A 144179-nucleotide genomic window follows, 5' to 3' on the forward strand; every position below is an offset into this window, starting at 1 on the left:
TGGAAAATGCCTACTCATGACTTCTGCCCATTTTTAAATTGGATTATTTGCTTTATTGGATGTTAAGTTGTATATATATGCAGTTTTATATATTTTAGATCCTGAGTTGTTATCAGATATGTCATTTGCAAATATCTTCTCCCATTCTGTAGGTTGCCTTTAAGTTTTGTTGATTGTTACCTTTGCCATGCAGAAGCTTTGCATTTTGTTTCTCTCCCACACCATGTCCCTGCACTTCATACTTTCCTCGATGTGGCCTCTTCTCTCCCTCTAGTTGTGCAACTTGTTCTGTCAGTACTCAGGTCATTTTTACAGATATTCCAAATGATTTGATAGTTATCTGGTTGTGCTCTAGGAATGAGAAGAGCATAGGGTCCTCCTGCTATGCCACCGTCTTAGCTGCTCAGAAGCATCTAATGTTGATGGAGTCTCAATAGGTTATTTTTGCCCTCGTTTCCCTTACCTGAGGAAACATATCTAGAAAAATGTCAAAGAAATTACTGCCTATGCTTTCTTCTAGGATTTTTAAGGTTTCAGGTCTCACATTTAGGTCCTTAATCCATTTTGAGTTTATTTTTGTGTATGCTAGAAGAAAGCAGTCCAGTTTTATTTGTTTGCATTTTGCTGTCCAGTATTTCCCATCACCATTTGTTGAAGAGACTTTTTCCCATTGTATATTCTTGCCTCCTTTATGGAAGATTAATTGACCTTATAATTGTGGGCTTATTTCTGGGCTCTCTACTCTCTTCCGTCGATCAATGTGTCTATTCTTGTGCCAGTACTATATTGGTTTGATTACTATAGCTTCGTAGTATATCTTAAAATCTGGGATTGTGATACTTCCAGTTTTGCCCTTTTTTTTCAAGATTGCTTTGGCTACTCAGGGTCTTTTGTTGTTTCATACAAATTTTAGGGCTATTTGTTCCAGTTCTGTGAAAAATGCTGTTGGTACTTTGATAAGGATTGCATTAGATGTATAGGTTGCTTTGGATAGTATGAACATTTTAACAATATTTGTTCTTCCTATCCATAAGTATGGAATATCTTTCCATTTGTTTGCGTCATCTTCAATTTCTTTCATCAGTGTTTTATAGTTTTCAAAATGGAGGTTTCTCACCTCCTAGGTTTAATTTATTCCTAGGTATTTTACTTTTAAAAAAAAAAGATTTTATTTATCTGTTTGACAGAGAGAGAGATCACAAGTAGGCAGGCAGAGGGAGAGGGGGAAGCAGGCCCCCGCTAAGCAGAGAACCGGATGAGGGGCCCGATCCCAAGACCCCGGGACCATGACCCGAGCCAAAGTCAGAGGCTCAATCCACTGAGCCACCCAGGTGCCCCAATATTTTACTCTTTTTGATGCAAGTGCAAATGGGATTATTTTCTTGATTTCTCTTTCTGATACTTCATTATTAGTGTATAGAAATTTGGTGAATTTCTGTGTATTTAGTTTGTATCCTGCAACCTTACTGAATTCATTTATCAGTTCTAATAGATTTTTAGTGGAGTCTTTAGGGTTTTCCATATATAGTATCATATCATCTGTGAATAGTTGAAGTTTTACTTCTTCCTTACCAATTTGGATAACTTTTATTTCCTTTTCTTATTTGATTTCTGTGGCAGCATTCTTCCTCTTGAAAAAAGCTTGCTTCCTGTCTTATATAGTACTGTCTTTGGATATGGACAAGAGAGGCCCTGACCTGAACCTCTAGTTTGAGAGGGCCCCACTCTGGCCTTCCTCCAGGTTTTCTCATCTTTACAAAGTGAGTAGTCTATAGGATCAAGAGAATATATCCATTTGAAGCCTACATACTTCACTTCTAAACCACCTACTAGGTAGCTGGAACCCCCCAATTTCCTGCCTAAACAGCTCCAAGTCTATTTCCACGGCCTAAATTGAGTCTCTTTCTTGGGTCTGTCCTCTTGAGGTGGATTATCCCACAGTCTGCATCAAGAATGGCCAAAGGGTGACTGTTTGCAGGGATGGAGCTTAGACATGAAGGCTGAGTTGGTCACAAGGCTGTGTGTGAGTTTGTGACATAAAGCTAAAATAGTGTTTAAATTATCTATAAACTTAAAGTTGTATTAAGAAAAAATAAAGGTAAAAATTATTAGCTAAGCATCCAACTTAAGAAAGTCAGAGTAAACTTGAAGGGTTAAAAACAGAAAATAATGAAATAGACACAAAAACATACAACAGAGAGAAATAAAAAAGTCAATAGCTGTCTCTTTGTAAAGATTTTTTTTTTAAAGATTTTATTTATTTATTTGACAGAGAGAAATCACAAGTAGATGGAGAGGCAGTCAGAGAGAGAGAAAGGGAAGCAGGCTCTCCGCCGAGCAGAGAGCCCGATGCAGGACTCCATCCCAGGACTCTGAGATCATGACCTGAGCCGAAGGCAGCGGCTTAACCCACTGAGCCACCCAGGCACCCTCTTTGTAAAGATTCTTAAAAATAGACAAATCTTTCGTAAGATTGATAAAAAAACAAAAGGTCAAATAAAGAATTTGAGGAATAAAAAAGGATGTAACTAAAATACATTAGAGACCTAAAGGTAACAAGATAATAGATAATACTAGAAACATTTTCGTGCTAATAAGTTGAAAATTTAGAAAAAATAGAGATTTTGTTAAAAAAATACAAACTGCCACAATTGACTGAGGAACTAGAAATCCTGAATTTTCTAATGTCTATTAAATAAGTTGAATCAGGGCACCTGGGTGGCTCAGTGGGTTAAGCCTCTGTCTTCGGCTCAGGTCATGATCTCAGGGTCCTGGAATCGAGTTCCGCACTGGGCTCAGCAGGGAGCCTGCTTCCCCCTCTCTCTCTGCCTGCCTCTCTGCTTATTTGTGATCTCTCTCTCTGTGTCAAATAAATAAATAAAATCTTTAAAAAAATTAAGTTGAATTGACAATTAAAGTTTTACCTACCAAGTAAACAAATACAACAGGCTAAGATGATTTTGCTAGTGACTTCTACCAAATCTTCAAAGAAAAGATAATTCCAATTTCATATAAAATCTTAAATCTTCATGGAAAATTTTAATAAATCAGAGAGAACATTCCCCAATGAATTTTTCAAGGCTAGTTTAAACTTGATAGCAAAAATGGACAACCAGTGTCTATAAGAAAAATATAGACTGATTCATTTATGTAAATAGATGCATAAAGCTCAAATCTCAAACTGTAATAAATATAATTCAGTTCTGTATAAATAAGTAAATCATGGTCAAGTTGGGTTTATTTCAGAAATACAATGATTATTTAAGAACATCTACTAGTGTAACTCACCATGTAATACACCATGTAACTCACTAGTGTATTAAAGAGTATGCTCTCTTCAATATACAGAGAAAAGTCATTTAATAAGCGATTCATAAAAGGATATTGAAAACCTAGAGCAAGCATAATATTTCATGGTAAAACATTAGAATGATTCCCTACAAAATCAGAAATGAGACAACAGATGTCTTCTATCACTACTAACCTTCCGCAATGAGTTAGGACACATGTTCAACACAGTAAAGAAGAACAAATGAAAAACATAAGTAGTGGTGGTAAAATAAAAATGTCATTAATCACAGGAAATATGATTGTTTATAGAAAATCCAAGGAAATCTGGAGACAAATTATTAGGATGAATAAGAGCATTCTGTAAGGTTATAAATAGAAGTTTTAAATAAGTCAATTTCATTCTTATACATGAGAATAAAGATAATGACTTTTTTACCATTACAATAGCAATATCAAAAAAATAGAGGGACTAGAAATAAGTTTAACAAAAGATGTATAAAACTTCCATTAAAAAATTACAAAATATTAATCAAAGGCAATAAAGAAGACCTAAATAAACAGAGAGCTATACTATATTGTCATCAAAAAGAAGACTCAATATAATAAAGATTTGTATTCTCCAAAAATAAATCTTATCAATACACTTTCAATCAAAACCATAACATTTTCTTCATAGAAATTGATGGAGAAATTTTCAAATTTATCTTAAATCTAAAGGCTCAAGAAGAGCCAAGTTGGGGCGCCTGGGTGGCTCAGTGGGTTAAGCCACTGCCTTTGGCTCAGGTCATGATCCCGGGGTCCTGGGATCAAGTCCCGCATGGGGCTCTCTGCTCCGCAGGGGGCCTGCTTCCCTTCATCTCTCTCTGCCTGCCTCTCTGCCTGCTTGTGATCTCTGTCAAATAATTAAATAAAATATTAAAAAAAAAAAAAAAGAAGAGCCAAGTTAATTTTAAAGAAGAAAAACAAAGTAGAGGTCATTTGACTATAACATCTCTCTTTTTTTTTAGGTCCTTTATTTTTTTTTAAGATTTTATTTATTTATTTGACAGAGAAATCACAAGTAGATGGAGAGGCAGGCAGAGATGACTATAACATATCATGACTTGTATACATCTATAGTAATTATGATGTGTTATTGGTGCAGGAATAGGCAAACAGACCAACTGGCTAGAATAGAAAGCTCCAAAACAGACCTATGTCCATGTAGAAACTTGAGAATACTTGTATATCCACATACATATATATCTCAAATATATCTCTCTCTAATAGATATTAGTTTAATATATATATAATACATATAAATTTATAAATATATTTATTTGAGAAATATATCTCTCAAGTTTATATATTATAAAAATTATATACTATAGATATATACTATTATATACTATTAAAATTATATATTCTGTAATATTTATGATATAACTTTTCACATTGCAGGTTTGATGGTGTCAATATTTTTATGGTACATTTATAAAATTTTGCAGCAGATATTTCCAATTAGAAGCTAAGTGCCATTTAAAAGTCAGAACTCAGCCTGAGTGACTCAGTCAGTTAAGGCCTCTGCCTTTGGCTCAGATCATGATCCCAGGGTCCTGGGATCGAGTTCTGAATCAGGCTCCTTGCTCAGCGGGGATGCTGCTTCTCCTTTCGCCTGACACTCCCCCTGCTTGTGCTCTCACTCTCTCTGACAAACAAATAAAAAAAAATTTCAAAAGTCAGAATTCGCATGATACAGAATACAGTTGATTTCTTATTCAAGTTTTCCATATCAAGTCAAAACTGGCTATTTGATGCTTACATTTTTGCTCACTAGTTCTTCTCACTTTCTAAGTATCATGTGACTACATACATACTTTTCTCAGAATAGAGCTCTGAGAGTGTGTAGATATATGAATGAGAGAGGTAAAAACTATGGATTTCTGGGAAAACAATGGACCAGTCTCAATAAATGGTCTTAGACAACTGGTTAAGAACATGGAAAACCATAGATTTGGATCTTGTTCTAGGTCTAGACAGGGCCTAAGATGGGGATTCTTGCTCAAGTGACTTATTGGGGGACTGCTTTCGGAAATAGGGGGTTAAAGGCAGCAAAGGGCAGGGGGAAAGCTAACAGGAGTATGGTTTCCGTTGAAGATGATCTTCAGTATAATTCCGAGGGAAATCACTAGGGCACAAACTGCACGGTTAAACTAAGTTGAACATTGTAACAGCAGTTGGTCTTTTGAAGTGATGTCAATTATTGGCCTTCCTCTGTCCTTCCTCCGCGGGTAGGAGTAGGAGCCTTCTAGCAAGCTGGCTCCTGTGAGGCCTATACTTCTTCAGAAAAGGGGGCAGATGAAAGTTATCTGCCAGCACTCATATCAGGTTAGGGAACAGGGATACCAGCTAGATGACGTGAATTCATTTGACTTCAATACAGGTAGGGAAGAGTGACAAGTGTTCTGATTTGCCTGTCTTTCCAGGTTTGGGTTCCAAAAATTCCCACATCCTGGGAAACCCTTGCAGGACACACCAAAGAATCCTCATCCATGATGGGTGTGGAAGATTGGGGGGAAAGTACTAAACCCATCCATACAACAGCCCAAAAAATAGGGTCTGAAAGCAACCACCCTGCTTTGAGTGTCAAATAGATAAAGCATAGATTCTCTAACGTCTGTAGTTACTGCTGGTGTTTTTTTCCCCCTGGCCATTGATACTGGTAACCATGGTTTGCAGTTTATGATAATCGTCATCCACTGTTAAATCATTCTGAGGGATCTGAGTTAAGGGTGCAGTTTAAGTGCACTGTAATCAGAAGCATCAGCAGTCTATCTTTGGCTTTGCCTGTGGGTTAACTGGTGTGCCTCATACAAGATGAATTTTTTTAAACATTGTCAATGTAGTGACCATATTTTATGGTTAAAGCAGGAGCAGCATGGCCCAGACATCACTGCAAAAGAAAGCTAAACAACTCTGTAATGTTGATGACCAGTGGAAGACAGTATAACTGGATTAGGGAGAGAACAAACAGAAATAGGGCATACTGCGCACTACGCAGAGAAGAATTTCGGATTGGCTCTTCTGGAGAAGAGGCTGTGACAGCGCATATGGAGACCGCATCTTCCAAATCTGGGATAAGAGAGACAAGGACTCCAGAATCAGTCAAAAGTTTTTAGCTTCTCAAAGACACCAATGCGCAGCTGAAAATAGCAGCTGCGGAATCAACTTGGGGTATCCCATGAACCAGTGCGCATGCATGTATGTACCTTTGACTGCTCTATGGAACTGAATAAGGTTACATTTCCTGATTCAAAACAAAATAAAACTCCCCTCTAGCTCCTAAGGCAATTTGACCTGAAAAATGGGAGCTTCAAATTGGCTTCCTAATGTTGATTAAAATTCTAAATGAAACCATACACACACAAAACAAATGGTGTTCTATTTTGTCCAAAGACAAAGTGGACTTGGCTCATTTATCTGTTTTCAGTACAAATGTTAATTTTGACAAATTCTATTCAGTCTCTAAACTTCCAAAGAAAATGAAACAATCTCATCTGCATAACACCTTATACACAACACTACCGGGAAAAAAAAAAAAGAAAAAGAAGAAGAAGAAAGAAAAAAGGTGTGGTTTTCTTACCTGGGAAACAGAGGTTTCCATAATGGAAGTAGTTGGTCATTTCAGTTTCCTCAAAATGTGCAGAAGCATTTAATTAAATTTTGACTTTATAGAAATGGAAGGAGATAGCTACCTGAAACATGGGCCTACAAGATGATTGTCAGTGGGGGTTGCCTGGCTGGGTTGTGAGTTCAAACCCCAAGGTGGGTATAGAGATTACTTAAAAAAATAAGTCAGTAAATAAATAAAACCACATTTTATACATGCATACATATATATGTATACATATATACACATAAATACAAATACATATATATAATATATGTATATATAAAAGATGACTATCATTGTTGCTAGCCATAGAAAACATGTTAAAATCATGGCCTGCCATAAAATCTTATTTTCAAAGTATAAAACAAGAAGATTGTCCTGCTTCAATTTGGAAATATAATGAGGATGAGAATGGAGAGGACTACAGTGAAACAGAAATAACATGCTGGGGCGCCTGGGTGGCTCAGTGGCTTAAGCTGCTGCCTTCGGCTCAGGTCATGATCTCAGGGTCCTGGGATTGAGCCCCGCATCAGGCTCTCTGCTCAGCAGGGAGCCTGCTTCCCCCTCTCTCTCTGCCTGCCTCTCTGCCTACTTGTGATCTCTCTCTGTCAAATAAATAAATAAAATCTTAAAAAAAAAAAAAGAAATAACTTGCTGGTTCTTTAAAACTGTCTGACAATCCTTGAAGAGGGCACGAGGAATCTAGCAAAAGGTGAACCAACTGCACCTGAGTTATTCAGTGTTATGTTAGATTGAGTCAAAACTCCAGCAGATAAAAAGAAAAAGATGAATTTGGGGGAAATAAATTATTTCAAAACTTTTTAAGAAGTCCCTAAAGAGGGGCACCTGAGTGGCACAGTTGATTAAGCTCCCAGCTCTTTCTTTCCTCTCAGGTCATGATCTCAGGGTCCTGAGATGGAGCCCTGGGTCTGGCTCCGTGCCCTGTTGGGAGGAGTCAGCTTGGACTCTCTCTCCCTTCCCCTCTGGTCGTTCTCCTTGCTTGCACACACACACACTCTCTCTCTCTTTAAAATAAACAAGTAAATCTTAGGGAAAAAAGAAGTCTCTAAAAAAAGGCAACCACGTTTAGCAGAACGTTCGAAATGTCTTTATTGAAACTGTAAACTTACTTGGAAGCTAACTTCAATTTCACAAGTTTAAATTACTTTTGTGCTTCAAAATCATTTTCCCTAGGAAAGAGAGGTTTAACGTATGATGACATAAAATGTGCTTCAGAATGTTTTTAGAACAATGAGCATTTTGGATAGGGATAACTTACTTGGTTAATTTAGAGAGGCAAAGAACCTCACTGACAAACATCTGGCTTACCAAAGCAAGTCTGTAGATACGAAGTAGGTAGACACTTTAGGGAGCTGGAAACAAAACCCTACAATTTAGAAATGTGCAGTGCTAATAAATAAAATCCTAAGTATTCTGTGTTCAAACGCTTTCATTGAGAGAATATAGAATAATACAATGAATACTGTTACGCTGAAAAGAAAAAAAAATATAGAATAATATAGCCCGCAAAATTTAAATATGCAAAAAAGAGTTAAAACAGTTAAAATAAATTGCTGTATCAGAGGACAGAAAAGAACATAAAGATAATCATGTTATAAAAATATTGGGGTGCATGGGTCACCCAGTTGGTTAAGTGTCTGCCTTCAGGTCATGATCCAAGGGTCCTGAGATCAACCCCTGTGTCAGGCTCCCTGTTCAGTGGAGTCTGCTTCTCTCTCTCCCTCTGCCCCCTGCCCTAACTTGTGCTGTGCATGCGCTTTCTCTCTCTCTCAAATGAATACACAAAATCTTAAAAAAAAAAAAAGTAAGAAAAATTTTAAATGCCCAACTCTTGATTTCAGCTCAGATAATGATCTCAAGATTGTGAGATCAAGCCTCATGTCCTGTTCTGCACTGGGCACGGAGCCTGGTTAAGATTCTCTCTTCCTCCCTCTGCCCCTCCCCCTCTTTCAAAAATTGTTTTAATTTTCTCACATATGTTATTTGCTTAACTATATTTAGTCTTCCTGTTATTACTAGTTGCCACTTTCACCTAGTCCTATTGCTATTTTAAGTAACAGCATTAATGCCTCAGAAAAGAAATACAACAGTATATATAAATTCAAGTAAATAGATGTTTTTATATTAAAGTAATAACATATATGTATAATTATACTATTATTTATTTTTACATCTACCAGATTGACAAAAAATTTTTAAAAAACCAGACATTTCCAAATGTTAGTAAGATGTTTAGAGAAGAGAATCTTAATATATTGCTTGTGGGATATAAATTGATAAAGCCACCTTGTAAAATCATCTAGCAGTATTTAGTATATTAGTGTTCTATTGTTGTGTAACAAATTACCAGAAACCTAGTGCTTAAAACACATTATCTCACAGTTTCTGTGTCCTAGGAGTCTAGGCACAGCTTGACTGTTTCATCAGCTCATAGTCTCACAAAGCTGCAATCAAGGTATAAGTCAGGCTGTCTTCTCATCTGGAGGCTTGCCTGGGGAAGAGTAACTTCCAAACTCTCTAAGGTTGTTGACAGAATTCATTTCCTCCTGGTTGTAGGACTGAGGGTCCCGGCTTCTTATTGGCTGTCAGCTGGAGGCACTCAGGTCCTAGAAGCCTGCCTTGTGACCCTCTTCTTAGGCAGCTCATAGCATAACATCTCACTTCTTCAAGCCCAGTAGGAGCATGTCTAGTCCCAGTCTGCTAAGATGAAATGTAATCAAGGGACTCACGTCCGATTATCTTTGCCATATTCTATTGGTTGGAATTAAGTCAAAGGTCCCACTCACACTTGAGGGGTAGGGATTAATACCACAACACTAGGGGACAAAGATCATGGGCCATCTTAGAATTCTGCCTACCACGGCTAGTGAAATTAAAGATGTAGTATCCTAGGATCTAGCAGTTTCTTTATACACACAAAGATGTGTATAAAAATGTTCATAGCAGTATTGTTTGTAATAGCAAAATTATTCTTCTACAATTTTAAAATTTCTCAAACTACAAAAAGATAAAGTCAGAGAAATATTCATTAATAAAATCTGTTGTGTCGTATGATAACATTTTTGTAGAAGTAACATATATATAAGAATTTTGCTTCATCAATGGCCTATTGTTGTCGAGCAAATCCTCCCAGCACTGAGAATAACTGGACAAAATATAAAAATACTAATGCATGGAGGAGCCACCAAGACAGTGAGAATTTGTGTGTCCCAGATCTGGAAGAAAACAGAAACCATTAGAGGAAAGCCTGACATTTGCCATCACTTTTCCACCTGAGGTGATTGTTAAGTCTGAAAGCAGTGGCTGAAAAACTGAGGAGAGCTTTTCGCTGTCTCATGGGGCTGAGGAAGCTGGGCCCAGAAAGAGAGGCGGGGCCAAGGAAGAAGGCCCCCAGCTAGGAGTAAGGGTGAACTGGAAAAAATCTAGTTTTCACAAAGACCAAAGCCCAGCTCTGAATAATCTTAGTTCTGACTGGAATAAAGTGATCTCTCCACAGTTTAGCTGTGGTCAGGTATACTTGCCCCCAAATTTCTCCCTTAGAACACCTTGCCTTTCCCCAGTCCCCTTGCTCACACTGAATTCATCCTAAAAAACATACCATCCACCAATGGAGAATGCTGATGCTGCAGGAAGAGATGCAGGACAAATGAATATTTCATAGCCTAGGATTCAGGTAGTGAGTGGTCCTCCCTCCCACACTTGTAAATGAATTCAGCTACCAGATTTCTTCCACGTTGCTTCTCTGCCAGTGTTTTAAATCAATCTGATAAACCATGTCACATGTGAGACCTTCTATTCTGTGACCTCTGTTTGGTTGGCTTCAGTCCTTCCTCTTTGGAAAGCAGTGTTCAAAAAGAATTCCATCAAATTTAACGGTAACATTATTTGTCCAAAATTTGTTTGCGAGCACTTGAGAGTGAAGCAACGATTTATGTTTTATTTAATTTCTTAATTATTTTTGATACTTCTCATACGTTATCAGGCAAAAGGGAAGGGAGAGAACAGCAACAAAATACCCAGAAGCCTTTTCACACGTGCTGCCTGTGAATGCTTTAGACACGAGGCATTGACTTTTGACACTTTTGCAATACTCTCTCAGCCTTCATTCATTCCATCGTTCATTCAATAAATGTGTATTAGGTACAAGCTCTGTTAGAGGCTAGTTATAGGCAGGTGAGGCGAGGATCAATTCACCTAGACATAATTGTAGACATAATTTTGCAATTCAACCTAAGTACCGTCCTGTGGTCACTCCACCGCGTTTCTGCAACCTTTGCCACTGACTGTCAATCTCCTCATCGAGACCTTCCCGATCCCCCGCTATTCACCGGTTTCCCCCTAGCCGCTAGGACTTCCCGTGAAAGGCGGGTGGAAAACTACAACTCCCGGCAGCCTCTGCAGCGGGGCCGCAGAAGAAAACGCGCAGGCGTGCGGGCCGGCCCCCGCGCGCAGGCGCTCTGCGAACGCCCGCTGAGCTGGGTCTCACTGCTGGGTGCGCGGCGGCGGAGAGCGAGGCCTGGTGAGCACCGGCGCTGGCCGGCTGTTGGAGCTTGTGCGCGGGAGAGGTACGGCGGGCCGGCTAGCGAGCGAGCGCCTCACCCCAGCATCGGCACCGGGATCGGTTGCCTTGAACCTGGTGAGTGCGGGGCCCCGTGGCTCCGGCCCCTCCCCCTCCCGCTGGCGGATCCGGCAGTCCTCGGCGGGACCCGGGAGAGGCCCCGGGGCGAGGGCGGGCGCCGGTCGGCCTCGAGCTCGAGTCCCAGGGCCCGGGCGCTCGCGGCTCGTCCGTGCGTCACGGGCCCGGCTGTCCTAACGGCCGCGCGGCCGGCGGAGGGGAAGGTGGGGGTGGGGAGCGCTGGTGTGATTGCCATCGGGAACGCCGGTCGAGGCGAGGCGGGGCGGGGCGGCGGCGGGGCTGGAACCGGCGTTGGGGACTGCGGGGCGCCGAGGCAGCGGGGCGGAGAGGAGGCGAGCGCTGAGTCTGCGCGGCGGCCGGGCGTGAGCGGGCGGGAGGCGGGGGTGGGCAGCGCAGAGTGCTGGGACTAAGGCAGAAGGGAGTGGGGGGCGCGGGTGGAAATCCTGATCGGGGCTGGAAGGGACGGTCTCGGCAATTCACAAGTTAGAGCCCGAGCCGGAGCCGGTGGTTGGGAGGGAGAGGGGCGGGGGTGGAGAGGGACGACTGCAGTTTACAGATGTCATAACAACACGGGCCTGAAGCGGCTGACCGGGGTGTGGTAATTATAGGAATGACTGAACTTCGTCTGCTCAGAGTGTGAGGGGTGATGCGAGGGAAACAGCGAAGTAGGAGATGAAGCGCAAAATGGGAGGGGAAATCCCAAGGATGACTGGAGTCAGGGAAGTCGTTTCGAAGGAAAGAATTTAATGTGCCACTTCTCAGGGAAAGATTGCAGAATTGTGGGGTTTTTAGGTTTTAAATTCGGAATAAACATTTTGAAGTTATTTTTCTAGAACATGCTAATAAATTCTATTCTTACTTTTCCCCGTCCTCTTTTTCTTTAAGAAACAGTTTCTTCAAAACCCCTATTTCTCAGCGGTAGATGAGTAAGTGATTTTCCCCTCTCTTGTTGTTTCAAGGCTCTTTCTTGACAGTAACTTGTTCTTGTGTTTGTAATATTTTGAAACGGGTTCAGGAGTTATTCCCCCTTAAAAATTGAGGAGATGAAATTTTAACTTTTTTGTTTTTTAATTTTAACTTTTCAAAGGAAAGTGATAATGAAGTCTGTTGTAGTTTTACTGAAATCATTTATTCTTGGAGGGCACTGTATATACCTGATTGTAAGATGGAGGACTTGAGAGAAAGGAATGAAATTTGCCCTCCTTTCCAGATACTGTGCTGAATCCCTTAGGTATAGTAAAACATCTAATCCTCATGGTAACTTTGAAGTAGATGTTAATTTATTTGATTCTACCGATAAAACTTTGAAGGCCAGAAAAGTAACTTAAGCAAGGTTATATAGCTCTTGTTGGAACCAGCCTTAGAACCGAAGATTACTGCCATTTTAAGAATTATTCCTTAAAAAAAATAAAAAAAAATAAAAATCTCTCCTCTTCTTTCATGTTTTGTTCTGTTTTTTGTTTTTTGTTTTGTTCATTTAGTGAATACTTACTGACTGTGCTGAGACTAGGGACACAACTGGTCAAAACACTTTACTATGTCATGGAAATGATAATCTAATGTAATGAATATATGTATTAACTGCATGGCATTTTATCAGTCTTTATAATTGAGCAGAAACTATACTCTAGTAAACAGCAGAGGAAGTTCAGATGGAATCAGACATGAGCCTTGAGGAATTTACAGTCTAGTAGAGAAACAAAACATATAAAAACATAGAATAAACTAAATGACAGAAGTAAAAACCTCTCCTGAAGTCAGTATACTTGCATTTTGTTACTTAGGTCCTCTTCGTAGACCTGTGATTTAATATTACGGGCATTGGCTTTTATCTAGGATTGGTACATAATAAAGGACAAAAAAAAAAAATCTTCATTGCCATCCAAAACACTTTCTCATTTATTTATTGGTCTTTATAAAGGAGATAAGTTAGAGACAAATTCTTTTTAAGACAAATTGATACACTTTTTTATTTTAAACAAGTGACTGATTTTATTAGGTCATTTGTGTTTTGTAAGCCCTCCTCTTGCTCTTTACACTTTGGCTGTCAGGAGGTTCAGAGCTGTGTCCAATTTTTATAATTTTCTTTCTTTCTTCTTCTCTTTTCTAAGATTTTATTTATTTGGCAGAGAGAGAGAGCCCAATGTAGGGCTCCATGTGGGGCTTGATCCCAGGACCCTGGGATCATGATCTGAACCCACGGCAGATGCTTAATGACTGAGCCACCCAGGCGCCCCTGTTTTTATAATTTTCTTTAGCCTCAACTGTTATAAACTATACCAGATAGTTTGGAATTTCTGTCAGTTGTTTCCTGGTCTATTTTCTTTGTTCTCTGTTGCTCTCAATTTAGTTTCTACCTTTTCCCTTTCATTTGAGATTAAGGATTATACCTTGTTTTTAGCTTCAGTTGTTTTAGCATAGTGTTTGTTAAATTAATGATTGTCATGATGATTTATGATGTTTGTGTTAAGTCTGTCACATTGTTTTTTAGAAATATGTGAGAATACTTTGTATAAAATCAGTTTTGAGACTTTGGGTCATGCAAGTAAAAGTGACTGACCTAGTGATAAAGGTAATTCCCTATTACTCAAAGTCTTTGTTATAAGATTGCTGTACTTTGCAGATATTATGAATTCAGCCATAATAATGGAAGAAAACGTTGGAAATGGTAAACAATTCAATTAGCTGATTGGGGCTGATTTCATTCTGTTTTTGCTGCAGTAAGCAGGAGGTGGCCCCTGGCCAATGGGGGGCCTGCATTAGAAACTTGAGGTCCTGCAGTGGAAGAGCAGGGATGAAGACTGATGGAACCTACTGTTCTGTTTTTTTTTTTTTTTTAAGCTGTTACAACTCCACAAAGAACTGTGAAGTGATAAAATGTTTCTGACCTAGTGAGGTAGATTAATTAGGACAGTTCTTGAAAGCAGGCAATAATCCAGAATGTGGATAATAGGGATAATCTTCTTCACATAACAAGAATAATACTGCCCTTCATATACAAAGATAAGTCTGCTTACTCATCGTGATTGATTTTCCAGTGTGAGGAGGGATATGTGCTGAGTAGTCCATGAGTCTCTGTATTCTGACCAACAACGCAGCTTGGGGCCAGAATGGGGGCTTGTAGCTAGGGAACAGAAAGACAGGCATGAGGGACTAACATCTATTGATGGATCAGGCATTACATTAAGTATTTTCACTTAATTATCCTTGCAAAACCACTTTGAGGAGGTAGTTTCATGTACAGGGTGATTAGGTAACTTGCCCTATTTCACATAGTATGTGATGGAGCTGGAATTCAGACAGGGCTATTTGTACTATGTTCACATCAACCATTGAAGCTTGGTTTTTGTCTTAGTTTGCAGTTCACTCTCTAGAGCAGAACAAACTAGGTGTAGTTCTTTTAGCATCATGAAATGATTTTGTGAAGACCTAATTTGCTAACAGGGGAAGAAAGACTGTTCAAGTCCTTGTTATATTGCCATTAAAAAAAATACAGGTTTTTAATTAGAATACTGTATGAAAAACAACTGTCCCTTGTCCCAGCCCCTGCACTTTTAGAGCCTACCCTCCCCTCCAGCCCCTTTTATAAAAAAGTAGGCTCCATGCCCAGTGTGGAACTCTATGCAGGGCTTGAACTCATGACCCTGAGATCAAGAGTCAGATGCTTAAATGATTGAGCCACACAGGTGCCCCTACCTCTTTTTTTTTTTTTTTAAGCTGTTTACTTTCATATTAATTAATAATTTGCTTCTGTTTTTTTCTTGATATAGCAATTTCAGGGGTTCTCTGTTGACTTTCCTCTGTACACATTGCCTCTCCCATCCTCCCAGTATAATTGACATAGTTCTTTATTAAGTCAATATTCAAAGTGTTTACAGTATTACAGCCATGTAAATATTCATAGTTGCACCATGTACTTTATTATGATGTCATTTCTTCTGTTAACCAGTTTGTGTTTTTCCAGGAGTTAATACCTTTTTTTACCCTCCCTTCATTTCCCGAGATAGCTGTCCTGGAACTTGCCGTGCTTTTATTGCTGTCTGGACTGGTTATTTTCTAGGCCTACTTGCCACCTGTTACCCTGGAACTTCTCTTTACATCACCCTTAAAATTCTCTTTGCCTTTCTCCTATAATGGGTCTTCTATTTCCCATATTTTCTTTAGCCTCCTGAGAAAGGATACCTGGGAAGTAAAAACTTTCTGAATGCATGATTGAAATAAATCTCCATTCTCTCTTACCATTTCATCAGTAATTTGGCTAGGTATAAAATTGTAGGCTTAAAAAGTTTGGAAGTCATAGCTTGGTTTCTTGCATTCCATTGTTGCTGTTGAAATCCAAAACTATTCTGATTATTTGTTTGTGACCTTGCCATCTTATAGAAACTTTTCGATATTATTTTTAACCCCTGAAATTGAATGATAATGTGCCTACGTAGGGTTTTTTGGTTTTATTTTGTTTAATTTAAGGGAACTCCATGGATGCTTACAAATTGGAAGCTTATGTCCTTTAGTTCTGGAAAAACATTTTTTATTATGTTTTGGACTTTAGGTAAAAAGGGTTTTAAAGTTAATTATGCTTCTCAGTTCTTGATGTACTATCATGAGGCTGTACAGGGTTCTTTAAATTTTCCTTCCATTTCTAAGCCCTACTTCCCCATTGCCCTTTTTAGCAGGTATCCACTGCATTGTGATTGATAGGTTTCTTGATTTATGTGAATCATTGAATCATTGTGAAATATGTTGTATTTTGTGTCTGTGTGTATGTATTTAGTTTATGTATTATAGACCTTGTTCTGTTTCTCATTTTTTTTATTCAACATTGTTTTGGAGACCTTTCTGTTCTGTTTTGTGTACATATAGTTGTATATAATATAATTCCATAATATGCATCTACCACATTTTTTTCTGTCCCACCTTGCTGGCATCAGAAATACACTGTAGTAAATATACTCTTAGTTGTATATTATTATGGACCTGTGTGAAAAGTTCTCTGGGGTATATATACCTAGGAGTGGAATTCCTGGGTCATAGAAAGGGAGCACTAATTTATGTGCTCACTAGAACTTCAGAAGGGTGTTGTTTGCCCACATCTTTGTCAGTACTTGGTTTTATTCAACTTTCTAGTATTTGCCAGTCTGATGGATATAAAGTAGGTGTCTCATTGCTTCAGTTTACCTTCTCTGATTACTAATGAGTTTGAGCACCTCTTGGATTCATTCAGGTTTTCCCTTTTGAAAACTGTCAGTTTTGCCCTTAGTTTCTTTTTCCTTTGGGTTGCTGTTTTTCTTTTTGGTTTGCGGAAATTCCTTGTGGAGGTTAATTTTGAGTGGTCTGTTGATTTTAGGCTTGGAAAATATCTTCTCTAAGATATTGTCTCTCTGTTAATTTTGTCTCTAGTGTCTTTCCTTGAATGGATATTCTAAATTTGATACCTTGTTTCTTTGATAGTATGTTCTTCATCAGTTCTTTTGTTCTCTGTTGGAATTTGTATTATTTGGGTATTGGAACTCATAGGTTGTTCTTTTATTTTTTTTAAAGTCTTTTTAAAAGATTTTATTTATTTGGTAGGGAGAGAAAGTACAAGCAGGGGGAATGGCAGGGAGAGGGAGAAGCAGACTCCCTGATGAGCAGAGAACTTGATGGGGGATTTGATCCTAGGACCTTGGGATCATGACTTGAGCTGAAGGCAGATGCTTAACTGACTGAGCCACCTAGGCAACTTTCATAGGTTGTTCTTTTAATTTTCTCCCCCCCCCTTTCTTTCCATCACTTAGTCTTTTTGTTCTGCTTCCTAAGAAATTTCCTCAGTGTTATGTTCCAACCTTTCTATTGAGTTTTTAATTTCTGTCTACATTTTATTTCTTAGAACTCATTCTGTGTTATAGTATCTTTATATTGTTTCATAGACACTATAATTCTTTTGAAGATTTTAATGATAGTTTTTAAGTTTTGTTTTTTCTTCCCTCTTTGTTCTGTTTCTTCTAAGTTCCTTTTTTTGTTGTTTCTATTGCAGTCTTTTCTGTATAGAGGCTTTCCCCAGCCATAATCATATATGGCTGTCCATTCATATTTAAGAGTGAAGTGCCAAAAACTGAACTGAAAATTCTGTAGGTGCGGCTTATTAAAGATGGTCATTTATGGGAGGAGGGGACACTATTAGGTCTTTTTCTTGGGCTGGTCAGTTTCCTTGAGAAAGAGAGCCTCCAGTCCCTTGAGGGGAGGTTATGTACACCTGGCTGCTATGTTTTGAGAACTTAGAAAAGGAGCTGGAGTTCTCGCTGTTCATTGTGTTCTTGTAATCCTGTTTTCTGTGTGGCATATCACTCCCAGTTTACCTGTACTGGAGACCTCCATTTTGGAGTCTCTTTAGTTTGGTTTCTTCAGAGTAATCTCCACAATTGTAGGGTTAGGAGGGATGGTTGCTTACTTCGGAGCAGTGGGGGAGGAAATCTGGCTGTGATGACTAGTTTGTAGACTTCCAACTAACCTTCTGGGTTTTTTCCTCCCTAACCCTTCAGAGGGTTATGGGAGTACTGTGAGGACTCCTGCTTGTGGACAGTGTGAATCAGCTTCTTTGCAGGTGCTTAGGCTTTAGAGTTCTCCACTTTGCTAGTATAATATCACTTGACCATCTGTTTTATAGTTTCTGACAAGGTTTTGACATCTTATATGTGATTCTGTCCTTTTCTCTCTATCCCGTGGGTCATTCCTTAAAAAAAAAAAAAGTTAAAATTTTAGTGTTAATCGGTCTACCATATTTACCATTTTATTTCTTTATATAGACTTTTAAAAAAAAATTTGAGTTGAAACACAGTACTACATTAATACATAAACTTTATTTTCTGGAACGTCCATTCTTTTCATAACATTTGAGGGACTGCTATATGCCTAGTCCTATACTTAATATTGAAGATTAAAATTTAAAATTTCTGGGGGGCACCTGGCTGGCTTGGTTGGTGGAGTGTGCAGCTTTTTGGAGGGTTGTGGGTTCAAGTCCCATGTTGGGTGTAGAGATTACTTAAAAATAAATTTTTTAAAAAACGATTTTATTTATTTATTTGACAGAGAGAGACAGCACAAGCAGGCAGAGGGAGAGAGAGAAGTAGGTTCCCTGCTGAGCAAGGAGCTCAATGTGGGACTCAGTCCCAGGACCCTGGGATCGTGACCTGAGCTGAAGGCAGCTGCTTAACCTACTGAGCCACCCAGGCATCCCTTAAAATTAAAATCTTAAAAAATTAAAATTTCTGAGCTTTGTTAATATATTTCTGAGTTGTTAATATATTTTGGGAAGAAGGTTACATCCTGTATGTGCTGCTTATTTTGGAATGTGAAAACCCTCATAAGTGCCCTATGTGGTAGATATGTTACAGAACTTATTAATTTCAGTAATGAATATGAATTGGATTAAGGCAGATTTGCAGTTTTTCTTTTTTCACATGAAGGAACGCTTTACATGCATTACACCATTTTGAGGAAAGATTTATTAAAAAAAAAAATCCAAGGTCCTGAGTGGCTCAATCAGTGAATGGAGTGTTAGACTCTTGATTTTGGCTCAGGTCGTGATCTCAGGGTCCTGGGATTGAGCCCTGCTTCAGGCTCTGCACTCAGAGAGGAGTCTGCTCTCTCCAGGATTCTCTCCTTCTGTCCTTTACCTTCCTCTGGCCCCCATGGGCATGCAGTTGCGGGCTCTCTTTTTAAAGATTTTTTATTTATTTGAGGGAGAGAGACAGCATGAGGAAGGGAAGGGGAAGAAGCAGAGGGAGAAGCAGACTAACCCCTGAGCAAGGAACCTGAAGTGACCAGATCCAGGCCCTGGGGTCATGACCTGAGTCGAAGGCAGATGCTTAATGTACTGAGCCATCCACATGCCCTTCTCTCTCTTAAATAAATAAATCTTTAAAGAAAAGTTAAAAAATAAAAATAAAAATTCCAACTACATATATAAAGGAAGAGGTGGTTTTTTTTTTTTTTTAAAGACCTAAAGTGTTCAATTAGAACTTTGATGAAATAGCAGAACATTGAGTTGATAAAATTCTAGGCGAAAGTGAAGAACGTAGTTTTCAGTGTTTTAGGTAGGCTGGGAAGCTTCACTGTAGTAAATAATATGCTTTCAGCTCTACTGTTTGAAAGTATTTCTTATTGTATAAATAGTATATTGCTTACTGTAGAAAATTTGGAAGATAGAGAAAAATAAGAACTTGCTCTTGAAATTTTTATATACCACTTTAAATTATGAATGTTTTAAAGGTATAGAGAATAATATTAGTTGGATTTTTGTTCCCAACATCCAGATTTTTTCATATGTTTGTATTATTTTTCTCATTTCTCAGTATGTCATTTCCTTAATATCCTCATTTTGGAATTTTTAGGTTTACAATTTTTCACTAATAATTACAGTGCAGCAAACTGTCTTATACTTACTGCTAATTTTATTTCCTCTTGGTATATTCCAAAAGTGGAATTACTGAATCCTAGGGTATGGGTTTCTAAAATCCTTAGTAAATATTTTCCCTTAAATGTTTTGCTATTGAGAAGGTCTTTGGAGAACACTGCAAGTTGGGAACCTTGAGATACTGGAAGGTGAGGTCAATATTAGGGTCAGAGGTTACAGTCAGCTCTTCAGTGGAAGAAAGTTTGAAGCTGGGACTTGAAAGAAAGTAGGTATTTCTATTAGATTAGTGGGGTTAGAACTCCAAGATGTAACCAGAGATGGTACAGTGAATCATGTCTGCAGCATTGAGGTCTCATAGGAGAGACTTAAGGCAATGTTTTTCAGACTTTGCCCCCACTAGAATATCTCTAAAATAAAGGAGTTCTTTGAATTATTTTATAGGAAAGGAAATGGGTTGGATATTTTCAATTTTACTTTTCTTCTCTAATTTATTAAGATCTTTTAAAAGGACCTGCTACCATTTGATTAGAAGTTGGTGGCAAATGAGTAATTAATAGTCGCAAATGAACTTAAAACCTTTTTATACTTAAATTCATTTATGCTTATATTTATAGGTCCATAACTTATTTTGTAGTCATACTTTCTTGTGGTCATGTATTCTAATACAGTTATGCTTGGTTTATATGTAAGTAAATTAACTGTATTAGCGTTTCATGGTGTTTCACAAAGAATATGGTGAATGTTAAATATTCAGAATTTTTAGTGTGTGTTTGTGATTTACAAACTGGGTGGATTGACTCAGCACCCTAAATATGTACTATCTTGAATATAATAAAATATAAAAAGATAGACATTCAGTGTGTTGGGTATAGATTGATGTAGGATGGAGAGTATTTATTGACTCAGTCAAGGCCAAGGGATCTTGTAGGACAAAGAAGTTCAAATTTGATTTAAGATGTGCTAAAGATTCATTCCTAGATCCTTAGGCATTGAAGTAATACAGTGAAAAAGGTGTTGAGATTAATAGAGAGCTGTGTGAAGGATGGCTTGAAGAGCAGAGAGCCAGAGGTTAAGGAAGGGTGGGTTAGAATTCTTGCAGTTCTGTGGATATAGGGTTGACAAGGACCGGGACTAGACTGGTGGAATACACAGGAGCAGATAAAGTCAAACACTTTGGATAGACTAATAAGGAAAATTTGATAACTAAATGAACATGAAGAAGCAAGTGGAAGATTTCATTTCGGAAGAGAAATGCATTTATATTTACCACCAAGTTTGCATCTGGCTTTTAATTTTTTGCTTTCTTAGCTTTATTTCCCTAGAAAACATGGAAAATTAGGCATAATGGCTTTAATTTTAAAGGCTTCTTGTTCTTGAGAAGGTATTTTGAAAAGTTATTAACAGAAATTTAGGATTTTTAATTAATTGTCTAAGTGATAATATAAAAATATTTGATTAGGATTAGGAAAATTTTCATGCTATTACTTTGTTATTTCTCCTGTAATCCTCTGTAGATTTTGTTTCATTTCTTCGTTACCAGAGTTCCTTTCAATCCAACTTAAGCCCACATTTCAGCTGAATTTTGCGTTTTTGGTAAAGATTTTGCTCCTTTATAGTTTTATCTTTTCTTCTTCTTCTTCTTCTTCTTCTTTTTTTTTTTTTTTAAGATTTTATTTATTTATTTGACAGAGATTACAAGCAGGCAGAGAGACAGGCAGAGAGAGAGGAGGAAGCAGGCTCCCCGCTAAGCAGAGAGCCCGATGCGGGGCTCGATCCCAGGACCCTGAGATCATGACCTGAGCCGAAGGCAGAGGCTATAACCCACTGAGCCACCCAGGCACCCCTATAGGATTTTTCAACTGCAGATGTATATCAGAATATATTTGGGAATCTTTGAAAGAAGAAGCAAAACACCAGAGACCTAGTATGTGCCTCAGGCTTACTAATCAAATTCTTTGGAAGGACAGTTGAGATATGTTTTTTAAAAAACTCTCCCATGTGACAGATCAAATCCCCTCTTGAACCCACAAGGAGGGGCAGCCAACCAATCTCAGTTACCAATATGAGTAAATACATATTTAAGATTTTTTAATACAGGCTTTCTATTTTAGAGCACTTTTAGGTTCATAACAAAATTGAGTGGAAAGTAGAGTTCCGATGTATCCCACTATCTTCCCCACCATCAACATATGCATCAGCTTGTTACAATTATTTTAATGGAACCAACACTGATAAATTGTTATCATCCAGAGTCCATAGTTTACATTAAGTTTATATTCATTCTTCATGTTGTACATCTATGGGTTTTGACAAATGTATTTTGACAGGTATCCACCATTAGAGTATCATGCAGAATAGTTTCTCAGTTCCCTAAAAATCTTTTCTGCTCTGCCTTTCATCCCTCCCACTCCATAAACACTTGGCAACCATTGATCTTTTAACAGTTTACATAGTTTTGCCTTTTGAGAATGTCATATAATTGGAATCATACCCACATGTTTTTTCAAAACATTCTCAATGTGACATATACCCTGTCCTCCACAAAAAGGCGGGGAGGATGGTGTTATTTTACATAATCTCATTTATGGATACTGGAAATTTTTCTTTTTCCTGGAAATTATGGATACTAGAAATTTTTCTTTTATGGGTTTTTTTTTTTTAATTGAAGTATAGTTGACACAATGTTACATTAGCTTCAGGTATACAAGGTACTGATTCTATAATTTTATACCTGTACAGTGCTCATAAGTGTAGCTACTATATGTCACCTTATAACATTATTAGAGTACCATTGGCTGTATTCCGTAGAAGGTGCTGTACTTTCATCCCTGTAACTTACTCATTCCATAACTGAAAGTCTGTATTTCCCGCTTCCCTTAACTTCTTTTGCCCATCCCCCTACTCCCCTTCCCTCTGGCAAACCGCCAGTTTGTTTTTTATATTCTTGGATTGGTTTTGCTTTTTTGCTTGTTTGCTTTGTTTTTTAGGTTCCTCATATAATTAAAATCTTAGGGTATTTGTCTTTGAGTTATTTCACTTAGTGTAATACCCTCTAGGTACACCCATGTTGTTGCAAAGTCGCAAGATTCTTTTTTTTTTTGTGGCAGAGTAATATTCCATTGTATATATATATACACCATGTCTTTTTAATTCATTCTTGGTGGACATTCAGGTTCCTTCCATATCTTGACTGTTGTAAACAATGCTGCAATAAACATATGGGTACATATATCTTTTCAAATGAGTGTTTCCTTTTCTTTTGGGTAAATACCCCATTGTGGAATTACTGGATCATTTGATGATTCTATTTTTAATTTTTGAGGAACCTCTGTACTGTTTTCTGTAGTGGCTACACCAATTTGAATTTGCACCAACAGTACATGAGGGTTCCTTTTTCTCCACATCCTCTGCAACACTTGATATTTCTTATCTTTTTGATACAGATTTGTTTGGTGTTAGGTAATATTTCATTGTAATTTTGATTTGTGGTATAGAAGTTTTTAAGAAAATACTAACATGGAGTTTAAAAGGATGATACACCATGACCAAGTGTGTTTATTTAAAGAATCCGTCTTCAATATCAAGAAATCTAGTAATATTTCACCATATTTAATATGTCAAAGTAGATAAATTTGATCATTTTAATAACCACCAAAAAGTGATTTGATAAAATTCAACACACATTTCAGGTTTTAAAAATTAGTAAAGTAGGGACGCCTTGGTGGCTCAGTCATTAAGCATCTGCCTTCAGCTCAGGCCATGATCCCCGGGGTCCTGGGATTGAGCCCTGCATTGGGCTCCCTGCTCAGCAGGGAATCTGCTTCTCCCTCTCCCACTGCCTTTTCTGTGTTCTCTATCTTGCTGTGGTTTCTCTGTCAAATAAATAAGTAAAATCTTTTAAAAAACCTAGTAAAATAGGTATGGATGGCTGGTACTTAGATGTCATTTTTTGTTTGTTTCAATTTTTTTTTTCAGTGTTCCAGGATTCATTGGTTTATGCACCACACCCAGTGCTCTATGCAATATGTGCCCTCCTTAATACCCACCATCAGGCCCACCCAACCCTCCACTCCCCTCCCCTCCAAAACCCTCAGTTTGTTTCTCAGAGTCCATAGTCTCTCATGGTTCATTTCCCCCTTTGATTTCCCCCAACTCACTTCTCTCTTCCTCTCATGTCCTATGTGTTATTCCTTATGCTCCACAAGTAAGTGAAACCATATGATAATTGACTTTCTCTGTTTGACTTATTTCACTCAGCATAATCTCCTCCAGTCCTCTCCATGTTGATACAAAAGTTGGGTATTCATCCCTTCTGATGGAGGCATAATACTCCATTGTATAGATGGATCATATCTTCTTTATCCATTCGTCTTTTCAAGGGCATCTTGGCTCTTTCCACAGTTTGGCGATATGGCCATTGCTGCTATCAACGTTAGGGTACAGGTGGCCCTTCTTTTCACTACATCTGTATCTTTGGGGTAAATACCCAGTAGTGTAATTGCAGGGTCATAGGGTAGCTCTATTTTTAATTTCTTAAGGAATCTCCACACTGTTTTCCAAAGTGGCTGCACCAACTTGCATTCCTACCAATAGTGTAAGAAGGTTCACCTTTCTTCACATCCTCTCCAACACTTGTGTCTTGTTAATTTTGGCCATTCTAACTGGTGTGAGGTGGTATCTCAATGTGGTTTTGATTTGAATTTCCCTGATGGCTAATGATGAACATTTTTTCATATGTCTGTTAGTCATTTGTATGTTTTCTTTGGAGAACTGTCTGTTTATGTCTTCTGCCCATTTTTTGATGTGTTTATCTGTTTTGTGACTGTTGAGTTTGAGAAGTTCTTTATAGATCTTGATATCAGCCCTTTGTAGATGTCATTTTTTAAAAAAGTATCTCAGAACAGCAGTGCAACACAACTGGAGCTCGTTGATTACTGTTAGGGATGCATGGTGGTACAGCCATTTTGAAAAACAGTATGACAATCTTACAGAAGTAAGCATATTGTTACCATATGACCCAGCAGTGTCACTGCAGGTTGTTACCGAAGAAAAATGAAAATACTTGTTCATACAAAAACCATATATGAAAGTTTATAGTGGCTTACTCATAATCACCAGAAAATGCAAACAACCCAAATGTCTATCAAGTGGTGAATAAAGTGTGGAATACAGTGGAATACAATTCAGCAATAAAAAGAATGAATTACTGCTAGATAAAACAACATTATGAATATTAAATTAGTTGATACTGACTAAAAGAAGCCACACTCAAAGGTTACATATTGGATGGTTCCATTTATTTTACTTCCTGGAAAATGCAAAACTGTAGGGACAGAAATAAATCACTAAGTGCTTTAAGTGTTAAAGAGTTAAAGTGTTAAGTGTTGGAGTGGATTTACTAGGAGGAGACCTTATAGAACTTTTTCATAGTAAAGAAAATATTCTGTTTGTGGTGGTATTTACTTAAATGTTAAGTTTTACTTTATGTAAATTATAAATAATACCTTAGTAAACCTGACTTAAAAAAAATACCCTAGTTATCATGTTTAGTTAACAAAATATTAGACATAGATCAAAACCAGAAATGAGATAAAATTGCCTGCTCTAACCTTTGTTGCTTAATTAACATTGTAACTTTGTCCTGGAAGTATAGTTAAATATTTTTAAATAGGAAGTGAAATGGAATACTAACTTTAGAATGGAGGAGGCAGAAGTTGCAATTGTTTAGAGATATTAAATATTGAGAGTGTCAGAAACAATTCAGTAGCTGATTTAATTCATTGGCTGGATTAAAAAATTTATGTATAGTAATTTTTTCATATATAGACAGTAGCTGATTAGAATATATTGGAAGGAAATTTTACATTTATCATTGCAATAAAAAAGATAAGTGTAATACATGTTTAATTCCTGACCAAGAAGACAGTATTTTAAAGATGTTGAATTTCCTTAATCTATGATTAGAATGTTATCTGAATGTCTAATGACTATTTTTTCCTTAAGACAAAAATGATTGGGAACGCTTGGGTAGCTCAGTCGGTTAAGTGTCTGCTTTCAGTTCAGGTTATGATTCCAGGGTCCTGAGATTGAGTCCTGAATCAGACTCATTGCCTGGCGAGGAACCTGCTTCTCCTTTTGCCTGCTGCTTCCCCTGCTTACGCGTGCGTGCTCTCTTTCTTTCCGTCTCTGACAAATAAATCTTTCAAAAAACCAAAAATGACTGGATTAAGGGTTCTTAAAGTTTTTGGCCTGGGAACTTGTTTACACTCTTAATTTACTGAAGACCCCAGAGAACTTTTGTTTATGATGCTTTTTTGTATTTGTTACTGTTTACTGTATTAGAAATTAAAACAAAATTTTATTTTATTTTTTATTTTTTAAAAGATTTTATTTATTTATTGACAGGCAGAGATCACAAGTAGGCGGAGAGGCAGGCAGAGAGAGAGAGGAAGAAGCAGGCTCCCTGCTGAGCAGAGAGCCCGATGCGGGGCTCGATCCCAGGACCCTGGGATCATGACCTGAGCCGAAGGCAGAGGCTTTAACCCACTGAGCCACCCAGGCGCCCCAGAAATTAAAACAAAATTTTAGAACAGAAATACATAGCACACATTCTATTAGGTGTCAGAGTGATGAAGTCATCATGTAATAAAGCTTCTGAAAAGCTTAGGCGTGAAAGTAAAAAAAAAAAAAAACCATATATAAATTTTAGTATTACAAAAATCGTTTTCACGAGAAGCATTTTTTCACATATGATACAGTCAAATGTGGAAAAGTTTGAATCAGTCTTGAGTTAACAGTGATGGTGGTGGGGAACTGATGCACTCATATTCACTGGTGTACATTGGCACACTAAGCACATTGTTTTACGGCGTACTTGGACTATCAAAATTTTGAGTGCACATACTTTAGATCTTAAGTTCCACTGTTTAGAATTCATTATTGGATATAATTGCAGAATATGTGCAAATACATGAAGGAGAATACTGGTTACAGCATTGTTTGTAATAGAAAATTGGAGATAAGCTTAAAGGTCAGTGATGTTTAGGGTCTGGTCATTATGGTATAAAAACTAGTATATTAAAAGTAATTTAGCTCTGTGGGCATTATATGGAAGATTGTCCAGAGTTAAAGCAAAAGTGCAGAATTGTGTTTCTAATTTCCCATCAGTGTACAACAAAAACCAAAAGGTTTTATAGTCGTATAACCAGTTTTTGAAAGGATATGCAGAGAGCTTGATGGTGGTTACCTTTAGGTGGGGGTACATTTTCATTTCTCTGTTTATACCCTTTCGTATTGTTTTTTTTTAATGTGAGCCTTTCTGTAATTTAAAAGGGAAGAATATTTCAAAGGCACAAATGCACTATATGGATGATAGAAATTATTAGTTTGAGCATTAGAGCCATTTGTGAGTTCTTGGATACTGCAGTTTAGCAAAAAAAGAAAGAAAACGGGTGCTTGCTTTTCTCATGTCTGTGTACTTTTGAAGAGCAGTTTTTCTAATCCAGTCTACTTACTGCTGTTCTTTATCAGTTGTATTTTCTAACGTCTGTCCTTTAATTTGTACGCTTATGTTTTGTGGGTCTTTCTCTTTTAACTTCCAACTGCTGAAATTTTATCTATCCTTCAAAACCTAGCTGAAACACCATCTCCTTAATGGAGCTATACCCCATCACTTTAGTCAGAAGAGGTTTTTTTTTGAACCTTTAGAACTATTTATAGCCATTTCTTTATTACACAAATATCAGGTGTGAGCTATATATGGGCTGGACAGTGGGAGTATGCTTTCATCTTCTCTTCACCTTAGAAGGTAATACCCCCATTGTGCAAATGAGGAAACCAAGGCTGACAGAATTTAGTATTTTTTCTACATCACTGTGCTGAGAAGTAAATTTGAAAACAGGACTTCAAGGCCAGCCCTCTTCTCTGGGCTAGCTTCTTATGTCACTGTAATAAAAGGAAGCAAGTAAATAGTAGTTTTATATGAGCATTTCTTTCCTTTTAGATTTTTTTTAATTAAAAAAAATTTTTTTTTTGCGGTAATTTCAAGCTTACAGGAGTTTTAAGGAGTGTACAAAGGTCCTCTTTTTACCCTTCACCCCACTCCTCAGTTGTTCATTTTACCTTTAACTCCATCTGTTTTATCACTTACTCTTTCTCTCTGTATATGTGTATTCCTGACATTGCCTTCCCTTAATTATGTGCCCTTCCCGCTCCATGTTGAGTACAGGTTTGCAGTTACTGAAGCCCAGTTGTTTTTTGGTATGGTTAAACTTTATCTAGGTCTTGCCTGTTGCCATAGTCTTTCTCCTTTCTTTGGCCTAAAACTTCTGATTCTTGAACTTGGGTCATCATTGTAACACTGCTATTATAATGCTATACCGTGATACTTCAGAGCCAAAATACTGCTTGCATTAGGAATCCAGCTTTTTTCTCTAGATCATTTCTCAGCACCGTTAAATGATTCCTTCATAATTATTTTCAAATTCTCATCTGCAGTTTCTCTGCCTTTCAAAAACAAAATACCACTGAATGTATGTATTAGTCTGCTTGGGCAGCCATAAAAAATAACACAGATTGGGTGGCTTAAACAACAGAATTCACTTTATCCCAGTTCTGGAGCTTAGAAGTCCAAGATCAAGGTGCCAACAGGGTTGGTTTCTGGTGGGGCTTATCTTCCTTACGTGTGGATGACTACCTTCTCCGTCTTTCCTCACATGCCTTTTTTTTGTGTGTACATGGCAGGGGGAGATGGGGGAAGGTATTGCTGGTGTCTTTTTCTCTTCTTGTAAAGACAGTAATCCTGCTGGATTAGGACCCCACTGTTACAAACCCATTTAACTTTACCTCCTTAAAGGCCATGTATCCAAATGTAGTCGTTATGGAATTTAGGGCTTTAGTCTTATAGTTGGTAGGAGGGAGCACAGTTCAGTCCATAACAGTAGAACATCAGGTTTATAATCAGGAACCTAGGTTCATATCCTTGCTGTGTCTTGTATTAAGTGTGTAACCCTGGCTGAGTCACTTAACCTTTTTTAGCATCCTGAATCCTTAACTGTAAAGGATGAGAATAATTTTGCCTTGTATGCTTGTTAATAGATTCAGGTAAAATAGATGTTGCAACATAGCATGTTATAAATCAAATGATTCTCAATCCAGGCTTGGAGTAAAATCATCTTAAAAATAATTGTTTTATGAATTCCAGCCTGACAGTACAGGGAGCTCTACAGCCTCACTCCCTAGTAAAATTGGGGGAAACTTGAAAAACAACTATTAAAAGCTTCTGGAAGTGATCCTAGGGCATACAGTAAATGAAGAGCTTCCAGTTGGAGAGAAGGTTTTCTTGGGAGGAGCAGGATATCAGGATTTCTTGTCCTACGCTTAGCTGCCTGGTGCTTAGGTTAAGTTCTGGGGATATGTGGTAGAGAGGCAGAGGACTACCTTCTATCCAGTTCCCACTGTGGAACAGAAGCTCTACCTGGGTGCAGAGCTGGTGGGAGTACTGGGGAATAGGTATCTTTTCTGTTTTCTAAGGTGGTGATTCCATGTCAGAAGAGGCAAGCTGGTAAGACCTCAGGCTGCCACCTACCCTAAACAAAATAACTCCACTCCAAAAGGGGAGCTCTCAGAGAAGTGTGCTGTTGCCTGGACTCCCACATTGGGGTTCTGGGTCAGAGATTTGGTTGGGTAGTTAGGGGGAAAAGTCTGTCAGAAAATAGCTCTTAATCTCTTCAAGGAATTGACTTACCAGGGATCCCAGATAAGAGTAATAGCTGACTTCTCAGCAGAAACAATGGAGGCCAGAGGCAGTGTAATAATATATTCCAAGTACTCATAGACAAATACATACAGTCAACCAAAAATCCTGTATATCCAGCGAAGCTCTCTTTTTAAAATGACAGTGAAATGAAGATTTTCCCAGATAAACAGGAACTGAGAGCGTTTATTACTAGCAGACCCTTGCAAGAATGCTAAAGGAAGTTCTTCAGGCTGAATGCAGGTGATCCCAGATGGTAATTTGAATCCATATGAGGAAAGAATACCAGTAAAGGTAATTTTAAAAGAATATAAGAATACGAATATAAGAATAAAAGAATATAGTATATTTTTCTTCTTTTCACTTTAAACTGATTTAAAAAGCAGTTTTGGGGGTGTGTAGATGGTGCAGTTGTTTAGGTGTGTGACTCTTGGTTATGCTTAGGTCACAATCACAGGGTCATGAGATGGAGCCTTGTGTTGGGCTTGTGCTTCACCTGGAGTCTGCTTCAGATTCTCTCTCCCCATGCCACTCCTGCTTGTGCTAGCTTTTGTTCTCTTTCTCTCCCACTGAAATAAATAAATAAATCTTTTTAAAAAAGTTGTATAAAATAATATAATGTGTTCTTGGGCCTGTAAGGTGTAGAAATGTAGTATATTTGTAATGTATCTGTCAATAGCAGCACATAGGAGGTGAGTAGAGGCAAAGCTATGTCAAACTAAGAAAATGACTATAGGTGTTAAAGTCATAATTATAATGCATTGTTGGATTTGTAACATTAAATGTAATATATATCACCACAATGCCGTCAAATGGAGGAAAAGGCAATAGAACTATATAGCACAACATTTCTATATCTTTCTGGAATTAAGCTAGTATAAGTCTAAAGCTGCTGTAAGTCTGAAGTTAAAATGTGTATCGTAAGCCCTTGAGCAGTCCCTAGGGGCAAAAACAAAACAAAAAAATACAGTGAAAAGGTCATTAAAGAAATTTAAGTGCTGCATTAAGTAGTCACTTAATGCAAAAGAAAACAGTCAAAGAGTAGTAAAGGGACAAAAAAGACATGAGACACATAGAAAATAAAAAAACAGTCATAAATCAACTATGTAAGTAATATTAAGCATGAATTGATTAAACTATATAATAAAAGGCAGAGATGTCAGAGTGTCCAACTATATGCTCTCTACAAGAGATATACTTTAAGTTTAAAGATACAAATACATTGAAAGTATAAGGATGAGAATATATCTATTCAAACAGCAACCACAAGAAACGTGAAGTGGCTATACTAATATCAGAAAAAGTAGACCTTAAAACAAAAAATGTCACTAGAGGGAAAGGGATGAAAGAGCCAACCCATTAGAAAGGTGAAAGTTTTAAATATATATGGATCTAGTAACAGCACCAAAATACAAGAAACAAAGCCTGACAGAAATGAAGAGAAAAATAGACAATTTAGCAGTAATGGTTGGGAGACTGCACTATGCCACTTTAGTAATGGACAAAACAACTAGGCATAAGATCACCAAAGAAACCATACCACAAGCCAGCTAGAGCTAGGAGACATCTGTAGAACACCACCAGCACCCAGCCACAATAGAATATACATTCTTCTCAAGTGAATGTGGGACATTTTCAAGGATAAACCATTGCTAGGTCACAAAACATCTTAAAAGGATTGAAATAATACAAAAGTTGTCCTCTCACTACAGTGGAAAGAAACTAGAAATCACTAACAAAACTTTGGGGAACTCACAAATATGTGGAAATTAACATACTTCCGAATAACCAGTAGGTCAAAGAACAAATGAAAAGAGAAATCAAAAAATAGTTTGAGATAAGTAAAAATGAAGTTACCACTTAAGAAAACATGGAATACAGCTAAAGCAGTGCTTATAGGGAAACTAATAACAAGTAATAGATGCTTATATAAAGAAAGAAGATCTCAAATCAATAACTGTCCACCTTAAGTCACTGGAAAAAAGAAGAGCAAAGTAAACCTAAAACAAGCAGAAGGAGGGAAATAATAAAGTAGAAATTAACAAACTAGAAAATAGAAAAAAATAGAGAAGATTAAGGAAACAAAAACTGGTTCTTTGAAAAGATCAGCAGAATTGGTAGGCCTTTAGCCACACTTACATAGAAAAAAAGAGGACTTAAATTACTTGAAGTACAAATAACAGATGAAACATTACTACTGGGATTACAAAAATGGGAAGGGTTGTAAAGGAATACTATGCCCAACTGCATGGCAATAAATTACATAGCTTAGATAAAATGGGCAACTTTGTAAAGATTTATTTATTTATTTTTGAGAGAGTGAGCACAAGGGGGAGGGAGGTAAAGAGGTAGAAGGAGAGAAAGAGAATCTCAAGCAGACTTCCTGCTCTGGAGCCTGTCACAGAATTCGAGCTCACAGCTCTGAGATCATGAGACCTGAAACAAAACCAAGAGTTGGACACCCAGCTGTCTGAGTTACCCAGGTGCCCCCCAAATGGACAAATTTTTAGAAAGATGGATACTGAAACTGACTTATATAGACAGACCGAATAGACCTAAATAGCAAGTGGAGAGATTGGATTAATCATAAAGCTACCCACAGAGAAAAGCGCAGACCCATATGGCTTCACTGCTAAATTCTACCAAACATTTAAAGAAGAATTAATGCTAATTCTTCCTAAAAACTGAGAGGGGGAACACTTCTCAGTTTATTTTATGAAGCTAGTATTAGTGTTACCCTGATACCAGAGACATCACAAGAAGACTACAGACTTCACCTTACAAAGATGAACACAAAAATCCTCTAAATACTAGCAAGCCTAATTGACCACATATAAAAAGGATTTTACACCACAACCAAGTGGCATAATATCCCAGAAATGCAAGGTTAGTGTGAAGTGCACAAACCAATTAATATAACATATAACATATCAGGAAATAAACAAAAGTCACATTGTTCTCATAATAGAAAATAAATTTGATGAAATCTAACACCCTTTAATGATAAAAACACCCAAAAAACAAGGACTAGAATGGAACTTCTTCAATATGAATAAAGACACCTAAAAAATACTCAAAGACAACATCATACTTAATGGGGAAAACTGAACACTCTTCCTCTGCAATCAGGAATAAGACAAGAGTGCCTGCTTTCTCCATTTCTACCTAGAGGTTCTAGTTATGGCAATTTTGAAAAAAAAAAAAAAAAGAAGGAAAAGAAAGAAAAATACACAAAGACCTCAAGATTGAAAAGAAAGAAAACTGTCTCTGACAGATGATATGGTTTTTGTATGAAATGACTTAGAAAAATCCTAAGGAATCCACTAAAAAATACTAGAATGCTAATACACAAGTTCAGCAGAGTTGGAGAATACAAAATTGGTATACAAAAATTTATTGTAATTTCTATAGACTTGTCATGAACAATCCAAAAGTGAAATCAAGAAAAATTCCATTTGCAATAGCATCAAAAAAATTAAAATAGAAAAAAATTTAACAAAGAATTATGAAACACTGAAAACTATAAAATATTGTTGAAAGAAACTAGAGAAGATCTAAGAGAAAAATATCCTGTCTGTAGATTGGAAGATTTAACATTAAGATGGCATATTGACCTACAGATTCAGTGTAGTCCTTATCAGAATCCCAGCTTGCTTCTTTGTAGAAACTGACAAACTGATCCTAAAAATCATATGGAATTGCAGGGTGTCTAGAAGAGCCAAAATAATCTTGACTAAGATAGGAGGACTTCCTGATTTCAAAACTTACTACAAAAATGGTAGTCAATATTGTGTGGAATCAGCACAAAGATATACATACAGATCAGATCAATGGAATATAATTGAGTTGAGAAATAAAACCACATAGATGTGGTTAATTTGTCTTTCAACAAGGGTATCAAGACCATTCAATGGAGAAAGAATAGCCTTTTCAACAAATGGTGCGTGGAGCAAATGGGTAGCTGTATGTGAAATAATATAGTTGGACCCTTACCGCATACCATGAATAATAATTAACTCAAAGTAGATGACAGACCTAAATGTAAGAGCTAAAACTTTAAAACTCTTAGAAGGAAACTTAGGGTTAAGAATCCCAAAGTATGACACTAAAAGCATGAGCAACAGGAAAATAGATTAATTTGTACATCATCAAAAGGAAAAACTATGCTTCAAAGGACACCATTAAGAAAGTGAGAAGAAAACCTGTAGAGTGGAAGAAAATATGTAAAGACTGTATATCTGATAAGGGACTTTTCTTTTTTTTTTTTAAAGCAGTCCATTATTTTTAGAGAGAGAGCACTTGAGTGGGGAAGGGGAAGCAGACTCCACACTGAGCAGGGAGCCCAATGCAGGGCTTGATTCCATGACCCTGAAATCACGATAGGAGCTGAAACCAGGAGTTAGATGCTCAACCAACTGGGCCACTCAGGCACCACTCTGATAAGGGACTTCAGTCTAGAATATATAAAGAATTTTTATAACCTTAATGATAAAAAAAAAAACAATTTAAAAATGGGCAAAGAATCTGAATTGACTTTTTAGGGAGGATATACAGTTAGAAAATATGTGAAAGGACAGCAAACATCAAAAATTATGATAATAGAGAAATTGGCAGCCCCTTTACACTGCTGGTAGGAATGTAAAATAGCTCAGCATTTTGGAAAAATAGTTTGACAGTTCCTCAAATGATTAAACAGAGTTACCATGTGACCTAACAGTTTGATTCCTAGGTATATGCCCAAGAAAAATAAAAGCATATATCTACATAAAATCCTGTCCAGAGATGTTTATGGAAGCAAGATGTTTATGGAAGCCCAAAAGTGGAAAGACCCCAAATGTCTATCAGTTGATGAGTAGATATAAAATATAATGGGGTATATCCATATGATGGGGTAGTATTCAGTCATAAAAAGGAATAAACTGTTGATACATGTTGCAACATAGATGAACTTTAAAAATATGCTAAGTGAAAGAAGCAAGGCACAGAAGATCATATGTATGATTCTGTTTGTATGAAATGTCCTGGATAGGAGTGATACCCAAGTGGTACACAGTTTCTTTCTGAGGTGATGAAAACGTTAAAAAATTGACTGTGGTAATGGTTTGCACATAGATGTGAAAATATGAAAGCTATTGACATGTACACTTTAATAAATCTCCTAAAAAAAAATAACAATTTCAGCTGTGCTGTTAGAATAACAGAACTCTTTACCATGAGCCAACCTCATTTGTTCTCTTCCTTTTTCTCATTTTTGTAGAAATCATGACTACCCCAGGAAAAGAGAACTTTCGCCTGAAAAGTTACAAAAATAAGTCCCTGAATCCTGATGAGATGCGCAGAAGGAGGGAGGAAGAGGGATTGCAGTTACGCAAGCAGAAAAGAGAAGAGCAGGTAAATCCTTTATCCTTATTAATTTATTTTAAAGAACTAAATTTTCCATTTTAAGCCTGAAACTACTTCAGTTTTGATTTTGTTAGATATGTATATGTGTGTAGATATGTGCCCCTGTCATAAAATCTATGTGTTTCGGGAATTGGGAAGAGGAAATGATGAAAAGTCAAGAATAAAGAAATCTCTCAAGTTCTCATATTTCCAATACAACCACTGTTTAATATTTCAGCCTGTTTGTTTTTAGTGTATTTTATTTTTTTAAAGTTGCAACTTGCTTAAGTTTTATGTGCATGTTTGTTAATGAATTCTCAAGTGATCAGTAAAATGCTGTTTTTCATTATCATCTTTAATATGAAAATTTGTAAACATACAAAATTAATAGTGAACTTCATAAATTCCCGTTTGCAATCAGTAATTGTCAGTATTTTGTTGTACTTGCTTCGTGTCTGTCTTTACATTTATTATGTAGTATTTTAAAACAAAAATCTCCAGGAATATGTCTTTTTACCCCTAAATTAATTCTGTATGATTCATTAGGACATTGATTTTTTTATTTTTAAAAAATTTTTGGTCATTTTTAACTGACAATGTCTGAACATCTGCAGGAGGATTTGGGAGTCACTGTCACTTTACCTTCCTCCTAAAATGCCTAGAATGAATGGTATATCCCTTTTGGCAAAGAAATTTAAAGACACTTAGGTGACTTTTTTTTTTTTTTTTTTGCTAAGGAGAGACTTTTGAGCTTGGAAGGACCATTTGATCCCCATGGTACAAAAGCTCCATAAAAGACAAATGAATGAGTCAGAATTTTTCATACATGAGAAATAAAGTAATCTGTCATAAATATTTTGCATTTATAGTGAGCTGGTCTCAAAATACACTCTTCTTTTGGGTAACACTGCACTGCAGAATCCAGTTAGTTAAAGTCCAAGAGTACATTACAACCCCAGTGTTTTTTTTGTTAGGGCTGTAGATGTTTGACTTAAACACTGTCATTATACTATTATTTTGGGGGCAAAGAATTTATAATATTATAATGGAGTTTATATTAAGTGGAGTAAATTAAGAGTAAATTAAAAGGATGAGTTTCTCTGGGTTTCTTATCTCTTTTTTCATCTCTGTGTCTTATTTGAAGTGGAACCTTTCATTGAACTTTTGTAGTAGCTTCTATTGTGGAGGTAAACTTCAGAAATCATAACATTGTTACATATTTATATTCCCGTATGTGAATGTGAATACATGAATATATACACATGAGCCCAAGTGTAGGTCTGAATAGAACCACCAGCCTATGCATCATATTTGGCATAAAGCCATTTGAAGATGTGATAATGACCCTCTGCTATTAACAGTGTTCATTTTATTGTCTTCTTGGTGATAGGTGATGCCATGTTATATCAATAAAATAAATTTTTCGTATTCACTTACTTGCCTGAAGACAAATGCTCTGTATCATTAATATATCAAGTTTGGCCCCATATATTGAACTGAAAATATTTGTAGTTGAAGTTCTATCATGTTCATTGTATGAGATCTAAAATTGTACTAAGGCTTTAATAAGTTTCTGGAATATTGCTCTATTTCAGATCTTAATTTTTTTATTTCATCCTTTATTATATAGAGAGAACTGGTAAAAGCAATCAGGCTTCTTAATATCATAACAGTGCTTATTTGATGCCTCATTTGTAAAATAGTAAATATTAGTAAAATATAGATTCATTTAGGTACGTTTATCTTTCACAGTTGCTTTGTCATTTATCGGGAAAAGTCACAGGCTTAAGCCAGCTGACAAGCTAGATGTGAGGGTAGCGCAGGAGTTAATGTTGCCAAGTGCTCAAAAGATAACTAACTGCATCTTGAGGGCTGTCCTTTTATCAGACTAACATTTAATTTTTGTTATATCTAGGCAACACTTACAGGATAGAACACTTAATGGATAGAGGATAAGTGACCTCTACCCATCTGGCCCTCACAGACCAATCTAAAATTTATTTTTGGCAAAAATTATACTAGTTGGTGTCATTCTGATTAAGCCAGTACTTGTAAATTTGAATTAAGCAGACTCTTGTTAATTTATAGTGATAGTGAATAGGTAACCTAGTGCTGCTGAAAGTTCATAAAACCCATTATGGTGATGAATGGAGGTTTGCTTGATGTTTTTAGTTAAAAGAAATATTTTGTAAAGTGAGCAAGTTGATAACCTTGTGGACAGGCAACTTTCCACATTTATTAACTTGGTTGACAAGTTCAGTTAACATGTAGCCTGTAGTTAAGGTGTATAGATCATGATTGTTTTGGCAGATTTTTCTTTTTTATTATTATTTTTAAAGATTTTATTTATTAGAGCACAAGTAGAGGGAGAGGGAGATGCAGACCCTCTGCTGAGGAGGGAGCCCGATGCAAGACTCGATCCCAGGACTCTGGGATCATGACGCAAGCTGAAGACAGCTGCTTAAACGACTGAGCCACCTAGGCGCCCCTGTTTTTTCTTTTTTAAAACCTATTTTTCTCTGAGTAAGACATGCACATTTGAAAAAATTAAATAATACTATAATACTTGAAACCCAACCACCAGTGTTCCTGGTCTCATTCCCAAGGTAAACCACTTTCAATCCTCTTGACTATTTATCAATTTAAAAATATTACCTATTGATGTTCTGTTATGATAGGTGAAGATTTAAGCTCCTACACTATGTTTCCCTTGCTTGTATTCTCAGTATAGTTATACTACAGTATATAAGTATTATTTATTGCTGAACTGAATAGTATACTGTGGTTACATTTCCTTTCTTTATACTTTGTTTTTACTGGAGTTGTCTGATTTTTTTTTACCTGCTTGGCTTCATATTCCTAACTGTCTTTTTTGTTTGTTTCTTTGTTTTCAATTCTCTTCTACAGCTCTTTCAAGTAATTTTTATCTAATTTTCTGTGTGGTTAAACTTCTCAGATAATTTCTCAGCTCTATTTTTTTTTCTGCTAGAGACCTACACCCTACATTTTTTGTCCTCTTGCACCAGTCAGAATTGTTAATCCTCTGTTCTGGCTGGATAGCTGTAGTCTTAGGACTTCCCTCTGCTGAGTATTTTTCAGGTCTTATCATGTCATCATCCTTATAATGTACATGGTATGGTGTTTCCAATTTCAAATTCTAGTTGTTGATCTGCAGTTGTATTACAAATCATAATTGTATCTTGCCATATTAAAGACCACGACTTACGGATGTAAATTTTGCAATACAGTGGATGTAATTTTAGTTACTAGGTGTGATTTTGGAGTCATGCAAATGCTTTTAAGTATTTGTGAAACAAAAAGAAGTAATAATGAAGGAAGAAATCCTTAAGAATAAACGAGGAATTAAATGGCCCTAACTGTGTGTCATGCTTGTAGCTAAACCACACTGAGAGGCAGTACTTTAATACACTTTAAAATGTGGCAAATAATTAATTTTCTCTACTGGGCAGTATTTTAAGGACAAAAAGAAGTATAAACAAATCTTCAACTGCTTTAGTAATCATACAAGATTGATTCTGAACCATGTGTATTTGTTTTTCTTTCTTTTCTTAAGTCTTTTTTTTTTTTTAATTTGACAGACAGAGATCACAAGTAGGCAGAGAAGTAGGCAGAGAGAGAGGAGGTAGCAGGCTCCTTGCTGAGCAGAGAGCCTGATGTGGGGCTGGATCCCGGGACCCTGGGATCATGACCTGAGCCGAAGGCAGAGGCTTTAACCCACTGAGCCACCCAGGTGCCCCAGAAACCATGTATATTTGTATATGGATATAGCAAATAACTATGTTAATATTAGGAACCTAGATTTTTTAGGTTAAGAAAGAATAAAAATAAAAAATCAAAGAAGTTAGGTAAATTTGAATAGGTACTATCAATAGGGATTCATGAGGTATTTTCTTGCAATACACATACACACACAAAACCCAGTTCTGTCCTAGTAAGGCTTAGAAATAGCAAAATATCTTACATCACTGAGCACTTTGAGCACCCTGAGATATTGGCCATTAGAGAATTTTTCTCTCAAGGGATCAAGGCTTCTTGGAGAAAACACCTGATTCTCGATTAGAGATAGGGAATATTCAAGGTGAATGTGTAGTATTTTTTCATAACATAGAGCAAGGAGGTTTAAGATTATCAAAGCTTATGTTGAATAGACTCAGGAGATAGCTTGAACAGGCTCCCATTAGCCGTAAGTGGGATATATTGAGTATTAGAAAGGGCACTTGGAGGACTTCTGCTTCCAGCCAAAGTGGAATAGCAGGGCCCACATTTACCGTGCTACCTGAAACAAACTAGAAATAATCAGACAAAATGCATGAAACAGCAGTTCAAGACACAAGACATTAACCAGTGAAGGACAATGATCTCTAGAGATAGGAAACCAATGAGAAGAGCCCTATGATTGTTAACCCCTTACTGCCCAAGAGAGTTTCCAAGTCGCAACACAAGGAAAGGGAACTAAAGAACACAGCCTTCCTGTGTTGAAGAGACAGAGCTGAGTCAGACGAGATCAGGTCATCCATTTACAGGAGGGAATACCAAAAGGGAGAGAACTGTATACAGAGAAAGAAGCCTGGAGATCTTCAGAGTTTTTCTTTGAATATTCAGCAGAGCACTGACCAGCAGATGTGCTTGAGGAGACTGCACAAGGCTAGAGAAACTGCCCTCCACAGATGATAGATTAGAGGGAACACTGCCTGGCCCTTGCACAGTGCTGAGAATAGTGCCTGTTCTTCTAGCCAGACTGGAAAAAGTCATCTTCCACAGGACATTACGTAGTGTATTCAGGAGACTCTTGCCTCAGTATTGGAGATTAATTAGCCATAGACAAACTACTGCCCCAGACCTCCCTAACAGAGCATAAAAGCAAGATCCAAGAGGTTGACCAAACTGCAGTTTTTAGTTTTTCTTAATTAGTAATCAAATGAGGAAAAAGAAATACTTGAATTTCTTCATTTCCTCATTTTCAAAATAATGAGTTGGTTTCTTAGCATCCTCCAAAGGGAACAGGAATGTGTGAATTTTAATATTATTAGGAATTTATAGTGTTAAAATAGATGTATTGCAGTTTATTTCAGCTGTTTTTTGGTATGTTTTTAAACATTATGGCTGTATAGTTGACATACAATAGAGTGTACAGTTCGTTAAATTTTGACATATGTACCATCACCATAATTAAGGTAGTGAACATATTTATTGCTCTCAAAATTTTTCTGGTATACTTTGTAGTACCTTTTCCCCACCCCTCACCTATCTCCAAACAATTTCTATTCTGTTTTCAGTCACCACTGAATGTGACTGCATAAATGACTTATAATATATATTCTATTTTGTCTGGCTTCTTTCAGTCAGCGTAATCATTTTGAGATTCATTTATGTTGTGTGTATCAGTAGTTCATTCGTGTTCCTGTTGAGTAGCTATCTTGTAAAGATAAAACCGCGAGTGGTTTATTCATTCACCTGTTGATGGCAATTCCGATTGTTTCCAGTTTTGGGTGATTATCAGTAAAGCTGCTCTGAACATTCATGGACAGCTGTTTGTATGGACGTGTATTTCCATTTCTCCAGGATGGATATCTAGGAGGAGAATGGCTGGGTTGTATGGTAGGTGTGTACACTATTCAGCTGTTTGCTAAAATGGGTTTATCTTCACATCAACAGTGTATGAGACTTTCATTTGCCCCTCTTGTGAGCACATACATACATAAGCATCACATCTCCATTTATTTAGACCTATAATATCTCTCAGGGATTTGTAGGTTTGCCTTTTTAAAAAGATTTATTTATTAGAGAGAGAGAGAGAGAAGAGGCGCAGAGGGAGAGAGCGAATCTCAAGCAGACTCTTTGCTGAGTGTGGAGCCTGACATGGTGTTCAGTCTCAAGACTCTGCGATCAGGACCTGAACCAAAACTAAGAGTTGGACGCTTAACTGACTGCGCTACCCTTGGTGCCCTGATTTGCAGTTTTTCTTGTGAGATTTGCTTCCTAAGTATTGTGTAGTTTTGATGCTTTTGCAAATGGTATCTTTTGAATTTCAGTTTTTGATTGTTCATTGTTAATATTTAGAATCCCATGGGACTCACCGGGAGAGATGGTTCCCCAATCTTGTAGCTCATCTGGGAGAGGTGACAGGGACAAAAGAGTCAGTGGGCACCATTTCCTTCCCTTACCCCTCATCATAGGTGCAGAGATACCTGCTGAGGATGACTAACTTGGACAATGGCTTTTTACTGTGCTTTATTTCAAATTCCATGCACCTGCACTTTGGTGCAGACTGCCCCTCTGGGACAAACCCGCATCAGTCCCGGTGCAATGAGACCCTCCCCTTGAAGACCACAGGCCCATGCCATGCCAGGTCCCTAAAGTTTGGAGTTTCAAAACTCAGTACTGCCTGCTTGGGATAGTAGGTGCACTGCCATCCAGACAGACCGATGGCTGGAACACACACAGGGTGAAAACAGCAAGCTGAGGGATGCCTGGGACATATGAGGGGAGATTGTTTGCTCTTCTGGGATGGCTTCCTGGATAGTGGTGTATGCAGACTCTCCTCTCTGGGGACTAGGGAGCTGGGTTGACGCCATTTTCCTCCCTCTTCACTTAGCGTAAACTCACTTCAGTAAGCAGCACAGGCCAACAATAGTGCCTAAACTGCTTACACCAGGCCTTAGAATAGCAGGCCTCTCCTCCAGAAGACCAGCACACACCCCTGCACACAACATGTCTGCTGACCATAGGGTTCTGCAAAGCTTCGGCTCTAGTGGAAATAGCATTAAGTGTCTTTAACAAGTGGACCAGACCGCATCTAGTTAAAACTCACCACACTCTGGCCAAGGTCCAGACACTCCCCACTGCAGGCAAGGAGAAACTACAGAGGACTGACCTGAGGAAAAGAGCAGCCAAAACACAGCAGCAGAGTGTACACAGCATATACCAGAGACACTTCTAAGTGCCAGACTCTGGACAGTATATGACCTTTTCTACATAAAGTCATTACTTATAGGAGCAGGAAACATGACAGGCTTTCCTAACACACAGAAGAAAACAAAGACCTACACAAAATGCCAAGGCAGAGGAATTTATCCCAAAAGAAAGAACAAGAAAAAGTCATGACCAGGGATCTAATCAATACGGATAGAAATAGTATGTCTGATTTAGAATTGGAAGGAAGAATCATAAGGATGTTAGCTGGGCTTGAGAAAAGCATAGAAGACTCTAGGAAGTCCCTTACTATAGAGATAGAAGCCCCCCAAATTAGGCTGAAATGAAAAATGTAATAACGGAGATTTGAAGCCAACTGGATGTAATGACCACAAGGATGGAAGAAGCAGGGCTATGAATAAGTGATAGAGAGATTATAGAAATTAATGAAGTTAAAAGGAAGAGGGAAAGAAAAATATTACATCACGAATGTAGACTTAGGGAACTCAGTGATTCCATAAAGTGTAATAATGTTTGTATCATAGGAGTCCCAGAAGCAGAGAGGGAAGGGGGGGGAGCAGAAGGTTTATTTGAGGAAATTATAGCTGAAAACTTTCCTAATGTGGAAATAGACATCTAAATCCAGGAGGCACAGGCAGCTCCCATCAAAATCAACAAAAGCAGGCCAGTACCAAGACATATCATAGTTAAATTTGCAAAACACAGAGGTAAGGAAAAAAGTCCTAAAAGTGCTAAGACAGAAGAAGTCGCTAACTTACAAGGGAAGACAAATAAGGTTAGCAGCAGATCTCTCCTCAGAAACTTGGCAGGCCAGAAGCAAGTGGTATGATATATTCAACATGCTGAATGAGAAAAATCTGCAGCCAGCAATACTTTATCCAGCAAGGTTGTGTCATTCAGAGTAGAAGAAGTGATCGTTTCCCAGACAGACAAAAACTAAAGCAGTTCGTGACAACTAAATCAGCTTTGCAAGAAATTTTAAAGGGGACTCTTTGGGAAAGAAAGATCGAAGTCAACAAAGATTAGAAAGGAACAGAGAAAATCTCCTGAAACAATGACAAAACAAGTAATAAAATGGCACTAAATTCTTATCTATCAATAATTACTCTGAATGTAAATGGACTAAATGTAAATGCTCCAATCAAAAGACATAGGGTGTCAGAATGGGTTAAAAAAACAAGACCCATCTACATGTTGCTTATTAGAGACTCATTTTAGATTTAAAGACACCTGCAGATTGAAAGTGAGGGGATAGAGAACCATTTATCATGCAGTGAATGTCAAAGCTGAAGTACCAATACTTAACATCAGATAAACTGGATTTTAAAACAAAGACTATAAGAAGAAATGAAGAGGATCACTATATCATAATAAAGGGGTCTATCCAACAGGAAGGTCTAACAATTGTAAATATTTATGCCTCCAACTTCAGAGTACCCAAACATATAAAACAGTAACAAACATAAAAGAGCTCATTGATAATTACACGGGAATAGTAGGGGACTTTAACACCCCACTTATGTCAAAGGACAAATCGTCTAAGCAGAAAATGAACAAGGAAACGAAGAATGACTTTGAATGACACACTAGGCCAGATAGACTTAACCAGATATATTCAGAACATTTCATCCCAAAGTGGCACAGTACACATTCTTTTCTAGTGCACATGGAACATTATCCAGAAGAGATCACATACTAGGTCACAAATCAGGCCTCGGCAAGTACAAATCAGGCCTCGGCATGTACAAAAAGATTGAGATCATGCCATACATATTTTCTGACTGCAGTGTTCTGAAACTTGAAGTCAACTACAAGAAAAAATTTGGAAAGACCACAAATACATAGGAGGCTAAAGAACAGCTTACTAAAGAATGAGTGGGTCAACCAGAAACTTAAAGAAGAAGTTAAAACTATGTGGAAACAAATTAAAATGAAAACATGACAGTCCAAAGCCTATGGGATGCAGTAAAAGGGATCAGAAGAGGGACTTATATAGCAATACAGGCCTACCTCAAGAAGCAGAAAAATTTCAAATACACAATCAAACCTTTCTCTGCTTTTTTCAGCTAGGAAAAGAGCAACAAGTGAAGCCTAAAGCCAGCAGAAGAAGGGAAATAATAAAGAGTAGAGCAGAAATAAATGCTGTAGAAATAAAATAGTAGAACAGATCAATGAAACCAGGAGCTGCTTCTTTGAAAAAATTAATAAAATTGATAGATCCCTAGCTAGATTTATCCAGAAGAGAAAGGACCCAAATAAAATCATGAATAAGAGAGGAGATCAGAGCTAACACCACAGAAATACAAATACTTACAAGAGAATGTTGTGAAAAACTATATGCCAACAGATTAGGCAATCTGGAAGAAATGGATAAATTCTAGAAACATATAAAGTACCAAAACTGAAACAGGAGGAAATAGAAAACTTGACAGACTGATAGCTGGCAAAGAAAAATTAAATCAGTTATCAAAAATCTCCTAACAAACACAAGTCCAGGACCAGATGGCTTCCCAGGGGAATTTTACCAAACATTTAAAGAAGAGTTAGTACCTATTCTTCTCAAACTGTTTCAAAAAATAGAAATGAAAGGAAAACTTCCAGACTTCTTCTTCGAGGCCAGCATTACTTTAACTTCAGAACCAGTAAAGACCCCACTAAAAATGAAAATTACAGGTCAGTATCACGGTGAACATGGATGCAGATATTCTCAACAAAATACCAGCAAATCAAATCCAACAATACATTAAAAGAATCATTCGCCACAATTAAGTGGGATTTGTTCCTGGGCTGTGAGGGTGGTTCAGTATTCACAAATCAATCGATGCAGTACACAATATTTACAAAAGGAAGGATAAGAGCTATATGATTCTCTCAGTATTGATTCAGAAAAAGAATTTGACAAAGTAAAATGATAAAAACCCTTAACAAAGTAGGGGTAGAAAGATGTATGTATGATACCTCAGCATCATACACAGAAGGTCATATACAGAAGACCTGTGGCTAATACTCTCAATGGGAAAAAACTGAGAGCTTTTACTCTGTGGTTAGGAATGAGACCTGTGATGTCCATTCACATCACTGTTATTTAACATAGGACTGGAAGTCTTAGTCTCAGTAGTCATATAGCAAAAAGAAAAGGCATCCAGATTGGCAAGGAAAAAGACAAACTTTCACTATTTGCAGACAGCATGATACTTTATGTGGAAGACCCAGAGAGTCCACCAAAAAATTGCTAGAACTGATAACATAAATTCAGTAAAGTCGCAGGATATAAAATCCCACATATGGAAATTTGTTGCATTGCTGTATACCAACAGTGAAGCAGCAGAAATCAAGGAATTGATCCCATCTACAATTGCACCAAAACCCATAGGATACCTGGGAATAAATCTAACCAAAGAGGTAAAAAAAAAAAATCTGTACTCTGAAAACTATAGAACGAAATTTGAAAGAAATTGAAGAGGACACAAAGAAATGGAATGACATTCCATGCATATGGATTAGGAGAACAAATGCTGTTAAAATGTCTATACTACTCAAAGCAGTGCACACATTGAATACAATTCCTATCAAAATCCTACCAGCAGGGCGCCTGGGTGGCTCAGTGGGTTAAGCCGCTGCCTTCGGCTCAGGTCACAATCCCAGGGTCCTGGGATCGAGCCCCACATCGGGCTCTCTGCCTGACAGGGAGCCTCCTTCTTCCTTTCTCTCTGCCTGCCTCTCTGCCTACTTGTGATCTCTGTCTGTCAAATAAATAAATAAAATCTTAAAAAAAAAATACCACCAGCATTTTTCACAGAGGTAGAACAATCAATCCTAAAATTTGTATGGAACCACAAAAAACCCTGAATAGCCACAGCAATCTTGAAAAAGAAAAGCAAAACTGTATGCATCACGGTTGTGGACTTTAGGTTATATTATAAAGCTGTAGTGATCAAGATTGTATGATGCTGGTATGCCTGTGTAGCTTAGTCAGTTAAGTGCCTGCCTTTGGCTCAGGCCATGATCCCAGGGTCTTGGGATTGAGTCTCACATTGGGCTCCCTGCTCAGTATGGAGCCTGCTTCTCCCTCTGCCTGCCAGTCCTCCTGCTTGTGTGCACTCTCTCTCTGACAAATAAATAAAATCTTAAAAAATATATATATATAGTAGATCAGTGGAACAGAATAGAAAACCCAGAAATGGACCCACAACTATGTGGTCAACTAATCTTCTACAAAGCAGGAAAAAAATATCTAATGAAAAAAAGTCCTTTCAATGAATGGTGTTAGGAAACAGCATTCAAAAAGAATGAAACTGGATCACTTTTTTACCCCATCCCCCAAAATAAATTCAAAATGGTTGAAAGACCTAAATGTGAGACAGGAAACCATTAAAATCCTAAAGGAGAACACGGGCAGCAACCTATTTGACGTTGGTCGTAGCAGCTTCTTATTAGACATGTCTCTGGAGGTAAGGGAATTCCCACAAAAGCAGAAATGAAGTATTGGGACTAATAAGATAAAAAGCTTCTGCACAGCAAAGGGAACAATGAACAACCTACAGAACGGGAGAAGATATTTGCAAATGACATGTATGGTACAGGGTTAGTATGCATAATCTGTAAAGAACTTATAAACTCAACACCCAGAAAACAGTCCTGTTAAGAAATGGACAGAAGACATGAATAGACATTTTTCCAAAGAAGACCTCTAAATCTAGATGACTAACAGACAAACAAAAAGATGCCCAGTATCACTTATCATCACGGAAAGACAAATCAAAACTGCAATGAGATATCACCTCACATCTGTGAAAATGGCTAAAATTAGTAATGGAGGAAACAACAGATATTAGTGAGGATGTGAGAAAGAGGAATCCTCTTACACCGTAGGAAAGTAAACTGGTGCAGCCATTTTGGAAAACAGTGTGGAGTTTCCTAGGATCTGCCAACTGCATCACTAGGTATTTACCCAAAGGATACAAAAATACTGATCAGAAGGGATACATGCCCCCTGATGTTTATAGCAGCGTTATCAACAATAGCCAAATAATGGAAAGAGCCTGTGGAAAAAGTAGTAGTACTTCTTTACAATGGACTATTAGCCATAATAATGAAATCTTGCCATTTGCATGATGTGGATGGAGCTAGGGTGTATTATGCTAATCTAAGTAAGCCAGTCAAAGACAAATACTGGGCACCTGGGTGGCTCAGTGGGTTAAGTGTCTGGCTTCGGCTCGGTTTGTGATTTCAGGGTCCTGGGATTGAGCCCTGTGTCAGGCTCTGTGCTAAGCGGGGAGTCAGCTTCTCCCTCTCTCTTTGCTGCTTCCCCTCCCTGTGCTCTCATGCTCTCTCTTTCTCTGATAAATAAGTAAAATCTTTAAAAAAGAGACAAGTGCCATATGATTTCACTCGTATGGAATTTAAGAAATGAAATGGGTGAACATAGGAAAACAAGATAGGTAAACCATAAAACACACTTGACTATAGAGAACAAACAGGTTGATGGAGGGAGTGAGTGAGGGATGGGTTAAATGCATGATGGGTATTAAGGAGGGCACTTGTGTTGATCACTGGGTGTTATATGTGACGAATCACTAAATTCTACTCCTGAAGCTACATTACAGTATTACGTTAGTTAACTGAAATTTAAATAAAAACTTGAAACTAAAAAACAACAACAAACTTTTGGCCATTTTCCAAATATATTTCCCCCACCCCAGTTTTAGGGCTCCAGTACCTGTATAGTGGGTCACTTACATTTTGTACCTATTTTCTCACCTTTTTTTCAACATGTCTTTAATTTTGGAGTGTTTATATTGCTATGTCTTTAAATTAAGTAATCTTTTCTTCTGCAATATATAATCTGCTGTTAATCCTACCCAGTGTACTTTTCACCTGAAAAATTGTATTTTTCACATCTAGGTATTTGCTTAGTCCTTTTATCTCTTCCTATCTCTCCTAGTGTTTATACTTCTACTTTTTGAACATGTGGAATATATTTTTAACAACAATTTTAGTGTTTCTATTTCTACCGTTTTTGTCATTTCTAGGTGATTTTGATTGGCTGGTTATTTATTTATTTATTTATTTATCCCTTCCTCATGGGTAGTCTTTTCTGCTATTTAATGCTTGGTAGTTTCCAGTTGAATTCCAAGCATTCTGAATTTTACCTTGCTTATTCTTAGAGTTTTTATATCTTTTAATATATATGTAATTCTGAATTTGTCTTTGGATTTAGTAAATTACTTGTAACCTGTTTGTTTTTATGTTTCATTGGGATGGATTTTTAATACCCTTTAACCTAGAACTAATTGAGCCTTACTTCGGAATCGGTATCCTTCTTGAGTATTCTACTAAATGCCCTATATATATTAGGAAATCCTTTTTATTGTATGGTTGAAACATGAATAATACTTGACCCATATAACTTCCAAAATTATTCTGCATGTTTGTTGGAGGTGGTTCCTTTCCCAGCTGTCTTTCCCTTATACACCTGTGCTTGTAGTATGAAGCTAAAGACTCATGGGGAATTTTCTGCCGAGCCTTAAGAGTTCCTCATGTGTTTATCTCTTCTCTTCTTTACTTTACCTATGGATTCTAGTTGCTTTGGCCTCCTCATTTCTAAACTCTGTCTCCTCAGCTCAGGGAGCCTGTAGGCCCTGCTTGGGTTTTGCCCTCCCTACGCTACAGCATGGAAACTCTGTCCAGGCAATAATCTGAGCTAATCATGGGGCCAGTCTTTTTTCTTTTCTTTTCTGAAGGATCACTGCCTGGGCTGCCTGTTACCGATTAGCTAAAACCCAGTATTTTATGGATTTTGTCTGCTTTTAGAGTTGTGTAGGATGAGAGGATAAATTATTGTTACTCCGTCATTGCTTGAAAAAGTGAACTGTTTATATTTAAAGATAGAACGAAGGCACCTTAGTGGGCTGCCTTTGGAAGGAACTATTCTTTGCCTACACAAATTAATAGAAGCTTTAAAGGTAGTGTTCACACAGTGGTCACTTGTTATCGCTTATTGCTGGGCAGGTTGGAAAGGTCTGGAAGTCTAAGTTCGTAAACTTTGAGCGTTAAGAGGGAGTATTAAGTCATTCTGACATCATTTTTATCATTTCCCCTAATGTATTGGTAAGACTATGCTATCACCATCTTAACATAGAGGAAAGAGGGGAATGGCCAGGCATACCCAAACTCCTTTTTCAACCTTATCCTTTTTATGTGTCATGCAGTGTCAGGCTTCTCTCAGTAATTTTATCACATCAAGTGTTGGTAACAGCGTATTGTGATAGTTAATTTCTTTAGATTATAAGATTGGAGAATTCTGAAATAGTTCCTCATCAGGAAAGGTCAGACGTGGCACAGCCTTTAGAAGTTTTAAAATGATTTTCAAAAAACTCCATCCTTCCTTATTGCCTTTTAAATGGGGTTCCTAGTGTTTGCATGTTGGACTTCTTTGTATTAGAATACTTGAGTCACAGTCTTTTTTGTTTTTCAGTTATTTAAGCGAAGAAATGTTGCTACAGCAGAGGAAGAAACAGAAGAAGAAGTTATGTCGGATGGAGGCTTCCATGAGGCTCAGATTAATAACATGGAGATGGCACCAGTAAGTAAGATAATGAAAGGAACTCTTTCTTAGTGTTTTTTCTGAAGAAGACAAGGAGGTGTCGCTTGCTACTTTGGTTTTTTAAAAAGGTGTTAGTAGATGGTTATAGAAAGTACTTGGCATTTCTTTTCTTTTTTCTTTTTTTTAAGATTTTATTTATTTATTTGACAGAGATCACAAGTAGGCAGAGAGAGAGAGAGAGAGAGGAAGGGAAGCAGGCTCCCTGCTGAGCAGAGAGCCCAATGTGGGGCCCAATCCCAGGACCCTGGGATCATGAAGCTGAAGGCAGAGGCTTTAACCCACTGAGCTGAAGGCAGAGGCTTTAACCCACTGAGCCACCTAGGCACCTTGGCATTTCATTTTTAAAAAGAAGCCATATACTTAATCTCATGGTTCATTAGATGTTTGTTATAGTTTGAATAACATGCAATTAAACAGAATTAACTAAATTATGAAGATTAATTCAGCTATTAAAACTTAAAAAATAAAAAAAGTTTTAAAAAAACTTAAAAAATATAATTACAAAATTATTCCTTAAAAGTTAAATAACAAGGGATACTTTAAAGGAAATTCAGTTTGCTATTCATTTATCAAATTGGGCATGTTTGTATGATTTAAAAAATTGATTCCACATCACAGCTGTTGGAGTTTTCTATTATAACCCATTTTGTAACAGTTCATCTTGTTGACTTTAACCCTTCATGAAACGATGAGAACTTTATTTCATTATGACAAGTCACCCTGAGCAGGTTAACTTTAAATATTGGAGATGGGTTGTAGAAAATGGGAAAGTTCTAACAAAGCAAGAAAATAGTGGAAAACTGAAAAGTTTTAATAAAGAAAATAGAAATTTTAAATAAATTTGAGTCAGTAGAATTTGATAGTAGCTAGAATCTGTGATTTATACAAGACTATTCTATATTCACTCAGTAAATACTTGTTGCGCATCTGTTATATGCCAACTGTCAGTGATAGAATGGGAAGATGGGCTGGGTCTTTGGCTTTCAAGAAGCTTAAATTATACTGGAGGAACCTGGGCCTTAAACACATAACTGAGAAAAAATATCTGAGAGTGAAAAGGGCTGGGACAGGATTAAAGTAGGGTGATATAGAGAGGAATGGCTGCTGTAGATTTAGAGGTCTTAAGGAGCCAGCTGCCTTTTAGAACCTGAATGACAAGGACCAACCAAGCGAGTGATGAGCAAGGGAGGAAGAGTAATAAACACCTTGTCTTAATATTTACTACTAAGATTACTTTCTTATTGTCATGAGCTTCTTAATGATAGACAAAGTATTTGGCTTCATCACATTATTAATCATCTCAGACATTTTCTTCGTGTAAAGATTATCCTGCCTTTCTGTAAATCCTCTAGATAAATATGATTAACTTAATAATGTGGTCACAACTATACTGTCTTTGTTTTCCTTTGAATTAAAGTTAAAATTTTATAAATATGCTTTTGTTTGTGTTCCCAGGGTGGTGTTATTACTTCTGACATGATTGAAATGATATTTTCCAATAGTCCAGAGCAACAGCTTTCAGCAACACAGAAATTCAGAAAATTGCTTTCAAAAGGTGAGTTCTAAGTATCTTAAAGTACAGTTGGCTCCTGAGTGACAGGGCTGAAGATCTTTTTCATTAAATTCAGTACCGTACTGTAAGTGTATTTTCTCCTCTCTATGATTTTCTTAATAACATTTTCTTTTCTCTAGCTTTATTGTAAGAATACAGTATGTAATACCTAGACATACAAAATATGTGTTAATTGCCTGTTTATGTTATTGGTGAGGGTTCCTGTCAACAGTAGGCTATTAGTAGCTAGGATTTGGAGAAGTCAAAAATTATACAAGAATTTTTGACTGTGCAGGGATTGGCACCCCAACCTTTGTATTGTTCAGAGGTCAACTGTGTATCTTTTCATTTAGTTTAAAAAGTACTACTTTCCCATAATCTATTTTTCATATCAGAGATAAATTGCTTTGGAATGTGTCTATCAACAAAACAAAGGGACACACAAAGATATATATGTAATTATGAGCCGTGGCTAACTTCTGAATTTCTTTATGCAATACCAGGACCAGAAATTACCTTGTGCAATTACCAGGACCAGAAAGCAGCATTCTTTTCGTTTCTGGGCTATTTTAGAAAAGACCTTTAAAGTGATAAGAACAGGAGTCAGTATTTCACATTAATTCAGATAAAGAAACTTTTATTTTAAGAAAAACTTTTTTGTTGTTTTTTTTAAGATTTTACTTTTATTTTTAAATTTTATTTATTTTTTAATTTATTTGACAGAAATCATAAGCAGGCAGAAAGGCAGAGAGAGAGGAGGAAGAGGGCTCCCCACCGAGCAGAGAGCCTGATGTGGGACCCGATCCTAGGACTCTGGGATTATGATCCAAGCCAAAGGCAGAGGCTTTAACCCACTGAGCCACCCAGGCACCCCAGATTTTATTATTTTTAAGTAATCTCTGTACCCAGCATGGGGCTTGAACTCATAATCCTGAGATCAAGGGTCACACGCTCTACCAACTGAGCCAGCCAGGTGCCCCAAGGAAAACTTTTTTTAAAATATCAGTAATTGTTGGTTTTAATGTTGTCATTTTATCATGAAATTTAAGAATGGATTTATTGGTGGTTAGGGTAATTACTTTTTTTTTTTTTTTTTTGTATAATTAGGGGTAGACTAGAATATGATAACTTTGACATTCTGGACAAGTAAAAAGAACTGTGGAACTCTGAACCACATTAAAATGTCGATAGTAAATATTGACATTAAATTAGCAGCACACACCCCTCTCCCTCAAGGAGTAAGGTATTGTTTTTTGGAGTCATAAGTGATAATATATCCCTTGAGGGACTTGGAATAAGAGCCTCTATAATATATAGACATAACAAAATTGGTGTGACATAACAATTTTTTGTGTGACAAGTTAATCATTTGAAGGCCATTATCATGTACAGCTTCCCCATTCCCCTTGTCTCTTTTCAGCATGCTGAGTCTGCTGCCTTTCTCATACCATGGGGCTTTTTAGGACCTTCCATTGCTCTCTACTGCTTTTCTGCCTGGATTGTTTGCCAGCCATCCCTCTTAAAAATATGATAACTAAAATACAGTGCTTCAGATGTGTTCTTACTACTACTGTAAGGTGTGGGGAGAGGTTGCCTTTCTGGTCCTGAGGCTATACATTCCAGGAGTGCACTCTAAGATACCATCGCTTATTTTGTTAGTCATGGCACAGTAATGGTTCACTTTATTTGCACCCATCTAAGCTCCCTAGAACCTCTTTTCATGTACTGTTTTTAGGTTTTGTCTGTAAAGTCTTGTAAATTTTTTTTTAAAAATTCAGTTGCTCAATCCTGCTCTCTCCCTGCCAACTTCAGGTTATTGTTCTTCCTATATGTAATTTCTATAATCTGGCATTTTAACTACTTCATCTTTATTACCATCATCAAATTTATTTGTTGTGTTATCTGAATGGTTGATAAAAACTTTGAGCCAGATTATTTTTCTTCTTTCTTCTTTCCTTTCATCTTATGGGGAGACAGAACCTAATCCTCCTATTGATGAAGTCATCAGCACACCAGGAGTAGTGGCCAGGTTTGTGGAGTTCCTCAAACGAAAAGAGAACTGTACACTGCAGGTACGAACCATTTTCAATTCTTGCCTCCTATTTTAATTCCCTTTGCAAGCTTGTATATAAATTTATATACAGATTTGTTGCTTATATTAATTTATACAAGGAATTCATTCTTGATACGGGGCTCATTTTTGATATGGTGTTCCTGACAACCACATTGCAAGCAGCTTTGGTAGCTTTGTTAACATCTAGGCCCTGGTTTTACTCTTCAGAATTCTTGTCATTTTTAGTCACGAGAAAGATTATTTTATGGTGATTGTGGATAATACTTATTTAATAGGTAATAGTGTGTGGTAGAGGAGTCCTTATAGGTAGAACCTAAGTGTGGGCTATATAAAATTTGGTTTTGAAGAATTTTTAGATTGTTTTTGTTGGCTTTGCAAGGCTTTGTAACATGGGCTAGGTTAGAGACTCACTAATCCCCAAACCTGGTCCTAATTCAGTCCTTCCCCTTCCCCGCAAGAGCTGACAAGTAGATAGCTTTGTCGTGAATATTGGTGATCGGTGCTAGGTAAATTTAGTCTGTCAGTACTGTATTATATAGGGTTTCTAGGAGGAAATTCTGCAACTTCTGGGTTGTATAATTTTCATAGTAGAAAGAACCAGCTGTCAACTGACTCATCCTAGTGGTTACCTAGAAATTTAAAAATACGGTTTGGTTTTGTTTTTCTCCTGAATGAAGTTGGATTTTTAGTAAACTGGTAATTTTTCAGGAGCTATGCTTCCTTGGAGTAACCAATTTATCAGTTTCTGCATTATTCTTTAACCAGTACCTGTGATATCTAAATTCTCACTTACTGTAGGATGTAATCTGAAGGGCTCAGGCCCTTTGGAGAGAGACTACAACTATAAAAATGGGTTAGGTGCAAGGTAGATCACAAATGAGGTTAGCTTTCCAACTAAATTTGCCAATAACAAGTTAATCTTAAAGATAACTTTTGACCTTCTTGTTCTTTTTTGCCTTATTCTCTAAGGCTGTAGGGAGTGGGGCATTTTTGTAAATGGTAATAACCCCTCTTCCCAGGTTCTTTACTGTCCAGAGGATTGTAGATGATTCATAAGACCTGATGCTTGTCTTGATATTTTCTCTGCTTTCCTCCCACCCCATCTTTTTCCTCCTTTTACTCTCTTTGTTGCGGTGATGAGTTCTTTCCAGAAGAAAAACAAGAAATCCAGAAAAGGTAGAGTACTTCAAAGTCCCATCAGTTTTTCTTCTCCAGCTTGATATTTACTAATCCCCAAGTTCATTTGAATTAAGATTCTGTTTTGCTAGCTGCCTCTTGGATTGTAATTCTGGTCCCCATCTAAGGCCAGGATCGTCGGACACCTGAAAAATAATCAGGTTCACCTAGAGAGCAAGGAAAGAGACTTTTATCAGGAAAAAAAAAAAAAAAAAGGAAATCCAGACAACCAACACTGCAGAGTACTGAGCCTGAGCCCTAAGCAACCTGCCAAGAGAACCAGAGGGACCAAATGAAGAGCCTTACTGCAGTTTATCATTTGAAAAGCTTTGTAGGAAGAGGGAGGTAGGGAAAATTACTATTTTGGTCATGTGAAAATATGTTTGTATCCTATCTCTGACAATGAGAGTACTTGAGTGATACTGAATTTACTCCTGGATCTAGCAGTTTCTAGTCGGTGGTCACAGAGGTCCAGTTCCTTAATCTCTTAAAGAATGATGGTATAACCTCACTGGCCTAAAATGAAAAAGGTGAAATGGGCTTTTCCCCATCTTTGCATTTTCCAGTGCACCTCAAAGAGTGCAGTATGTTCTTTCAGACAGTGCCCTCTCCTGGCTACCACATGTAAATTCTACATCTTTTTGATTCTGTAATCCTAGAACTTGGATCTTCTGAAGGTGAAAGCCTTTGGAAATCTCTAATTTGCTTCTATCTAAAGTCTCAGATTCCACCCTTGTGTAAACTAATAGGCTGAAATATTGAGAAAAGATTCCTTTGGAAGTGAGCATCTTATGATTTTCAACTTAGTTCTCCAAAGACTGAGAAATACCCAGTCTGTTTATTATCTAAAGGTCATCATCTCCAGCTTTTCTTCTTGCGTACATTTTAAGTACAACATGGTATTCTTTCTCCATTGTGATTAGTGGCTAATGTCAACCACTCCAGAAACAAAACAGAAAGAACAGATATTTTGAGGGAGAACCAGGCGGCTTTGTGCCACATAATTAGACATGCTCTGGGAAGCTTGGAGGGTACTCCTTCCTCTATCTTTTTGGAGAGCACTAGGATGTAAGCTGTTCCTGATACTCTCCTACCTGCTTACTAGAAATATGAGTAGTGTGTTTTTGGAATGGGGCTTTTGCCAATTCTCTTCCAGAAAGAGTGTAATAATTTATAGTCATAATAATAGCTTATGCTTATCTCATTGATAAATCCTGTGGACAAACTCAATCTCTTCTTTCCATAGATAAAAAACTGTGAATCCTAGTGAAGGCTCTCTTCACTTACGTTCTGGCTCTCTGTATGCTTGAAATCAGTGAGGTACCTCACAACAGGGAGATGATGCCTGTTTTGCTCATTTGCCTTCAAATGAGATGAACAGGGGTGGAATCTAGGATTTTGGCAGCAGATAATGCCATCTAGCTAAGAGCATTCTCAAGCTCAGTGACATGTAGGCCTCAGACAAATTCAACCTTTAATATGACATTGGTCTGCCTTATGGTGTATTCCCTGGGCCTGCTTTGTTGTTGTTGTTGTTATTGTTGTTGTTGTTTTTGGAGTCTATTCCCTGTGTGTTTGTACTGTCCTTTGTAGTGCTGAGATGTTGCATTCTCACACCTTCTTATGGAAGCTTATTATGAAAATAGCTAGAAGTAAGTAAATTACATCCTAGTTCCATTCATTAGGTACTCCTCTTCAAATTGTAAATTTAGATTAAATTGGTGTAGTTTCCCCATTCTTGCCTTTCTTGTCCCATATAAAAGCTTAATGTGATAAACTGCAGTAAGCCTTCATCCCCCTGTGCCTTTTCCCATCCTCATTGATCCCTCTGCCTTTCTTGAAAGGTTGCTCAGATGACTCAGGCACTGTTCTCTGCAGAGTTTGATATCTGGGTTTATTTTTCTGATGTGAGCCTCTCTTTTCACTTGCTCTCCAGGTGAGCCTGGCATTTGCTAGGAGCCAGAGTGGACCCGGCAAAGTGGCCAGCAACAGAGTCCTGATCCAAATGGAGAAAGGGAACCAGGCGTACCTCAACCTGGAGTGGGAAACTTGATAGGAGGTCAGAAGTACTTCAGCTTTGGATTCTCATTTTCCTTATTTAAGGAACTGAGCACCAGAAGGTAGAGACTGAGAAAGGGAAGAGAGAAAATACCAAATCTCCAGTGTGACCTTCAGATTTCAACTGTAGCCTTCTTTAGCAAGTCTGGACAGTGAAAAATAATAGTGGAGTTACAATTTATAAGTAATCACAGCATGACAGGTTGTTTTCCTTGCATGGTACCATTCTTGGAACATTAAAAAACATAGTAGTTTAAAACAAAAAAGAGGAAGTAAGGATCATAGTAATTTTGGCTGCCATTTATTTACTTCAGGTGATACCAGTTCTTAGGCTTCATTCATCATGTTACCGATGTTTTGAGTCTCATGGTTACTTAAATTACTTTTTCTGGCCATTTCTCTCATAACCTTATGCAGTCGTTTTTGCTGTCAATTCTGGACTTTCACATTTCCTAGCTCTCTTGCATGTTAAATTCAAATCTGGGACCCAAAACCAAAACATTAACAACAACACAGTGATGGCAATAGTCTGAAAGAGAGGTTAGTTTGAAGTACACCCTGTTTTTAAAAAACATCCATATTAAACAACATTCGAAAGTTGTTTCTTTTAGCACTTTATTAACAGGGGCATGTATGATGGGGGGGGATAGTTTCTTCCTCCCTCTCTCCTCTCTCCTATCTACATATGTACATTTTACATAAATACACAGATGGGCGTACAAAATTGCACGAGTACAGCTTGATGAGTTTTTACAGGGTAAACATCAAAGTAAACACTGTGTATGTGTGTGTGTGTGTGTGTTCGCATGCACACGCGCGTGCACGTGAAAGAGAGAATGCCTTGTTCATGCATGAATAGGATTTTCATTGGCTCTCTAGTTATAAGGTACTCATCTGTTTCTGTCCCTGATGCTTTCTGATTTCTCTTCTTACCAGGGGAGGCCTTGAATCTTGCTTTTGGAGATTATCATCACTATGTACTTCTTAGTAATAAACATGACTCTGGTACATTCTTCTTTTGCTGAGATAGCCTAATTTCCCTTTTTCTTCCATCCCTTTTCACTTATTCTCTATTTTCTTACTCATTTTCACTCTGTTTTGCTTTTCCATTTCATTCCAGTAGCTTCTGGAATTCCCTCTCACTTCCTGTGAGACTCCTGGTACTAAACCTCATAAGAATGAGAGCAGCTTCAACTCTGGCAGCAATGACTATTCTAGTTTTATCTCATTGGTAGTTTTTTAATAAGCCTTTATCCATGCAGGTTATTGTTGTCATTTCATTTACATCAGAATCTCATCGCAGTCTGTTTTCTCTTTGACAGAGACTGGTATACTGGTATGTATGCCCATCTCACTCATTCTTCTTTTTTTTTTTTTTAAAGATTTTATTTATTTATTTGACAGAGAGAAATCACAAGTAGATGGAGAGGCAGGCAGAGAGAGAGAGTGAAGCAGGCTCTCCGCTGAGCAGAGAGCCCGATGCGGGACTTGATCCCAGGACTCTGAGATCATGACCTGAGCCGAAGGCAGCGGCTTAACCCACTGAGCCACCCAGGCGCCTCACTCATTCTTCATACACAGCTTTTCCTCACAGTTGTCATTTCTTTGACTTGGTCTCTGCAGTATCTCATGATTCTTTGTTCAACTTGGAGCCTGCCGTCTGGTAGGAAGGTTTGCTTTTGTATTCACATCATCTGTCTCTTAGTTTTAACTCTGCTAGTTAGTTTTCCTAGAAAGCAAAAGAAACTGCATTTTAGGTGAACTGTTTTCTTTTTAGCATCCCCTAAATAATCTGCATATCATTATTTGAAATTTCTTGCGTAGATAGCAAAACTCAAGGAATTGAAAGACTCTTTTCAATGTTACAGGTGTGTGTCTGAGACGAGACTATGGCTGGGCTTCATAAGCATACTCTATTGGGAGGCTGTAATCTAGTTCTCTCTGAATGGCTGCATAACATAAATAGATTATTGGCCCTTTTTCTAATAGTTTCCTCATTCATAAACTACCCAAGCCAGACTTCTCTGGGATGTTGTGAGAAATATATGTGAGTAATGCTTTGAAAATACAAAGTACTGAACAAATGTAAGGTTTCAATTCAGACAGATTGAAAAGGCTTTGAGCATGGGTTTCAGGAGTGATTCAGTTATGAATATGGTATGTAATGGAATTTTTATTTTATGGTATCCAGTGTTTAGAAGTCTCTTGAACTTCTTTTAACAAACTTATCAAAAAGAAAATATTTTCCCCTTACCTGTGGTGCTCCTGGTCTGGACCTCCTTGCTACTGTAATATCATTGTCCAGTTAGGCTGCCTAACCTTTGTCCTCATTTGTGTTTATCACTTTCATAGGTTTCTTGGAATGTCCCCTTCTTTAGGCATCTTCTCTTGTGAATTTGCTGTCATTCACATGCTTTGGATCATGATAACCAGATTGTCTTCCCATGTCTTCTGTTTTCCTTCCCCCAAATCCAATGACTGATGATTTAGTTTTCCATATGACAGCTGCCTTTCAGTTGACCCAAAAGCTTTTAGAAGAGTCACAGCTCTGTCTTTCAGTGACTTTTTATTGATCTCTCATTGAAGGGACATGCCACTGAATTTTTTTTTGTGTATGTGCTTCATTAAGGGATAAATAGAAAGAACAGAAGAAGGAAACAAAACTAAAGTTTAGTAAGAATAAGAACTCTTTTAAGTAAATAGAATTTATGAGTTCATTCTTGGATTTCTCCATTTTAGGGTAGAATCAAATTACTGCGCAAATTGACAGATTAGTAAAATGCTGTACTTTTTGTTGGCCATGATTTCTTTCATACTTTCTGTTTACCAGTTTATCAGGCTTAAAGAATGCTCTTTTTAAAAACCTTACCTCCGGTATGGAGAGGGTGGTTAGGTTATGGACATTGGGAGGGTATGTGCTATGGTGAGTGCTGTGAAGTGTGTAAGCCTGGCAGTTCACAGACCAGTACCCATGGGGCAAATAATACATTATATGTTAATAAATATAATTAAAAAAAAATCTTACCTCTGTACTTTAGTTGGAGCCCTCTCATTTGTCAGAAGCTCTTATGCTCTAATGTTGCCATTTCTATTAATTGAATGCCAGTTAGCTCCTTTTGGCTCACTTATCATTTAAAATATCTTTGGCCTTTTTCACTGTCCTTATGTCTTACACATTTTCCATTAGTATCCTCTCAACTTTTCTCTGTGTCCATCTTATAGAAATTATTTACTTTTTTTTATTAGATAATATACATGGTTTAAGGCCAAAATGATACATAAGGATTTCTTTCCCATTCACCCTTACCTTTCCATGTAGTTAACAAGTATTTGCAGTTTCTTATGACTCGTGCCAGAGATATTCTGTACCATAGGTAAATTAATGCATATATTCCTTCTTAACCCTTTTAGAAAATACAATATGATGCTATCTTAATGTACACTATTAGGCTTTTTTTTTTTGTTTCCTTTTTTTCATTTGTTTCTTGGGAGATCATTTATGGCAGCATATGAAGCAGTCCGTCATTCTTTTTTTAGTATTATATCAGCTCTACTTTGGTCTGAAATTTTAGACCAAATTTTAGTTTGAATATTCTAGATCAAGGTTTTTGTACTGGGAATTCTTCATTTAAAATTGATACAGAATCCATCTGATAGATTGTGTGTAAATAATGATTTCAGATTCTTTTCTTCACGTACAGAAAACCTTATTGTTATAGCTAAAAACAAGCTATTAAATGCTCATAATATAATAAAATTATTTTTATCTTTATAGTTTGAATCAGCTTGGGTATTGACAAATATTGCTTCAGGAAATTCTCTTCAGACGCGGATTGTGATTCAGGCAGGAGCTGTGCCTATCTTCATAGAGTTGCTCAGCTCAGAGTTTGAAGATGTCCAGGAGCAGGTAAAAAAATGAAGCAGAGAAGCAGATGAAAGAATACAATTTTTTCCTTTGGTCTTACATTCAGGGCCTGTTTCACCACCTGGCCTTGATAATCCATGATTCATCACAGGGAGCGTTCTAGAAATCTAAACCAAAATGGAAAATTTCATAGTGAATGTAGGCAGAATCTCTTTTTTTTTTTTTTTTTTAAGATTTTATTTATTTATTTGACAGAGAGAGATCACAAGTAGACAGAGAGGCAGGCGGAGAGAGAGGAGGAAGCAGGCTCCCTGCTGAGCAGAGAGCCCAATGCGGGGCTCAATCTCAGGACCCTGAGATAATGACGTGAGCGGAAGGCAGCAGCTTAACTCACTGAGCCACCCAGGCACCCGGCAGAATCTCTTCTGGAAACAAAACCATTTTCCCCTTCTGACCCTGAATTTTTAAAAAATTCCTATATACTTTTTATTTTTATTTTATTATTATCATTATTTTTAAAGATTTTATTTTTTAAGTACTCTGTATACCCAGTGTGGGGACTTGAACTCATGAGATCAGCTCTTGCATGCTCCACCCACTGAGCCAGCCAGCCACCCTGAGCCCTATATACTTTTTATTTTTTTAAAGATTTATCTATTTTAGAGTGAGAGAGCACATGAGCAAGGGCAGGGGTTGGAGGAAAGGCGGGAGGTGGTGGGGGGAGAGAGAGAGAATCCCAGGCAGAGACTCCCTGCTGAATGTGGAGCCTGATGAAAGGCTGGATCCCAAGACCCTGAGATCAGGACCTGAGCTGAAATCAAGAGTCAGATGCTTAACTGACTGAGTCATCCAGGCACCCCAGCCCTATATACTTTTTAGATCATGTAAGCAGTTACTGAGCATTTACTTATACGGATCTCTAGTGTTGATGGAAGGAGCAGGTCTTTGCCACATTTGCGTAGAAAAGGACCTAGAAAACATTTATTTTTTATTACTGCAAACTTTGTCAAATTCATAAATCTAAATCATTGCTAAATGCGTATGATTTTCTTCTGCAACTTGAGGTATAATTTACAGAAAACTGCATATATTTAAAAAGTACAATTTGATAAGTTTTGACATATGTATATACTCATAAAACCATCATCACACTCAAGATCTATATCCATTACCCCCAGAAGTTTGACAGCTTTCTGCATTTTGATTGCTTTTAAAATCTCTGTTCACTGTTTTCTTTTGTAAGCAAGCTTAAAATACATTTTTAACCAGCTGAGTATATAAGAACTGGTTCCTCCCTTTAATAAGTTTATGCCATGACTGTTCAAATATATACTTTATAGTATGATTGATCTTCTTCCCTCAATCCCACAACTATTTCATTTGATTCCCTGATAATGAACTTCTATGAGAAGTATTAATAGTGCTTATGTGTTTGTTGATTAATTACTATATAATTTTGTAAAGAGTTATTGTGGTTGTTTTGACATCTTTTCTGAGAGAATTATACTACATAACCTATCATTAATGAATAATTCTTTCTCAGGCAGTCTGGGCTCTTGGCAACATTGCTGGAGATAGTACCATGTGCAGGGACTATGTCTTAGACTGCAATATTCTTCCCCCTCTTCTGCAGTAAGTTTATTTCTATTATTATTACTATTTTTTGAGTAGTAAAAATATGGAAGTTTCTCAGAAAGTAGTGCATCTTTAGAAATAATTTTGGATTTTCTGTTGTTATTTTTTATTACAGATACTTTCTTACTAACCTGTTCAGATCATTCTTCAGGCATTTTGTCTTACTCCAGTGCCAAAATTTGGGATTAGTGCTATTAGAATTAATTCAGCTTTATTGTTCTGGAGAAAAGCTATTTAAAGACATGTGTTGATCAGTAGCTCTAATATTTATCTTATGCTAGGAGAAAATTAATGTCCATTATATAGTTTATCATTGTATCATGCTTACAGGTTATTTTCAAAGCAAAACCGCCTGACCATGACCCGGAATGCAGTATGGGCTCTGTCTAATCTCTGTAGAGGGAAAAGTCCACCTCCAGAATTTGCAAAGGTAAGGATTATGCTTGTGGGAAATGAGCAGAAAAAGTACAGTTAAAAGAATGTAGCAGCGAATTTTAATGTGAACAGAAAGAGGTGATAATTTTTCATAAAATCTAAAGTGTTGGAATTTTATCTGTTTCTGGAGAAATAGGACTTTTTGAGGGGGGGGATGTTAATTTGGGATAAATTTTCACTGACCATAAAAAGCTCTAAATTAATCTTAAAACCTAGTATTTTTTATTTATAGCAAAGTATCTAAAACAAAAATTTTTTTAGCTCTACCACTTGTGAAAGTTTCTTTACCTCTTTGGTCCAGAAAGAGTGTGTTTCAACAAGGAACCTCACTCTGAAAATTGGTATATACTTCCATCTTTGAAATTATTTTCCTTAGTCTCTGACCACCTCATCAAAGTAAATTGCAGGGCACTGACAGCATTCCCAAAGATGGAAATGCAACTTGGCCATTTGCTACTCTATTTCTAGAAGTATTAATCACCCCAGAAGTTATCATCTGTGTGCCTGATTGCCTTTTGGAGTTTCTCTCCTCACTTCTAGCTTTTGTTCTGCTAAATTTTCATATTATCATATCATCTTCCCTTACAGGTTTCCCCCTGTCTGAATGTGCTTTCCTGGCTGTTATTTGTCAGTGACACTGATGTACTGGCTGATGCCTGCTGGGCCCTCTCATATCTATCGGATGGACCTAATGATAAAATCCAAGCCGTCATTGATGCTGGAGTATGTAGGAGACTTGTGGAGCTGTTGATGTAAGATATCTTAAAGTGTGTCTATTCTTTTGTCCTTGTATTAGTTTATTAGTTTTCTAGATATTGATAAATATTAATACATTATACTGATTTACTGTGCTTTGGGCTGCTCTCTTTTGTTACTTATATTGATATCAAGTCTGTTTGTTTTGAGGCTTATATAAAGAACAGCTCTTTCTTTTGCTGCGAACAGTCTTTCAACAAGAGCATTTGGAAAACTCTCATCTGTGTAATTAAGCTAATGTTTAATGACCTGAGCCCAGCCTCAGGATAGATGGCAAAAGGCATATTGCCACTTAAGAGTCGATCCTGAGGCACCTGGGTGGCTCAGTCAGTTAAATAATGACCGACTCTTGATTGGGGCATGGGTCACGATCTCAGGGTGGGGAGATGAGCCCTGCGTCGAGCTGTGCACTGGGCATGGAGGCTGCTGAAGATTTTCTCTCCCTCACCCTCTGCTGCCCTCCCCCGTTTAAATAAGTAAAGAGGAAGTAAAAACTGTATTAATGAGAGGGAAAAGTAATAATCCAGGTGATTGAATACCTGGGAAAGATTATTAAGAAAGATTTGTAGTTTTTATCCAAAAATAGTAAAGGCAGAGCTCTCCCAGGGAATACCAAACCCATCCTCACAGGGTTCCCTTGAGAACCCCCACAGACAGGTGCCTTTGTGCTCTAAAGTTACATCGCATTATTTGGTTTGGATTTCAGCCCTAAGGAAAAGAGACTAAGGATAGAACTGTTGGATTAATATTTCTTTTTATGGTTGCAGGCATAATGATTATAAGGTGGTTTCTCCTGCTTTGCGGGCTGTGGGAAACATTGTCACAGGCGATGATATTCAGACGCAGGTATGAGTAAGTGGTAACTTTTTTTTTCTTTCAGAAACAGTACATTGAACCCCATGGTTATGTTCCTATTAAGAGTATTTAATTCCATATTATTAGGGAGAATTGACACTGTTTCATTAATGTTTGTTAAAAATGTTGCCTTGGCTACTTTCAGTACCCTCACTGGCTCTCTTTTGACCTATTGCTATTACAGCAGTTTTGGGTTCCCCTTTGGTTATTCAGTTTATATGAGTAACATCTTTTCTCTGTCATCTTCATTTCGTCTTTAATATCTTCCTTTTCTTTGCACATGGTAAATCTCCAGTGTGATGAGGAGTCTTCCTTGTTCTTAATGTCACCCCTCCCCACTCCATTCAGCTTTTGTATCAAGATATATTCACAGTGGGTTTTTCTAGGTATTTTTCTTTATCCCTCATATGCATTGGCCTTGTCTTTAACATTCTTTTCCTAGGCTTCCATGGTGTTTAAGTGTTTTGGGTCTCCTGCTTCACTGACCATTTCTCTGTAGCAAGCTCCTTTTCCTGTTCTTTCTTGTTTGTGGGATTATCCCCTGAGGGGGATAATTATTCATTGATCTTACTTATAACTTCAGCCATCACCCTGGTGCTGCTTGATTGAGAACTCAGACTCAGGTTTTCGCCTTAGCGCTTAGCCAGTCCTGACTCGCAGGAAGGCAAATTTAATGCCTACACTTTTCTAATCCCTAAAATTTTGATTTGTACTTGAAGGTCTTCCAGTTCTAATACTTACTTTAAATTTATGCTGTCTGGAAGGGAACTCATTATTTTCCCTGGTATATCTGGACCTCTGCTTATTTATGTTACCTCTCTCAGTGAATGAGGACACCCAACAGTTGACCATGTCCAAAACCTGTACATTAGCTCTCTCATTAGTCATTAAGTGCCATCCTCCTCATCCTTTGCAGTGCTTAGTTCAGACATTTCTTGTTCCATTCTTATATCACCAGAAGGATGCTTGCAAAATGCAAACTTCATCAGGTCATTCTCTTACCTAAAATCTTTTTATGGTCCTCTGTTGTCCTTTGAGGGTGTTTGAGATCCCTTAAAATGTGGCGCACCTGTTTAATGGAATGCTGTGTAACAGAATGAGGAAGCTCTTAAGCACTGATACAGAGATATCTCCAGGTTACATCATTTAAAAAGAAAAACAGGCAGAAAGTGCATAGAATCTGTTACTATTTATATAAAAGGAGGCAGGGTGGAGAGGAGAAAAAACCCAACATATATGCTTGATTATAATTGCATAAAATTTCTCTGGAAGGAAACACAGGAAACTGGTAACATTGGTTATATGTGGAGACCTGGGTTGCTGGGGTACAGGAATGGAAAGGAAGCTTTTGCCTCTGTAGTCCTTTATTTGCTGCTCATAGAAAGTTTGTCTTTCCCTCCCCATACCATGCTCTGTTCTTATGCCATGTTTATTCCTTGAATTCGCTATGACTATACTCAGCCCTAAGGTTGTTGTTTTTTTTTAAGATTCTATTTATTTATTTGACAGGCAGAGATCACAAGTAGGCAGAGAAGCAGACAGAGAGAGAGGAAGGGAAGCAGGCTCCCTGCTGAGCAGAGAGCCCAATGCGGGGCTCGATCCCAGGACCCTGAGATCATGACCTGAGCCAAAGGCTGAGGCTTTAACCCACTGAGCTACCCAGGCGCCCCTCAGCCCTAAGTTTTAACACACACTTGCTTCCCTCTGCAACAAACATAGGCTTGCATCCCCATCCCCGCTCTTAACCACTCCCGCACATGAATCCACACTCTGCCACTAATGTCCTCTCTCATTCTTAAGGTCTTCCCATTAATATTATTTTCTCTGAGAGGCCTTGTTTGCTACCAGACTCTGAAGTTAGGTGTGCCTTCTTTTGTTTCATCCATCATAGCACATGCCACATTGTATCCTAACTACCTAATTATTAGATTGTGAGCTTCTAGAAAGGGGGTGGTGTCTGTCTTGGTCATTTTTGCCCTTCTGTAGTCTTAATAGTTCCTGGCACAATGTAGAAGGACTCAAAAATTACTGAATGAAGGAAGTTCTATATCTATACATCTAGTTCTGATGTCCCTCAAGTACTGCTTCTGGGTCTCCAATAGCCTATTAGATATTTCTGCTTGCATGTCTCACATTTGTATCTCTCACAGTTTATCTTCTTCCCTGCAGAAGTCTGGTAGCAAGTCTTTTTTTTTTTTCTTTTTCCATTTCAGTTAATGAGGTAACTATTCAACTGCCCTCCCCCCCGAAACCTTGCAGTCATATCTGGTGTCTCCATCTCTCGTTGATTCTTAGTGTCTCAGTATCTTCATCTAATTACCTTAGTTTGGTCTATGTTTTCTCATACACAAGGGTCACTGCTGTACCTACCTGATTTATCTTCCTAGTCTCCCCAGCATTTACCCCTCTCATTTGACTCTTCCTAGTAATAGTTTAATCTTTCCTACAACAACCTTGTTCACATTACCTTCTGAAAACAGTGAACTTCTTTAATGATTATGGGATAAAGAATCTTGAAAGACTAAAGAATTTGTACTTCAGGATTTTAGTCTCTTTCTTGTAGCCTACTGTTAATTTTGGGGTTAATGAACTCTTCCTTAATAAAGCCTTACTGCTCTATTCTTTCCTTATTTTGGTACTTTGTGGTAGCTTGTCTCAGCACTTTTTCATTGCCAGCCTTTCTTCTCTGCTGTGTCCTCCCTCTTCTTTGCTTATGAAATCCTATCTGCGTTTCAAGGCACTTCCCCCAACCCCACAAAGTCTTTTTTCCTGACCACTCTGAGAGTATTGTCTTTAACTGGTGACAGGTTTATTATTATTTTTTTGGCATGTGTATTTTCGAAATCACATCTTTGGTATTTAAAAAATTGCTTTGTAGTATCTTTTATACTGTTAAAATTGTGTTTCTTTAACCACATGTTTTATTATTTTTTGAGCTGTATTAGATAGGCAGAAATGGCTTCGTTTTAATTTGCATTTCTTTCATTACTTGTGAGGGAGGTAATCTATTAAAATTGTTTCTTTTAACAATTTACGTATTAAAGACAGCAATCCTTTTATCTGTTGAAATTTTTTTTATGTAGTGTGCATTTTAATTTTTATATATTTTTGACATGCAAATATTTGATGAAGTTTTATTTTCCCCTGTAATTTCTTCCATTGTTTTTATGCTTGTAAAGTCCTTCATTATCCCCAAACCAGTTATTTACTGATATTTTCTTTGTTTTTTGGTGTGTTTGTATGTGTACTCTTTAAATTAGTTGTGGGTTTATTTTGGTAATGGGTTAAGAATTGGACTTTCTAAAAAAATACTTTTTAAAAATAAAAAAATGTTTTTCCAACTAGTTAACTTCTGTAGGAACTTTATTATATATTTAATTCCTTATAAAGACCTGTATTAGTTTCTAGACTAGATGCCTGTTCTTTTACTATTACTCAGTGATTGATTCTTGAGCCTACCACATACTCTTTCAGTCATTGTAACTTATGAGTTTAGTTTTGGTAGACTAGATCTCCTTCATGTGTCTTTGTCTTACTCTCCCTCCCCTTTGTAAGCTGTTTGAAAGCTGGAGACATATCCTGCCTTTCTGTCCTCTGAAGCACTTCGTGTACTTCAGTAAGTGGGTATTTGTCGATTGTGTGTTACCAGAAGACTTAAAAATCTGAGACCACTTCTGAATTTCTGGCCACTTGATCTATTTACCCACCCAAAAGACTTTTTCATTCCTATTAGGATAGGAAGGTGAAGGACTAATACATTATTATGCCTTATGAGGTAGCAGTTATACAATTGTAATGTGTATAACAAAACTGCTTTGATCATCTTAGAAACTAATACTTACTGGCACTGAATACTTTTTTACATGTATAAAGTTATTTCTTACTAAAATTTCAAGGGGAGACATTATTTCTTTGCTTATATTGTTCCTAAAATAAATGAGTTAAAGATTTACCTTTGTTTGGTCAGTAGAGAGTAAGTTTCAAACTTTTCTGTTTAGGTAATTTTGAATTGCTCAGCTCTGCAGAGTTTATTGCATTTGCTGAGTAGCCCAAAGGAATCTATCAAAAAGGAAGCATGTTGGACAATATCTAATATCACAGCTGGAAATAGAGCACAGATTCAGGTAATCCCATAGCATCTGTCTTTTTTCTTCTATTTTTATTTTTAGGTTTTAGTTTTTTTTGTTGCCTTAAATTTTTTTTTCGTTACTACCTTGGAGACCATGAACTTCCAACACTGTTGTCTTGTTTAGTTTACTTTTTTTTTTTTAAATTTTAACCTACCTTACAAAAGTACAGAATTTTGAAACTTTGGTTTTTTTCCCTTTGCCTTCAATATTTGATGATTTGCCGAGACCCAACAGATAGTGTCTTACATTTTCGAAAGGTTTTGATGGTCTTTATTAAACAGCTTAGCTTTACTCTTGCCAAATAAAATTTTTTTCTAGTAGACCCATGTATTGGGTAATTTCAGTTTCTTATAAAACCTTTGGGGACCCACTTTTCTCTAAATGGTTATCTGCCTTTTCATTTTATTCTTCTATTAGGTGGGAAAGTAACCCCAGTGGAAGATAAAGCAAGCAGTGGGCTGAAGGTCACCATAGGTCCTAAGAAAGGCTAAACAACTGGTTATGAAACATAAAACACAGACCAATGGGACTTTGAGCTGAGTGGAATCAGAGAGGTTATCTCTTCCAGTATTCTCTTTTAAGGATGAAACTAAGGATCAGAGAAAGTGATTTGCTCAAGGACATCCCTAGTAAATGACAGGATCGAGATGAAGTGTCTTTCCACTAACTTTGCTGACTTTCTTCACCAGTATAACAGAGTTCTTGATCAGGAAACCGTGGTTGATGAATCATTAAATTCTACTCCTGAAACCAATATTACACTATATGTTATCTAACTAGAATTTAAATAAAAACTTGAAACAAACAAAACAAAAAAAAAGCATGGTTAGTCATCCCCAGAATGCTGCCAGGGACTGAGATTGATAGCTATTAACAGTACATACGAGGTGATTTAAGCTGTAGTTGATTGCCTGCTACGATCAGGCTCTCCTGTAGAATTTCTCAGTTTCTTGATAGAGGAAATGATACAAAACCCATTTTAGGTTTTTTAACTTAGGAGAAAAATATATGAGGGGGAAGTGAGTGAAAGTGCTTTGTCCCAACTACAGGCTATGCTGGTAATCTGGGTGGGAGGTGGTAGGTTGGAATAGGATTGGGATGTTTTAAATATAGAATGTAAAGGAGACTTAGTGACTGATAATATTTAGAATAAGTAAATACAAAAAGAGCCTTTGTAAATACAAAAAAAGGTTTGAGAGGAGACCTTATGTAGAGGGTGGATGAGGTAAAGTGATTAGCAAATCTAAAGCAAGCTGTTGGCCACCATGGGCTGGGGCACCCAGAAGTGAGGACTGGAGGATTACAGTACACATGTCAGAGTTGGATGCTGTGAAAGAAATGAGACTAGCAGAGGAACAGAAAATTGAACTTTTGTAATCTATTACTGTGGGTGGAACAAGAGAGGACAATCAAAGAGAAAAGAACTCAAGGAAAAACCAAGAGATTATAAGATCCCAGACTCCAGGGAGTGTTACCAGTGATACCAAGTATGGTTGAAAGGTTATGGTAAGAGAATTTAAACTCCTTCCAGTTAATTTTTAACAGGGGGAGGGGTGTTATTAGTGAAGCCAGCTATAAAGTTAAAATTAGCATCATGAACATTTTTGAAATTTGTAATTTCCCTTTTCATTTAATTTCAGACTGTGATAGATGCCAACATTTTTCCAGCCCTCATTAGTATATTACAAACTGCTGAGTTTCGGACAAGGAAAGAAGCAGCTTGGGCCATCACAAATGCAACTTCTGGAGGATCAGCTGAACAGATCAAGTAAGTACTAGTTAGGTAGCATCTTGTAAATTAAAGGAAAAATCAGGTCTGCTAGTTTAGAATGCTCAGTTCTAACCTCTTAGAAGATTGTTCTGAGTTTCATAACTAGACTCAAATGTGTATTTAATTTTTCTCCCATTCCTTCCAGCTGAAATAATTCCAGGATAATAGAAGTAAGGCACAGTTGAGGTTTGAGAGAAAAGAAGTATTTATGGGGCGGCTTTAGCCTAATCTGGAGTTTTTTGATCAGAAAAATCTTAGGTAGTCTAGAAAGTTAGTAGAGTCCTTAGAGTCCAACTTTGGTATTTAACTTTTGCTATTTTAGTTTAGATGTCATAATTTCAATCAGACTTTGAAAGAGAGGTGTATCTGAGAATAAAATGCCAAATTCACTAGAGTCAGTGGATCCTAAATTCCTGTAATGTTCAGTAAAGGGAGAGAGCTGTAGTAGCTTGAGACTTAAATGGCCCCTTGGGTGGTTTATAATCTTAATGGCTAGAGAGGGCATAAATATGGACAGGAATCAGTTCCTCAAAGAAAACATCATATAGTTAAATGTTAAATTATGGACAGTTTTTCAATTAAAAGATTAATGATGAATATAAGAATGGTACTTAGATTCTTCTTTAGCCTGCCTTAACTTTCTTTATGGGGAATTCAGATGAGGGGGAAGGTGAGTTTAAATGAACGTTGAAGTTATAACCCCTTCCTTATATATACTATCAGAACGATACAGCTACTTCTTGTATTGTTGCTTTGTGGGTTAAGTGTTGGCATTAATTAACCAATACTAATTTTTAGGTCTCTATAGGAATGTAAAAGGTAGTCCTAACATTTCAGAAGTTGATTAGGTAGAGAAGGTAGCTGTGTACCTAAAATAATAAAATAAATTAACACTGCAGATAGCTGTTTTGGTAAAGTTCTTCATGGAAAGGTTTTCAAGGAAGACTAAGTGGTCTTCAGAGGCATTTTGTATGAGATTAAGGTCTTTTTTAACCTCCTAAGATTCTGGTTCTGGGGTACTATGATTTTAAGTATGCCACCACTGGTAATGACATTTATCTCAGTGATGATAGTAGAAGTACTGCAGAAGTTATAATATGGTTTCTTAACTGAAGTGGTTAAACTATACACATATTTTTTTTTAATCTTTTTTTTTTTTAAGATTTTATTTATTTATTTGAGAGAGAGACAGTGAGAGAGAGCATGAGTGAGGAGAAGGTCAGAGAGCGAAGCAGACTCCCCATGGAGCTGGGAGCCTGATGCGGGACTCGATTCCAGGACTCTGGGATCATGACCTGAGCCGAAGGCAGTCGTCCAACCAACTGAGCCACCCAGGCGTTCCCCTATACACATATTTTTAAAACATTTTTAAAATATTGTAGTAGATTTCATCAGAAAGTGTTCAGGGGTATTTTGCTTTGTTAGAGAAGAATAGAAAGGCTCCTTAACTATTCCTTTTTAAAATTCAGCATAGCTGTTTATATTAATGAAGCTCATTTTCAATCTCCTAGCAGTTTCTTCTTAACCAGATGAAGAATTATCTTGAAAAATATTACAGTCCAAATTATAGAAAATAAACTGACTTTATCAGTGATAAAAGACATCTGTGTGGATTTGCTTATTCTTATTGAGTAGACAAGACTTAGATGCAAGAACCAACTAGAGTAACTTAGGAAATATTCATAATTTTAGGTTAAATATAAAGAATAAATGTCATTCTTAAGAACCTGTAGATTAGCATTTGATTATATTTAGCCTAAAGATTTAAAGCTTTTTAACAAAAAGAATCTTTTTTTAAAAAAGATTTTATTTATTCGAGAGAGAGCTATCACAGAGGGACAGGGACAGGGAAAAGCAGATGCCCTGCTGAGTGGAGAGCCCATCGTGGGGCTTGTTCCCAGGGCCCTGGGATCATGACCAGAAATGAAGGCAGATCCTCAACCCTGGGCCACCCAGGCACCCTTCTATAAATTGTTCTTTTGCAAGATGAGGAATTAAGTAATCAAAGGGCTTTGGAAACTGGGATGAAGGCCTTAGTCTTTTTTTTTCTTTTTAAGATTTTTATTTATTTATTTGACAGAGAGACAGACAGACACCGAGAGTAGGAACACAAGTAGGGGGAGTAGTAGAGGGAAAGCAGGTCTCCTGCTGAGCGGTGAGCCTGATGTGGGGCTTAGTCCCAGAATCCTGGGATCATGACCTGAGCCGAAGGCAGAAGTTTAACCGCTGAGCTAGCCAGGCGCCCCAGAATGGCCTTTGTCTTGAGTATTGGGAAGACTCTGTCTTTAGCCTTGAGAGTAATATGAAGAACATAATATTTTGAGGAGGAAAGAGCAATTAAGATGCCATTACAATAGTTAGTGTATGGCCAGGATTAATAGTTGTAGCATGAGATAATGAGTCTCAATGCAGGAATGAAGGATCTGTAGGACTTGCTGGTAGGCTTTAAGTAGCAAGGAAAAGGAAGAGTCCAAGGTAACTAGGGAAAATGGTAGGTGTATTTAATTAGGACACAGAGGAAGCAATAGTAGGTTATAATAGTGGTGGTTAATTTCTGTGTACTTTTTATGCTTTTCTGTTTTTCAAATCTGTAACTAACATTTATAATTGTAAAATAGGCTTGGTTATTTTTTATTTTTTATTTTTTAAGATTTATTTATGTGAGAGAGAGAGTGAGTGCGAGTAAGGGGAGGGGCGGAGGTAGAGAAGGGCAGAGAAGCAGACACCCCACTGAGTGCAGAGCTTGATGCAGGGCTTGATCCCAGGATCCTGAGATCCTGATGAGAGCTGAAAACTTTTTGTGTTCTATACAATTTTTGTGTTGTGTAATTCTATAGGTATTGGAATGGTAGAAATAGGACAGAATAGTTCTACTATACTATTTTTTTAAACAGATTTTTTTTTTTAAGATTTATTTATTTATTTGACAGACAGAGATCACAAGTAGGCAGACAGGCAGGCAGAGAGAGAGGAGGAAGCAGGCTCCCTGCTGAGCAGAGACCCCCCGCCCCCGACTCGGGTCTCGATCCCAGGACTCTGGGATCATGACCTGAGCAGAAGGCAGAGGCTTAACCCACTGAACCACCCAGCCACCCCAGAATAGTTCTACTTAAAAAAAGAAAAAGAATAGTTCTACAGTAGGATTCCGTCAGCTTCACCTATTCCTCACTAGTCCTCTACCCCCATAGCTCATAACCTCTGGCAACCACTATACTTTTTGTTTTGTTTTGTTTTTTTAAGGGAGAGGGGCAGGGGGTGAGGCAGAGAAGAAATCTTAAGCAGGTTCCATGCCAAGGGAACCTGGCCCAGGACTGAGCTGAAATCAAGAGTCAGATGTTTAACCAACTGAGCCACCCAGGGACCCCACTTTTTATTGTCTTTATAAAAGTTTGTCTTTTCCAGAATGTCATGTGTTTGGAATCATATAGTATGGAGTCTTTTCAGACTGCTCCTTCATACACTTAGCATGTCTAAGTTTTCTTTCATGTCTTTTCATGGCTTGATAATGCATTTCTTTTTATCATTGACTAATAGTCCATTGTCTGGATGTACTACAGTTTATCCATTAGCCTGTTTAAGAACATCTTGGTTGCTTCTGGTTTTTTATAAATCTGTTATAAATATCTGTGTATAGGTTTTGGTGTGGACCTAAGTTTTCATCTCAATTGGGTGAGTGTCCACAGTATGATTGCTGGATTATACAGAAAGCTTTGTAAAAAAACTGCCAAGCTGTCTTCAAAAGTGATTATCCCATGTCACATTCCCACCAGCAAGAAAATGAGAGTTCGTGTTGCCCCTCATTCTTGTCAGCATTTGGTATTGTCCATTGTTTTGCATTTTAGCCATTGTAAAAGGTGTGGTATCACTGTTATAATTTGCAGTCCCCTGATGACATTTATTAATGATGTTGAGCATCTTTTCATATTTAATTTGCCATTAGATCTTTGGTGAAATGTATGTTCATATCCTTTGCCCATTTTTAAATTGAGTTATTTGTTTTCTTGGAGTTTTAAGAGATCTTTGTACAAAATAGAATTGGCCTGTTGGGCCTGTTGGGCCTGTGGTGCCTTTAGCACCTGTTTTAGAGGTGTGGTTCTATAGAAACAAAGATGAAATTAGTCAGAAGTGTACTGTTTTTTGATGAGTTGCTCATATTTCAGAATAAGAGGGTATTCAGTTTCTTGGAATCCAGTAATTGTGGAGGGGGAAAAAATGGGAGATGGTGTTAGAGAATTGGTTTTGTTTAATTTATTTGTAGCTTTGTGGTAAGATGTGGCCTATATGGTTGAATGGGTGCTTATTTTTATCTCTACAGTTTGAGGATGACCCACTTACTTCATGAAAGTTTTATGAAATTAAATGCTTTGTTTGACTAAATTATTCTTTGTATTAATTTAGGTACCTCGTAGAACTTGGTTGTATCAAGCCACTTTGTGATCTCCTCACGGTCATGGACTCTAAGATTGTACAGGTTGCCCTAAATGGCTTGGAAAATATCCTGAGGCTTGGAGAACAAGAAGCCAAAAGGAACGGCACTGGCATTAACCCTTACTGTGCTTTGATTGAAGAAGCATATGGTAAGATAGAGTGTTTAGTAGATGTCCTGAAATTATATTTTTCTTCTTGGTTTTCTGACTTGTCCATATCTGTCCATGAGCACAAACTCATATGAAAAATTTATTCTCTTATGAATAATAACATTTAGTAGGTAGAATAATTATAAAAGAATATGCATTAATTATGCAGAGAAGTGAGTACCCTTCAGTTTAGCCATTTTTTAAATGGCTTTAAAGGATCTTCCCAGTTCCTAGACTCTGCTTGCCCTTATGGGTCCTCTTATATTCTTACTAGGTCATCTAAGCCTCAAGAACATCTGTATCTACTGTAAAGGATTCTACTCCTTTTCTCTTGTAAGATTTAGAGGTCTCATTTTGAAGAGTCACTATTTACCTTTTGGTTTCTTGGTTCTTCCAGTCTCAGTGTTAACTTGGTTACTTAAGTACATTTTTGTTCCTTAAGTGATTTTCATACCCAGGGTTGAAAACCACCACTCTAGGGTTTGTTTATTCCTAAAGTTGGAATTAGGGATCATAGGCTATGTTTGTCTTCCCGTTTATCAGATAATACAGAACTGATTGTATCAAAGTGATTTTAACAAATTACCATTTAAAAAAAAACCTGACAGTTCCTGTACCTGGAGATGTTTCTCCACAGAAATAACTATTGTTAATCTTTTGAAGTATATATATTTTAACATGGTGATGTGTATGAATATGTATTTTTTTCTTTGAGCAATATTAACATTTATTTCCAGTATTGCTCTAGCGATTAGGTTGCTTATGGCTGCTTACTTAAGTAAAAGAAAAACCTAGCTCAGATGGGCTTAAACTTAGTAAAGGGAGTATGTTGGCTGGTTGTTCTAGTTCGACTTCTTAGTTTAAGTAGTAGAAATTGACTCTGGCTATTTTAAGGGTATTATATACATTTGTTGAAATATTGGATAGCTCAGAATTTAGGATTAGAGCCAAGAATTAATTAGGTCATAGATACAGGTCAAAAGGAACACTTCTGCTACTGGCCTTAGCCACTGGGTGATATGTGAAGACTGTTAAGGAAATTGCTGCTTCTGGGGACTGATTGTTGCTTGCATTGTTTAAGATGCCATTTTGTAATAAGAGCATTCAGATATAATCCCAGTGATACTTTCTATGCTGTTACAAAATACTAACAAGATATAGAGAAGAAAATCTTCCTTTACAATAAGGAGGCATGGCAAAATACAGTTTCATTGGCATTTCCAACAGATACATACAAAGAATATGTATGTACACAGACACAGATTTTTCTTTATTCTTCATTCTAGGTCTGGATAAAATTGAGTTCTTACAGAGTCATGAAAACCAGGAGATCTACCAGAAGGCCTTTGATCTTATCGAGCATTACTTCGGGACCGAGGATGAGGACAGCAGCATTGCGCCCCAGGTTGACCTTAGTCAGCAGCAGTACATCTTCCAGCAGTGTGAGGCTCCTATGGAAGGTTTCCAGCTTTGAAGCAATACTCTGCTTTCATGTTCCTGTGTCAGACCAGGCTACCCAGTCAAGTCCTCTTGTGGAGCCCACAGTCCTCATGGAGCTAACTTCTCAAATGTTTTCCATAATACTGTTTGCGCTCATTTGCTTGCCTTGCGCACCTGCTCTCTTATACACATCTGGAAAACCTCTGGCTCTCTGTGGTGGAATACCCTTCTAATAAAAAGGGTAACCAGAACGGCCCACTCTCACGGAAAATCCCTAGGCTTTGGAGATCCGCACTTATATATTATAAGAGTCATGGGATTATACACATATTAATGTGGCTCCCTGTCTTTGTGGGGGAAAAAGAGGACTCCTCCTCATTCCCTTTAAAGTGGGGAAAAACACTGATATTAAAAGATGAGACTAAACCTTTATCTTGAATTTCACACAACTACTTGCAACAAGGGGAGATGTTTAGACCTGTTGTGTACACTTCAGAGTACTTCTCGTGAGTTCTTCCACAGTGAACCCTTGGATTACCTGGTGGCTTTTCTAGCCAAATTTGCATTAATCCTTACTGAGACTGGATGGTTTTCTTTCCTCTATTGGCGCCATTCTTCACAGATATTAAAGTTAAACCATCCGCTCCCTCACCTTCAGCCTTCAGTGAATGTGCTTTCTAGTTGTCAGGAATGCTGAAGAATTAACACTTTGACTCTTAAATGTGATACTGGTTTGAAGATTCCCTTAGAGCAGAAAGGAGAGGGGCATTAATTTGTATGGCTCTTGCTTCTCTTTGGTCTTATGTGTCTTAGGATTTGGAAGTGGTTCAGTTTTAATGCTGGTATGAAGACTTAGAATCCTTAGTAATCAAAACAATATCCTGTAATTCAGTATAAAAAAGTAAAAACAAACAAACACCCCCCCCCAATCCCTCCAATTTCCCCAGACTCAACCAGTGTGATTAGAGGCTGTGTTTCTGCATTAAAACAAATGTTTCAGGCTTTGTGGTCCTGATCAAGGTCCTCATTAAATTGGAGTTCACCCTAGGTGCTTTTCCCCACTGTGACTGGCAGATAACACATACTTTTAAAAGTTACTTAGGGAAACCTTTTTTCATAGCCCAGTGCAGCTTGATTTTAATATATTCGTGCTACACACATGATCCTTTTAATGTAGCATCCTTTCTTAAACAAATAATCATCTTCTCAACATGACCTGTTCAACCTAAATAAGGGCAGGGATTTTTTTTTTTTTTTTAATAACCTAATTTTTCCCTAATCATTTCATCTACTAGTACTGCCCAGTCAAGTCCCTCCATAAAATGAAAAGTTTCTACCTTCTGGCTCATTTAATGATAATTGCAATGTACCTGCAAATGGCGCTTCCAGTACTGTCTTCAGTGATCCACATTTGTGCTTGGACTGGAATGAAAATATAAGCTTAATTGCCAAGAGAACTGCAACTGAGTTCAATATGACTTCTTGGTGCTAGTTGGCCATCTTGGCTCAATGTTGGGACACACTATCAGAGAAGATTTTTTTGTTGATATGCTGTTCAAAATGAATTCTGAAGGAAAAGTTGCTAACTTCTGTTTCAGAGAAATATCCTTTTAAGCCTCTTTAATCTTGTCCTCTTCTAGAATTCATTATAACCCCAAAATGTAACTATTTGGAAGTTCCCCTGACAGGTTATTATGCATCTCTGGTAAATCCTGCTGAATGTTAGGGATATTCAGAGCTTTCATACCTCATCATGTTGTTATTTAAACAGCCAACTTACGTGACCTGATTTAAACTTTTAAAAAAGTCCACTTCATTCAAAGTAGAAAGATACAAAGACAAAGGACGTTTATCAGCCAAGTGTGTGACGCATTCTTCGCATCTAGTCTGTAGTTGTGTCTGTGCTCTGGATGGATACCGTCTGCCTGTTACTGATGGAGCAGCCACTGCAAAACTAGTCAACTCCCATCTATAACTTTTTCTAGTGCTGCTTTGTGCTGAAAGGACATTTTAGTTTACTGCACTTGACCTGTAAAAGACTTTGATTCTTTGTAATTTTAGGGACAAATTAGGTGGTTAATTTAAAGAAAGACTTTAAATTTTGCCTTTACATCACATTAAAATATAACTTCTTTCAGAAGGGTAATAGAAGCACTGATTCATAGTAAAAATCTTGTTTTTAGCTTTGATTTTTCTTGTGGCTGAGTTTTTTTAACCTGTACATCGCTGGTAACACACCATTTCTCTAGGATATTTTAAATTATGTACCTTCTGCTGGATAATTTTAAAAATTTCAATTCATTTTTGGTAAACCAATTTGAATGGAAAAAGGATAAAGCACACAAAGTTGTTTCCCTGGGTTAGTAAGAAGAGTGTACATTGGGAGTTTTGCATTTGCGGGTGTCTCAGTGAATGAATTAAAGTCCATTTAACTATTTTGGTCTGTTTTCTATTGAAAACAGGAATTTATCTTGTTCCTGTCCTGGAAGATCATGAGAGATTAGCTAAATTTTTTTTTTTGCAATAAAATACTCTTAATATAAAAATTGGAATTAACTGAAAGTTAAATCCCAGCATAACAGTTTGAACTGATAAAGCAGCCCTTTTATTTACAGAAATGAGACTTTAGGAGGTAACTGAGTCCTAATTTTAGTTCTCTGGCTGGCAGATTCTATTAATTTACACTGCATTTATTGAAACCCTATCACTAAGATGTTACCTATAACAAAAGTGTTAATTTCAACACAGGAAAACTCTTCTGCAATATATACTAATCTGGGGGGAAAGTAGCTTGTTTATCTACCCCCCTCCCTTTTTCCTCCTCCACATTTTCAAAGTATATTCTTTGAAATGAAAACTTAGGTGGGGGATAAAAGGCATTAAAAGCATTTAGGATATAAAGGCACCCTGTATTTGAAGGACCAGCAGGGTAGATATGGTTAGATTGAGAAATACCAGGAAAGGAAAAGAGATTAAGGAGAGAGTTTTCTGTGTAACATTTTAACTCATCTTGTCACTACGTAGGGCGCCTTTTAAAACCTTTGTCAGCTACACTGTTTTTGAAAACTATTGCCCTAGGATTGTCTAGTGCCAGATAAAGCTAAATGGGCTCTGAGCCATTTTTTCATATTGTTACAAATACAAGCAATAGCAGTTACCCCACAGTAAATTTGAATTATTATACCAGATTGTTGCTGATTTTGCCCGAGTATAAAAGTATGTAACATATTTTAGAAACCAAATTTTGTCAGTTAAATCCTGTTTTATGTGGCCACTCACAGGCAACTTTGAATTTACTTTCCAGTGCTAAACAAACATTTATTTATAATCCCTCAATTTGGGGTTGCATTATAAAAGGGTTTTCCTCAAGTTGAAAGGTTTTTCTTTCTTGCTTGATTCGTTTTGTGACATTTTTTCTATCAGTAGAAGTCATTGCATGTTGATGTTTTAGGGCTTGTGGACACATATATACACACATATGTGTGTGTGTATAAATATATATATATACATATATATATGTATATATATATATGAAATCTTGATGTGTAAGAATGTTTTTCAGTGAAGAAAAGGGATTCACTTTTAGAAAGGGGCATTGTTTGCTTTTCATATTTATATACTATGTTCTACCTCCTACATTCCAAAATTTGCTCATTTGAGAAACAGGTGTACTTATCTATATATGAAGTCTCGAATCTGAATTTTTTGCCACCTGAAACTAACAGTCACTTTCATCTGTTGTTAGGTGAGAAGAGTAAGTATGTATCTGCCAACCTGGGAAATATTTTTGGCTACATTTCTCTATCAAATGTTACAGTTTTTATCAGGAACCTGGATGGGTCAGTGGGTAGAGCATGTGACTCCTGATCTCAGGGTCCTGAGTTCCAATCCCACGCTGTGGAGCGTGGAGCCTACTCAAAAGTTATCTTACTTTAAAAACAATTTAAAAATGAAAAAGATTGACAAAAAAAAAAATTTGCTTCCTCATGGGGTGCTTGGCTGGCTCAGTCAGTAGAGCATGCAACTCTTGATCTTAGGGTCATGAGTTTGAGCCCCACGTTGGGAATAGAGATTCCTTTAAAAAAAAAAAAAAAATATATATATATATATATAAAATCAAGCAATATATATATATATATATATATATATATATATATATATATATTTTTTTTTTTTTTTTTTTAAAGTTCAACTAGTGGAAGGCCAGATGGGACACCAGTACCATTAGTCTACGCTAACGCAGAGTATTTTGTAATATGCTTATTTCAGAAAAGGATAGGTAATAGCAGTGAGTACCAGGACATCACAAAAATGTGTCATGAAGTAAAGCAAATATATGCTAATTTTAACAATATCAAATTGCTACTGGGTATAAAATTTGGAAGTGTGGGGCAAGAAGAAAAGATTATGGGTAGATTCTCATAGGTCAAAAAGGCATCTAGTCTTTCATCCTCTGTTGTATGCCAGGTGCCTGGGTAAGGGCTTCCATTTTTTCTCTTTTAATCCTCCAACTGCCTTTGAGGTGGATAACTGTCACTACAGATGACAGAGTCAAGACTTAGGAGAGTTTACTTTGCCCCAAGGTCATAACCTCAGACACTGTCTAGTGGTGGGACAGAGCTACGCAGTTTGTGTCTGGAAGAAAGCAGCAGTCACGGTGGAGGTGGTGTTCTGGGCCAGGAACTCCCAGAACTAGACTTATACAACAGCCAGAGCTGGTCCAGCTTTTTGTCAGACCAGTTTTCCTGGCTCTTTCTCAAGAGCACCCTTAAAGTAACTAAGGTATGAAGTTACATAATTTGGTAAAGTAGAGCTTCTCAGCCCAAACTTCTTTTTCCCTTCTGTGGTGCTAAAATTCTGTATATAACCTGACAAAACAACAGAAGTCAAAAAAAAAAATATGCAAATGATAGATTTTGAGTTTAGTAGCATAATGGATAAACGTGTTTCCATTCAACAAACTCAAATGTAGAAGGTACTGACAAAGTGAAAGAAAGGCTTTGGAACGAAGAATTCTGCCTTAAAAAGCAGTGCCATCCATGGACGTGAATTTAACACAGCTGACTTCCTAAAGGAGTACTGTCCCCAGGAATATCAAAAGTTAGAAAGATCACCTTTTAATGTATGTTGAGTATGTTCTGCTTACTTCATCATTATGACCACTCTATGTTGTTCAAAGTGTTCTTACGCTTTGATTTGGAATGGATCTGATGATTCTTTGTACTTGAATGTGGTCTGTCAGGCCATGGGTGAGTGCCTTGCACATAGTAGACTATTCAATAAATACTAAATGACTGAAGGAATATGCATCGATGTGATATTAGTAAAGGGTACTTGGTTACAAAAGAAAATTCAAAGGAATTCTTTTATGCTGCTGTTTGAAGCCAGAAATTAACAGCTCTTAGACTTAGTGTCTCAACTTGTGTTTTATATGTGGTTATCTTTCAGGAGGACATTAATTTGACCTTTAGTTTACAAAAGCAAGACACTGTCATAGCAATTCATTATATAAAAACAAAAAACCTTATGCGTTCTGTGAAAAGTTATGGATATATTTTACAGGATAACTTATATAATCAACCCCATGTGTTTGTATTATCAAAAATAGCACATTAATCTCTTCTGACCTAAAGTTAAGAAAAACAACTTTGTCAATTATATCCAACTTATGTGGAAGCAGGTGGTTGCCTTAGGCTATTACGTAGGTGTGTTTTCCTTTCTCTTTTCTTTCTTTCTTTTTTTTTATTTTTTAAACATTTTTACTATTGTACATATTGCTGATTCTACTGGCCAGGTATTTTTTTCTGAAAAGAATCTTAAAGCAAAATAGAATTAGTTCCTGCAGACTACACTGCCATCTATAGTACAGAATGGCTGAGTTTACAAATTTATTAAAGCTAGCATAGATGACTGTTGCCCCTTTTTTCATTTGCCAATTTGAAAAAGTCTTTTTTTTTTCTTCTGATTTTAAAGGCAATATATGGTACTATCTGTGATCTTGAATGTTTCTGCAGAGAATAGAATTACTCTCTAAATTCCTTTAGATACTCTTTTCACCTGAGGAAGCCCATGGAAATCCACAGTTTGGACCACTGCCTTATCTAAACCACTTGTGCCTAGCATTATTTAGTGTTTGGTGAGGAGAAAATAGAAACCCAGGAGACTACAGTGGTGGGGTAAGAGCACAGGGTTATCACCATATGGAGTGTAGAATTTTCCAAAATTAAGTTGTGATTTGAGGAGAGTCCTCCAAAAGTCAGTGATTATACTGGTTTGGTATAGTCCTGGGTTTTAGATCAATTAACATCAGCTGATTATTTTAGTGTCTCCCCTTTCACTTTAAAAAGGTCTCAGTTTAGATAAATTCTGCACCATTCCATATTTAGTCCAACTAGATTTTTATAGATTTAAATTGCTAATCGTCCTAAGCAACTATACATCGTTCTGTTGTGCTTGATTTTGAGGACTGGATTTGGTAACTGGAATTGCAATGAAAGCAGTCAGTCAAGACAGTCCTTAAAATAGGACTTAATCTCAGTCCTGACATACATTACCAAAAAAAAAAAAAATTATTAAAAAACAAATGACCTAAACTTGTGGCATTTCTGTTTATAATTTCTGCAAACTTGACTGAGAGGAAGGGAAATAAACCTTTCAACCATTGAGGACTTTCAGTTCTAAAAGTTTTGTGGGAATTCTAAAGAAAACAAACTGGTTTCTACAGAGAGGGAAACTTCCAAATCACCTATCTGGTGATTAGGAACAGCAAAAATAGTTAAAAACAGAACCGTGTGAGGAACTCTGCTTGACAGCAGCAAATGCAAAGCTCTAATTATGGTTTCTGCCACTTTAGGTTTACCCGTATCAGTATTTCCTACTCCTATGCACTCCACATTGCTGATGCTCCCCTCCTCCCAAGGACCTATGCCACAAAATTCTTAGGCCCAATTTATAAGGACTACAGTATCAGTACTACATATTAGAACATGATAAAAAGATTTTTATATTCAGAGCTTTAATTTCTTTACACAAATTCCTGATGCTATTTGTAAACAAAAAATTCTGACATCTAGAAATGGATTTTAATAGTGGAAATTTCTTCACATTCTGGGAAAATCTGGAGAAAAATTTCTAGTTATTCCTATCAACACTTTTTTTTTTTGTAAAGTAAACTCTACCCCTAATGTGGGCTTGAACTCACCATTCTTAGATCAAGAGTGGCATGCTGTACTGACTGAGCCAGCTAGGCGCCCCCTACCAAGACATTCTTGACTGTTCCTCTCATTCGTGTGATATTCCTAGTGGGTTACTAAAACATACCCCAGCACCAACACCCCGTCCTAGCCCTCACGTCACAAATTGTCTAATTTCCTTCTTTACTCTCCTACTGTATATAAGAGTTATTGGAAAAATACAAATTAAAATCTTTGAACCAACGCCTACACTTTGTTCTCTACAGCACTTTATTTTTTCTTTTTAAAGATTTTATTTGACAGAAGAGGTGACAAGTAGGCAGGGAAGCAGGCTCCCTGCTGAGCAGAGACCCGGATGCGGGGCTCCATCCCAGGACTCTGGATCATGACCTGAGCCAAAGGCAGAGGCTTTAATCCACTGAGCCAACCCAGGCGCCTCTGTTTTTTAATGAGTCAATAAAAATGAAAATAGTCTCAACTGATGCAGAATTTTAGAGTGTTTCTAAGCTTCCCAGTAAAAATGATAGCAATTCAGGCTAACAGGAAGAAAGAGAGGGAAATGGCAGAGTTTAATAACAACTGACCTTTAAGATATATAAAAGGGAAAAGTTCTTTTTCAAATGTTAGAGGGAAAGGTCCATGTGGCCTTGCCTTAAAAAAGATCTAAGAAGAATCCTAATTTAATGTATATAAATGGGTGTTTCAAACCACTTAAAAGATCCTCTTCCTACTTCCAGCATCTCGTTATCATTACATCATTAATTTGCACTACCTAAGACTGAAGCTTTTGTCCAATTCCTGTCCAAATTCCAAACTAGAGTAGTAGGGTCTTAAGGTAATGAGGTTATATTATTATACGATTGTTATAGGTGATTTAATTATGTCGTTGTGCCTCATTTAAAGGCCAGACTTTCTTTTTTATTTTATTTATTTATTTTTTTTTAAAGATTTTATTTATTTATTTGACAGAGAGAAATCACAAGTAGATGGAGAGGCAGGCAGAGAGAGAGAGGGAAGCAGGCTCCCTGCTGAGCAGAGAGCCGGATGTGGGGCTCGATCCCAGGACCCTGGGATCATGACCCGAGCCAAAGGCAGCGGCTTAACCCACTGAGCCACCCAGGCGCCCCCAGACTTTCAATTATCCCTAATAAATATAGGCTAAGAGAATTCGTTCCTAAATGCTTTTAACTGCTGGCTAACAGAAAACATCATTAAGAGATACTTGCGGCGGGGAGCCTGGCTAAGTGGTATAGCACCTAACTCTTTGAGTTTACGTTAAAAAGAAAAAAAAAAAGCAAAAGAGGTACTTGCCTCTAGACTTTAGCTCAGCGAAAGGGGAAACCTTGTAAACAACAACATTTTTGAGCACTCTTTATTGAGCAATTACAGGTAAGTAGAAATTTATCAGGCTTCCAATTTTTTTGGTAAATTTTTTTTTTTTTTTTTTTTTTTTAAGTTAGCGCTCTTCGCCCCCGGTGGGGCTTGAAATCGAAACTCGATCAAGAGTTGCATGCTCTGGGACGCCTGGGTGGCTCAGTTGGTTAAGCAGCTGCCTTCAGCTCAGGTCATGATCCCAGCATCCTGGGATCGAGTCCCACATTGGGCTCCTTGCTCAGCAGGGAGCCTGCTTCTCCCTCTGCCTCTGCCTGCCATTCTGTCTGCCTGTGCTCGCTCTCTCCCTCTCTCTCTGATAAATAAATAAAAAATCTTAAAAAAAAAAAAAAAGAGTTGCATGCTCTAGGGACTGAACCAGACAGACACCGCAGTAAACCTATTCTTGTTTAAAGACAGTAACTTAACATCTGAAAAGCATACATCTTTACATAGCACTCTCAGGGCCATTAAACAGGTCTTACAACTTCAGACTCTCTGCAGCCAATTAACTTTACACCTTTCTCAATCACGTCCCAGCAACTTCTCTTTTTCGGTCTCAAGCACCTATGCAGATTTGACCTGTTCTCTTAAAAAGTTTAAGAAAGCGCAAGGAAATGCTAAAACAAACGTTTGCTCGTTTCCCCGGCACTACCACGTCCTAAGCACTGGCTTCTGGAGGCCCACAACACATTCCTTCCCGAAATGTTTACCCCAAACTTTTAAACCAGAAACTTTACAATCTGGGCATAAAGTCAGTCAAGCTCCCCCTTGCCTATCTGCAGTCTTAAGCACACGCCACCAGCTCTGTTCCACAAGAGTAGAGAGGAGCAGAAGCCGCCCGTGAAGCCGATGCTCAGTCACCGGCGCCTGGGGCGGGGGCTCGACGACTAGCTAGTGCCAAAAGTGAGCTAACTCTCCACTAACGGAATCGGAAAATTCCGTTCTTTCTTGTGACACGGCTTCCAAAAAGAAATGAATGTTCTTTGAAACATTCACTGCTACTGACGCTGGTCAGTCAGGTCCGGGATAAGACCAGTCAACCTACCCACAGGCCAAACAAGGAAGTCCTGCGTTTGCGTGCGGCCGCCTCCGGCGAAGAAGACCGGAAGGAACGCCAGCGCCTTCCTTTGCGCAAGCGCAGGCCGACCTCTCCCATTGGTCATCTCAGCTCGAAGTTGGCGTGCTCATGCGCTCCGCTGTCCTGCCAGCTGGGTTGCATTGACGTGGACGTGTGCCCTAGTGTTTATCCGGCGACTGCAGCCCACAGGCCCGCCGGGCCGCAGTTCATGATGCTTACGGAGGTTTTTTTGTTTGTCATTATTATTTTTTTTAACCTTCTGAAATCCTTTGTTTAAGCCGGTGATTCATTCATGCTCAAGTACCGAAAGTCTGACTGGTAGGCTTGCTTAGTGTTCTAAACGTTTCGGGGTAGGGGGAGGGGAGGGGAGAAAATACTTCCTGTAGGTCACCCACGCCTCTAGTCACTTTGCACGGCTTTATACGTTCACAAAACACCCAAAACATACCTCACTTGCCGACAGCGCATTGGACCCTTTTAATGTTTTTATCAAGTATTTGTTGACAAAGGAGGAAGAGAGGAAAAAGAGGTCCAAGCCGTGCTGCTGAATCATTGTATAGAGAAGTTTAAAGACAGTCCGGAAATTACAATCACTAAAAGGCTGTTTATTTTTGAGTCTGATGTTTTTATCTTCATTTTGCTGGGCAGAAAGAATATTGAGCTTCCTGGTTCAGGGCCGGACGCTTACCTAACCTACTGACTTGGGAGCTTCAGAACCATGGGGACAAAGGAGGCAGGGGATGCTAGAGCAGCAGAGTTGGGCCTCCTCCCCTCATCAACCAACCCAAACAAGCAAATGTCTGAAAAACCAAACTATGCTCTTAAATTTACTCTCGTGGGACATACGGAAGCAGTATCATCGGTTAAGTTTAGTCCTAATGGAGAATGGCTAGCAAGTTCTTCTGCTGACAAAGTAATTATAATTTGGGGAGCCTATGATGGAAAGTATGAGAAAACACTTCATGGTCACAATCTGGAAATATCAGATGTTGCCTGGTCATCAGATTCCAGTCGCCTTGTTTCTGCCTCAGATGATAAGACGCTAAAGATTTGGGATGTGAGATCTGGAAAATGTTTGAAAACGCTGAAGGGGCATAGTAATTATGTTTTTTGCTGTAATTTCAATCCACCATCCAATCTCATCATTTCAGGATCTTTTGATGAGAGTGTGAAAATATGGGAGGTGAAAACAGGGAAGTGCCTTAAGACTTTGTCTGCTCATTCTGACCCAGTTTCTGCTGTTCATTTTAATTGTAGTGGGTCTTTGATTGTGTCAGGTAGCTATGATGGTGTTTGTAGAATTTGGGATGCTGCATCAGGTCAGTGTTTAAAAACACTTGTTGATGATGATAACCCTCCTATCTCTTTTGTAAAATTTTCTCCAAACGGAAGATATCTTCTAATTGCAACTTTGGACAATACTCTTAAACTGTGGGATTATAGCAGAGGCCGATGTCTGAAAACATACACTGGTCATAAGAATGAGAAATACTGCATATTTGCCAATTTTTCAGTTACTGGTGGAAAATGGATTGTGTCTGGATCAGAAGATAATCTGGTTTACATTTGGAACCTTCAGACTAAAGAGATTGTACAGAAATTACAAGGACATACAGATGTTGTAATCTCAGCAGCTTGTCATCCTACAGAAAACATCATTGCATCAGCAGCATTAGGAAATGACAAAACAATTAAACTGTGGATGAGTAACTACTAAACCCTTTAGAAATCAACTAGTAGAGCCAAATTGGCAAAAAAAAAAAAAGGGGTATTTAAAAAGATGGTTTCTCTTAATTTTGGTATGGTTTTGTGTTTCTTTTGAACATTGTCTTACTCTCTCTAACAAATAAACAAATAAAATCTTTAAAAAAAAAAGAAAGGGGGGTTGTGGTGGAATGCCTGGGTGGCTCAGTCAATTAAGTGCCTGCCTTCGGCTCAGGTCATGATCCCAGAGTCCTGGGGTCAAGTCCTGCATTGGGCTTCTTGCTTGGTAGGGACCCAGCTTGTGCTCACATGTTCTCTCTCTGACAAATAAATGAAATCTTAAAAACAACCCAAAAACCCATTGTCTTAGATTAAAAGATTTCAGACCTATAACCTAAATTTACAAAGCAGGACAACTGGAAAAGCAAGTCTAGAACTTAGGGCTTCTGACTTTTAATCTTCAGGTCTGGTATTAACTCGTGTCTATTCCTGAATAGGTTCCCACTCTGTTCCTCTGAGTGTATTTGAGAAATATTTGAAAGTAAGGTTGACAAAACAGGATGACTGATTAAGTGAGGGGAGTCAGAGTTTGGCATAACTCCAGTGCTCCTGATTCGGGAGATCAGATGAGTAAGAACATAATCCTGGGATAGTGATGGAATGGAGATGTATGGCAGATGCCACTCACACGTGAAATGGTTCCATGGAATCAAGTCTATAAATTGGGAAAAATAAGTCATTGGTTCGGTCTGTTAAACATCTTAAGTTTTGTATCGAGATAAAAACTGAAAGTAAATCAAAACATTATAAATGGCATTTTGCTGAGGGACTTCTCACTACCCTGGTTAGATTGTGCCTCATGATGATCAAGCAAACTAAATGTCTAAATGGTGTGGCTATTCTCTTTCACTATGTGTCTGACCTAGTAACTTGAAACCGAAATCACCACTTTGTGGACCAGCACTGCCTGCTTGACTGGAACCACAACTGACAGCTGAGTTAGGTTTTGTTTCTTTCTACAGCGACTGTTATATAAAGTTCAGAATATATCTTTTACCAGTTTGTATTGTAGCTGTTTCATGGGCCATGTTTCCATAAATTATGAGCTCTGTAAAGAAGTATGTTTTACTCATTTTGTATTCTCAGTATTTATATATATAAGGGATTAAGGTAATGTTTGATGAATGACAATGAATTATACCACGACTTTATTCACTCCTTGCCTACTTTCAATAAACATTTGGAATCATGTCCCCATACTATTTTTGTTTATTAAAATAGTATCAGACCATAGGCTTGTCTATTAACTTTATTCAGATAGGGCTTATAGGAAATAAAAAGTGGGAAATGGTTTCTGCCCACTTTACCTACAGAGACATGATAAACGTGAAAAAAAATACAGAAATTAAGCAAAAAAAAAAGTAAAACAATAATTGAAAGTAATAGGGGTAAATTGCCTTTTTTTGTATACTTTAGTATCTTAAAATAGCGCTCATTAAGTCTGATTTGCTTGATAAGTTCTGAGGAATATAAGGTATTAGGGTTATTAATAAGGAATGACTGTCAAGAAGGTGTTATGTGAGGGTAGTGAGAAAACTTGGATTGGACAGAGACAACTCCAAAATTCTGGCCAAGAAATTTATATTTAACCCATAAAGTAGTAGTTACTCTAAGTAACTGAATAGGAAAATGAGACAAAATGAAAAATGATTATGAAAATTCTTGCTGTACAGTAACATTTGTGAGTTTTGGTTTAATGAAACTTTTTTTTTTTTGCAATAAATCTCCAAGATAACACTTTAAAATACTTATTTAGAAGTTAAAAATGATAGTGTTCTATGAAGAAAAATTACTTATTTTTAAAAGAAATAGGTTAAAGTCAAAGAAGTTGGTATCTAAAAAGCTAAGGTCCAATTACTCTAAAAGTGTATCAAGAAATATCACCAACATCATCAGATAAAGAAATCAAATGTGGTATATTCCATTTCACTTAGTAGTTTATTAAGTCAAGTTCCAGTGCAGATGCATATATTACTTTCTATCAGCTATACTCCTCTGGAGACAACTGGCTATGCAGACTTGTCCATGTCATCCATTAATATGAGGCACGTGAGAATATATGAAATATATAAAATAGAATATTTAAAATAGAATCCAACATCCAATACCTAAAAATGAAATGGCTTGGCATCCCAAAATGTAAATGAAATATATAACCATGTGCAAATGCTTATCTTTCAAAACTTTTTAAGAAAATGTATTTGAAAGATATTCATAATTGAGAAATTCAGTGTAAAGGCAAAAGGAAGAGGACCAATTGGAAATTCTAAGCTATGGAGTAGAAAAGGTGACTGATGGCCCCAAGCAACTTCATGGTGCTGGGATTTCAGAGTTCTCAGAAACTTGTGGCCAGACCACTGTCATCACCTTACAGGAACCTTTTATAAGACTGCTCTCTGACATGCCTCTGTCTGTCAGCATGCCCGAAGATGGAAGAGTCTGATCAGGCTGCTTTGCAGGACTTTCAGAAGCACCACTGCATTTGGGGAGGTTAGCTCTCCAAGATGCACCTAGGCAGAGTACACAGCTGGCCTTCCTTATCTCTCTAGAAATGAATACACAGAAATATAGAACTATAAGCCATTTAGCTTCTGCAGAGAAAATCACTTTGGTAATGGAAATTAAAGATATGGTATCTGACTCTCTAAAGAGTTAATACTAAGGTTTAAATAACTTGCCCCATTTTTCATTCATTTCCTCCAAAAAGCTGAAAGGCTGCATTTAACCTGGATCAGAGCCACAAAAATATAAACAAGTCATTTCTTTAAAGAAATTTATTTGTCCCACTGTATCAGGAATGGGGAAATTACAAATCTGTGCAAACCATACTTTCATGAAATGGATCCTCGTACCGTATTTTTGAATACAGGCTAATTGCTGCAACATTATTCCTGCAATTTCAAAATCCAGCCAACACAGATACCTCTGCTACTCTGTTTTGGCCTTCAGAGCTGCTTCTTCTCTCAGGCGAGCTTTTTTTTCTAAGTTCAGGCTTGTTAAAGACTCGTTTCTTTTGACAGCCTAAAATGAAACAAATTTGAAAAAGGGTTTGGGGAGGATGTCATTACCCCTCACTTAGGTCAGCAGATTAACTAGGCCAGTGCAGTCCCAAAACGCTCTGCCATGGGCACACTGAGCACGGAAGCCCCCCTCTGTGTGCCTTCTGTTTCCTCTAGAACTTCACAGTCCAATAGCCCATCCAGTCAAGCATAAGAGAAATGCCATACCCTCTACCTTTTTTCTGGCCTATTTCTTTAAATCCAGCTTCTTCCCTTATAATTTCTTCCCTTATCTTTTTCCTTTCCCACTCTTTAGTATTGAATACCTTTTTATTTCCATTTCTATCTTTTTTTTCCTTTCCCTGTTCTTTATTGCTACCATTTCTCCTTTCCCAACTCATTTGTATACTTTCATACCCTTCTAACTCCTTATTCCTCTTTTACCAAAAATATTCAGCTCTGGGATCCCAGACTTTACCAAATACTGTGATTAATGAGTCTCAGCAGTATCTGTATCGCACTACTCCATTCTTTGACAGCAAACGAGTGGGGGAGAGCCAACCGTCCTCTTCCCGTTTACCTCCCTGTGAGCTGTTACGTGCTGGTAAGTCTTACATAAGCAGACCAGTTTCCAAAGTTTTAGACCAAATAAATGAAACTAGCACCCTATATATAAGGTGGGATTTTCTTATATCTGTGTAATTTCACATATAAAGAATTAGGTATGGGAAGGAGAAAGGGAATGGTAAGTTGATGGTGAGGACAAAACACAATGGCTAATTCCTCTCTTTTAAATAGCACTAAGTCTAAAAGTTCTCCACTCTAGTAGCACTTCCCTACTTGTAAGGAATGGATAGTTCCATGTCAAACAAATGAGATGGTATTCTGGCACATAAAGGAGAGAAACTCTCAAAGTTTATGGTATGTACCATTAGATGAGGCTAGAAGAAGTCTCAAGGGTAACTCGTTTCTAGAGTATGTAGACTCAGCTTAGTACAATCAGGTTTACAAAAGCAATGCAGACTTCTTGGAATTCTAGAAGTCCCTATGTCCTGTCCACATGCTTCTATAAGTTTCAGTCTGAGAACTAAGCATGAGAAGTCAAAGAGGAAGCCAGAAGAAAATCTGAAGTGGGGGAGAATAGAGATGTCAAAAGAGCTTCACTCAGTCCTGCACACTCGTCTTTCATGCTCCCAACAGATCAATCTAAATGGTCAGTATTTTCCACTCCTGAAGTCTGAAGAGAGCCAGAAGTACATTTCCTTTTACTCTGCACTCACTGGAGATAAGGGAAGTTAGTTACTGCTAGGTTGGTAGGAGAACCTTTTTAATATCTGATAATAGACACAAGCCATCTCTTTGCACATGGAAGCTATGATTTATAAAATTAGACATGGTATTAAAATAAAGGTTTGGGGGCACCTGGGTGGCTCAGTGGGTTAAGCCACTGCCTTTGGCTCAGGTCATGGTCTCAGGGTCCTGGGATCGAGCCCCACGTCAGGCTCTCTGCTCGGCAGGGAGCCTGCTTCCTCCTCTCTCTCTGCCTGCCTCTCTGCCTGCTTGTCATCTCTCTCTGTCAGATAAATGAATAAAAAATCTTTAAAAAAATAAAAATAAATAAAATAAGGGTTTGACCATTGCTGCTGCATATAAAAGCACCCTATATTTTAAGCACAAGATATTATTATTGAGAGTTTGGGAACTTGCAAACTTGGCTCTAAATTTTTATCCTGCCCAGCTATGTGACTTTGGGAAAATGACTTAGTATCTCTAAGCTTCAATTTCCTCTTTTATAAAGCACGGATAATAAGAGAACCTACTGCTTAGGTTCTTAGGATATTGTGATGAGTTTAACAGTGCCTGCCGTATAATGAGCCCTTAATAAGTGGGAGCAATTTAATATCGCCTCATTTAGGTCTAGATTCAAACTGTGGCTTTGCCATTTAGGAGATGTGTGGCCTTGGGCAAATTAGCAGCGCTTTCTTAGCTATGTTTCCTCATCTATAAATGAGGTCCTAATAATAGTACCTATTTTGTCATGCTGCTGTGAGGTTCAAATGAAAGAAAAGCCAAGTGCTTAGAAGACTGAGTATTCAATTAATGATAGCTATTAATAACAGTCTAGGTTAAAACAAAGATTTCTAGACTTGAATGCCTATGTACTTGTTTAGGAGCTATTGTCCTTACACATATGGCTCCATGTGGCCAAGCTTCAAGTCCAGAGCACTGACTAGAATGCTCACCAGGGCTAAGGCAGCTGGAGCATGGATAAAGACGCTCACTTACTGGGAGTGCTGTACAGATATGCCAGTGTCATCATTAGATACACTAGGGACATTTTTCTGGTTTCACATTACTTACGACATCTGTGATAACTAAACACTTTCTCTTTACTTTGTATGAAACTAATTTAGTCCTTTACCTTGCCAAAATTAGGATTTGCTATTTATCCCCAGGCATGACATCCCAGGTTTGCCCCTACTGTGCCTCATTTCTTATCATTGTTTGTTTCTTATCATTTCTCATGTAGAAAGTAGCCCCCTCTTCTCAAGAGAATAAATAAAAGGGTCAACCCCCTGATTTCCTGTAGATCCTTTGTAGAAAACAGCGGCAGAGAGGAAGTTTGTGCTCACCTTCTTGCCCTCAATAACCATCCAGATGCATCCTGCCACTGTCAGGGCAATCATTGCATAGCTGACCTTCACTCGGATCTTGTTCTTTGCAGCATCAAGCATCTCAAACCTAGTAACACAATGAGATTATGAAGGAAAGTTAACTTTTCTCTTTCTGAAGTTGCCAGTAGGAAATAAAACTCTGTAACACAAGTCAGAAATGGAGTGGTACCACAAATAGAAAAAAAAAGATGTGGGCCTGGAAATCTTGCAGGATTTGGGGAAATGTAAGGGGGAATATGAGGCATTTTCACAACTCACCTTAAACTTATTAATAAAATAAAGTAAGATAGCACGAACTTTAAAGTAAGAAAAAGAGAAGATAGCATGAAGACAGGAAGTAGATCGAGGAACAAAGGGGGAAAAAAGGCAAGGGGTATTACTCTATGCTTGCTATTGGCTTGGAAGTCAATTCTGGCTTCCAAGTTTCACACTAGCAGCCAATGCTAAAGTGAAAACAGGAGCTGTTTCTCCCGGGGGGTTCTTAAGAAGATGCTACATGATACAGTGACTGTTTAATAATAAGAGATACTGCAGTGAACTTCATGAGTTTTGTACATTTCAACACAAATCACAGTTCAGAAAACAAATGTGGGAGAAAGTCAAACAATATGATCTTTATACCTAAGTTTTCGCTCTCTGCCTTGAAGCAGGAATAGTTTTAATAATCTAAATCTAATGCTTAGATTTAGAACCAGGTATAGATTCCAGACTATCTGAAACAGCAGAAAGATTCTTTAAGCAATACTTCCTCAGTGTTTACCTTTTAACTACATTTTGCTGAAATTGCATGACAGTGAACTTGAGACCGTGCTCTTTGGAAAGTTCCTCTTTGAACCTGCCCACTGAATAGAGACCCGTGTGCCTTAACGGAAAATTGAGGGTTGGATTATTGTTCTTGTGTGAAAGTGAAGAGGTCCACCAAGGGAGAGTCTAAAGGGAAGGCCACTGCACCCTTGTGAGTCTGTCTGTAGCCAGTGAGTTGTGGTTCTGTTACATGAGTCTTACAGATCCTCAGGGCAGGGCATGAAGAGTCCAAACGGAACCTTGAGAGAGCACCAGCCTACTCCTAGGGGTGTGGATAGGAAGTGATTGTCTCGAGATGATGGGATTCAAGTGCTAACTTCCTTCTTTCTTTTTACCCCCGGATTTTTATCACACAATACTCTTTAAATCAGGAGGGAAAAAGTACTTTAAAAATGCTTGGAAGGAGGTATAGGGTCCAGGCATGGTAGGAGAAGCCTGAAAGGATAGATGTTGTGATGTAAGAGGGGACCCAGGGAGGTAGCCATGTGAACAGAGTTCTCCAGGCACTGAAGCTGGGCCTGCAGCTGGGCGAGAGGAACCAGGGACAATTGCTAAGGAGGATGGATTGCTCTATTAAGAGCATCTGAGAGTCCACCAACCACAAACTACCCACGTTGACAGTATTTTATGTGAACTGGCATTTCCAACTAAAGTGCTGTGATATTCCTGAAAAGTAATCTATTTTACTTTTCATTAGAAGTATTTTACATTCGGGGGCACCTGGTGGCTCATTCGGTTAAGCAGCCAACTCTTGATGATTTTGGCTCAGGTCATGAGCTCAGGGTTGTGGGATCAAGCCCTGAGTCGGACTCCTCGCAGAACATGGAGCCTGGTTGGGATTCTCTCTCTCTCTCTGCCCCTCCCCAACCTGCTCTTACGCCAGTGTGCTTTCTCTCTAAAAAATTTAAACAAGTAAGTATTAGGGGCATCTGGGTGGCTCAGTGGGTTAAGGCTCTGCCTTTGGCTCAGGTCATGATCTCAGGGTGCTGAGACAGAGCCCTGCATTGGGCTCTCTGCTCAGTGGGGTGCCTGCTCCCTGTTCCCCCTCCCCACCCGCCTGCCTCTCTGCCTACTTGTGATCTCTGTCTGTCAAATAAATACATCTTTTTTTTAAAGTATTATACATTAAAAATATTTTACATTATAAAAGTAAAATACATTTAAATAAGGTCATGAGATTGCCCTCCATTCTATAGGAAGCAATCAGAATGGGCAAGTTAAGCAGCGCCTGTTCAGAACTGCCGGCATAAGGATAAACACTTGCCCAGGCTCATAGCAGAACATTCTAGGGTGACTCAGTAGGTAGTACTTTAGGCCTGAGGGGGATCCTGGAACCACCCGTAAGGCAGACTGAGGAAAGTATTCCATGGCAAAAATCTACATAGCACCTATTAGGGCCATGGGTATGCAGCAGCTTGTTTTCTCCTGAAATGCTGTGGAAGAAATTAAGACACAGGCAAGAACTTAATATTAGGGGTGCCTGGGTGGCTCAGTTGGCTGAGCATCTGCCTTTGGCTCAGATCATGATCTCAGGGTCCTGGGATGGAGCCCCAAGTCCTGCTCCCTGCTCAGCAGCGAATCTGCTTCTCCCTCTTCCTCTGCCTCTTTCCCTGCTCCTGCTCTCACTCTCTCTCTGTACCTCCATCTCAAATGAATAAATAATCTTTTTTAAAAACCCCACCTTAATATCATTGCTATTTCCAGCTTGCTCTTATTTCCCAGGAGAGCACACTGTCATTTTGACCAGCAGAAGTAGAATGGCTATTAAAGCCCTTGTAAACAAAAAAAAGCAATTAACACTTCTCTTCCTGGGAAAAGATAACCCTAAATGAACTCAGATTGTTTAAAATCGTGCCTTGAAACCGAAGCCAGAAGTTCAAGGAATAGGTTCTTATTAGAAGGAAATGTCTATGAGCTTTGTCCCAAGTCCCTATCTCCGAATGATGGTGCCCCACAGGGGAGATGGCACCTGCTTCTCAGAATCTCTCTTGGCCAAGATGCAAACCAGTCAGGGTCTTTAAAATCAGGCTAGAGCAATGGTTCTTAAACAGGGTTTTTTTTTCTGTCCCCTCAGGGGACATTTGACAAAGTTTGGAGACCTTTTTCACTGAGTGTTCCTTGCATCCGCGAAATGAAAAGGCCACGCGAGGTGCTGCTAAACATCCTACCATGTACACAACAGCACCCACCAACAAAGAACTATCTGGCCCAAAATGCTGATAGCACTGGGGTTGAGAAACCCTGGGTTAGAGGAATCTACACTCGTCCAGACTCTGAAAAAGTCCCAGGATCCTGGGAGGGCTGGGTTTAAGGAAGTTGGTGAGAGGGATAGGAAAGCATGCTTTCTGGGATCTCAGTAAGAGAATATGTTACTCCTAAATACTTCTATGCTATTATGAATAAAAAAAAAAAACCTTTATTCAAGTATTGTTGAATACCTGAGTGGATTTTATAGAATATAACTATTAATTATTGTCAATGGTACCTAACTGATACACCCAGATTAAAAATAAGCTAAGAAAAGTGAACATTACTGCTTAGTCACATTCCTGTAGCTCAGGAAAGAAATCAGTCAATTGACTTCAGAGGACCCGACAGCTCTCCAGTAGGCACAACACAGCGTATCAATGAGATACAAGATCTTCCAGCACTGTTTTTATTGCAGGTATTTGCCAAAGAGGAAACATTTTGAGATGTGACAACTATTCTAAAATTTGATTGAAAGTTCTTAGTGCGATTCAAAGGAAATGCTTTGCCTTTGAAATCAGCAAGGAAGAAAAACTGCTTATAACCCCTATGTTCGGCACTCACGAGATAGTCTCTGGGATATCATCCTCCTTTTTGAAGCGGCCTGACCATATCAGGATCTTCCTCTCCCAGTTTGTAGGTTTGTGTAATGGCACTCTGTGGCTGTAAGTGTCTATGAGAAAAAACAAGACAAGGAATCTTATTTGAGGTTATGACTCTCAAATTTAGCAATGAAAAAAAATGCTATTTGTGCTTTTTTAGCTATTCATGAAACAGAAGCATTGAGAAACGTCAAGCTAATTTGAGCTTTATTCAAATGGGATTTCTTAGGATGCCTCATTTCTCAAATAAGGTTCCAAAATTCTGTGGGGACTGAGGTAAAATAAAAATATTTCTTAGCCATTGAAAGTTGAAAGAACACCAGAAACAAACATAAAGGTAAAGATGAACTAAGAAGGGAACAATGAGAAGCTTATTTGACTTCAGTAGAAAAAGAGAAAGGTTATAAGGTAAAATAAGATCACAAAAGATCTTGAATGCCAGGCTACGCTTTTTAAACCTGATTTGGGAACCACTGTACACTTTGAAGCAAGGAAGAAGTTAATGTTTTAGAAGATTAATCTGCATAATAGACAGAAGAGAGAAAAGAAGGATAGAAGAGAGTGGGCAACAAGTTCAAATGGGAAGCTGTAAAGAGAATGACGTGATATATTCTGAACTGGAGTTGTAACGGTGGGAACAGAGACAAAAAAGTCTACCTGAAGAAGACTGAAAGGGTTTGGAGGCTGATTTAATTAAGACCAGGAAGGGATCAAAGAAGAACCTCAAACGTGAATGAGTAAGACAACAGCAGTACTGTTAACCAAGACAAGGAGACTGTGAAAGGAACCAGTTAGGGAAAGGAAAAAGCATGTATGCCTTTTTATATAATATTGAGTCTAAATTTATGCCATCCGAATAGGTCTCATTAATGAAGTCAGAGTCGAGATAATCAATGGTGCAAAGGGAGAGCCAGTGAAGGTGATAAAGACCCAAGAGAGGGGACAGGGGAAAGGGGCAGCAGAGGAAAATGCAGTGGCAAAAGAGGGAGATGAGTAAGAAAGGCACACAGCCACAGACTGTAAGAGAAAGTCTTTCAAAAAAAGATGTCACTGAAGGAACAGAAAAGTTAGGGAGTCACAGAATGTTAGTATTAGAAGGGACCCTGACGATAATTTCATCCAACTTCCATGTACTGCCTACATCTCGTGCAGACAGACCATCTCCTTGACTTTGCTGCCTACATGACACACTCATGCCCACCTCCGCACCTTTGCTTGTGCTGTTCTTTTCGTTTAATCAGAAGGCAACAGCAAAGGAGCTGGAAAGTCCCTAGGAGAAAAATCCATAAAGAACTGAAAGTGAGAAAAGAGGTTTAAAAATATAGAAATAGTATTGCTCTAGTTTTATCTTTTAACCCTTCCAGCACTTAGCACAGCTCTATAGTTATTGTTTTTTGCTGCGTTCATTTTAAGTACATTAAAGACAATTTGGAAAGTACAGATGTAAAAAAAGACGATAAAAACCATCCCTAATTCTCCTGCCATAGCAGAATCACTGTATTTTTATTTTGGTAGTGTTTCCTAAGTCTTAACCCCATAAGTATGGGGGTTTATATGTCTCTTTATATAAATTTACATATTTATATGGGTACCATGCTACATATGATATAAAAGTCTGTATCCTGATTTGTTCACTGACATTATGACAAACATTTCTCATGCCAGTACATGGTATTTATAAGCACCATTTCCTACAGCTGCACAATCTCATCAAGTAGATCTAACATACGGTTTAATTATTCCCAGATTATCTGACATTTAGATCAGTTCTCATTTTCCTATTATATATAAAATATGGGAATAGCTTTATATTCAGACCTTTTTTTCATATATAGGGATTATTCCTGAAGACAGATCCCCAGAAATGAAATACCAGGTTGAAGGGTATAAACATTTTTAAGCTCTTGATAAATATTCTTTCCTATTTACCAAGACCTGCCTGATGCTAGTATACTCCCATGAAGAAGTAATAAGCAAATAGCTCATTGGAGCCCACAATTTATATATTATACTCCTTGTCTCCACAGTGGACAGTGACAAGTGTTTGAGTTAAGAATAAGACTAATGATGGCTGAAATTAATGCTTAAGCCAGAGGCTAGCCCTAGTTTTATTGTAGCTGAAATACCGTCTCCCAATTTGGTTCATCTTTGGGGTTCCTTGAAAGACCATTTCGAGATTTCTACTTACTGTGGTGCATCTATTCTCCAACAAAAAGCTCCAATCTAATCCTGGAAATAAGAGGTAAAAATGACAGACAAGGAAAATGAAGAAAGCACTGCTTCACGTGAGCCAATGTAAGTACAATCTGGGAGGCATGGACTACAAGATCGGGAAGGAGGTAGGAACCCCTGGAACAACCTGTCTTTTAGGGTCTTTTGATTCCAAGTTGTTTCACTCTTTGGGAACTGCTTCATCCATATCTGGAAAAATGAATAAAAACTTACAGGCTGGAGCTTTTGGACTTTCTTGTGGCTTGGCACAATATCCATTTATTCTCTTCAAATCAGAGTTTCTGGTAAGTCTTAGAGATGAGGAAGAACCGCTTTCATATAACCTAAAATAACTTCCTAGAAAAGACAAAGAAATGTTTCAGAGAAAGAAAATCTAATGTCTCAAAATGAAAAATGCCTATAGAATATATATTTCACTTATAAAAATTAACTCATTTAAAAAGTGCATATACTACTCTCTATGTAAGACAAACATATTTAAGATATGATACTTGGTGCTGTTTTAAAGTATACATGTTTATATTATACATTAGCAATTTATACTATAAACATTTTATCAGCTGTAAGCTTTATAAAAGTACTTCTCACATGTATCTTGTCCTAACAATGGTTCTGGTGGAAATATTACATATTATAGCCCTGGGCAGTTAAACCAGATGCCAAGATGCCAGTACTAAAGTCTGGGTAGCCTGTAATGGCCAGCAAGTGGCTCTAGAAAGCCTTCTTCCACCCAAGCTGTAATTCTCCAACTGGAAATCAACTTTAGGTGTAGTCATGAATTGTGTAAAATTTTCAAACTATGTATTTAAAACTGTATAAAACTGTGTGTGTGTATAAATTTTGAAAATCTAAGTACACATAGGGATCAATATTATAAATCTCCACGTACTTACCACCCAGTGTCAACAATTAAGCCAATAAATACGGTTTCATCTGAACACCCCTAACTCTCAACTAGATTATTTTAATATTAAAGATTTAATTTATTTATTTTTGAGAGAGATAGAGAGAGGGAGTTGGGAGAGAGGGAGGGAGAGGAAGAGAGAGAATCCTCAGACTCTGTGCTGAGTGCACAGCCCAACCCAGGACTCAGTCTCACGACCCTGAGATTATGACCTGAGCCAAAGTCAAGAGCTAGATACTCAACTGACTGAACCACCCACGTAACGTTTGATGAATTATTTTAGAGCAAATCCCAAATATCCCATTAGTTCATCTATAAATACTTCAGTATGCATCTCAAAACAGCAACTTTTCAAAACCACTATCCAGAATACCATTAGCTTAATTAAAAATATTAGCATGTGATGATCAAATCAAATTTCCCCAATGGGCTTGTAATTTTTTTAAATAGTTGGCTTATTCTAAATAGGTGCACACTGAATATGGTTGATGTGTCTCGTGTAGGTCTCCCCCTCCTTTCTTGTCATTTGTTAAAGAAGCTAGGTCATTAGTTCTACAGAATTTCTCTCATTTGGGATTTTGCTGATGGTGTCCCCTTGATGTTGTTCAACATATTCTTCTAAATTCTTTTCCTTATAAACAGATTTTTGAGGCTTCATCAGATTTTGAGTTTTTAGCAAGAATATGCCATAGGCAGTACTGTGTATTCCTACTGTATCCTACTGTACTGATCCAACTGTATCAGTCTGACTCCTCATACCTTATAAAGACCACCACCACTGTTGACCTTTCATTTGATGTTTTTTAGCAGACAATGATGATGTTACCTAGATCTATTATTTCAAAATGGATTGTAAAATGGTCATATTCTACATTAACTATTTGACTATCCTAAGGTAAAAGTCCACAAGAAATGTGGAATAAATTCTTGGTTCTTCCAATTTGCCAGTTTTCAAATTAATGGACTGCTTTCCTTGTAGCCGCCATAGGTGATAATTTGTTTAAAAATAAGATAAAGGTGGGGTGCCTGGGTGGCTCAATCGATTGAGGTTCCAACTCTTGGTTTTGGCTTAGGTCATGATCTCATGGGCTGTGGGACTGAGCCCCGTGTCCAACTCCATGATCAGCAGAGGATCGGTCTGCTTGAAGATTCTCTCCCTCTGCCCCTCCCCCCACTAGTATGCGTGAGCTTGTACATGTGTACATGCGTGCTCTCTCTCGGATTAAGTGGAGAAAAGAAACAAAGAAAACAAATAAAAATAACACAAGGAACTCTTGCATTTTAACACATGTTCCCCAGCCCATTTGAGTCATTTTTATTTTTGATGCTCAGATAATCCCATTTTTAGTCACTAGGGACCCTTCTATGTTGGCTTCTGAGTACTTTCAACATGTGCTCAGTGATCATTGATACCTTCCTTACTTTCTGACATGACATTCCAGATTCATTTTGAATGCTTCTTGCCCCTGATTTGGAATCAGACATTCCTTTAGTGTGCTCTGGTTCCTTTAAAGAGGAAGTATTTTTACAGGTGCCTTAGGAAGGCTCATTATTAGTGAGTTTTTCATTGTTTCCATGCTGTCTCACTGAGCAAAACTAGGAAATTAATTCATCCTTAAAACAAAGGTATGCTTAAGAACTTAGTTTCGGGGGCTATGGGGCACAGTCAGTTAAGCATCCAATTCTTGGTTTTGGCTCGAGGTCATGGATTGAGCCCTGTGTTGGGCTCTGCACTCAGCTTGGAGTCTGCTTGAGATTCCCTCTTCCCCTCTCTCTGTCCCTCCTGCTCATGCTCTCTAAAATAAAAATAAATGTTTCAAAAAAATTTAGTTTCTGTTAGCCATTTTCACTTTCAGCCTTAGCATAAAATTTTTAAATCAGTCATAATTAATCATATTTCAAAGCACAGACAGCCAAAAATAGTTTGGAAGAGGATGAGAGAAAAGGGGGGGGTGTGATTCTAAGTATGGGGGTCATGGTACGGAGAGACCAAGGCTGGTATAGGATTCAGAATCAGAATTGCCCTACAATCCTAGAACATGGAAAAAGTGGAGCACTATGAAGTACAATGGAACAGAAAAGACAGTTGGAAAGGCACCAGTGCTAAATCTGATTACTGTCCTGGCACTGTCTGATGCTCCATGTAACCAAAAAAGGAACGCACAAACCTTGCCTTTAACGCAACAAGAATGTGCTCTCACAGCTATGTGGATAAAAGCTCACAGGAAAGTTCAAGTAGTTTTTGAAATACATTTGTTAATAGACAAATGGTCTGTTTGGTCCAAACTCCAACTTGGATATTTTTGTAGCTTCAGAGTTGGAGCAATAAAGGGAAGCAAAAGAGGGAATAGGAATAAAATATGGTTAGAGGTAGACTTCCCAAAGCTGGTGAGAAACATGATTTCTTCACCTTTTTTCAATTTAAAAGATATTTCTATAGACTTTATATGGACATATGTTTATATTTGTATAAAGATTTTTAAAATAACTTATAGATATGTAACTCTGTATCATAAAATCCATTTTTTAAAAGATTTTTTTGGCAGACAGAGATCACAAATAGGCAGAGAGGCAGGCAGAGATGGGGGGGGAAGCAGGCTCCCTGTTGAGCAGAGAGCCTGATGTGGGGCTCGATCCCAGGACCCTGAGATCATGACCTGAGCTGAAGGCAGAGGCTCAGCCCACTGAGCCACCCAGGCAACCCTAAAATTCATTTAAAAAATATATTTATATATTTATTTATTTAATGGGGGGGGAACAGAGGAAGAGGCAAAGAGAGAATCTAAAGCAGACTCCCTGTGACCCTAAGATCATGACCTCAGCTGAAACCAAGAGTTGGATGCTTAATTGACTGAGCCACCCAGGCACCCCAAATTCATCCTTTTAAAGTGTACAATTCAGTGATTTTTAGCTTAATCACAAAATTGTGTACTGATCACTACCATCTAATTCCAAAAGATTCTCATCATCCTAGAAAGATGTTTCAGATTTCGATGAGGTCCAACTTAACCCTTTCTTTGGTTGTTGCTTGAGCTTTTGGTGTCTTACACACGGTCACAAAAGCTTACTTCTATGTTATCTTCTTAAAATGTTATTGTTTTATTATTAACATTTAGATCTCATCGATTTTGAGCTAATATTGGTATATGATGTGTGGAAAGGATCCACCTCCATTCTTTTGCAGGTTTTCAAAATTCAGTTTTCCTAGCATCATTGGTTGAAAAAAACACAAACAATTCTTCTCCCTGTTGAATTATTTTGGTACAAAGCAGAAAAATCAACTGACCATAAACGTGAGGGTTTATTTCTAGACTCTCAATTCTGTTCCATTAGTCTATATTCCCTTCTATTCTATGATGTATTAGCTTAGTGGTTACCTAGTCATTGGACAGAGATGTCCTCTGATGCTTTCCACCAAGTTGTTTGCCAGCCTTTGCCAAAGGGCTTCATGTGCCTGTTGTAGCATGCTCTGGGGTGGGTCGGGGAGAAGCTGTTTCCACTGAATTAGCTGAGTCAGGTGTAAAATAGGCAAGCCCGGTGAGTGGGAATTTCCAGGAAGTGCCAGATAAGCTAATTGTAACAATTCTTGGGGGCTGGGGACTTTAGGGAGCTCCAAATCCATTCTGCCCTCTTCAGTGCCTGCTAGAACTGCAAGTTTTCATTAAGAGGCTATTCATTTTCAAGCTACTGGGAAGCTGACAGGTGACAGAAAACTGTTAAAGCTATTATAAATTTTGCTATTCTTACCATGATTAAGTCATTTTTCTTGGGTAAATGCTACTCAGATTGTCACAAGCCTCTGGTTATTTCCTAGTTCTGAAAAAATTTGATTTTAAGGATTTTTGGCAGTGTTTTCATTGATTTAACTTTTTAAAGATTTATTTACTTGAGAGTAAGAGAGAGAGTGTGTGAGAGCGTGCGTGTGTGTGAGCAGGGGAGGAACAGAGGGAGAGGGAGAAACAGATTCCGTGCTCGGCAGCGAGCTATACAGGGCTCTATCCCACGACCCTGAGATCATGACCTGAGCTGAAATCAAAAGTTGGACACTTCACCAACTGAGCCACCTAGGTACCCCTCATTGTTTTTATATAGGAGTGGATTTTCAGAGGTCCTCTTACATACCTCTTACATAAAATTAGAACCTGTTTATATAAAGATTGTGGTTATTTGTCATCTGATTTCTTTCATAAGGGGCTACATTTATTTCATTTTCTAAGTCTGTAATCCCAGAAGGTCTTACCCCAGTCTGGGTTAACCATGCCACCACTGCCACCTAGTGACAGTTAAGTGTGCACCAGGAAGAATGAATCACAGTGTAATCGATCTCTGATTCCTTCCTCATTTTAAATGTGGATAGTGTAGTATTTACTGCTCCAGCACTGATTTGAGGGATAACCGGAAAAATAACGGTGAGAGCATTTGGCAAGATGCTTGAAACACGGCAGGTCCTCTAAATTTTCAGTTTGTTTTTGAAGCATGACTGAAACCGGTAATTTTCAAAACATTGCCATAGCACTTTTCAATTTTACCTTTAGAGTAGTCAGAATTTCTCACCAAGGTAATTTTATGCAGTTACCAGGGCATGAAGATATTCTATAAAACTTTACAACAGTTCTTCATAGCTCTTGGGATTAAAACAAAATGCTGTAATGTTGTGAGTCTCAAGAGTCAGTGTGCCAGAACCACCTGAATGGCTTGTTCAGAATCAACAGTTCTGGGGTGGAGGATGGGAATCTGGATTTCTAACAAGTTCCTAGGTGAAGCCGCTACTAATGATTTGACACTACCGTTTCAGAACCACTATGCTTCGTTTTATTTATTTATTTATTTGACAAACAGAAATCACAAGCAGGTAGAGAGGCAGGCAGAGAGAGAGAGAGAGGAGGAAGCAGGCTCCCCACTGAGCAGAGAGCCCGACGCGGGGCTCGATCCCAGGACCCTGAGATCATGAACTGAGTTGGGCAGAGGCTTTAACCCACTGAGCCACCCAGGTGCCCCCGTTTTTTTTTTTTTAATTGTGGTAAAATATACATAAAATTTACCATTTTTGCCATTTTTAAGTGTACAGTTGTGTGTCATTAAGTATATTCACACTGTTGTACACCATCACCACCATCCATCTCCAGGACTTTTTCATCTTCCCCAGAGAGCCCCTTATTTACTGTGACCTACAAGTCCCCATCTCGCACCAGCCGGCCACATTCTCTTCTTGCAGGCACAGAGACAGAAAGGAACAAGGTTAACTGGCAGTGAGCTGCAAGGTCCACAGGAAGTAAGAAGAATCAGGAATTATTTCCTTAGGTATTGCCCTTCCCCATCCCTTTTAATTAGAACAGAGACAGCTTAGGAGGAGAGAAGACAAGATGCCTCTCAGCTCAGTTTGGGTAATACTGACAAGGCAAAAATACTGTTGCGTACCCGTAATTACTACCAGTCACATAAATGCATGTTTGGAGATATTCATTCAACAAAATAATAACTGAGTACCTACTATGTATCAGACATTGTTCTAGACAATATACAAAAAGACAAAAATCTATGCTAGTAAAACTTATGTTTTCTACTGGAGAGAAAATATACATACATATGCACACATACATGCATATATACATATATGCACATAGAGATACACACACACACACAGAGTTAGACAATAAATGACCGAGAGAGAAATTGAACACTGGGAATGTGACATGCAGAAGTGTTTGTGTGCCTGGAATTGGGTGTGTGTATGAGATTTTAGGTAGACTAGCAGGGTGAGCTTTCTTTGAGAATGCCACTGTCAAAGGAAGTGAGGGAACTAGCTACGCAGATATCTGGTGGCAGGATATTCCAAACAGAAACAACTGTTAAGTGCAAAGGCCCTACAGTATATTCTAGGAACCACAAAGAGGAGGCCAGTGTGGCTGGAACAGAGTAAGGCGAGTAAGATTTGAAGTCATTGAAGTATCTGGAGTGGAGGTGAAATTAAGGACTTGAAGGCATGAGAGGTTTACCTAGATCAGAAAATATCTCCCAACGTTTTTCTTACTACAACTTCATACTGGATGCCAATAATTTTTACCTCCCTAAAGTATAAAGGCTAATTAAAACATACAAATATGGTCATATTATATATATTAGAAATAACAAATGTAAAAAATTTAAAAAGCCTGAAATCACTAAAGAAAATTGTAAAGTACTTAATGTGATTTCAGTTATTTTGCAAGTACAAAAAAACAAAAGCACATAAAAGTTTTAGTGTCATTAAGACTTCCTTTTCTGTCTCAAAGAGATAACATATCCTGCCCTAGAGACATCCAAGACAGAAATTTTCCATCCTTGGTGGATCCCAATTAAGAACAAACATACAAACCAAAAGAAAAAGAGCCCTTTAACCCTGTGGCTGCACTTGCAGCCTGCCCCTGGCTGACCGGTCCCGGATCCCCCAGGGACCTAACAGGAAGTCAAGACGAACCCTCACTCCTGCCTCTAAGGATGTGACTGAGGAATGTCTGGTTAACCTAGTGTAGAGGTTCTCAAACTTTATTGTGCCTCAGAATCACCCAAAGGACTTGTAATAGATTACCAGAATCCAGTTGCAGATTTTTTGATTCAGTGAGTATGGGTGGAACCTGAGAATTCCTATTTCTAACAGTTTCCCAGGTGATGCTGCTACTATTGTTCTGGGAGCTCACAATTTGAAAACCATTATCTTACAGGTTTTCCTAGTAGCGGGAGACTGAAATGGGTCAGCTGGGATGAGTCTGGTTCAAGTACTGGCTTTTGTCTTGTTGCCCCCTCCTTTCCATAAAAAGCCTTTCCAACCTCATGATGGACAGTGCAGAGGTGGAGATGCTTTTTTTCTCAGAATCTTTCAACACTCCTGGAGAGAATCATCAGTGATGTGACCTTAGAATTGATAAATCAAGGTTCAATGAATGCTATGGGAGAAAGAGGCTTTTAGATTATCTAATTTAGTGTTTTATAACCTGTGTGAAGACCAGTTGCCAAGTGTGTTTTAAGTACATTGCTAACTATGAAGGCCCTAATGATTTGCTTAAAAATAAAATCATGGCATTTGTCAAAACTCTTAAAACTGTATATCACAGACAGCTTTAATATATGCAAATTTTTAAGTATCAAGCAGGATGTTGGGACAATCCCAGAATGGAATGCAGATTGTGACAAAAGTATCAAACTGTACTAGAAATGTATAACATGACCTAACCCCACAACCTTCAAGGTGGGAAAAAAGAAGCTAACCTAAGTTAACTTTGGAAACATCCTTTTGACCAGAAACTTTAAGACTAAAGATAAAAAGAACTATACATAAACACTGCACTCTAGTTGGCAATTTGTTTCTTGCAGGAGTATGGGTTAACAATCCTGAAACTACAAGTATTCCAGGCCTGAACAAATAAGTAAATAAGTGGTAGATAATGACAGCCCAGAGAAAGAAGTTCCAAAAGCAAGGGGAGAAAGCTAGAATGAATGAGGTGCTGGATCAGTCAGAGAATTCAGAATAAATAGTTTTACATTGCTGTTTATTAACATATATAAATAAACATATATTTATTTATAGGTTATATGTTATTTGTATGTATTATGTGTATGGAGAGTTGATAGATGTAAGACAGATACAGACATAATCCTAAGTATGTGTGTACACACGGGTTAGTATACATACATGTATTTCCTAGCTCTACCCAGTGGGAGGGCCTGGAATCAGTGACACTTCAGTGGGAACAAGCACACTCAGTGCCCAGATCTTGATTTCTAAATACCATTATCTAATAAAGGGAACTAGGGCTCCTTGGAGAAAAATGGCTGGTTCTAGGCTGAAGCCGAGAGAATATGAGATGAGTCTAGAATACCCTGTAATGCCAGAAAGGAAATATTAAAAAAACACAACAATGTTTTTGGATAGGGGCAAAGGGACATAAGAGCTGATCTGATACAGCCTCACCTGGAATAATTTAAGCAACAAAATAATGTAGTAATAGATTACAACTTAAGGTATACAATATACAAATCCATATTAATATAAATAATAATTGAATAAAAAAATGAGGGAGAAGGGACAAATCTTGCCTTTTGAGAAAAAATCCCAAATACAAGCAGATTTTCTTTCCTCCTGGATTCCTTTCCCCTTGTGGGAAAGTACAAGTTGGACTTTGGGACTTGTTTCCAAAGAACAGAGTATGGGAAGAGAGAAACAGTAACTTTACAAGGAAGGAACAAACTGACCAAGGTTAAAATCACCAGTCATGAATCATTTGGATACTGTGTACTGTCAGAAAGACACTTGACCTCTGTGCTAGTTATTCTGTCGTCAAACCCATAACCCTAGTCTCATCATGAGAAAGCATCAAACCCAAACTGAGAGACATTCTACAAAATATCTGACTTTTATTCTTCAAAAGTATCACGATCATGACAATTGAATGTGAAGCTGTCACAAATCAGAGGAGGCTAAAGAGACATAACAACTGAATGTGATGTGGCACCCTGGAACAGAAAATGGGACATCAGTACAATAACCAGTGAGACCCGAATAAAGTCTGTCCTTTAGCTGACAGTAATATACCAATGTTAATTTTTTAGTTCTGACAAATACACTAGTTTTACAAGATGTTAACATTAGGGGCAACTGGGTGAGAAGTATACAAAACTCTTGTACTATCTTTGCAACTTTTCTGTAAATTAAAATTATTCCAAAATAAAAATATTTTTAAAAACATGAGTACTGGGGCACCTGGATGGCTCAGTGGATTAAAGCCTCTGCCTTCGGCTCAGGTCATGATCCCAGGATCCTGGGATCGAGCCCTGCATCAGGCTCTCTGCTCGGCAGGGAGCCTGCTACCTCTTCTCTCTCTGTGCCTGCCTCTCTGCTTACTCTGTCAAATAAAATAAATAAAATCTTAAAAAAAAAAACAACGCACGAGTACTTGACTATTTAGTATATCTTGTTTTTACTTTTTACATGTTTTATAAATATTTTATTATTTACTTGATATTTATTCCTTTTTAAAATTAGCAAGATTTGATGTTATCTCTATAAAAATGTCATTCTCACTCATTTGCACTCCAATATGCTTTTGGAATGAGACAGAAAAAGAAAAAAATAGGATATAGTCGGGAATGTGCCCAATCCAAGGTAGACGAAAATGAAGGTCATCTGACTAATGTACACTGGTAGAAAGATGAGAAAATTATACATGTTGGTATGTATCTTGTCACACCTCGCTATTCTCAAATGTGCCTGACATTGCCTGGGAGCTTGTTAGAAATGCAGATTCTTGGCCCCCCAGCCCAGACCTACAGAATCTGAGTCTGTATTTTTTACTTTTGTTTTGAGAATCGGAACAATTGTAAGTCTCAGGAGGACAAAGCTAAAGGTATGCTTATCCTGACAACTGCAAAGCTCATACACCCTTCAGTGAGACATCCAAATGATTCATATGAACATTAAATTTTGAGAAGCAAATAGATACCCATATTCATTCAATAATTAATGAGTACTCACTATGTGCCAGAAACATGGAGACTAATACCACATTTTCTAAAGTCTAGAACAGTACTATTTATTCAGCCTCAGCTGGGAGCTTCATAGAAATTCAAGTTCTCAGACTCCACCCCAAACCTTCAAATCTCCTGGAGTATGGCCTAGGAAAATGTTTTAATAAGCCCTCTAAGTTGATGCTTATGCACACTAAAGTTTAAGAAGCAGTGTTCTAGAAAAGTGAATTTCAAATCGTGCATAAAAGAATCACGAAAGTTCTAGAAATTGTGCAAAGAAAGAATTGTGCATAGAAGAATCACCAAAGTAGCTTTAAAAAACTTACACAATTAAAAAATTTTTTAAAATATTTTTTTAAAAATTAAAAAAAAATTTTTTTAAAAATGCACAAGTCCATCCAATTAAATCCCAATGTCTGGGAGTAGGAGTCTGGCATAAATATTTTTTAAAATTCTCCAAGTGATTCTAATGTGCTGCCATGTTTAAGAATCACTGCTCTTCAACACATCAGTGGGAGTCCCTGGAGCACAGGTCACGTGGATGACCAGGGCACCTCCAGAGCTCAATACTGGTCTCTGGCAGAGTTCAAAATCCCTCTTTTCAACAACTCATTTACTGAAAAGAAGTTCTGTTTTATTTCTAACTTCTGCAGATCAGTAACATATAGCTCACTACATTACAAGTTTGGAATCTCTGTAGAGTTGTATACCCAACTTTCAGATTTTACAAGAGCATGTTAGACTCCTACACTACTCAGTACTTAACGGCATGCACTGTCCATTGTTCTACAGTTGTCTTACATCCTCATCCCCTTTGGAAAAGGCTCTATTCATATCCCTCCTCCAGCCTCCACAGCAGCTGACTACCCCTCATGGGGAAAAGACCACTATCTGACTATCTCACAATGAATGATCAGAGCCCACCAGGCTGATCCTACTATGCTGCTATGAGACTGTTTGCCCAACTACCTTCTCTTTTCCTAGTGTACCAGAAGGCCAGGAGCTACCATGACCCTGCCTGGGAGAAACAGCTTGTTTCTGGGGAACAATGTTCCCTTTTCATATCCTATGGAAAGATTTTTTTAAATCTAAATACTTAGGTGAATGGTTCTCATGTTAGCCCACAAATGCCTATTTAATCCTCCTAAAATTCAAATAGGATATTGCTAGTCCTAAAATGTTTGCTATGATAGGGAAGGGCAAATCTGAGGAAGGAAAACTGAAAGGTTGATTTGAGAATCAAATCATTTTTAAGTGTCAGGAGGACAAAGCTAAATGTATACTTATCCTGACAACTGCAAAGCACATACACACCCTTTAATCAATACTATATTTTATATCATTACAATTAAACTGTATGTCAAATGTTTGTAGCCACTCAGTAGACCTAGAAGGAAGAATGACTAAGTGAGGGTAATTATCTTGCTTAGAGAAATTACAGATCTTATCTCTACACATTTAAATTAGAGAACTCATTTAAATTAGAGAACCACTGATTTCATTTCCACATTATAAGCAAAACTGGGCTACTCAGTTTTGTTGTGAGCTGGCCACAACAAAACAAACAAACGAACCTGAGATATTAACTTACTCTGAGCTTTTTCAATGATCAGGTTTGATATTTCCTATCTGCAATTATTCTGAAAAGGATGGAATATTTTGGCTTCATACTCTGATTTGCCCAGCTCTTGTATGCAACAAAGATTTCCAAATCTGCCTGCCGGGCTCCCATCACTCACAAACCTGCCTTCTTCTATGAGGTCCTTGCTGATGTTCTATGGCTTCGAATTTAAGTTAAGACTCTAGCCTAACTCACTCTGAATCTGGGTACTGTGCTTATCCATGTTTCCCCCACAGTAAGATTCCTTTTGTCTGCCAAACTCCCAAAAGGATTTGGGAAGCAGAGCAGTTTTAGGCAGGAAAAAAACACTAACAATGGTGATTTCATAAAGGAAATCTAAGTGCAGGATGCAGGATGGGCCAGGGGCGAGGAACAAGTCGGGGTAAAGGGAGCAGGAGTAGCAAGGCGTAATTATGGAAACCTCCTTTTTGGTGGTGTCACAACACTGTAGTTCAAGTGGGTTGTATAAAGGAAATAAGACAGCTATAGGTCCTAACAGAGAGGACCTAACAGATGACAAAAATACTACGGAGGAAAAATGGCAAGAGAGATTGACATTATGAACTTTTGTGGGCTGAACAGAACCCTAATCACCATTTGTAATATTTCTTCTATGGGAAAAAAATTTAGAGTTCAAAAAATAGATTTAAAAATAAACCTCTGAAACCTGGCCAGTTTTTAAGTGGGGAGGAAACTATCTGGTGGCCAAACTTTAGTGAGATGGGGCCATTTCTTGGTGATTTTTTTCACTCCCATTAACATTCCAGCCCATTCCCAAGAGTGGTTATTTGAAACTCTCTTGGCCTTAGCTGTTGACCTAAATCTGCTTTTTGACAGAAACTGATTCCCTTCTCCATCTATTTCTCATCCTTCCCTTCAGGTTTATAAGAACACTAGGCCTTCCTTCACTCTAAACTAGTGAACTGTTCCATCTGTGATCCCTCTTACTAAAGGATGTTGTACCAAACTTATCTTGCCACCTCTAGATCCTTCCCTCAGCCCCTTTCCTGCCAAATGTCTCCCTGCCCTTAAAAAAATAAACTTTAAATTACAAAAGTAACACTTGCTCATTACAGAAAATTTCGAAGCTTGAAAAAAGGTATGAAGAAAAATAAAAACACCTATAATCACATCATCCAGGGATAACACTTGATATATCTTTCCCAGACATTTTCCTATGCTTACATATAATATACACATTTTTCATAAATAAGTACTACTACATCTTGCTTATGTCAAAATACTTCTCTAAGATATTAATTAAAAATTGCTCTTGACAGCTATATAACAACCAACATATGGATATAAGCTGAATTCAATCATTCCCTGGTCTTTATGTTTCCCAATTTCACTACTACAAATGAGCAGTTTTATACATAAATCTTTGGTGATGTTTCTGATTATTTTCTTTTTAAATTTTTATTTTTTTATTTTTTTTTTTAAAGATTTTATTTATTTGACAGAGAGAAATCACAAGTAGATGGAGAGGCAGGCAGAGAGAGAGAGAGAGGGAAGCAGGCTCCCTGCTGAGCAGAGAGCCCGATGCGGGACTCGATCCCAGGACCCTGAGATCATGACCTGAGCCGAAGGCAGCGGTTTAACCCACTGAGCCACCCAGGCGCCCCCTGATTATTTTCTTATATAGAATCCTGGTAGTGAGGTGTTAGCAAATATGAACCTTTTTAAGAACAGAACTGCTTTCCAGAAAGGCAGAACCGGATTTAAATTTTTACCTGGAGTTGATGAGAATTATCTCATTATACCACAGTGGCACTGAGGGCACGCTATCTTTGACAAAAAACAAAACAAAAAAACAACAACAACAAAACCCAATTAATCGTTCTGAACAGTTTCTATAAATAAAATACTAATTTCCTTCCTTTCAAAGTTCAAATGAATGAATAAGTGGCATGTATTTAACTTATTACCTTGGCCTCACTACCCACACATTTTACTGTAATGTTTCTTCCCCCACTCACTTTACTAAAATTGCTCTAACATTAGTGATCTCTTTCTAGTCCCATGATTATGTTTTTTAGAATCTCATCATTAGCTCATTTGATTCTACTCTTCCCATCTTTAAAGCCATTTGACTCTACTGACCTCAGCCTTCTGCAAGGCCTCTGTCTCTCCTAACATTTTACTGTCACATTCTCTCCCTTCAACTCTGAAGGGAGTTACATTATATCAGGCCTTACATTATATCAGGCCTCCAAGACTCAGTCTTTGCCTCTATCCCACATTCATCTGCCTCGGGGAAGACTCCCTCCTTTGTCCCCTGGTCTTTGACTAAGAGGTCCCATATTCACCTATAACTCTGTGCCACCTACCACTCAATAACACATGACCCTCTCTGCCACAGCAGTATCCCTTCTTACCTTCCTTACTTCAGACAACAGGGCAATACTCTTTCAGCTCTCCACACTCAAAAACTTCAGTCTCCCTTAAATCACCCTATGTCTCACAAAGCCGCACTGATTTCTTCAGAAACACTTCCTAGATATATTCCCTTTCTGGCACTTCCATCTTCAACTCACACATGGATTTCTGCAATATCTTCACAGGATGTAGCTATTCATGTTGTATGTAGCAACCATGATAATTTTTAAAAAATGTTTCTTTAATGACTTCTGCTGGAAGACTTCCTTTTGCCCAAATTCAAGTGGTTCAGAACCCTCAAAGGCCACACCTTATCTATTACCTCCTGACTGAAATCCAGGGTAACCCTTCCTCCTTACTATATTTTCTCCTTCCACATCCTCTCCAGACTCATTACTGCCCCTACCTTTGCTCCTGTCTCTCTCCTATGCCTTCTGTTTCAACGAAGCCTTCGGTAATTTTAACCTATACTTCAATTCCTTTCTCAAAACCAGTGCTATGTTGGGTCTTGGGAGGAGGAGCTCAGTGGGGAAAAGCCCTGATTTGTAGTGTTTGTCAATAACCCTCACCACAATAGATTTTCAGCTACCAATATAACATGACTAATTGGGAAAAGATGTGCACAAAGCCAATAGGAATTGGCTCCAAGGCACCAGAGCAGCACTTAAAATCTGTTCTGCAATCCAGAACTTAATATACTGTCATGCATAAGCTCTCCAGATGTATTATACAGGTATATTTGTTCACTGCAACAAACTCCAGCTCTAGGAAGAGTGGGAGTCCACTCATTTTAGAGCTTTCATAGTGTACAGGGCACATAGTGTGTGCTCAATAAAAACCTGATGACAAGACCTGGTGGGAGTGAAAGCCAAAGAGCAGTAAAAATGGGCATGTACTCATTTAGGGTTGGTTAGGAAGAACCAACAGAAAGGTCAATGAAGGAGTAGAATGTAGGTGAAATAAAATCAGAATGGGAGTCAGGAGATATTGGTTATGTCCCAACTTTGTACCTGTATGACTCTTCTGAAGCCAAGTTAATTTCCCTCAGAAGCCTTAAGTTTCCTCACCTATAAAACTAGGGGGTTAGACTACAAGACTTAAATGTTATCTGATTCTAATGCTGTGGAATGTCAGTTAAATTGACAAGGACGCTGTCTATGGTGCACTGTATTGGTATAATAATGATAATAACTAAATCATTTAAAAATCTGTTGGTGGGTGCCTGGGTGGCTCAGTGGGTTAAAGCCTCTTTGCCTTCGGCTCAGGTCATGATCCCAGGGTCTTGGGATAGAGCCGGCATCAGCTCTCTGCTCAGTGGGGAGCCTGCTTCCTCCTCTCTCTCTGCCTGCCTCTCTGCCTACTTGTGATATCTCTCTCAGTCAAATAAATAAATAAAATCTTAAAAAAAAATCTGTTGGTAATCCAGCAAAGTTTAGGACAAAAAAATTTTTCTGAAGGTATGAAGAACCATTTTTGTAAAGTCATTCCATTCTTTTGACTTAATAATTATTCTGTAGAAAGTAATAATTTATTAAAAATAATAATTTTAAGTTAATTAAAAAATTATTAGTTATTTAAAATAACTAAAAATAATTATCCCAAAGAGGGGCGCCTGGGTGGCTCAGTCGGTTAAGCGTCTGCCTTTGGCTCTGGTCATGATCCCAGAGTCCTAGGATGAGCCCCACATGGGCCTTTCAGCTCAGTGGAGAGTCTGCTTCTCCCTCTACCCACTTCTCCTGCTTGAGCGCATGCACTCTCTCTCTCATAAATAAATCTTAAAAAAAAAAAATTATTCCATAGAATATTACTGCCTGTCAGTGAGCTGGACACTGATAAGTGCTAAGCATTTAGTGAAAACAGTTTAGTCTCTACCCTCATGCAACCCACAGGCGTATGGGTCAGTAGCCATTTAGGTCCAAATCATGTATCAGTGCCTTTTAACTTAAAGAGCACAGACTGCTCTAAGGAATAGATGCAAGCTATGGATCTCTCTTCCCAAAACATAAAAAATGAATACAATTTTCAGAGGTTCACAGGACCACTCATCTGTGAAAGGGTCCAAGAACCACAAGTTAACAACTCTGACCTGTACCTCCAGCTACAGCCGCAAAATGAGAAACAAATTCACGCTCATAAAAACCTGTACTGTTTGCTAAAAAAATACAGCACAGATTACTAACAGGAACAATTTTTAAAAAGGTCCGTTGTTTAAAGGATTAAGCTTTGGCTCTTTGAAATTTCACTCACCTAGAGTATCTTATTCCATATAATATTCTGGATAAGTGAAGCATGCCTAGATTAGGTTTCTATTTGATCTGTCTTTCCTTTGGTTAAGGTTGCCTGATAAATCAGTCTTCTTAGGTGAAAATCCATTTGCACATAAATGTGTGCTTCCATTTCACAAGTAAATCTATTTCATGACTCTTACATTTCATATCAGAGAGACTCAAATAACCATGACAAACACATACACAATACACACATATCCTGAATAAGCATCTTGAATGAAATAAAGAGCACAAGTTCTTGAATTAGAAGGCACTTACTCAACTCCTGGCTCTAACATTTTTCGGCTAAATGATCATGAACAAGTCATTTAACCATCTGACCTACGTTTATTCACTTGTACATTGGAAAACGGATGATAAGATTACCTAAGAAGGATACTATAAGAAATCAACCAAGTAAAATAATGTATGTCAAAGTATTTAGCTATAAAATGGACACAAGTAGGTGAAAGGGCAGATTGCTTAGAGTTGCTCACAAAACATCAGACATTCAAAGAAGTTCCTTTGGAAAGAGTTCTTCATAAAACATTCTTAGTGGATCTAACTGGAATAAAATAAATTGTTCTTAAATTGCTCAAGGAATTTTGTTTTCACTGAATGCCCAAAAGTGAGGTTCTTAAATATCAAAAGTCTGCAGAGAGGCTTTGGAATCTTTATAATGCTTAAATATATTTTCAAGGCAGGAAGATAAACTACTTAAAACCATAGGGTCTTAGTTCCTTTATAGTCGAAGTCCCTTCTACTCAATATATTTTAGCTTTTTTATAAAGCATTGGTTCTTTGATTTACCTTGATAATAGCTAACAGATCAAAAGGATGTACACAAAAGATTTTAGGGTAAATTAGTTCAACAGAAGCTAAACAAATCAATGAAATCAATCTCTTTTTAGCGGAGGAAATGTTTATTTTAAAGGAAGTAAAAAATATTCTCCAGTTTGAGACATGTTTTCCAGTCCACTCTCCACTGGAACACAAAATAAGGATATAAAAGGTAACTTTACACAACTTTACATAATTCATTTACATATGCAGTGTACATTTACATTATTTCAATAGGCAAGTCTGGGGTGATTCTTCCTTAAAATTTGAAGTAAACAAGTTTTTAATAATTTGTTACCAAGAAATAAAATATCAGTCATTACACCTTACCAAAGTTCATAAAGGTGACCAAAAGTGTTTCACGCAGGTACCTAGAAAAGAGCCAAGCAGCAAACATTCTGATTTCTCAGCCCCTACTAAGCAAAGGCTCTGCTGGTTCCCCAAGAAGACAAATTAAGCTCTGACTCCAAATACTCATCATACAAATGTCTACTAGAAAAATAAACTGCAGATTCTACGTAACACTTAACTGTCGAATTGTTTAAAAGAAATGTATCCCCCATTTTAGGAAAACAATTAGTATTATTCGGTAATACTTTAAATCCCTTTCCTAAACAGATACTAAGTGAGTAGGAAATTCTAGACTCTAAGTTTTCTCTGAGAGCAGGTATAATAAGCTCTTGAGATGGTGGAGGCAGGGGAGACTCAAGACTTCATTAGAGCTACGGACAGGAGAGGTAAGGGTGGAAAGTTGAATTAATCAGGAAACGGGGGAGTTCCAGGGTGGCAGGTGCATTAAGCACTGAGCTCAGAGGACACTGGGGATGGGGGTTCGATAAGGATCGGGGAGCAAGGGCTCGTCAAGTTGGTGGGAGGTGGGTGGATGGAGAGCCAGGCGCGACGGTCACTCTGCCAACCCCTACTACCTGCTTAGCAGTTGCTCGCTCAGGCTTGGCTCTCTCCCGTCACTCCGAACAACTTCGGAGTGTGCGGTAAAACCGAGCAACTACCAGACCTGGGGAAGCTGCACGATTCCTCAATCTCCAAACTGGCTTCCCAACCTCCCCAAGCCCGGCCCGCGTCTCACCCGCTGCCTGACGCAGGCCGCGCAGGCTCCCCATGGCCGCCTACTCCGCTGACCCGACAGCGCCTCCCGGGCGGTGACAGCGTGTGCGCATTCAATGTCACCGAACGCCCGCAATGGGCAAGAGGCGGCGGGCGCAGGCGGGCGAGACTTGGGCTATTTGACCGCCGACCGAGCGGGCCGGGCGTGACGTGGCGGGGCGTGTGGGCGGGGCCTGCGTGGCGCGCGGAGCGTGTGGGACGTGCGTGACGCGCGGACTATGCGGGCGGTGAGCCGGGTTCAGCCCCGCACAGTGCCTGACGAGTCTTTAAAGAATGCCTTTGTGGGATGTGGGTAGCCCGGGTCTTTGCAGTCGTCCCTGCGTCTAAGAAAGCGCCCTTTAAAATAGAAATGTGCTCACTGTAGAGCTTTTGTGAACTGTAGACCCTGGAATCGCATTGCCTGGAAAACCAGTATTTAAATACTGTTTTTCCAGCATTTTCAATGGATATGTATCAGTTTATCAAAACCACACAGTCGGGCTCCTAGTTACTGAGCGACCCCACGTGTTACTGGCTTTGAGAGTGTTTCTCAGTCTGAGAAATCAACACACATGCTTTCCTATTTCTTTGATTTGCCTATTTTTATAAACCATTTTATTTCCACACCTGAACACCTTATTCAACTCTTACCCCAAAGTCTTTTCTAAAAACTTTTCTTAGTTGTCCCAAGTTCTTGACGAACAAAGGCCCCTCTGCTCAAGGGACGGTTGGTAAATGATGAAGTGGGAGGGCTAAGAAAAATCTCACTTCTACTCTAGATTTGCTACTGGAACAACCAGGTAGCTGCGGCCAAGAAACCGTTTCCCTTTGTGTAAAAGAAAAAAAAAAAAAACAAAAAAACGGGATTGGAGTAAAGATTCCTTCAAGTTCTAAGACTCTCCGATACATCTAGCCGGGTTCCAGGAGGCCGTGTTAAAGGGGTAGGAGCGAAAGGAAGGACAACAGGGTTACAGGTTTGGATGTAGATAAGGACCAGGGAAAAGACAAACCTTAGCTTAGCTTACTTTAGGTTCCTCGCCGATTGCCTTTGGAATAAATTTTGTTAGGCGGCGGCGCGGACACCCTTGCTCAGTGGTGATTGGTTCGCGGCGGGGGCCTCGCGTTTGTCCAATATGGCGGCGCCCAGTGGCGGTGTGAACTGTGAGGAGTTCGCCGAGTTCCAGGTGATGGGGTTTTCCTCATGTGGCAGGCGTGTCCCGCCGTTTGTCCCCGTACTCTATTCCCTGCTGTGGCCTGGGAGGGAGTGCGGACCAGTTGTGGAAGAAGCGGGCAGTTCAAGGCTCCTTTTTCCAGCCATTGGAGGTCACGGGGGCGCGGGCTTGGCCGTAGAGAGCGAGGCAGCTCCGTGGGGGTCATGGTTCTTTCTGCAGCGCCCAGACCTTGAGTAGCGTTCCAAGGTGGTAAAACCGAGCTTGGGCCGGGTGGTAGGGATTGTAACCACCTTTTAAATCACTCCCTGAACCCAGTTCCTAGCCTCTTCGGTACCCCTCCTACTTAAGTTGAGCATTGGTAGGAGAGGGGAAAGTGAAGAACTTAATTGCTTGATAAAACAAAACGAACTTGGTAAAAGTTTTACTATTTTAGTGGGGCAGAACGTATGGAGCCTTGGAGGGGCGATTAATTTTAGTACCTGCCGTAGTGCTTCTGCCTTTCTAACAATTAGAGGAAATGTAACATGTAAGGAAAAGGCTGTCTCTTTTTCATATTCAAATACCAGAGGACTAGGGCTAAGATCAGGCTATAAATTAAAGAACAAGGGTCTAGATTCTAAGTTGCTATAAAAGTTTTCTGTTCCAATGTAGGCATAAATGTGCTGCTGTCTAGATAAAGATTTGAATTTAAAAAAATGACCTTACAAATGTATGTTTAATTAAAGATAATGAAAAATAATTTAAAGTAACGCTGATCTATCTGTAGGAAGTTTTGTGATGTGAGCCATTTTGTAGAGAGTGGTATTCTTGAAGATAACCTCAACAGACCGAATTATTTGACAGATACTATTTGGCCAAAGAAATTTATATGGGGTCTTTCCACCATTGCTTGCACCCTCTTCACCCTTCAGCTGCTCCTGAGATTAGATCAGCACAACAGCAGCCAACTTCACATGTGATCAAAGTGCCTTACAAATACAGATACTTGTAAAAATCTTAAATGAAATGGAAAAAGACCATTAGAGTATAAAATGTATGGAATATTTAACAGGCCCGTCTGTGGCCTTGGTTTTCCCATTACTGCTATGAATTGATTTGAGTTAATGAGCTCAGATAACTGAGCCGTGTTAACGTTAAGGTTTATTAGAATGAGCACTGGTTAGGGAGTTAGATGATCTGGGTTCTAATACTGCTTTGGCCTTTAACAGCTTTGGAACTTTGAGCTAATTGCTCAACATTTAGCAATTAACTTTTTTTTTTTATTTTTTTTTTTATTTTAAAGATTTTATTTATTTATTTGACAGAGAGAGATCACAAGTAGACAGAGAGGCAGGCAGAGAGAGAGAGAGGAGGAAGCAGGCTCCCTGCTGAGCAGAGAGCCCGATGCGGGACTCGATCCCAGGACCCTGAGATCATGACCTGAGCCGAAGGCAGCGGCTTAACCCACTGAGCCACCCAGGCGCCCTTAGCAATTAACTTTTGAATCTGTAAAATAAGATTATGTTGTGTAACATTTAAAACTGCTTCCATCTCTATAATTATTTGAATCTCTAAAACTGAATTTAAGATTTTATTTACTTATTTGAGAGAGAGATTGTGCACAAGTGGGGGGAGGAGCAGAGGGAGAGGGACAAACAGGCTATGCGCTGAGCACAAGCTTTGGCTAATGGGGAAGCTCAGCCCCACCATCTGGAGATCATGACCTGAGATCATGATCATGACCTGATCTAAGATGGACATTTAAGCAGCTGAGTCACCCAGATGCCCCTCTAAAACTAAATCTCAAAGGATCTCTGTTAAAATACCCAGCAGTGCTTTAAAAGCACTTGTATTTTTCTTTTGGAAGTCACATAAGATATAAGGGGAAGAAAAGATAAACTCTGATTGTAGAACCATTCCATTCACAGAAAAATGTAAATAAAAAGATCATAAAATGAGTTTCATGGTTTATAATAGAGAATACCATGGATAAAAGTCAGATCTGGTTTTCCAGAGCTGCCTTGGCATATCATTTAACCTCATTGTAAATAAGTATAAGAACATTTGCCCCAACTATGTCAGGCACACGTGAACATAAGTGAAGGTGCGGTAAAACTTAAAAATTTAGTATAACATTTAGGTTTAGGTGAATTGGGTAAAATTAGAAGCTGTGGTTAACAGACATACTCACAGATTATCAATTAAAGTTAGTATTTTTTTTAAAGATTTTATTTATTTATTTGACAGAGAGAGATCACAAGTAGGCAGAGAGGCAGGCAGAGAAAAAGAAGAGGAAGCAGGCTCCCTGCTGAGCAGAGAGCCCGATGCTCTATCCCAGGACCCTGAGATCATGACCTGAGCCGAAGGCAGAGGCTTTAATCCACTGAGCCACCTAGGCATCCTAAAGTTAGTATTTTTTTAAAGCTATGAAACCATTGCATTTTGTATGTAAGTACCCTAAATGTGAAAAGCACTGCACTCAATACGGTGGAAGAGAAACAGGAAATCATGTGTTTTTATTATAAAGATATAGGTATTTTAGAATTTTATTTTGAAGATGTTCAAACACTATAGAAAACTTGAAAGAATCTTGCAATGAACACCTCTGTACATCTAGATTCTATAATCAGTGATTTGCTGTATTTACTGTTACAACATATCCCTCTCTCAATATAGTCATCAATTCACTCTTTTTATTTTTAAAAGATTTTATTTATTTATTAGAGAGAGAGAGGAGAGAGTGAGACATCCCGGGTGAAGGGCAGGTAGGAGGAGAGGGAGAAGCAGACTCCCCGCTGAGCAGGGAGCCTATAGGGGGCTCGATTCCTCGACCCTGGAATCATGAACTGAACCATAGACAGAGGCTTAGTTGACTGAGCCACCGAGGCGCCCTGCCTTTTTATTTTATTTTATTAATTTTAAAAGTTTTTTTTATTTTTAAGATTTTTAAGATTTATTTTTATTCATGAGGGAGGTAGAGGCAGAGGGCGAAGCAGGCTCTCCATGGAGCAGGGAGCCTGATGCAGGACTAGATCCTAGGACCCTAGGATCACGACCCAAGCCGAAGACAAACGCTTAACCAACTGAGCCACCATGCCCTGCCTTTTTATTTTTTTGATGCATTTCAAAATAGGTTGCAAACATCCATATTACTCCTAAACATGTCACTATTCATATCATTTACTGTAGTTCAATATTTGTTCACATTCATTCTATAAAATTTGTATGTGGTGAAATGCACTAATCTTAAGGACACCATACTTTTAACATTTGCATATACCTCTATCAAACAGAGAGAGTAATACCATCACCCTCAAAAGTTTCTCATGCCCTTTCCCAGTCAATCCCTGTCCATATATCCCTCCTTCTCCCTTCCTAGGACTACTTTCCTGATTTCTTTCCATGTGCGTGTTTTTTTTTTTTTAAGATTTTATTTATTTGACAGAAATCACAAGCAGACGGAGAGGCAGGCAGAGAGAAAGAGAGAGAGGGAAGCAGGCTTCCCGCTGAGCAGAGAGCCCGATGCGGGACTCGATCCCAGGACCCCGAGATCACGACCCGAGCCGAAGGCAGTGGCCCAACCCACTGAGCCACCCAGGCGCCCCTCCATGTGCATGTTTTAAAGCTTAAGAATTTTTAAGTTATTTTAAGTTTTTATAATTTTTATTTTTCTGCTATAAAAGTTGAACTTAACACTCCTGGAAAACATACTGTTTCTAAAATGACATAAAATCCATAAAACGTTTAAAACTGAGTTTCTAGGATTCCATTTGAACACTCATTTAGCAAGAATTTATTGGATATTTTATTAGTCGGCTAGGGCTGCCATAACAAATTCCACAAACTGGGTGGTTTAAACAACAAATTCATTTTTTCACAGTTCCGTTCCAGAGGCTCAAAGTCCAAGATCAAAGTCCTTTCAGAGTTGGTTTCTGGTTCACCGTCTCTTACTGGCTTGCATATTATAGCCTCATTGCTGTGTTCTCATTAGGCCTCTTTGTGCACAGAGAAAGAGAGATGGCTGGTGTCTCTTCCTCTTATAAGGACACCAGTTCTGTAGGATTAGGGCACCACCCTTATGACATCATTTAAGCTTAATTACCTTCCTATAGGCCCTATTTCCAAACACAGTCATTTTGGGGGTTAGGGCTTCAATATATGAATCTGGTGTGTGGGGGGACACATGTCTGTTCATAACAGATACTGTGAGGTACCAGGCACTTGGGAATACTTAGTGGACAGAATATAAAATAAGGAATGTAATGCAAGCAAGGATACAAAACATGTAGAAGATACTGAGAATGTGAATAAAGTGCTCTAACAGGTCAGGGAGAAATAAATCTAGAGGTGGCAATTAGGTTGGGCCTTAGGTGGGCAGGACCAGGGGAATTCTAGGTAGAAGGAATAGTAGTATGTAGGCAGAAAATTTTATGTATTTTACATATGTGGGGCATTCTTTGAAGTACATTTTTATTTTACTGTCCTGTAATAGACCTTTAACCACTCCCTGGATACCCTAGAAGCTGCCCAAAATAACAAAAGGCATTTACTGAAGGATTAACCCTAGAGGTAGTGTTGTATAATTATAGGGGCGATAGAAAGTTTTCTCTACCCTTCCCTACTAAATATGGACATTCCTTTGATACCAAAATTGCTTCTCAGTGAATGAGATTTTCACCCCACAATGACAGATAAGACATAAAATGGAATTCTAAGATAAGTGTCTGAAATAATTTTTAAGGGCCAGCCTAAAATTAGAGATTCATGATTTATCAGATTCTGGTTTATTGTGTATGGTGTCTACTCAGGGGTTTTTTTCTGTATATTTTCTTAGTGAATTTGTGAGAGAAAGGGAGGGGAGGGTGCCATTGGAGCCAGGCATCAGATAGGTAGTCAGTAATTCCGTATGAATAATAACACGTGATTTAATGGCGGCATTGTGGTGTCAGCATTAACTTTGATTTCCTCTCAGTCTGTGAAGGCCACTCCAGCTTTTCTTTAGACCCTTCTGCAGCTGCCTTAAGAGCTCTGGCACTTTGTACACTGTTAAAAAACCACCTAGTGAAGTGGTTTATAGTTCTTTTCTTTCTCCCTTAGTGGTTTTGAAAGAAATTCCTTTCTGAATCTTACCTCCCCCCTTTTCCCCTTTATCTTTATTTTTTGGGTATCTTTTCTGAGACATTTAAGAATAGCTTATAGTTTTCAGCAATCCCTGGGCATGTACATTATCAGTTCAGAAATTGTCATTCTATATTCTTGAATTCTGCACTGTCCACTAGAACTGTGGTGGTGGAAGTTTGTGCCATCTACCAGCAATATATGGCTCTCGAGCGCTTGAAATGTGGCAAGTGCAACTGAGAAACTAAATTTTAATTTATTTAATTTTAATTAAAATAACCTCATAGCCAGTGTCTGCCATATTAAAAGTCAATCTCTAGATCGTATATTGATGATTCTCTAGAACACTGAGAATTGGTATATTTGAAAATCCACAGTTGTAGGTTCCATTGGTATGACTGTGAAATTACCTAGTTTAATGCAGATAAATTCATAATTTATCTTAAATTTATCTTAAACTGTTATGTTAAAATAACATAACAGTTATGTCCACATTGTTTTAATGGAGAGGAATTTGGCTATATAGCCAGTGTTCAGACTCAAAACTGGTTAAAGTTCTGAGTAAATAAAAATCCCATAGAATGTAAGCTTTATAATCTTTTACCTGGATTGCTGTATTTATCTCTTAACTGATCCTTTTGCGTTTACTCTTATTCATTTTCTGTATTTTAATACTTTACCTAAGCAATCATTTCAGAGTACAAACTTGATCATGTAACCCCACCATACTTAAACATTTATTTGGTTCTCCATTCTCTCAGAAAAAAGATTAAAATCCTATAATGTGACCTGTAATGGTGGGCTTCATTTTATACCCTGTTTTCTCTTACTCTCTCTACATAAGCCACATTAACTTTCAGTCCATTAAACATTCTATTCAGATGACTCTTATTACGATCACCCAGGTTTCCATGCTGCTAAATCGAAAGTTAATTTCTGTTCTCATTATTCTTTGACTTCCTAGTAACATTCAACACAGGTGACCATTCACTCCTTGCAGCCTTTCTTCTGACTTGTTCGATATCACAGTTTTTCTCCTGTACTTTAATTGCTAGAGTTCTTTCTTGACACCCCCCTCCCATTCCCTACAGTCTCCCAGTCTCCCTCAGTGATCTCTTCTCATCACGTGGCTTTTAATAATATCAGTGTGTTAATGTAACTCTAGCCTGGTTCAGTGTCACACTGGTATTTTCAACTTTTTCTTCAACTTGTCGACCAGATATTTAATAAGCATCTCAAACTTAACAGAAAGAAAAACTTTTGTGTGTGCAAAATTTCAGTCCTGTCCAAAAGGAGAGTTCCTGCCATGAATTGCTATGTACCCAACCCTTAACTTCAACAATCAATTCATGGCCACTGTTGTTTTCATTTATATTCTACTACTAACCCCATTCTATCCAGATTATTTTGCAGCACACCCCAGATAGCTTATCTTTTTTCTGTAAATAGTTTTAGTCTGTATCTCTAAGAGATTGTAATTTTGAACACAATACCAGTATCACATAAAATTAACAGAAATCCTAAGTATCGTCAAATATCCTGTGTGTCATGACAACCTTGATCTTCTCTTTCCTTACAAATCTTCCTCCTCCAGTCTCTCCCCAACATATGTTAATGGCACTACTGTCCATTCAGTTGCTCAGGCCTCATACCTAACAGTCATCTTGTTTTCTTTTCTCATTACCCACCACCAGTTCATCAGCAAGTCCTATCTACTCTTATTTTCAAAATACATCCAGAATCTAGCTTCCTCTCCCAAACTCTACTGCTACCTCCCAAACTATCTTTATCTCTTGCAGAGACCACCACATTAATATAGTCACCGTATTTCCATTCTCTCTATAGTCCATTCTCCACATAGAGGCAAAGTTATCTTTTTAAAGAACTAATGTTAACAGCATTCCCTTGCCTAAAACCCTGTTTCCTTTAGAACAGAATCCTTAATTGTTTCCCTGGTCTCTGTTGTTCCTCATTTTCTGGTCTCTCTGGCCTCACCTAACACCACTTTCTCCCAGATTCACTCCCAGTCCACTTGCCTTGTTTTAGTTCTTCAGAGACCTCAGTTTGTTCTTGCCTCATTGTGACTTATTTCCCCAGGTGTTCTTCTAAGTTGGCTCATTTCTCTCATCCATTTCTCAGCTCAGATACTACATCCTCAGGCCTTTCTTTCTTTCTTTTTTTTCCCAAAAGATTTTTATTTATTTATTTATTTATTTGATAGAGACCACAAGTGGGCAGAGAGGCAGGCAGAGACAGAGAGAGGGGGAAGCAGGCTCCCCGCTAAGCGGAGAGCCCAATGCAGGCTCGATCCCAGGACTTGGGGATCATGACCTGAGCCGAAGGCAGAGGCTTTAACCCACTGAGCCACCCAGGCGCCCCCTCAGGGCTTTCTTGATCTCCTTGTCTTAAGTGCTGGCCTCTCAGCCCCACTGTCATTCTTTATCCCATTACCTCAGTTTGTTTTCTTTTTCATAGTATTATTATTTTTTTTTTTTTTTAAAGATTTTATCTACTTATTTGACAGAGAGAGAGATCACAAGTAGGCGGAGAGTCAGGCAGAGAGAGAGAGAGAAGCAGGCTCCCGCTGAGCAAAGAGCCCGATGCGGGGCTCGATCCCAGGACACTGAGATCATGACCTGAGCCGAAGGCAGCGGCCTAATCCACTGAGCCACCCAGGCGCCCCCATAGTATTATTCAGTACTAAAACTATCTTGTTTATTGAGGTACTTGCTTATTGTCTGTCTCCCCATATGACAATTTTGTGCCCAGAGAGTAAGGACCTTTTCTGTTTTAGTGACCATTGTGGCCCTGGTGTTTAGAATGGTGCCTAAACCATACTAGACAGTACCAAATGTTTTTTGAATAAAGTGTGAGTTAGTAAACGAATTGTGCTATGTTCTAACTGCTACATATGTTTAAAGAAGAAAGATTTCGAGGACTCTCAGCCAAGGAAAGCTTTATCTGGAAAGTGTAACTTAAAGAAGATCATTTCTATTCAGCTAGGGGAAAAGAGATTTTTAAAAGAGGTGGTGCAGCAGCTACTGCTGCTGCTGCTGCTGCTTTTTGAATAGTCAGGTTGTAGGTGCTGAAGTTTCAACGAAGGTCCCTGTCTGCTAATACCGCTACTTACCTGGTTTTTAATACCAAATGGTGGTGCTGCCACTGTTTGTTTGGAATTTGCCACTCAGACACATGTATCCTCCACTGTACATAAAACAATTAATGTGTTGGTTTCTTAAGGAGTATGTTGAGATTAGCCCTTAAGAATTCTGTTTTATAGAGAATACTACTAAATAGAAAGATACAGGAAGAGGGGGTAAGATAGTGAAATTGGTTTTAGACCTGACATTTGCATGTGTTTATTAGTCTAAATTATGAGCTTTCTATAAGCTGTTTAACTTCTAGATTGAGATCTAAAAAAGGCCATTAAATTACTAATTAAAGATTAATAGACCAATAGGAACAGAATCTAAACTGCAGATTTAGACTGGCTGGCTTAAATAGTTATTATAATTGGAAACACTTAAGTATTCATTATTGGGGAAGTGGTCTTAGGTGTTGTGACACCTCCACAGGATGTTCATGCAACTATTAAAAATGTCTTCACGGCACTTTTAGTAAGAAAGGCAAAATGCTAATGGCATAATGTCATTAAGCAGGACTTTAGAGTGTTACAAAGAACCTCAAGTTTATAAAAATATAAATATGTACAGAAAAAACTAAAGGTACATCTTATAATATTAATAATGGTTAACTGTAGATGATTTTTATTTATAAGTTTTTCTAATTTTTGTAAAATGACTTTAATCAGTTTAATCATAATAGTTTAATCATAATAAAAGGGTTTATTTTAACAAACAGATGAAGAAAGGAATGAAGAAGTTGGTTTCAGTCATGGATTTCAGTTTGGCAAAGGAAAGAAATGGTTTGGTATGTTGAAGGAGGCGAGGCAGAGGTTCAAGCAAAGTTGCTTTTAATACACTTCAATATTGACTCTTAACTTGTTGGGGCTTTTTAATAGATATATTTCTAGCATTATATACTTCAGTTTTCCTTATGATTTTTCAGTCATTGTGTTTTGCTGGGCTCGGAGGCAGAGAGGAGAATTTAAGAAACAAAAAGAAAAGAAGAGGGTATACTCGTAGAAACTGGTTGTAGAGTTTGTGTTTTCTGGAGACAGAGTGTAGCTGATGCCCAGCCTTTCTCTAGTGACAAGTGAAAAGAAGTACCCTAATCAAAATGTAGAGCAAAGGCGCTAACCTGTGTAGGTATACTTACCAGAGTCTTTCCAAGTCCTCTGCCCTTTTGGTATTATTTTTCTTTTGGTTGGTTTTTTGAGAGTCGGAGCCTTTTCAGGAGTGGCAGATCCTTGGGAAATCTGGGTAGGGTCATTAAGAAAAGATAAAACTAATTGCTGTTTGTTCTAAGAACAAGAAAGCCATGAAGAAATTTGATTCATTCTCAAGCAGCATGCTTTGTTTTACTTATTTTTGTTACAAAAATAATACACAATCATAGTAAAAAATTAAGAAAAACAAAAAAACTAAAAGGTTATAGGTTAATTTCTACAAGTGAACCACAACTGAGTTTTCTTGTATATCTTTACAGAATTTTTCTATCTACTACCACATTTTAGAACAATAGACAAAGAGGGACTAGAGCAAGCAATTATGCTGGATTGTCTGGGACAATTTGAGGTAATTGAGTTCAGTAGAACCCTTTATTTTCTGTGTGCTGGGAATGGAAAAAGCACACACAGTTTGGGAAGCACTATGTTAGCACGTGGGGTTTAAAAGTGAATAAAACAATCTTGACCCTTGAGATGGTCACATTTGAGCTGAGGAAACAGTGTTGGTGCCCATTCTTAGAATTACTATTACATAACGTACCTATTCTTGTAATAAAGATTTTCCTGTGGTTGCACTAAATTTAGCATGGTTTTTCTACTCCTAACTTAGAAAGTTGTAAAATATCCAAGAGCTTTATAATTTTTTTTGTTTAAATGTTTCTTTTTTATCACTTAACTTTCCATTCAGGTTATTATTCTTTTATTTTAAACATATATAGGAATTACTCAAGGTGATGAGGACGATTGATGACAGAATAGTACATGAATTAAACACTACGGTTCCAACAGCTTCCTTTGCAGGGAAAATTGATGCAAGCCAAACCTGTAAACAACTTTATGAGTCTGTAAGTGTATCTTTTGAGTCTTTTGTGCTTCCTTTATGCCTTTCTTTGCAGACAAAATAAGAAACCAACTGACATACAATTAAACTGGATAAAAGTATGACATCTTCATGTTTTTTTTGCCTACATCTAGGGGTGTGTATAAGTTTTGGTCTGGTTGCTACAAACTTAAAGAAAATGTGTGATCTTATGCACAAGTCTGTGAAGAGACCATTCTAAGGAATGAGAGCAGTAGTTGTTTTGGCCCCGTCCAGGGTGGCCTTTAACTTAAGGAAATCTTAAGCACCAGGCAATGAAGGAGAGAGTGAAATAGTCAAGTAAAACAGTGAAACGAGAGCAAAGGCTTCGAATGAATCAATCCTAGGAACTCAGACATCTGATAAAATGAGGAATTAAAAGGTTTCACATTTTCCATATCTTTTTTCTTCCCTCAGTCATCAGGAAGGGGAATAGAAGCACTTAGCAGTTGGGAGAGAAGCCACAGATAAATTGTCCTTTCCTGAGGCTTTGGTTTCTCAAGTACATATTTTTTCATTGCCTCTTAAAGATCCCCTTTATGTCTCTTTATAATATCCAAAAGCAGAAGGAAATGGTAATGTAGCTAAGTATTTTTTTTTTTTTTGTAATTTACTTAACATCTTTTTGTTAACTTGGAAGCTGATGTTCAAATGGCATTTGCTTCTTTAGCACAAGATTACTATTTGGATTCTTGTAAAGAAGATATTACATAAACAAATTTTTTATTTGTCGGTTATGAAAAAACAGTTTTGTATAAGCTTATTCATATCAGTTAAATTCAAAGCATTAATAATTGCTGATATTTTTATTCTGCTTTTATGTGAAAGTATGTTACTTCATTGAGTAGTCAGGTAATTCTTGTGGCTTGAAAATTTCAGGGTTGTAGGCGTTAATGAGTAAAATCCAGTATTGGAAGTAGGGAGCCAGAGTCCAAACCCTGGTTTATTTTGAAATTGTTTTGACACTTCCCTTAGTTTCTTTGGGTAATTCTGTCTGAAGAATGGGAAATTTATGATCTCACTAACTATAAAATCTCTATAATCTACTCATTTGTTTCCATTTACAATCTTTTATTAACTTGAAAATTTGTAGTGTAGGGATTAACAACATGGATTCTGCATCTAGATTAAATCCAACCTCTGCTACTTCCTAGCTGGTACCCTTGAACATGTTACAAAACTTTTTGCCTCAGCTTCCTTATTTGTAAATAATATCATAATAGTTCCTAGTTCATAGGGTTGTTAGACGCCTAACTGAGGTAATGTGAAGTGCTTACTGTACTAAATGTCTTACATATAAATGTTTGCTGCTTCTGTTACTGTCGTTGTTATTTCTTAACGCTTTGTTGGATGAGGATAATCTTGCACACTAGAACCTTTTGATTTGGATATTTAGGATCTTTCTGTTTTGGATATTATGTATGTGTTTGGATTTTGCTCTGTCTGAACCCTAAAGGCCTCCAGTGACATGACCATCAGAGAAAGGATTGTATATCTAGTAGTTTCGTGCCTGTGATTGAGCCTGCAGCAGAGCGCCCATGCTAAGAAGTCTCACTGAGTTCCTTTAAATATTGTTGCAGTTAAGAGTTGAACTCTGTGAAATGTCCAGGTTACTTAAGGTTACCTTGACTTTCTTTAGCCCCAACCCTTCGTTCCATAGCTAAGGAAGGAATCTAATGATAATACTTCTTCATAGCAGATGATCAGCAAAGTTATTATGAAGCACTAATTGTAGAAATTCCACATCTTAAAAGTATACTCTTAATAAAAATAATTTTAGTGAGATACCCCTAATAGAGCATATTCCCTTGAATCTATGAAGTTTTTCTAGTTGTGCATTGTTTATTGTTTATTCTCAAGTTAAATATAAAATTCAGTACTGAGCCTTAAAAGGTCTATGAACTTGGAACAGTGCTTTACAAATGCAAAACTATTATTGGTGTCACAGTGATTGATTTAGGGTAATTCTTAAAGGTATCTCTTTAATATAATGAAGAATTTTTGGAACTATGTTTAAATGGTATGTTTCCTCTTACATCTTTTTGTCAGAAGTTCTAGAGGAAGATTTAAAACAAAGTGCCATGACAAAAACTTAGTAGTTTTTATTTTGTTTTTGGCTTTTTTTTTTTTTTTAAAGATTTTATTTATCTATTTGACAGAGATCACAGGTAGGCAGAGAGGGTGGGGGGGAGCACTCTCCCCACTGAGCAGAGAGCCCGATGCGGGGCTCGATCTCAGGACCCTGGAAGGCAGAGGCTTTAACCCACTGAGCCACCCAGTTGCTCCTTTTATTTTGTTTTTAATGATAGTTAAATCAAGGATCATTGTCAGGGTTCTAAAACAAATGATGTTTGGGAAATTAGAATTTAGTGCAGAGTTAATTTAGAATCAGCCTTTGTTCTGGAAAAACACCAAAAAAAACTACAGTCAGAAAAACTCTAGGCATTGTTTCCCTTAAAGGCAAAAGGCATTGTTATAAAACAGTGGTTAAAAGATAAACTAGGTGAAAATTTGACTAAAATAAGTTCTTAGCATTTTGGTAAAGTAAAGTAAAACTGGGAAGTCCTAGATAGACCCCTGTTAGACTAGTTTTGAATCATTTTCCTGCCCCATCCAAATGCCTTCATTTCAGTATCGCTTACCCCAAATCAAAGGAAGTTTGGTTATGATAATGGTTATCATTCAGGAATTTTCTCCTCTAACAAAGGCCTTGCCTTTTACCTTACCAAGTTTCTTGATAAATTTTATCTTCGTTCCTTTGACAAGCACTTTGTATAACAGAAACAATTCTCACGTGACCCAACTTCTGAAACATCTGAATTACTGATGAGCTAGTAAGTCTGATTTTGTGCTGTTTTTCTCTGGTAGGTTTATGTCACACTGTCTTATTACTAGTTATCAAGCGTCCTCATTTCTTTGACATATGTGCACAGAAGTCCATGCCTAATCCTCTTGCCAATGGCTCTTAATTCTGAATTTTGTTGAAGGATGGTCATGACTGCTAGACTAAAATAATTGATAATCTGAGTAAAAGATGATTTGATCAGTAACTTCTGTCCACAGGGGAGTGGGTTCACAGTGGGGCTAATCTGAAGGAAAACTATGCAGGCAAGGGTAGGAGGGTGATGTTCAGCTAGAAGTGTATCCACAGGAAAGGGGCCAAGTTAAAGAGGGGAACAGTGGATGAAAGCCCAGCTAAGGGAGGAAGCTCTGTGGTGAGAGAGACTAGAAGGAAAACCTTGAACATTCTAACAAAATGTACACAATTGGAATTTGATTTTAAAATGCAGATAGAAAAATGAAAATACTGTGACAGACTCCTAGTTGGTCTTAATGTGACTTCACCAATTGTTGGGGGTTTGGACAAAATATCAGTCATCTGAGCAATGTATTGAGTTGAATTACCCTTAAATTTTAGGGGTAGAAAAGATGTTAGTGATGATTTACTCATAATCCATAGTTTTGCAAAAGAGGAAGCTGAAGCCTGGAAATACTAATTATTTAGCCAGTCTCACACAGGGAGAGCCCTTAACTCTAATGATGGGTCTTCTTACTCTATTTAGGGAAGTTTCCTACCCTCAGTGGCTCCTTCCATTTTCTGGAATTATACCTGAAGGAGGAAACAAGTAACAGAAGCAGCATATTAGTCAATGAAATATAGGCCTTGGGCTGTCCTTGTGAATCCTAACTATTATGATGAAAAAAATTAGCATATTAGAGAAATTTACTGTAAGTGGGGCTAAAGTCTGTTGTTTTAATTTCCTTCTCTTCACATAAGTATGGTTTATAACCAATACACTTTCAGTAATATTGCACTCTAGAAATGCAAAGGTTTTTTTTTTTTTTTTTCCTGGTGCATATTAGACCAGTAATTCTTAACTTCAGGGTCCTCAGATGATCATTTAAGAGATGTGTTTCAGCTAACTTATGAAGAATGCTTATAGAATGGCTTAGTCCTAAATTTTGTATAAATATATGTATAATGGTTAGGTTATCCCTAGTATAACTGTCACTAGGGTAGCATTAAGATACTTTCTCAAGAGGGAAGGAGGAATGATTTAACATGATTACTTGGAGCAAGTTAATACCTAAATTTTAGTTGGTGGTGAATCACCTTTTTTAATGCTCCATTAGTTATAATGGCCGTTACATATATTTTAGTGCTTTTTTATTCCTCCCCCACCAGATTATTGGGGTGTTGTCATCAGAATTTGGTTATGATCATGGGAATGTATTTGAGTCATGGCCATCATATTTTGTGAATCAAGGAAGAAAATAGATGCAAATTGTTGTATTGGATTTGTTATATAAAGATGAAAGTTTAGTAAAGAATTGCCCTGCCAGATGTCCTTTCATGGAACCAGTAGTCTGCCCCTCATACATAATTTTTCCATATTAATACTAGAACTTTGAAATCTTGGAAAGGGCTCTGTCTTTCATGGGTAAATGTAGCATTCTTTGTTTTTCTTCATGGTAGTGAATTGCTTCTCTACATCACTTACTGTATAATTTCTTAAACCTAGAAAGAAATTATACAGTAATCACAGAAAGTGATAAGTCCCAGAAGCATATTGAGGAAGAAGGCAACCTGACCACATACTTTCCACCAGGAGAGGTGCTTCCTTTGATCTGTTTTTAGGTGTTTAGCTGGTTCAGCAAAATCTTCGCTTCCAAAGATTGAATTTTTAAAAATTGCTTAGAAAGTATTACATTTCTGTAACCTAAAAATGGGATTTTTTAAAAAAACTAAAATGTAAAAAATTAGTATGATTTTTCTCTTTTGTTCCTTTGTTCTTTTAGTTAAGGGACGCTCATGCCAGCAGGGACAGAGTCATAAAAAATTGTATAGCTCAGACCTCATCAGTAGTAAAACAGCTCCGAGAAGAGAGAGAAAAGAATTTGGATGATTTAACGTTATTAAAGCAACTTAGAAAAGAACAGACAAAGGTAAGTTGAACAAGATTTATATTTCTGAACCAAAGATTTCCAAATTTAAAGAAGTCGGGTTTTTTTTTTTAAGATTTTATAAAGGCAGTTTTTAAATATGAAAATTTTAGAATAAGAAATGGTCATTACTTTTTTCACAAAAGTGACCGGGAGAGTAATACTTCATTTTTAGTGGGCTTTACTTTATTACATTTAGGTATTAGTTGGTAAGTTAATGTGCATTTCATGCATATATGCCGTGTAGTAACTTTAGCTTAACGAAGCATGTAGTCATATTTTCTTTCCATTTCTTTATATGTTATACTGTTAAAGATAAAAGGATTAGTATTGATCCAGCACTACATCAGAAAATCTAGGGAAATACATCTGTATCAACGTTTAAAGGCTTGACTTGAGAATAAACTTTTAAAAATATATTTACATTTTGAGATAGTTTTGAGGTTTCATGTGTAGGAATGTGCTGAAATGCAATACAGATATTTCAGAATAGTACCCTCTTCAGCCATAAAAATATAGTACTATTCGAATATAACCAGATACACTAGAACCTCATTATAATTTATTTCCCTACTGCAGAGAAGTTGCTGTGGGTCTTTGGCCCTTTTTGGACACTTTTTTGTTTCCACTTCATCTCCCATCCCTGCAGTTTTTGCTTTTAAGAAAACAGGTGTCCACTGAGTGATGTGTCAGAGGAAGCCGTATTTTCCCAAAGTCAGCTAATGTAGATAGGGTGTAGACAGACCTCAGAGTATGATAAATGGAAAAGAACGGTTTGTTTATAGCTCTTAATGATGACATATCAAAACAGTTGAGATGTGTACCAGATTTTATTAAGTGGAATGCATTGCTGTCTTCCTTTTGGGAGTGGTGTTTAAAGAGTAACTTTTTTATTTTGGTATAATTTCAAACTTACAGAAAAGTTGCAGGAGTAGTACAAAGAACTCACATGTACCCTTTACCTATATTCACCCATTGTTTACATTTTGCCCCACCTGCTTTGCAATACATTATCTCTACCCCTCCTTCTCCCTCTTTCCGTCCTTTCCCTGTTTTCCGCCACTTCCTACTACAGGTAGGCATTTATTTTCCTGAACCGTTTGGCAAGAATGCTGGATACATGCTTCCTTTGACCCTTACATATGTTGGTCATTACCTAAGAAGAGGGGCTTTTTTTCTACATGACCACTGAGCAGTTATCAAAATGATGTCTGTGTTTTATTTTTTTTTAAAGATTTTTTTATTTATTTGTTTGACAGATAGAGATCACAGGTAGGCAGAGAGAGAGGGAAGCAGGCTCCCTGCTGAGCAGAGAGCCTGATGCAGGGCTCGATCCCAGGACCCTGGGACCATGAGCTGAGCTGAAGGCAGAGGCCTCAACCCACTGAGCCACCCAGGCGCCCCGATGTCTGTGTTTTAAATGGCACAATAGGTGACTTACTGATCCTTGCATGTAGTCACCTTTCAGGTGATTGAAAATCCAGTACTTATCATTACTAAACAGTCATGAAGTCTGCCCCTTGTTTAGTAATGTAGCCAAACTTTGAAAAGGGGACCTTATCTTCTCTCCTAAGCCTTTATTCGTGTAACTGCCCACCAGTGAGTATGCGCACTTGCTCAGTCGTCCGAGTGATACAGCATGTCTTGCTGGGTGTGGGATTCATCCCGTCTTCACTGCTCTTTGTTCATGATGTCTGCTTCAGTCCTGTATTCCATTCACCAGGCAGTGGAGGGTTCCTCATGTGAACTTGTGCTGTAATGGTCATCTTACTCAGTGTTCATGAAGTCTTATAGATAATTTATATAAAGCAGGATAATAAAATCTAGTTATTTTGGATTTTGTATTTTAACAGACTTCTGAAGGTATTGACAAAGGAAACAGCAGGGCAGGCCTATTATATCTGAAATGGAAAACTCACTATTTGAATGTTAAGTCAAACAAAGACTAGAATGACTCTTGTTAGTGGAGAGCAAAGTTCAGAAACCATTGAGTACTTGGGAGTGACATATCACATAATTTGGTCCACCCTCATTTCTGCCCTTTAGCCTTTAGGGCCCAGAGAGAATCACCAGGATGACCATTGCAAGGAGTAATTTTAAAAACCAGTTAGCAAGTTATAAAAGGTAGCTTTCTAGACCGATACTTTATAGAGCTAGAGGGTGACTAGGAATAGTACTTAGCCCAGTAAGGAAGCTTGAATTATTTTTTAAAATTTTCAAGTTTGTCGTGAAGCTTAAGGAATCAGAAAGAGAACTCTTAGAGGTGATCCAGCTCTACCTCTTCCTTTTCTGAATGGGGAAACTGAGACTCAGAGATACTGACATCCCTGAAGTGATAGAGCTAGGACTTTAACCTATCTCTTCTGACTCTGGATTCAGTGTTTGTACATTAAATTGTTACTGATAGTCAAATTCTGAGAGTTAAGTGAACATATTTATGTGCAGAAACACTAGTCAAAAAGTCCCAGTTCTTTCCCTGAGTTCTTAATGCAGAAAAAATACATTCCTTGCTGAAACTATGTTACTGTTGTCACCTATTAGTGGCCTTTGAAAGGAAGTTTACCAGTTTAAGACCTAGAGCCTCAAAAACAATCATCTCAGAGGTAACATTTTGTCAGTAGCACTGAAATTGTATTAGATGTTGGTCGTAATATCTGCAGCATTCAAGAATAGAGAAAACATGGGTTATAAAGGCAGATAGCTCAAAGGAATAAATGCCATCCACCACATGGTGGCTTTGTACACTTATAAATTAATTGCCCTGAAGTAATCGGATTTTTAGTTTGTAAAATGGAATTGAGACTTTCACACTTTCATTTTTAGGGTTTAGGATTAAATTATATAATGTGTGTAAGAGCTCGCATATCCCTGATACACTTACTAGTTGCTTTCCTTTCCTTTTTTAGTCTCTGGGATCTATGTTTGTTACATTAATCCTCCTTACAGTATCTCCCAACCAGTGGTTTCTACCTTTTGTTTAGCTACTACTTAAGGGGGCAGGGGAGGAGGAATACTGGAATCTTCTGTAGCAGTGTATTCTCTTTTTGGATGGTTGTAATTATTCAGAGATTTTCTTATATATTGTGAAAATCTGCCTCCCTATAACATGTGATTACTGCTCCTTAATCTTCCCTCTGTGGGTGTATAGGATAAGTTGAAACCCATTTCTGCATGACCTCCCTTTAAATATTTGAGAGCAGTTATGAAGACTGCCCTAGTGGCAGTAAACTTTTTATTTTATTTTTATTTTTTTTTTACTTGAGAGAAAAAGCATGAGCAGGAGGGGCAGAGAGAGAGCGGGGGAAAGAGAATCCCAAGCATGGGGCACCTGGGTGACACAGTAGGTTAGGCCTCTGCCTTCAGCTCAGGTCATGATCTCAGGGACCTGGGATCAAGCCCTGCATAGGGCTCTCTGCTCAGTGGGGTGCCTTCTTCCCCTGCCTACTTGTGGTCTCTCTCTGTCAAATAAATAAATAAAATCTTAAAAAAAAAAAAAAAAGAGAGAATCCCCAGCAGACTCTGCGCTGAGTGCAGCTATGCCACCTAGGCGTCCCATGACTGTTTTTTGACTGAGCTTGTTAATTTTTTTTTTTTTTTTTTTTGCCTTCAGTTCGGGCTTTGACAGAGAGCAGTGAAACTTTACTGATTTCTGGTCCATGTAGCTGATCATAGTCTGAAACTGTGGTTGCTTTGATATAAGCAGGGGGGCTTCTTCAGGTGCATTACTATTTTATAGCATGATACTAGTTATCAGAAATGCAGTTCTTCCTCTCATTCTCGTTTGAGTCTTTTATGCCTGTCTATACTCCAGCACTGCTTCTGAGTCTAGCAAGGGAGTTTACAAAGAGCCACTGAAACAATACCAAGTTCCTATCTAATTAGTGTTATATGCTCATTGCTTAAACATCCCCTGAGCTCTGCTTCTGACTTGTCAGGTCCTTTGGTCTGGGTGCCTAACTCATGGTTGCCTAGATCTAGTCTATTTCTCTGCCATTTTGTTCCCAAGTCTCCTGGCCTGAGAGTGGAGCCTGAGGAGATCATCCTAGTTTTAATCTCTTGGCTGCTTTGACCTATAGCTCATGCTTTTTTCCACCTTATTTTCCTGAATATTTTCAAGCTTCCTTCCTGGAACTAGCTAGCTTTTTAAAGTTTTTGTGACTAGAAGAGACTATGAGTATGGTGGGCCCGGCAGTGGAATTGGCTACTTTTCTGGTGGTGTAATTAGGTTGGCAGTTGTCAAGAAACTTAGAAAGACTTTAGCATCTTTAGTCTCAGACCTCTGCCTGTATGCTCAAGGTGTGGAAAGCTCATGCCTTTCTAGATCTTTTGGGCCTTATGGTCTCCCCTTCTCTTCTCTGTTTTTCTTCCTGATTCTTTTTTTCTTCATCCAAATTAGATTGCCACCTCTTTCTTTTTATTCCTCTGTGCTGTCTTTGCAAATCACTATTATAGGATCAGTAACTACAACTGAAATTATTGAGTTCAAGGACATGTGAATTTGTGTTTTTATAAATCTTACCAAATTGCCTTCCATGCTAAAAATGTGTATGTGTATCTTTTTCCATACCCTCACTGGTAGTAGGTTTTATCAGATGTACTCATTTTTAAAAATTTTTGTCATATTGTGGCTTAATTTGTGTTTCTTTATATACGAGTAAGATTGTACATTTAAAAAACGTTTATTGGCCATTTGTATTCTTTTTGTGAACTTCCTGGACATCTGATTTTTTTTAATGACCCTTCAAAGTGATTATAATATGCTTGAGAACCATGGCTTCAGAAGGTTTAATAGCTGATTAGATATGGGGAGAATGGGCTGTATCCAAGATCCAGCCCAGGTGATACCATTAACAAAGAGTGTAGCAGCAGGAGCTCCTTTTATTAGGAAACTATAAATAGAATTTGGTTTACCAAATTGCCTTTTTTTGTTCTTTTTCTTTTTTTTTAAAGATTTTATTTATTTATTTATTTGACAGACAGAGATCACAAATAGGCAGAGAGGCAGGCAGAGAGAGAGGAGGAAGCAGGCTTCCTGCTGAGCAGAGAGCCCGATGTGGGGCTCAATCCCAGGACGCTGAGATCATGACCTGAGCCGAAAGCAGAGGCTTTAACCCACTGAGCCACACAGGCGCCCCTGGTTTTAGTTCTTTAATTTGAATTTTCCTAACTCTGACTTTTTTCTTTTCCTTTTTACAGTTGAAATGGATGCAGTCAGAACTGAATGTTGAAGAAGTTGTAAATGACAGGAGCTGGAAGGTATAAAATAATGCTGGTTCAACTTTGAAGGAAACTGAACTAGCAAAGGGAAACCAAGGGAGGGGGAGTAAGGAGTGCCTTCAGCCTCTTAAGAAAAGACATGTTTCATTTATAAGTAACTGAAGGTTTTAATTTTGAGAAGGGGCACAGTTGGCATCCAAATAGAGCCAATTTATAAAAACCAGCTTTACAGTCATATGGTAGATTGTATGACTTGTCATGGTAACAGAACTGGAGATATTCTGTATGCTTCTTAATAGTAATTATGGGCTTATTTGTTATTTGGGTTATTACTAGTTAACTTAGAACCTTCAGTGGTGTTATTTGTTAAAATTAAACTTTTTGAGCCCTATTACTTTGCATAAATTTTCATATCATTAGCTACCCGTTGCAGTTGCTTGCTTTCTAACATAGACTTGTTTGCATATAACTTTTCTCATATCTGACAATAGGGCTTCTTATGGCTCCCAGGTTCACATGTTCCTTATTACCACCTGCATAGTTCTGAATAGGAATGAGATTGGAGGACCAGGATTCCAGGACTTTACCTGTAGTTAAAAATTATAAAATGCTGACTTCAGTTGTATGAAATGGTGTATTTTTATACCCTTCTCTAAAAGTTCAGAGATTTCTGAAGGGAAGTAATCTATTAAATCTGAAGGAATGAACGGAAAATTCTGTTTCATCCTTTGAAATTGACCAATGGAATGAGGTTAAACACAGAGAGGTTAATCGAACACAAACTAGAATGACTCAGCTTGCAGAGTACGAATAAATTGCAAAGTACAAATAGATTTTCTTTGCCTTATCACTTTTCTTTATTCCATCCACTTTGCCAGTGTTTCCTGTTCCTGCCCTTTCTACCATTATGAGGAGGTGTTTGCTACTTGAAAGATTCTGGTGTTACTTGTTCATTTATGTTCTCCAGAGAGAGAATATTTACTCATGGGATGGGATAGGGGAGGAGTACAATGAATATCTGGTTTGAAAAGCCCAGTGGAGGGCACTGGGTGGCTCAGTGGGTTAAGCCTCTGCCTTCAGCTCAGGTCATGATCTCAGTGTCCTGGGATCGAGTCCCACATTGGGCTCCCTACTTAGCAGGAAGCCTGCTTCCCTCCTCTCTCTCTGCCTGCCTCTCTGCCTACTTGTGATCTCTGTCTGTCAAATAAATAAATAAATCTTTAAAAAAAAAGAAAAGAAAAGAAAAGCCCAATGGAGAGGTTGATACATGTCAAATGTAGTGGGACAAGGGAAGCATTTTTATTTTATTATTATTATTTTCTTAAATTATTTTTAAGTAGGCACTGTGACTAGTATGGAGCTCAAAGTGGGGCTTGAACTCACAACCCTGAACTAAGGACCTGAGCTGAAATTAAGAGTTGGCCGCTTAACTGACTCAGCCACCCAGGCACCCCAAGTGAAGCATTTTTAGATTTGACCTAGTTTTAAAGAAAATATGCTTCATCCAGTCTACAAAAACTCAGGTTCCCTACCTGATATTATAAAAAGAAAATGTGACTATGGTACAGTAGGTCAGCAAAAGTGGTTAGGAAGGCGTTTAGGAAAAGGATTTGGAGAAGTTCAGCCAAGTCATATGTATCATGCCACCCAGGGTTCCAAGGCCACTAATCCGAAGCCTTGGGAACTTAAGGGAGATATTAGGGTTAGGAACTGACAAGAGATGAGCTATAAGATAGAAGGGCCAGAAAGAGTCTTGTATAATTTCTACACTCTTTTCTTTTAATTATGAGATAGCACATATCGAAGAGTATGCAACATATAGAATTTAAGGAATATTAAGCTCCCTGTGTAGATTTTTCTTTTATTTTCTTATGATAGTTCATAGTGGCCAATATAGGTTGTTTTTTGTGTTTTGTTTTCTAACCTTAAAAACAGTTTGTTCCTTATGTCAGTGAATTATGAGGGTAAATTCTAAGAAGAAATTCTTTCAGATTTTTATCTTGAACACTTAAAATTTTTTAGGAATGATTAAAATTTTTTTTTAATATTAAAATGTAAAAATTCTACTTCTCACTCCTCCCTTTCAGCTACCTCCTTCCCCTTACTTCTAAAACGATGGTACATGCTTTTTTAGATATTTGCACCTTTTCTGATTTTATGTATGTGTGTTTCCCATTTATCACCTCTATGAAAGTATACTATCCACACTTTTTTTTCTTTAATATATCTTGGAGAGCTTTCTAAATCAGAACATACAGAGCTTCCTTATTCTTTATGTTTACATTATATTCCATTGAAGGGCTGTATCAAAATTTTTATTTAACACAGTCCCATACTAACAGACACTGAATAATAGAATGTTCTTTTAACATTTATAATGTGTTACTTGTTTAGATTTTTAGGAAGCAAGATATATAGCACAATACATTTTGTAAATTTATACAGTTTAGCAAAGACCTGATCTCTTTTCAAGTATGTATACTTGTGAAAAGGATCCAATACTCATTTAGAAAATCACAACAGATAACTAAATAAAATCCACATTATAAAAAGAGGGGAAAAAGCTTTATCTTAAACCATTTTAGATATTTTTGTCTAACTCTCCAGAATATGTAATGAAAATGTTTGTTAGTTATTATTACTAAATAAGCTAGCTTGTGATGATTTTTTTCTTGAATAATATAAATCTTATTAAAAAATCAAAATTGTCTTATAAATGGATATCAAAGTTTTCTGTATTCTTAGTGCCTGTAAGTCATTTTGAACTCCTAAGGAAAAATCTCTGTTCCCTAAATCTGTTGACTTGGGATAAAAATAGTTATATCCTCCTGAACCATGCTAAATTTAGTTTAGTTCCAGGCTCGATTTATATAAGATGACTCAACAACGTTTATTTCTGTTTAAATACCTTAGGTGTTTAATGAACGCTGTCGAATTCACTTCAAGCCTCCAAAGAATGAATAAAAAGATACTTTAAAAAAAAAAAAAAAGGACCGGGACATCTCATAAGAGCTAAGCATGACAGACATCAACAAGGTGGGCTTCCTAGGATGATTTCTGAGCCAACAGTCCAAGACCTTTTGTTGATTTCAGCCCCACTTAGCCAAGACCTTAAGTACAAATAATTCTGATAATTATGGAGAAATCAACTGCTATTTTATACTGATTCTGTAAAAAAAAAAAAAAAAAGATGTTTTGTAACTATTAAAATAATTTTCTGACTCAGTGTACATATTTATTTGATTGTTTTCCAAGTTGAGATAATAAGTTCTTATAACAGAATTTGAATATAGTTTTAGTATCTGATTTGATTTGTATTACATCTTACTGATTTTTACAGATTTATTGGTAGGAACGTGGACCTTTTTGGGTCACTGATGATTTTATCCTTTTATTTATCTTTGTGGGGTTTATTGATCCTAATAAGTAGGAGGGTAATAGTATAAGCTGGATACTGTCCAAAGAAACTTTCTCTTGGTACCTTAATTTATCTTATTTTCATATGCAAAAACTAATTTTGGGTGGAATTTTCCTGGACAATATTTCCATGGACAGTGAAAAAGAAAACAGTAAAATAAATTTGGGAAAGGCAGAGGAGGGCTTGATGATAGTATTCAAATGAGTCAGTAAAAAACACATCATTGCAGAATTCTGTCATTGCAGAGAAAGTACTTTCTAGGACAGGATAATCATATTAGTTTTCTATTTCTTCTTAACAAATTATCACAGTTGAGCAGCTTAAAATCACACATTTATTGTTTTACAGTTCTGTAGGTCAGAAGTCCAAGACTAAATTCTCTTTTTGGGGTCTCATAAGCTGAAATCAGGTCAGCGAGGCTGGGCTCTTGTCTGGCACCTCAATAGAAAGAATGTGCTTCTTGGCTTATTCAGTTTGTTAGCAGAATTCAGTTCCTTGTGGTTGTAGGACTGATGTGCCTATTCCCTTGCTGTTAATCAGAGGCCACTCTAAATTAGAAGCTACCCACATTTCTTGGCACATGGCCCCTCCTTCTAGCTAACAGTGTATTGAATTCTTCTCATGCTTGGTATCCGACTTCCTTTTCTGCTATAAAGCAGACAAATTCTGCTTTCAAAAAATTCGTGTGATCAGATTAGGCCTACCATGACAGTCTTCCTTTTGATGAACTCAAAGTCAAATGATGATAGCCTTAATTACATCTGCAAATCCCTTTTGCTGGGTAATGTAACATCAGAGATAAAATGTCTCCTAGGCACAGTCTAAGGGATTACAGTGGGATATTTTAGGATTCTGCCTACCATGATGATTTAAACAAGCCACCTGGCTCTGGCACAGATTGACCAAGTGGGTCATAGGTTGGCCTATGTTTCAGTATGTGAACCCTCACCAGATTATGCATTTAGAAGTAAGCAATAAAAGTATAAAATGTACACCATTCTTTCAACAGATCTTTTGAGCACTTACTGTGATGAAGTACTGTCTTAGTTGTTGGGGATATTGATACATAAAACCTACTTCTGTGGAGATTATAATTTAGTCTTCTTAAAAAAGGAAAAATCTCTTAGGGCAAGCAGTAAACAAGATTTTCTGTAGGACTTAAAGTGAATGGTGCCTGACAGAAAGTTGATATTTTTTTTTCTTGCATGTGTCCTTTCAGTTGAAAGGACTCAATAAAAAAAAAGACTCAATAAATAAAAATCTCCCTGATGATCAGGAGGAAATTGAGAAACAGTCATTGAAAAGGATTTGTAACAGCTTTTCCACAATTTCAGGTCTGCTAAAATACTACCTAGCTAATCCAATTATGGTAGTAGGATGCCTGAATCCTCCCAATGTAACATGAAAAAGGTACGATTGCGGCAATCAGTGACTTATAGTATAATGAATATTAGTATATTTAGTTTGTGATCAATAGCATTTAAATCCTCACATATGAAGAGAAAGGGAGGGCATACTATTGAAAGTT

General features: G+C 37.8%; 4 protein-coding genes and 1 long non-coding RNA gene across 6 annotated transcripts; 3 read left to right on the forward strand and 2 right to left on the reverse strand.

Moving 5' to 3' along the window:
- The first annotated feature begins 11403 nt into the window (after positions 1 to 11403).
- Positions 11404 to 78199, forward strand: KPNA1 (karyopherin subunit alpha 1). Its single transcript, XM_004745464.3, has 14 exons — positions 11404 to 11600; positions 35004 to 35137; positions 49560 to 49667; positions 51144 to 51243; positions 53218 to 53312; positions 60324 to 60455; positions 61957 to 62045; positions 62379 to 62478; positions 63072 to 63235; positions 64007 to 64085; positions 68093 to 68218; positions 69865 to 69992; positions 74394 to 74572; positions 75859 to 78199. The coding sequence occupies exons 2-14, from the start codon at positions 35009 to 35011 to the stop codon at positions 76044 to 76046; spliced, it is 1617 nt and encodes a 538-aa protein (XP_004745521.1). The 5' UTR covers positions 11404 to 11600; positions 35004 to 35008; the 3' UTR covers positions 76047 to 78199.
- On the reverse strand, positions 58048 to 77435 carry LOC123394444. Its single transcript, XR_006609219.1, has 3 exons — positions 77383 to 77435; positions 58803 to 60580; positions 58048 to 58277 (listed from the first exon to the last, which is right to left on the reverse strand). It is a non-coding gene; the product is annotated as an uncharacterized LOC123394444 (long non-coding RNA).
- A 6679-nt stretch (positions 78200 to 84878) lies between the features above and the next one.
- On the forward strand, positions 84879 to 87451 carry WDR5B (WD repeat domain 5B). Its single transcript, XM_045088837.1, has 2 exons — positions 84879 to 85975; positions 86306 to 87451. The coding sequence occupies exon 2, from the start codon at positions 86376 to 86378 to the stop codon at positions 87372 to 87374; it is 999 nt and encodes a 332-aa protein (XP_044944772.1). The 5' UTR covers positions 84879 to 85975; positions 86306 to 86375; the 3' UTR covers positions 87375 to 87451.
- Positions 87452 to 90180: 2729 nt separating this feature from the next.
- On the reverse strand, positions 90181 to 118054 carry FAM162A (family with sequence similarity 162 member A). The gene is made up of 7 exons (XM_045088135.1): positions 117977 to 118054; positions 117580 to 117833; positions 116823 to 116863; positions 99194 to 99316; positions 96711 to 96819; positions 93054 to 93162; positions 90181 to 90442 (listed from the first exon to the last, which is right to left on the reverse strand). The coding sequence occupies exons 1-7, from the start codon at positions 118052 to 118054 to the stop codon at positions 90350 to 90352; spliced, it is 807 nt and encodes a 268-aa protein (XP_044944070.1). The 3' UTR covers positions 90181 to 90349.
- Positions 118055 to 118713: 659 nt separating this feature from the next.
- On the forward strand, positions 118714 to 142223 carry MIX23 (mitochondrial matrix import factor 23). Of its 2 annotated transcripts, XM_004745468.3 has the most exons (6): positions 118732 to 118780; positions 128474 to 128562; positions 128933 to 129058; positions 133873 to 134019; positions 139213 to 139272; positions 142147 to 142223. In XM_004745468.3, the coding sequence occupies exons 2-6, from the start codon at positions 128536 to 128538 to the stop codon at positions 142195 to 142197; spliced, it is 411 nt and encodes a 136-aa protein (XP_004745525.1). In that variant the 5' UTR covers positions 118732 to 118780; positions 128474 to 128535; the 3' UTR covers positions 142198 to 142223. The 2 variants fall into 2 exon arrangements, with proteins under 2 accessions (XP_004745524.1, XP_004745525.1); XM_004745467.3 differs by lacking the exon at positions 128474 to 128562 and having other exon boundaries at positions 118714 to 118780.
- The last annotated feature ends 1956 nt before the right edge of the window (positions 142224 to 144179 follow it).

This window comes from Mustela putorius, unplaced genomic scaffold, assembly GCF_011764305.1.
Source record: "Mustela putorius furo isolate JIRA1106 unplaced genomic scaffold, ASM1176430v1.1 tig00003834_pilon_pilon_pilon, whole genome shotgun sequence".
Classification (NCBI taxonomy): Eukaryota; Metazoa; Chordata; class Mammalia; order Carnivora; family Mustelidae; genus Mustela; species Mustela putorius.

What these genes read in the sequence shown, in the direction of transcription:
- KPNA1 (XM_004745464.3), top strand. Translation starts at nt 35,009, where the DNA reads ATGACTACCCCAGGAAAAGAGAACTTTCGCCTGAAAAGTTACAAAAAT. An exon ending in AGACTTGTGGAGCTGTTGAT is followed by an intron (nt 63,236 to 64,006) that starts GTAAGATATCTT and finishes TTATGGTTGCAG; the next exon opens with GCATAATGATTATAAGGTGG. An exon ending in GCGATGATATTCAGACGCAG is followed by an intron (nt 64,086 to 68,092) that starts GTATGAGTAAGT and finishes TTTTCTGTTTAG; the next exon opens with GTAATTTTGAATTGCTCAGC.
- WDR5B (XM_045088837.1), top strand. Translation starts at nt 86,376, where the DNA reads ATGGGGACAAAGGAGGCAGGGGATGCTAGAGCAGCAGAGTTGGGCCTC.
- FAM162A (XM_045088135.1), bottom strand. Translation starts at nt 118,054, where the DNA reads ATGCTGGAAAAACAGTATTTAAATACTGGTTTTCCAGGCAATGCGATT. An exon ending in AAGTCCAAAAGCTCCAGCCT is followed by an intron (nt 96,820 to 99,193) that starts GTAAGTTTTTAT and finishes TTTTTCTCATAG; the next exon opens with ACACTTACAGCCACAGAGTG. An exon ending in GATATCCCAGAGACTATCTC is followed by an intron (nt 93,163 to 96,710) that starts GTGAGTGCCGAA and finishes TTGTGTTACTAG; the next exon opens with GTTTGAGATGCTTGATGCTG.
- MIX23 (XM_004745467.3), top strand. Translation starts at nt 118,730, where the DNA reads ATGGCGGCGCCCAGTGGCGGTGTGAACTGTGAGGAGTTCGCCGAGTTC. An exon ending in AGGAGTTCGCCGAGTTCCAG is followed by an intron (nt 118,781 to 128,932) that starts GTGATGGGGTTT and finishes AAACATATATAG; the next exon opens with GAATTACTCAAGGTGATGAG. An exon ending in GTAAACAACTTTATGAGTCT is followed by an intron (nt 129,059 to 133,872) that starts GTAAGTGTATCT and finishes TTGTTCTTTTAG; the next exon opens with TTAAGGGACGCTCATGCCAG.